Source organism: Mobula hypostoma, chromosome 13, assembly GCF_963921235.1.
Source record: "Mobula hypostoma chromosome 13, sMobHyp1.1, whole genome shotgun sequence".
NCBI classification, from domain to species: domain Eukaryota; kingdom Metazoa; phylum Chordata; class Chondrichthyes; order Myliobatiformes; family Myliobatidae; genus Mobula; species Mobula hypostoma.
Genome location: NC_086109.1, coordinates 93,561,111 through 93,705,289, shown reverse-complemented (window position 1 = coordinate 93,705,289; position 144,179 = coordinate 93,561,111). Strand labels below are relative to the sequence as shown.

At 43.2% G+C, this 144,179-nt stretch overlaps 3 protein-coding genes and 1 non-coding gene across 9 annotated transcripts in view; all 4 read left to right on the top strand.

Moving 5' to 3' along the window:
- The first annotated feature begins 7,686 nt into the window (after nucleotides 1-7,686).
- On the top strand, nucleotides 7,687-8,874 carry LOC134355347 (relaxin-3 receptor 1-like). The gene has a single exon (XM_063065103.1). The coding sequence runs from the start codon at nucleotides 7,687-7,689 to the stop codon at nucleotides 8,872-8,874; it is 1,188 nt and encodes a 395-aa protein (XP_062921173.1).
- Nucleotides 8,875-19,368: 10,494 nt separating this feature from the next.
- Nucleotides 19,369-19,441, top strand: trnak-cuu (transfer RNA lysine (anticodon CUU)). Its single transcript has one exon. It is a non-coding gene; the product is annotated as a tRNA-Lys (tRNA).
- Nucleotides 19,442-25,361: 5,920 nt separating this feature from the next.
- Nucleotides 25,362-107,532, top strand: morf4l1 (mortality factor 4 like 1). 3 transcript variants are annotated; one of them, XM_063066200.1, is made up of 14 exons: nucleotides 25,362-25,583; nucleotides 26,778-26,850; nucleotides 30,083-30,129; nucleotides 39,793-39,860; nucleotides 50,454-50,540; nucleotides 52,438-52,518; nucleotides 55,109-55,134; nucleotides 61,630-61,718; nucleotides 63,380-63,481; nucleotides 64,534-64,625; nucleotides 68,330-68,502; nucleotides 80,434-80,518; nucleotides 81,650-81,762; nucleotides 106,619-107,532. In XM_063066200.1, exons 2-13 carry the CDS (start codon nucleotides 26,784-26,786, stop codon nucleotides 81,732-81,734), a joined length of 1,002 nt encoding a protein of 333 aa, XP_062922270.1. In that variant the 5' UTR covers nucleotides 25,362-25,583; nucleotides 26,778-26,783; the 3' UTR covers nucleotides 81,735-81,762; nucleotides 106,619-107,532. The 3 variants fall into 3 exon arrangements, with proteins under 3 accessions (XP_062922270.1, XP_062922269.1, XP_062922271.1); XM_063066199.1 differs by lacking the exon at nucleotides 106,619-107,532 and having other exon boundaries at nucleotides 25,363-25,583; nucleotides 81,650-83,454; XM_063066201.1 differs by lacking the exons at nucleotides 26,778-26,850; nucleotides 106,619-107,532 and having other exon boundaries at nucleotides 25,364-25,583; nucleotides 81,650-83,454.
- Nucleotides 107,533-121,278: 13,746 nt separating this feature from the next.
- Nucleotides 121,279-144,179, top strand: part of LOC134355786 (uveal autoantigen with coiled-coil domains and ankyrin repeats-like) — a 195,030-nt gene continuing 172,129 nt past the window's right edge. For all 4 annotated transcript variants that reach the window (XM_063066198.1, XM_063066197.1, XM_063066195.1 and 1 more), the window contains exon 1: nucleotides 121,279-121,504. In XM_063066198.1, the coding sequence (XP_062922268.1) occupies nucleotides 121,457-121,504 (48 nt within the window). In that variant the 5' untranslated portion in view covers nucleotides 121,279-121,456. The remainder of the gene's footprint in view (nucleotides 121,505-144,179) is intronic.

Genomic DNA, 144,179 nt, shown 5'->3' with positions numbered 1-144,179 from the left:
CATGTTCTTGTTATTTATTGCTATTTATTTATATTTGCATTTGCACAGTTTGTGGTCTTCTGCACTCTGGTTGATCTTTCATTGACGGTTATGGTTACTATTCAATAGTTTTGCTGAGTACTGTATGCCCAAGTTTGTATACGGTGACATATATGTACTTTGATAATGACATTTACTTTGAACTTTGAACTTTATTATTTTCCTATCAGCAAACTCCATCTCCTGTTGGATATTATAACCCATCCCTAAACACTTACTGTCTGTTACGCCACTGGTGTTTAAGGCAGCAATGAAGCTCCCCTGTCTCTGTCCTTTGGCGGTGTTTGTGGGCTTCGTCATCAAGTCAGCAGCTTCTCGGTTTTACTATTGTCAGCCATGTGAGCCCCGGGTAGAGACTGAGGAGGTGAAAAATAGGAGCAAGTGGGAGGTAGTCAGCACTAAGTTGCATGAGGCAGGTACTTGGATGACTGTCCGGAGAGGGAAAGGAAGTGGGCAGCCAGTACAGAGTACCTCTGTGGCTGTTCCCCTCAATAATATATATAATGTTTTGGGTACTGTTGAGGGGGGATGGTCTATCAAGGGGAAGCTGCCGTGACCAGGTCTCTGGCCCACAGTCTGGCGCTGTGGCTCAGAAGGGAAGGAGGGGGAAGAGGACTGCAGTAGTGATAGGGGATTCCATAGGTGGAGGAGTAGACGCGAGGTTCTGTGGACGCAACAGAGACACCCGCTGGTATGTTGCCTCCCAGGTGGCAGAATCGGTGACATTCCGATTCGGTCCACAGCATTCTAAAGCAAAATGTGAGCAGCCAGAAGCCTTGACACGTATTGGCACCAATGACAGAGGTAGGAAAAGGGAAGAGGTCGTGAAGGAAGAATATTGAGAGCTAGGTAAAAAACCGAAAAGCAGGACCTCCAGGGTAGCAATCTCTGGATTGCCGCCTGTGCCACATGCCAGTGAGCGTAAGGATAGGTTGATTTGGCAGATGAATGCATGGCTGAAGAGCGTGTGGGGGGGGCAGGGTTTCAGATTTCTGGATCATTGGGATCTCCTATAGGGAAGGAATGACCTGTACAAATGGAATGCCTGTACAAATGGGATGCCTGTATAATTGGGATGCCTGTACAAATGGGATGCCTGTACAAATGGTATCCCTGTACAAATGGGATGCCCATACAAGCGGAATGCCCGTACAAATGGGACGCCTGTACAAATGGGATGGGTTACACCTGAGCCCAAGGGGAACCGATATCCTTGCAACCAGGTTTCCCAGAACTGTTGAGAAAGGTTTAAATTAATTTGCCGGGGTGATGGGAACCAGAGTGATAGGACTGAGGATGGGACAATTGGTAGACAAGTAAAGGCAGCATGTAGTGAGACTGTCAGAAAGGACAGCAGCAGTACAGCACAAAGACGTAAAATTACTATAAATTACAAAATAAATAATTAGTGCAGAAGTAAAAAAATAATGAGGGTGTTTGCGTGGGTTCATGGACCTTTCAAACATCTGATGGTGGAGGGGAAGGTGCTGTTCCTGAACTGTTGAGGCTGGGTCTTCAGGCTCCTGTGCCTCGTCCCTGATGACAGTAACGAGAAGGGGATATATCCTGCATGGAGAGAGTCCTTAGTAATGGACGCCACCTTCTGGAGGCACAAACTCCTCAGAGGTGGGGAGGGCAGTGCCTGTGATGGAACTGTCTGAGTCTGCAACCCTCGTCAGCCTCTTGTGATCCTGTGCTTTGGAGCCTCCATATCAAGAGATGATGCAACCAGTCAGAATTCACCATACATCTATAGAAATTTATAAGTCTTTGGTGACAAAACGAAAGTTAATTACCACTAGTACAGTTGTTTAATTAAATGAATGTGTATGCGTATGATAAATCTCTTAAATCAAGAGAGAGTTAGGAATACTAAGTGTGGTTGTACAGCGACTAGCATGACACTTTACAGTGGCAGTGATCGGGGTTCACTTTCCATCGCTGTCTGTTAGGAGTTAGCAGTTCTCCCCTTGACAAGGCAGGTTTCAGCCCGGTGCTCCAGTTTCCTCCCATGTTCCAAAGACATACGGGTGAGGGTTAGCAAGCTGTGGGCACGTTACATTGGCAGCAGAAGAATGGCAATACTTGCGGGCTGCCCCCAGGACAGTCCTCGAATTGTGCTGGTTGCTGATGCAGTGACGCGTTTCACTGTATGTTTCAATCAGTGTAGAATAGAATGGAACTTCATGGCCATTGCCCAAGGCAATGAGATTGTGTACTGCTCCTGTCTGTGCAAAATAGGTATTTATAATACACGGTGTATGGCTTAATTTAAAACAAATTTCATCTTTGCATGCAACAAGTGACTTCAATAGTCCATAACACTCAAGGCCAGTGGCAAGCCAGGGTGTAGCATTCAGCTGCTTAACAGCCCTTGGGAAGAAGCTGTTTTTCAGTCTTACTTCTTTGGCTAAGATGTTTCTGTATCCCCTACCAGTTGGCAGGAGACTGAACAGGTAGTATGTGTTCAAGTGACAAATAAGCCAATCTTTTACAAAAATCTTCAATCTTTGCTGAGAAATAGCAAGCAGTAAATAGATATCAAGTAAATGTCTTCAAGTCATGAATCAAACTAATGAAGTGAATTAGAAAAGTAAAACAAAATTACTAGGACTTGGAAGGTTTTAGCTGAGGTAAACATTGCATACACAAACAGAAACATTCAACAAGTCAGACAGCAATTGCGGAGAGAGAAACAGAGTTAATGTTTCAGGTCTGATGCCTATTGTTAGAGCAGAAATTGGATAGAACGGAGTTGCTTTCTGTGGAAGAATGGAGTCCAAGTAGAAATGTATAAAATTATTAGGTACCTAGTGTATTATGAGTGGTTGGCAGACTGGGTTTGAGCTGGGGTTGCTGTGGTGAAGTTCCATATCTTTAGACAGTGGACTACCAGGGAAGACAGACCAGGTGGACCCAAGTGCAGAGGAGACCCGAGACAAGAATGGAGTTGAACCAAGAATCTTCACTTGGGGTTTGGTTAGTAGAGAATATGGGTTAGGACTTGAGATTCACTACACACAGAACATCAGTAAACTCAGGACTCAACAAAGATGAACAATACAGAAGAAATTTAAACAGACGAACAAGACAAGGCACAGGGGAACCGTAACTAAAACAAGACACAAGTGAAAATAGTCAACTAGTAATCTGAGGAGAATGTGCATTGGAACCTGGGGGGCTCTGGTACCCCCAGATAGACAGTCCAAGGCATGATACCTAGACAGAATGTGCAGGAATACACTGTATGTATGGAGGCTCAAATACACAGGATCACATAAACCGTAGAGGGTTGTAGACTCAGCCAGCTTTATTGCTGGCACAATCCCCCCCCCCGCACCATTCAGAAACTTTTCAAGAGATGGTCCATCACTGAGGGTCCTCACCATCTGGGACATGCCCTCTTCTCATTACCACCGTCAGAGAGGAGCGGCAGGAGCCTGAAGACTCACTCTCAAAGTTTTGGGAACAACTTCTTCCCCTCCATCATTAGATTTCTGAATGGACAATGAACCCATGAAGACTACCTCACTGTTCCTCTTTTACACGTTTTCTTTATTCTTTTAACATAGTGTTTTTATGTCTTGCACTGTACTGTTGCTGCAGAACAACAGATTTCATGATATAAATCAGCGATAGTAAACCTGATTCTGATTCTCGTTTTTGGATTTGACTCTGGGTGGGCATTGACCAGGACATCTTTCCTGGCCTTCTTTCAATCAATAGGTATTTCTTTTTTTAATTTGCAAGGCTACTTCACTGGTCTAAGACTATTTAATGGTTTTCTAGAACAAGATGAACTCGACTTTATAATCTACCTCATTATAAGCTTGACCCTACCTGCACTGTGCTTTCTCACTAGCTTTTACACTTTATTCTGCATTTATTGTTTTACATTCTTCTACCTCCATGTTGGCGTGTGGCCAAGTGGTTAAGGCATTGGTCTAGTGATCCGAAGGTTGCTAGTTCGAGGCTTGGCTGAGGCAACATATTGTGTCCTTGGGCAAGGCACTTAACTACACATTGCTCTGTGACGACACTGGTGCCAAGCTGTATCGGCCCTAGTGCCCTTCCCTTGGACAACATCGGTGGTGTGGAGAGGGGAGACTTGCAGCATGGGCAACTGCCGATCTTCCATACAACCTTGCCCAGGCCTGCGCCCTGGAAACCTTCCAAGGCGCAAATCCATGGTCTCACAAGACTAACGAATGCCTATAAAATAACCTCCACGCACTGTGTAATGATCTGACCCCTATGAATTGTATGCAAGATAAGCTTTTCGGATTTCTGATCCACATTTACTTGTCACGTCTACATCCAGTGAAATGCGTCATTTTGCGTTGGCAACCAAACATGTGCGGGGGGGCAGCCCGCAAATGCTGCTGCACAGTCACTGTCTCTCAGTACAGGTGACAATAATAAACCAATTCCAAATCCAGCTCCTACCTCCTCCTTCCCGCTCTCCCTTTTATACCAGCCATCTCCTCTCTGCAATCTCATCCTGATGAAGGGTCCCAAAATGAGTCCATCCCTCTTCCTCTACAGATGCTACTTGACCCTCAGAGTTCCTCCATCATCTTGTTCCTTTTTATTCACATGGTCTGTCAGCGTACAAATAGCTGAAAATCAGCCAATTATCCCTGTTACCCCAAACATCGTTTCAGGGTGTTGACTTGACAGACATAACAGATTTGTCCCTGTACATCTTCTCATGAGCATTCGAACCTCCAAAACCCCTTGCCGGGGCCTGGGTTTGCGATTCAATGGAGGAGGGTCACTGAAATCTCCTCTGCCCCGGAGAGTGCTCGGCCAAAATGGGACCCACGTTTCAGCACTTAAGTATGACCACAGATGATATTTCATTACTCACTGGAGTGGCATTTGAACAAAACACACTAACAGAAACAGAAGAAAACTTGAACGAATGGACTTGAAAGCCTGACACCTGGGCAAGTGGGACCAGTTTCCACCCAATAGCCTCTATATAGGTACACCCGTACACCTGCTCTTTAATGCAAATATCCAATCATGTAGCAATGACAACAATCATGTGCTGTCAGGTCACTTGTCTGGGTGCTACTGGTACCATGTAACCCAGTACTACCTGTCGCATGGTCGGGTGGTCGGCGACTAAACCTGCTCTCCCATCAGGCTTGCCTGGTGAGGAGGGTGGCTAGACACCCTGCAAGACAAAAAGCACGACCTGTCAAAGGGCGGATGAACCCTTGTAGGGTCAACAGCCATCTAGCACACACATGCCGTGAAGCGCGGAAAGGGCATCCCCTGCATCGAAGCTTGGTCTGGCCATTCACTGCAACAGAACTTCCCCCAGCCATCTTGGACCCCACCATGCCACTGGATCTGGGAGGGGATGTCAAGAGGGTGGGTCTGGACCTGTGCAACCCCCTACCCACCTAAAATCCACTCACGCACACGCAGTTCCTTTCTAACTGAAAGGAACCATCATCATCCTATAGGATGGATAGCTAGAGAGATGTGGTGGCAAATGAATGCATAAAAGCATCACAGGTAGATAGGTTCATAAAGAAAGCTTTTGGCACGTTGGCCTTCATAAATCAATTTATTGAGTACAGAAGATGAATTATAAGGAAAGATTGAATGATTGAGTAGGTTAGGGCTGTATACTTCAGAAGGTAAAAGATTGAGCAGAGATTTGATAGAAGTATACAAAATTATGAGAGGTATAGCTAGGGTAAGTGCAAGCAGTCTTTTTTTTACTGAGATTGGGTAGGACTACAGTCAGAAGTCATGGATAAGGGGTGAAAGGTGAGAAGTTTAAGGGAAACATGACGGGAAACTTCTTCACTCAGAGGGTCATGAGAGTGTGGAATGAGCTGCCAGCTTAAGTGGTGTATGAGAGCTCGATTTCAACAATTTAGAGAAGTTTGGATAGGTACGTGGATAGTAGGGATATGGAAGTCTATGGTCCCTGTGCAGGTCAATGGGAGTAGGCAGTTTAAATTGTTTCGGCCTGGACTAGATAGACCAAACAGCCTGTTTCTGTGCCATACAAAAAAAAATAAGCATGCAGACATGTTCAAGGGGTTTAGTTGCGTGATCTAAGTGAATTTGACCATGGAATGATTGTTGGTGCCAGAAGGGGAGGTTTCAGGATCTTGGAAACTGCTGATTTCCTGGGATTTTCAAGCACAACAATCTCTAGAATGGTGCGAAAAACAACAACAAAAAAAATCCAGTGAGTGGCAGTTCTGTAGGTGAAACCACCTTGTTAATGAGAGAAGTCAGAGGAGAATGGCCAGACTGGTTCAGGCTGACAGGGAGGCAACAGTAACTCAAATAACTACGTGTTACAGCAATGATGAGCAGAAGAGCATCTCTGAATGCACAACACGTCAGACCTTGAAATGAATGGTCTATAGGACAGAAGATTACGGACATATATTCAGTGGTCACTTTATTAGGTACAGGAGATAGCAAATAAAGTGGCCACTGAGTTTAGATCTTGGTCGACACAAACGAGTTGGGCCGAAGGGCTGTAACACTCTAGAAGGCACCGATCGGTACTGAACACACCAAACATTAGGTTATTGGGATATTATGGAACGGTAATCCCGCAGGGAGACATAATATGTTCAGATGCAGAGAAAAACATCCCCGGATATCTATAAGGAAATGTACTGTTATTTTGCGCTTCTTCCCGTGATAATTATTGCGGGATTAAGATGATAATAATAATTCTGTGGTCTGAATTGTTACTGGTGTCGAGGCTCGTTTCGCTGGATGGTTTCTGTCTGCCAAATCTCCACCGTTCGCGTACAAGCTGTTTTCCAATCACTGAACACGGAGTATAGATTCCGTTTCGAATTACGACCACCTTTCCTATTCAACTGCAGTATTAAACTGAACCTAAATTCACGTCGGGGAATTAAGAAGAATCGCCCTCGGCGTGGATTCAGTGAGACGGCGCACTTACTGTAAATTCCCCCTTCTCGGCTCCTAATGTGTGATAATATTTACTTGAGCAAAGGAATTTCGTTCGTCACTCTGCCCTCGGGCGAAGTGAGTGCCCCAGTGAAAGGCTATGACTTGCTCGTACCCGTGTCATTCTAAAGCAGTACAACAGGTTGGGAGCCCCGAAACACAAGAACCCTTCTTCACCCTGTCCTTTTGAAACACTCCCACGTTTAGTAACTATCTTTCCAAAAAAACAAACAGAAGTAAATGAATAATAAAGTAAGGAATTTTCCTCTGAAAATGCGAAGATCTTTTCTCTTCCCGATCGTTGGAGCTTCAGCACCCTGGACAGTGGCAAAGTGCATGCGTCGTGGGGTAAATGCCCCTCCTGCCAAAGCCTGCCGCCTGATTGATGTATCGAGGACCAGTGGCTGCGCAGAATCCGCCAAGGAAAGGCCAATGGGAGCAAGGAAAAGGGCGGGCCGTACAGGTTGACTTAATTCAAACGCCTTGTCCTCAGAGGACTAGAGAACCAACCGCTGCCCAGGTGCCTCCGGGACCCTGTGGTCAGGTCTGGGGCCGAACTGCACACCGCACCATCAGCCAAAGATCTTACCTTGGGTTCTTTAATTTTGCTAAGCACCGGGAGTGAGTTGGGTTATAATCTCATTCGCAAGCCTGGCGCCAGTCGAACGCAGCAGGTTGGAAGAGATGGATGACTTGGTGTTGAACGCTACGTTGTGGATTTACAACTGTACTCTAGTGTCTGGCGCCCATAACTGCAGCATGTACGAGATGGCGTTTCACGGAGACGGCTCTCACGTTTTGAGAATCTTCATCTCCATCACCTACTCGATGGTTTGCGCCGTCGGCCTAGTTGGGTACTTGCTGGTCTTTTTGCTGATGAAGGCTAAACCAGGGCGCAGCAAGTCCACCATCTGTGTCTTCATTCTCAACCTGGCGGCGACTGACTTCCAGTTCGTCCTGACCCTTCCGTTCTGGGCAGTGGACACAGCCTTGGACTTCAGCTGGCCCTTTGGAGATGCCATGTGTAAAATCATCCAGTCGGTGACGGTCATGAACATGTACGCGGGCGTTTTCTTCCTGACAGCGATGGGCATCGCCCGTTACTGGTCAGTGGCTTCGGCTCTGAAGGCAAGGAATAGCCGGCTGTCTTGCACCGTCAAATGGGTCAGTGCGCTACTCTGGGCCGCCGCCGGCCTGACCACGCTGCCCACCGCCGTCTTCGCCACCGTCAGCACCACTGCCGGCGAGAAACTCTGTCTGCTGGACTTCCCGGACGATGGACAATACTGGCTGGCGCTGTACCACATCCAGATGATCATCCTGGCCTTCATCCTGCCGCTAGTCATCTTGTCCTTGTCTTATTTGCTCCTGATCAGGTTCCTGAGACATCAACACATTGGTGCCAGCAACCCCAGGAGAAAGTCCCGAGTAACCAGATCCATCACCATCGTTATGCTTGCCTTCTTCTGCTGTTGGCTACCCAATCACTTGATAACATTTTGGGGCGTCCTGGTCAAACTCAACGTCATACCTTGGGACAACACATACTACTCCTTGCAGACCTATGCTTTCCCCGTCACTGTGTGCTTGGCGCACACCAACAGCTGCCTGAACCCTGTGCTGTATTGCTTAATGAGAAGAGAGTTCAGGAAATCCATGAAAAAGATCTTTTGGAAGATATCCACGCCGGCTCTGGCTCGCAAGGTTGCAATACGACCTTTCTCTGGCCCTGTCAATCGGGAATCCACGCACATCCAAGTCGGGATTCCCCTGGATATTATCGAGAGCGCTCGCTACAGCCCAGACTCGGATTCCCACAGTATGTGTGAAAACGGTGCAACCAACGGCAGCACGGAGCCGAAGCCTAACTAACCAACTATCTCGGGAGGCTGGTGGTGGGAAGGTATTGGGGACTTCATCACAGTTATTAACTACTGGACAAACGCTATGCGGAATAACCATTTAGAAAGAGCGAACCAACTCAGATAATGTCCAACACCTGAGCATTTGAGACAGCAAATCCAGCGAGGCTAAACCGGCATCTTCTCGCTTTGGAGATTGCAATCGCTTTTCGCTTTCCTTGCAACGTTACAGAGTCGAACTTTACTTCTTAGATGTACTTTTAAAGATAATTTATAATCGGCAAATTCATCAGACTCGGAGTGCGGGAGAATAACTGCATTTTTCCCGCTCTGCTTAGACATGAGGGGTGGGAGGGAGATCAAGCCCCATACCTTCGGTGCTTTTATGTGGAGGATTGAAAGAGCTCCAAGTGCAATTGAATTGCGTCGTGCTGTGAGTGAACCCGAGGGCTTCTCCGAGGCAGATTCTCGGCGGCACGGGAATCTTCAGTCGTTCCCCGAAGCGTAAAGAAATAAAAAGTGCTCTTGGATTGCTAATATAACAAACAGAGCTAGACATGTTGTAGAATGTTAATTTTAAAATCATAAAAGTATATCAAATTCTATCACTAACGCTTGAATATTTAATTTGATTTCATTCCGTTCAGTAATCGTTTCCAATAGGACAATGTACAACATGATCTGTGGCGCCCTGCCTTGTAAAAGGGAAAACCTGTTAATATTTGGCAAATGGTCTTAATAGTTTGATTATTGTTATAAATAATTAGATGGAACGACAGTCTTCCCTCTGTTCTGATGTTATATTCTGTTATGGACTATTTTACTGCTCCCATCAATAGAGGAGGTTACGTAGCATCCACGCCCGGATCAGCAGACTCAAAGCAGTTACTTTCCCCAAGCCGTCAGGCTGATCAACACCCCCACCCGCTATCACCCCCCCCCGCCCACTTCATCCACATCATCTAGCATCACTTTATAAAACCATAAGATACAAGTACAGAAGTTGGCCATTCGACCCATCGAGTCTGCTCCGCCATTCAATCATGGGCTGATCCAATTCTTCCAGTCATCCCCAGTCCCCTGCTTTCACCCCCTACCCTCTGATATCCTGGCTAATCGGGAACGTACATACAATCTGTCTGTGTTTTTAGAAGTTACTTGTACATTGCGTTTTACAGCATCGCTTTTGTAATTATATTTATTATGTTTATCTTATTGTGTTTTTATTTTACATCGGATCCAGATTAACGATAATATCTTCACCTTTACACCCGTGTATTGAAGAATGACAATAAACGATCTTAAAGTACTTACTTAATTTAGCTGCTTGTATTACTTATTTAATTTAACTATTTCCATTACGTATTTAATTTAACTATTTAATATATACTTACTGTAACTCACGTGTTTTTTTCTTTTGCTATGTATTCCATTGCACTGCTGCCGTAGAGACAACAAATTTCTCGCCATATGCCAGTTGATATTAAACCTGATTCTGAATCCTAAATCCTAATTGTATGAAACAGAAGTTTGGGGGAGATGAAGGTTAACTTCAGCGACTATTAAAACCCAGTTTTGACTAGACTGTGGATTCTAATGTGTCTAATTTCCGTAACTTAAATATTTGAACGCTACAGTGTGGATTTACAACTGTTTCCCGACGTCCGGCGCCAACAACTGCAGCCTGTACGGGATGAAGTTTCACGGAGACGGCTCCTCAGCTTTGAGAATTGTTATCCCCAAACTCGATGGTTTGTGCCGCCGGCCGGCTAGGGGACTTGCCGATCTTTCTACTGATGACTGCCAAACAAGGACGCAGCAAGTCCGCCAGCTGCCGATTAAATATGAGGGGCATAGATAGGGTTTTCCCCATTGAGGTTGAGCGAGGTCATAGGTTAAGGGTGAAAGAAGAAATATTTAAGGGGAACCTGAGGGGGGAACTTCGTCACCCAGAGGGATGGTGAGAGTGTGTGGATCGAGCTGCCAGTGCGCTGGATGCAGGTTCATTGCAAGATTTAAGAGAAATTTTGATAAGTATATGGATGGGAGAGGTATGGAGGGCTATGGTCCAGGTGTGATTCAATAGAATTACAGTTCGGCAGGGACTAGACGGTCTGAAGGGCTTGTTTCTGAGCTGTAGTGTTCTATGACCATATGACACTATTTCAAGCTGGGACCTGAGCGTATTTGATGTATAACGCATAAAGAAGTATTTTTCTGTGAACCCCTTTCAAGATGTTTGCTGAGGCATTTACACGTTATATACTATCTAAATCTATCTCCTCTCTCCATCTCACAAACACACACACACTCTCTCTCCTCAATGTGAGAGGGAGGGAGGGAGAGGGAGAGGGATCGTTCTGGAGTTGGGAGCCCTCTGGCGGCGGCAGATCTATTAACACACAATTGTCTTGCCGACGGAGACGCGGGAGGCGCAGACGTTGGAATCTGGAGCAAGTAGTAGTAGTAGTAGGAGTAGTCATACTTTATTGATCCCGGTGAAAATTGGTTTTCGTTATAGTTGCACCATAAATAATAAATAGTAATAAAACCATAAATAGTAATATGTAAATTATGCCAGGAAATAGGTCCAGAACCAGCCTATTGGCTCAGGGTGTCTGACCCTCCAAGGGAGAAGCTGTAAAGTTTGATGGCCACAGGCAGGAATGAAACAAAATAAAACCAAAATTAACTTGGAAGAAGTGCAAAGTAAGTTCAAAATAAAATTATTATCAAAGTACATATCTGTCACCATATACAACCCTGAAATTCATTTTCCTGCAGACATACACAGGAAAAATAAAGAAATACAACAGAATTTATGAAGAACCATAATAACAACGACTGACAAACAACCAATGTGCAAAAGAAGAGACATCGTGCAAATAATAGAAACATTAAATAAATAATACTGGGTTGTAGAGTCCTTGAAAGTGAGTCTGTAGATTGTGGAGTCACTTCCTTGCTGAGGTGAGTGAAGTTATCCACAGTGGTTCAGGAGCCTGATGGTTGAGGGGTAATAACTGTTCCTGAACCTGGTGGTGTGGGAGCTGATGGTTGAGGGGTAATAACTGTTTCTGAACCTGGTGGTGTGGGACCTGATGGTTGAGGGGTAATAACTGTTCCTGAACCTGATCGTGTGGGACCTGATGGTTGTAGGGTAATAACCATTCCTAAACCTGCTGGTGGGGGATCTAAGGCTCCTGTACCTCTTACGCTTGTAGTAGTGAGAAGACAGCACGGCCTGGGTGGTGGAGGTCCTTGCTGATGGATGTTGCTTTCTTGTGGCAGTGCTCCATATAAATGGGTCAGCAGGATGAGCAGCATCTATGGAGGGAAATGGACAGTCAATCCGAAACGAGGACTGTCCATTTCACTACACAGATGCTCCCTAATCCCCTGAGCTCCTCCAGCATCATGTCTTTCTATCTCACTTCACTTAATTTCATTATTTTAATGTATTTCACATTAAGTAAATCATTTGACACGTTAAATGTGTTAGAAACAGTATTCAAGATAAGCTTTTCACTGTATCTTTGCACATATGACAATAACAAACTAACTTTAATACTAATTCTTCCTTAGTAGTTTGAGGAGATTCAATACATCACCTAAGCCTTGCAAATTTTGATAGATGTTTGGCTGAGAGCATTCCTGAGGTTTGCATCACCATCTGGTGTGGAGAGGATTGCAAGAGGCTGCAGAGGATTGCAGGCTCACCCAGCTCCATCACAGGCACAACCCTCCCAGCCACTGAGGACATCTTCAGATGACAATTCCTCATTAAAGTACCTCACCTTCTGAGACATTGCCTCTTCTCATTAATTCTCCTCAATTCTCATCATTAGGAAGTACAGTTCCAAATTCAAAGTAAATATATTATCAAAGTACATAAATGTCACCATATACAACCATGAGATTCATTTTCTTACGGGCATACTCAATAAATCCACAATAGAATAATAAATATAACAGAATCTGTAGTGTTCTGGTTCAGTGTGTTGAAACTCTGACTAAACACCAAGTTAAATCGGAGCCAATGTAGACAGAGTCGTAGTGAGGTTAACCATTTACTGTGCACTCTTCCACATTAACATCGTATGGTGAAAACTGTTGATTAAAAAATACAAACATATAGAGCTGGAGACCAGGCGCTCTCTGCTTTTAGCGAGAGTCTCCGGCCGCCCTCGAGTAGCGGGCGAGAGGGGTCTCGTCAAACCGCCGCCGGGCTCGAGCCCACCCCGCGCTTGAAATTGAAAAGCCGGCACGCGCGCCGCCCCAACCGCCGCTTCCTTAACGGAAACCGCGTTAATATCTTTACTTCAAATACAGTCTTATGAACTTACGGCGATGCTTCTATAACGTTTCTTCGTGGGTAGACACGGAGCTCTTCACTATCGCGCCGCACGCACAGCACCCGCCTTCACACCTTCTCCGAACCGCGGGTTACGCACAAGAACCGGCGAAACCGGAAGTGACGTCATATCCGCGCTAAACCACAGACAATGTATTTACCTTTGTTATACTGTAACTTAATTATCAACCTTTAACTTTAACTAGAAAATAGTTACAAACAAATCATTTAAAGCGTAGACCCAACAAAGTTAAATAAATGCCTTAAGGGCAACACAGAATCAATGAAAGACCATACCAACTGCTATGTCTTAGTTTGGAGAAAATTAGAAGTCGAACCTTTGAAGCTTAATTTGATTTTGAGAAAAGATGGGGCTCATTTGCTCGTTATGATCATTTGAGTTAATTGATATAATTTTTCCATGATCTAATTGTAAATTTTTAAATATATTTTCTTTTCCTGCTGGCGGTTTGACGTTTATTTTTAGAAGCTTTTTGTATGACGCATGATTCCGGGGTTGTACACCCAATGGGTTCTTTTTTTTCTCTCACTTTTCTGCTTAGTAGGTTTTTTTTGTTATCGCAAAATTTTTTTTCAATCTTTAAGATAATTTTTTTTGAGGCATTGTTAAGTGTTGTTACTTCAAAGTACTCATGTTATTTTTCCTGTATAATATAACAAAAAAAGATTTGAAAAGAAAGAAAGAGCATACCAACATGTGTGTTCAACCAGGGTGCAAAAGACAAAACAATGCCAATACAAAAAGAAAGAAATAATAAATAAATAAATATTAAATATAAATAACAGGAGATGAAAAGTCCTTGAAAGTGAGTCCATAGGTTGTGGGAACAGTTCAGTGATGATGCTAGAGAAGTTGAGTGACGTTATCCCTCCACTGGTTCAAGACTCTGAAGGTTCAGTGATAATAATTGTTCCTGAACCTGGAGGTTAGATTATGAAGACACACAGTCCTCTTTTATTGTCATTTAGTAATGCATGCATTAAGAAATGATACAATATTCCTCCGGTGTGATATCACATAAACACAGGACAGACCAAGACTGAAATCTAACAAAAACCACATAATTATAGTTACAACAGTGCAACAATACCATAACTTGATGAAGAACAGGCCATGGCACAGTAAGAAAGTTCAAAGTCTCTCGAAAGTCCCACATCTCACACAGACAGGAGAAGGAAGAAAACTCTCCCTGCCATGCCCGACCACAGTCTGACTCTGAGTCATCTGAAAACTTCAAGCTCCAATCAGCCCTCCGACACCGAGCACCAAGCACCATCTCTGCCGAATGCTTCGACCTCAGCCTCGGTCGCCAGCAGCAGGCAAAGCTGGGGATTTTGGGGCCTTCCCTCCGGAGATTCTCGATCACACAGTAGCAGCGGCAGCAAACCGGGCATTTCAGAAATTTCTCCAGATGTTCCTCTGCTTCTCACGTCTGTCTCCATCAAATCAGAATTGTGCATGGCATCCTACTTACAAATATGATATCATTTCACCAGAGAGCTGTGCGCATGGCGTCGCGCCACCATCTTCTCCTCCCGCCTAGCTATCTCATATCTTCTTCATGATGGCAGCAACAAGAAGAGAGAATGAGCTGGGGTGGGAGGTGAGTAGTCCCTGATGATGGATGCAGCTTTGCTGCAACTACGCTCCATGTAAAGGTGATCAGTGGCTTGGAGGACCTTACCCGTGCTGGACTGAGCTACATCCACGACTGTTTTGTAGGATTTTCCATTCAAGGGAATTGGTGTTTCCATACCAGAATGTGATGCAATCAGTCAATATACTGTCCTCCACACATCTATAGAAGTTTGTCAAAGTTTTAGGTGTCATGTTGAATCTTCAGAAACTTCCAAGGAAGTAGAGGATCTGCCGTGCTTTGTTTGCAATTGCCCTTACATGCCAGGTCCAGGGAAGGTCCTCTGAGCTAATACACAGAGGAATTTAAAGTTGCTGATCCTTTCCACCTCTGAACCCCTGATAAGGACTGGCTCATGGATCTCCAGTTTCCTCCTCTTGGAAGCCAATAATCAGCTGCTTGGTCTCGCTGACATTGAGTGGGAAGTTGTTGCTGTGGCACCACTCAGCCAGATTTTCAGTCTCCCTCCCATATGCCTGTCTCATCACCACCTTTGATTTGGTCAATGACAGTGGCGTCATCAGTAAACTTGAATGGCATTGGAGCTGTGCTTAGCCACACAGTCATAAGTGTAAAGTGAGGAGAGCAGGGGGCCAAGCACACAGCCTTGTGGTGCACCTGTGCTGATCGAGTTTGGGGTGGAGATGTTGTTGAGAATCCAAACTGATTAGGAAGTGAGTAAACTGAGGATCCAGTTGCACAAGAAGGTATTGAGACCTGGGTCCTGAAGCTTATTGATTAGTTGTTTTTTTTTTCATTTGAGCATTTCATTGATAGCATTATTTTCTTAATTCTTAAGTTGAAAGTCAGAAAAAAACACTTTGTAAAGCTTTAACTGATTTAATTATAAATTTATATGGGTAAATCTACAATATTTCAGTAATTCACTTCACCATTTCTACTGAACTACCGAAGTTTTGCCCGATTGCATGTTACTATTAATGTCACAAATCAGAATAGTGAAACACGAAGTCCTAATCGAATTTCACTTGTTCATTTTCCAGGCACGTTTCCCCTGTAACTCTATTTGAAATAGAGGCATCATACACATATGTAGATTAATATGATACAGAATCAAACTTTTAAAAAATACATTCAACAAGTAACAGACATTGATATTTTTCCTCTCAAATGTTGGAATGATGCATCTCAAAAAATGATGAGACATATTAAATAAGTCTGATATCAGTAAAACCAAGCTTATCGATTCTTTTTGAGGAGATGGAAGTATTGAATACAGAGCTGTAGTTGATAAAGAGTGCTGTAATTTAAGCACCTTTGCTGCCCAGATGTTCCAGGGTTGAGTGAAGAGCCAGTGAAATGGCACCTGGTGTGGACCTGTTTCCGCGGTAGGCAAACTGGGGCAGATCCACGTTGCTTCTCAGGTAACAGCTAATATGTGACACCACCAATCTCTCAAAACACTTCATCACCGTGGATGTAAGTGCTACTGGACGATAGTCATTGAGGCAGGTTACAATGTTTATCTTAGGCACTGGTACGATTGAAACCTGCTTGAAGCAGGTGGGTAAGTCAGAATGTCAAAGCAAGAGGTTAAAGACATGGGTGAACCCTCCAGCCTGTTGGTCAGCATGGAACCCTGAAGCCACACACTCAATGTTTCAGGAACAGCTTCTACCCCTCTGCTGTCAGATTTCTGAATGGTCCATGAACCCATGAACACTACTTTGTAATTTCTGATCATTTTTATGCCTTTACACCTTATTGCTGGACGCGAAACAACAAATTTCTCACCACATAAATCCGTGATAGGAAACGTGATTCTGAAGCAATGCACAATATGCTGAAGGAACGCGGCAGGACTGGCAGCATCTGTGGAGGGAAGTGGAGAGTTGATGTTTCGGGCTGAGATCGTCTACTGCAGTGCTGTTCTGAGAGTATCATTGGGTTAACGTGGAATGGCATCTTCTTGCAGGTACCATCAGGCAAGAGGTACAGAAGCCTGAAGGTTCAGGAACACCATCCTCAACCACCAAAGCCTTAATCGCTACAGTTTAGTGACACAATGACCACTTTGATCACTTCTATACTCACATCATTCTACAGATGTGCAGTAGAGAGCATTCTAACATGCTGGCACAGAAACTGCACTGTGGAGGACAGGAAGGCTCGACAATGGGTAGTCAAAACTGTTCAATGCATCACTGCCATCAAGAACATATATCCAGAAAGGTGCTGGAAAAAGGGCCAGTAACATCATGAAGGATTCCACCCACACTGCTCATGGACTGCTTGTCCCACTCCCATCAGGGAGAATGCTCTGCAGTATCCACGCCAGGACCACGAGACTCAAAAACTCTCTCATTTTCCCCAAGAAGTAAGGCTGATCAACACCTCTACCCACTAATCCGCCCCACCACATTCTCAACAACCACTACTGAGCTCCTCCATCCTGATCAAAAAGGCGCAACAGTGCCTTTATTTCCTGCAGAGCATCAAGAAAGCTCACCTCTGTCCCAGGATACTGACGGACTTTTACCCCTGTACCATTGAGAGCATACTCACCAACTGCATCTCAGTGTGGTATGGCAATTGTCCTGTATCGGACAGCAAAGTACTCCAGCGTGTGGTGAAAACTGTCCAGCGGATTATTGGCACCCAGTTGCCCACCACTGAGAACATCTACCATAAACGCTGCCTGGACAGGGTGAAAAGCATTATCAAGGATGCATCTCACCCAAACCATGGACTTTTTACTCTTCTCCCATCCCATAGGCGGTACAGGAGCCTTTGCTCCCACACCAGCAGGCACAGGAAGAGCTTCCTCACTGAAGCTGTGACCCTGCTGAACCTCACATCACAGCGCTAAGCAGTATTGCACCCATATTGTACTGTCTCGGTACTTCTATATTTGTGTGCTGTAGCACTTACTTTTTATTCGCAGTTATTTTGTAAATAACACTATTCTTTGCATTTCTGGTCAGATGCTAAATGCATCTCATTGGCTTTGTATCTGTACTCAGCACAATGACAATAAAGTTGAATCTAATTCCCCAAAATCCCCAACTTTGCCTGCTGTTAGCAACCAAGATTGAGGTTGAATCATTCAGATAGAGATGGTACTCGATACTCGGTGTCGGAGAGCTGATCGGAGGCTTGAAGTTTTCAGACGACCCAGTGTCGGACTGTGGTCGGGCATGGCAGGGAGAGTTTTTCTTCCTTCTCCCGTCTGCGTGAGATGTGGGACATTTGAGAGACTTTGAACTTTTTACTGTGCTCATGGACTTCTTCATCAAGTTATGGTATTGTTGCACTGTTGTAACGAGATGTTATAATTATGTGGTTTTGTTAGTTTTTTCAGTCTTGGTCTGTCCTGTGTTTTGTGATATCACATCGGAGGAATATTGTATCATTTCTTAATGCATGCATTACTAAATGACAACAAAAGAGGACTGCGTGTCTTCATAATCTAATCTAATTTATATCATTTCCTGTCTGTCACCTTATGTATGGAATTCCCTGGGCCTAGCGTCACTTTATATCACACACAGTCAATCTATGTATAAGGTATCTTTTGTATTTATATTTATTGTTTTTTTTTATTTTAATAATTGTGTTCTTTATCCTATGTGTTTTTTTTTTGTACTGCATTGGGTCCAGAGCAACTATTCTTTTGTTCTACTTTACACTTATGTACTGGAAATTACATTAAATCATCTTGAATCTTTGCACTACAGAGAACTTCTGCTTTCTTTGTCTTCTTAGAAAAAAATATGTATCATCTACGTTTCGTTTATGTTTTTCTTGTGACTATTGAGAATCTGATACCATGTGCCTATAATGCTGTTGCTAGTCTGCTTTCCATTGCTTCTCTGCAGATGATAAAGTATGACTATGACTATGATGGTAAACACTGACTGATAGCCCAGTGTTTCAGAAACAAAACCCCGCTGAGGTATAGTTGACACCAACGTAAAGAGGGTCGCTATTGGAGGGAAAGACTGGTGGTAGCAGGAGATAAGCACTGCTGAAATCGGCACAGTCTGACCTCATCCCGGTGCCTGAGATTGCGCGGGAGCGGCAGTATCCAGCAGGAATTGTTACTATCAGTAATTACATTTCAGCTCAGGTAGGAAGATAGCGGGCCAGAAGCCGGAAGTGGAAGTTGAAGTTGGAAAAACTCTGGCTCAGACTTCAGCGGAAATAAGAGAAAACCTGCAGATGCTGGAAATTTGAGCAACATACATAAAATGCTGGAGGAACTCAGCAGTCCAGGCAGTCTCAATAGGAAAATGTACAATCGACGTTTCCGCCTGAAACCCTTGGGCAGGAATCAGTCCGAAACGTCGCCTATACTTTTCCCCCCTATACGTTGCTTGGACTGCTGATTTCCTCCGGTATTTTGTGTGTGTTGCTCAGACATCAGCGGGTCTGCCTCATTATCTCATTGTAAAGATGTGAGCATGAATAAATTCAGGATACAATGAGCAGATTAACTAGCAGAGAGGCTAGATCTGTTTAATACATAGCTGCCCGGCTAGCTCAGTCGGTAGAGCATGGGACTCTTAATCCCAGGGTCGTGGGTTCGAGCCCCACGTTGGGCGTTCGTTTTGACAGCCATTATATTATTTTCTACGTAAATATTAATACTAATCCTTTACTTTACAGATCTGATCCTTCATTTTGGAACTTCCTTAAACACTCACAGCTGTAATTTTTAAAAACGTCTTGTAGAATTCTGATATCTATGGTGCATGTGGTATGACTAGGGTGGATCGGAATGAAAGAGAAACTGCTGGAAAACGCAATCGGTGTTCGGCGGCAGCAGAACAGTGCAAAGACATCACATTACGGCATATTGCAACATTAATAAACAGTGCAAAAAAAAGCGTAACAAGGTAGTGTTCAGAAATCTGATGGCGGGCGGGAAAGAAGTCGCTTCGGCAAGGTTGAGCATGTCTTCAGACTCCTGTATTTCCTCACTAATGGTAGTAATGAGAAGAGGGCACGTCTTGTATGGCGAGGATCCTTTGTGATGGATGGTATTCCCCGTCCATGAGTCAGAAGTATGACTCAGGTCCCCAATGATCCTTCGGGCCCTTTTCTCATACCCGTCTTTGTAAATGTCCTGATTCATGGGAAGTTCACAACTACAGTTGCGCTGTCCACCTCCTCTCCACATCCACCCTATCTAGTCCTTTCAACATTAGGTAGTTTTCAATGAGATCCCCCGGCATTTCTCTAAATTCCAGTGAGTACAGGCCCAAAGCTGCCAAACGTTCCTCATACGTTAACCCCTTCATTCCCAGAATCATCCTCATGAACCTCTTCTGGACTCTCTCCAATGACAACACATCCTTTCTGAGATATAGGGGACCCAAAACTGTTGACAGCAATCCAAGTGCGGCCTGACTGGTGTCTTATAAAGCCTCAGCATTATTTCCTTATTTTTATATTCTATTCCCCTTGAAATAAATGCCAACATTGCATTTGCCTTCTTTACCATGGACTCACCCTGTAAATTAACCTTCTGGGAGTCTTGCTCAAGGACCCCTAGGTTGCTTTGCACCTCTGATGTTTGAATTTTCTCCCCATTTGGGTAATAGTCTGCACTATTTTTCCTTTTACCAAAATGCATTATCATACATTTCCAAACACAGTATTCCATCTGCCACTTTTTTGTACCTTTTTCCAATTTGTCTAAGTCCTGCTGCAATCACATTGGTTCCTCAGCACTACCTACCCCTCCACCTATCTTCATATCATCCGCAAACTTTGCCACAAAGCCATCAATTATCTAAATCATTGACAAACAATGTGTGAAAAGTTAGCGGTCCCAATACTGACTCCGAGGAACACCACTTGTCACTGACAGCCAACCAGAAAAGGCCTCCTTTATTCCCACTCGCTGCCTCCTGCCTGTCAGCCATTCTGCTGGCCATTCCAGTACCTATCCTGTAATGCCATGGGATTTTATCTTGTTAAGCAGCCTCTTGCGTGGCACCTTATCAAATGCCTTCTGAAAATCCAAGTAAAAGTCATCCACTGCCTTTCCTTTGTCCACCCTGCTTGTTACATCCTCGAAGAATTCTAACAGATTTGTCAGACAAGATTTCCTTTAACAGAAACCATGCTGACCTTGACATATTTTATCATTAGTCTCCAAGTACCCTGAAACCTCACCCTTAATAATAGACTCCAACACTTTCCCAACTATTGAGGTTAGGCTAACTGGCCTGTAATTTCTTTTCTTTTGCCTTCCTCCCTTCCTAAAGAGTGGAGTGACATTTGCAATTTTCCAGTCCTCCGGGACCATGTCAGAATCAAGCAATTCTTGAAAGATCATGATCAATGCATCCGTTATCTCTTCAGCAACTTCTTTCAGGTTTCTGGGATGTAGTCCATCTGGTCTAGGTGACTTATCCACCTTAAGACCTTTCAGTTTGCCTTCCACCTTTCCCTTTGTAAAGCAGTGGCACTCAGTCCTGCTCCCTGACACTCATGGACCTCTGGCACACTGCCAGTGTCTTCCACAGTGAAAATTGATTCCAAATACTCATTAAGTTCATCTGCTATTTCTTTGTCCCCTATTACTACCTCACCAGCATCATTTTCCAGTGGTCCAATAAGAAAGGACAAACTCCAAGGCAGAGTACAAAGTAAATGGCAGGATACTTGGAAGTGTGGAGGAGCAGAGGGATCTGGGGGTACATGTTCATAGATCCCTGAAAGTTGCTCACAGTTAGATAGGGTAGTTATATTAGATTAGATTATGAGGACACGCAGCCCTCTTTTATTGTCATTTAGTAATGCATGCATTAAGAAACGATACAATATTCCTCCGGTGTGATATCACAAAACACAGGACAGACCAAGACTGAAAAACTAACAAAAACCACATAATTATAACATATAGTTACAACAGTGCAACAATACCATAACTTGATGAAGAACAGTCCATGGCACAGTAAAAAAGTTCAAAATCTCTTGAAAGTCCCTCATCTCACGCAGACAGGAGAAGGAAGAAAACTCTCCCTGCCATGCCCGACTACAGTCCGACTCTGAGTCCGAAAACTTCGAGCTCTGATCAGCCCTCTGACACCGAGTACCGAGCACCATCTCTATCTGAATGCTTTGACCTTAGCCTCGGTCGCCAGCAGCAGGCAAAGCTGGAGATTTTGGTGCCTTCCCTCCGGAGAGTCTCGATCGCACAGTAACAACGGCAGTGAAACCAGGCATTTCAGAAATTTCTCCAGATGTTCCTCTGTGCTTTCACGTCTGTCTTCATCAAATCAAAATTGTCCACGGCCCCTATTTAACAGATACGATATCATTTCACCGGAGAGCTGCGCACGCTGTCATCTTCTCCTCCTGCCGATAGTTAGGAAAGCTTATGGAGTGTTAGATTTCATAAGTTGAGCGATAGAGTTTAAGAGTCGCGGGGCAATGATGCAGCCCTATAAAACTCTGGTTTGGCCACACTTGGAGTACTGTGTCTAGTTCTGGTCGCCTCACTATAGGAAGGATGTGGAAGCATTGGAAAGGGTACAGAGGAGATTTACCAGGATGCTGCCTGGTTTAGAGAGTATGGATTATGATCAGAGACTAAGGGATCTAGGGCTTTACTCTTTGGAGAGAAGGAGGATGAGAGGAGACATGATAGAGGTATACAAGATATTAAGAGGAATAGATAGAGTGGACAGCCAGCGCCTCTTCCCCAGGGCACCACTGCTCAATACAAGAGGACATGGCTTTAGGGTAAGGGGTGGGAAGTTCAAGGGGGATATTAGAGGAAGGTTTTTTACTCAGAGAGTGGGTGGTGCGTGGAATGCACTGCCTGACTCAGTGGTGGAGGTAGATACACTAGTGAAATTTAAGAGACTACTAGACGGGTATATGGAGGAATTTAAGGTGGGGAGTTATATGGGAAGCAAGGTTTAAGGGTTGGTATAACATTGTGGGCCGAAGGGCCTGTACTGTGCTGTATTGTTCTGTGTTCTAACTCTCACCTCCCTTTTACTCTTTATATACTGAAAACACTTTTAGTTTCCTGCATTATATTATTGGCTTGTTTGCACTCATATTTCATCTTTTCCTTTCTTATGGTCTTTTTAGTTGCCTTTTGTTGTATTTTAAAAGCTTCCCAATCATCCATCTTTCCCCTCACTTTTGCTACCTTGTATATCCTTTCCTTTGCTTTTATGCAGTCCTTAACTTCCCTTTCAGCCACGTTTGCCTACCTCTGCCATTTGAGGACTTCTTCTTCTATGAAACATATCTATCCTGCACTTTGTGAACTATTCCCAGAAAGTTAAGCCATCTCTGTTCTGCCACCATCCCCACCAGTATCCTCCTCCAATCCACCTGGGCAAGCTCCTCGCTCATGCCTCCATAATTCCCTTTATTCCACTGCGATACTGATACATCCCTCTCTAATTGTAGTATGAATTCAATCATGTTATGATCACTGCCTCCTTAGGGGCAATCTGCATCCTTCACTGTACCACGGCACGGTAGCGTATTGGTTAGCACAACACTTCACAGTACCAGCGACCTGGGTTCAATTCCCACCGCTGTCTGTAAGTGGTTCGCACGTTCTCCCCATGACTGCGTGGGTTTCCTCCCACAGTCCAAAGACCTACTGGTTAGTTGGTTAATTCCTCATTGTAAATTATCCCAGGATTAGGCTAGGATTAAATTTGGATTTTCGAAGTGGTGCAGCTCACAGGTCCAGAAGGACCTATTCAGCACTGTACCTAAATAAATAAAGTACAACATAAAAGAAGTTAAAGTAAACATTAACATTAACTGGTTAAGTTTTCAGCATAGTATTGTGTCTAATTCTGTGCCTCGGACTTGGGAAAAGGCCTCAGAAGAGGTGCAGGAGACAGTACTGCTGATGTCAGTAAAGAGCTTATACATTCTCCCTGGTGATCACATGCGTTTCCTCCGGGTGCTCCAGTGTTCTCTCACATTTGAAAGATGAGGGGTTAGTAAATTGTAGGCATGCTAGGTTACCGCCAGAAGCATGACTTGCCCCAGCACATCCTCGGTCATTGATGCGAACAATGCATTTCACTGTAGTTTTCAATGTACGTGTGACAAATTAAGCGAATCTAATCCTTGAACTGAAGTTGGATCGTTATTGTCACATGTACTGTGGACCAGTGAAAAGCTTGTCTTGTATACTGTTCATACAGATCAGATCGTTACACAGTGCATCGAACAAGATAAAACAACAACAAAATGCAGAATAAAGTGTAACAGCTACAGAGAAACTGTGGTGCACGGAAATGATAAAATGCAAGGCCATAATGAGGTAGATTGTGAGGTCAAGATGCTGTCTTATCATACTAGGGAACCACACAATAGTCTTATAACAGCAGGATAGAAGCTGTACTTCAGCCTGATCCTCTTTCTTGTAAGCATTGTGAATAAGGGTGGTGGGGCGGAGATAAGTTTCTACCAACAGAGGTGTATATGGTACTCCTTCCCTCCACTAGCCTGCAGGTCATCCTTGGGCAAGGTGCTGCATATCACAAGCCCTGGTTATGTGACCACGACCGCCAAGCAGACAATCTCTAAAGAGTATTGATGATGGCTGGGGTCACCCATCTTGTAAAGTCACTGCCCAGAAGAAGGCAATGGTAAACCACTTCTGTAGAAACATTTGCCAGGAATAATCATGGTCATGGAAGGACTGTGATCAGCTACGTCACATAGTGAATGAATGAATGTATATAATCTATGTTTTTCCTGTGAATGCTGCCGATCTGATGCTGTATGCCTGTGATGCTGCTGCAGGTTTTCATTGCACCCATGCATACATGTGCATACCTGTAATTTATAGTAATTTCATTTCTTTTCACTGTACTGCTGCCACAAAACAATAGATTTTACAAAATGCTGAAGGAACTCAGGTCAGGCAGCATCTATGGAGAGAAATAAAGTTGACATTTTGGGCCTTATTAGGATGCTGAGTTCCTCCAGTATTTTGTGTTTGTTTTCTGAATTTTCAGAATTTCGTGCAGGGTATTTCATTCATCTGGATCTCTGCGTATACCCCAATCCCCCAGCAAGAAATACCCTGCTACAGCAATGCAAAGATACATCCCTGCTTTAAAAATAAGGTGAAAACCTTTTCTTTTAGATTCAGGTTTGTTGTTCTGGTGTTTGTCAACAATTTTCACGTTACATTAAATCTGATTCATGATTTTGATGCACAAAGACGAGAAAACCTGCAATGCTGTAAACCCAAAGCAACACACACAAAATGCTGGAGGAACTCAGCAGGCCAGGTAGTATCTGTGGAAAAGAGTAAACAGTCGTCGTTTCGGGCCTAGACCCTTCATCAGGACTGTCCTGCCTGCTGGGTTCCTCCAGCATCCTGTATGTGTTGTGTGTCTTGATTTTGATGTCTTGCATCCAGTAGGTTGTTTCTATAAATGGAACTACATCTCCCAAGGCGCATCGGGGCCGCCGCGCTAGCGCAATGCCACATATGATCCGCGCTGACGTCATTTCGCTCGCGTGCCGCGTCGAGCGGAGGACTCCCCTCTCCCCCTTCTTGTCACCCGCGCGGCGTCGTGTTGTTCGGTGGCTGTGCGTAACCTGGCGGCGGGGCGAGACCGGACCGCGATTATGGTCGGGGCAGAGAAGGGCTGGACAGGCAGTCGGATTTAGCACCGAAGACGTGGCTTGACTTGATGGCTCCGAAACCGGACCCGAGACCCAAGTTTCAAGAAGGTGAGGCCCGCCGTGCGGGGGAACGTCTGCTCGGGGGGGAAACATGGCGCCTAGGCCGACCGCCCCCCTCCCCCTGCGCGCATGCGCAAGACGCAGCCTGCCCAGGCAGCGGGGCTAGGAGGCGCCTGAATGGAGGCTGGTTGCATCCTTAATGTAAGCACATTGCAGGCTTTCCCTTCAATCAGCATTGCTGGCTTGCAGAAAACAGGGGTAAACCCGTGCAGGGTATTTCATTCACCTGGTTCTCTGCGTATACCCCAGTCCCCCAGCAAGAAATACCCTGCTACAGCAATGCAAAAATACATCCCTGCTTTAAAAATAAGGTGAAACCCTTTTCTTCTAGATTCAGGTTTGTGAATATTTTCATTTCAGGATTGCAAATAGTTTTTAATTGATATATGCCATGCATCAGTGCAGTAATAGATTTTTGCTTAAAGCTGGAAAACTTGTAAAATATTTTGTTTTCTCAGTTCATTTTTGTTTTGGAGATTATAAATAGCTTGATTTAAAAATAACTTTACAATTGGTTCCTCTGCATGTTCTGGATTTTAACTTGCAATACACTGAGGAAATGGCTTAAATTAGCCCCATGCACATTCCTGTGTATGTATGTTGCAAATATAAAGTAATCTGGATTAACAGGTTTGTATGACCAGATTGATTAGAATAATCTTATGTTTACAGCAGTTAGGAATTGAGTTTGCATGTTCCCACATTTGAGTACTTCAACCCAGGATTCCTTCTTGGAGAAAAGCTGGAATTCTGGGAGCATCTTACAGGGGTCCCCAACCTTTTTATGCCATGGACTCTGTCCATTAACCAAGGGATCCATGGACCCCAGATTGGGAACCTTTGTTCTAATACTATAGAACTGCCCTCCCTCAATTTTCTAACAGTGTAAATAAGTGTGACAAATGTGGGAAGGCTTAGAATTGTAATTTTTATATTGCATGATTGTTAAAGGGGAGGTAATATTAGAGCAAAGTTGAGGTCGAGATTGTGTTGCTGCTTTATGCTGGCTGTGTCTGTGTTAGCTCTTCAATTATGTAAAGTAAAATTAAACTATAGAAATACACAGCAAGTCCATTAGCAGCTGTAAAGATAGCTTAACATTTCCGGTGTAGACCCTGTGTCAGAACAGTTCTGACAAAGAGTCTACATCTGAAACGGCCTGTATTTTCTTATATTTTTCAGGTGCTGATGGACTTGCTGTCTTTTAATAAAACAGAATATGCTGGAATCAGTCAGCATCTTTGGAGAGAGGAAGGTAGGGTTAAATTTAAGATCGATGGCATTTTGTCAGAACTGAAAGATATGAGACGCTTTTTGAATTCAGATGTTTGACTAAGTGAGAAGCAGTTTGGGGAAATTAATTTGGTCATACCAATCAGGTCAGGAAGCAGAAAGGTGCAGACCTGAGCTGTTGCTACATTGCAGATGGTGGCATTATGTAATTAGTGTGCTGCATTTACATGGGAACCTACCAATTAAGTGTGTGCTTGGAAATTTTGCATGATGGCAGTGATTTTTTTAAAAAAGTCACTGAACAAGAGCAAACCTATGTTGATAAAGGCATTTATAAGCAATTTGGCACCAAAAATCGTTTCACAACCTGTTAGTACTTTAAAAATATGAATACTTAAGATTTAAAAAATATTATAGCCAGTTTGGTCATGAGAAGATCCTGCAGACAAGCAGTCATGTAGTCAAATTTTTATTGATTGAGGATGCTGGGAAACTATAAAGATTAGCTTTAATTGTCACATGTGCATCAAAACATACCGTGAAATGCATCAAATTAAGTCAGTGAGGATTGTGCTGGGGGCAGCCTACAAGTGTCACCACGCTTCTGGCGCCAACGTAGCATGCCCACATCTTATCCTAATCTGAAAGTGGGAGGAAACCCACACAGTCATGAGGAGAGTATACAAATTCCTCACAGACAGCGACGGGAATCAATCCTTAGTTGGTGCTTGCTGGTGTTATAAAGCAATTGCGCTATTATGCTACTGTGACACCCATACTGTGTGCTTTGTGCTGCTGAGTGTAATAAGATAATGAACAAGTAGTCCTGCACCATGATTGTTGATCCAGTGTTCAGTACAGTTGTCTGCAGCAGGCCAAGCAGCATCTGTAGGAGAAGGTGCAGTCGACGTTTCAGGCCGAGACCCTTCGTCAGGAGGGCTGACGAAGGGTCTCGGCTTGAAACGTCGACTGCACCTCTTCCTACAGATGCTGCTTGGCCTGCTGCGTTCACCAGCAACTTTGTGTGTTGCTTGAATTTCCAGCATCTGCAGAATTCCTGTTGTTTCAGTACAGTTGTATGGTTCAATAACTTGAGATCTAATTTTCTACCCATCTGGTGCACTAATTTCCTTCAAGAAATGTGGTCGAATCGTGACTTTTCCTGGTGTGCTAAACCTCTATCATCTTCATCAATTTAGGTGTAGATAGGAATTAATGTCAGTCTTGCCCGTGGTTGAGCCCATAAATAAAACTCACCTAAATCTCCTCATCTGCAATTTCACTGTTGCCTGCCCTGAGGTGGTGGCCTAGACTATGTGGTTAGTTCTGGACAGCATGTCTTGAAACCAAAGCTTGCTTTTTGACATGAGCAATGGAAGTAGTAAGCTTTAACCGTTGCCTAAATACATCTAACTAGGCAATGCAACATTTTTGTGTATCAGTCTGCTTTGAAATAGCTGGCTGTTTGTGTGCAAGATCAGAGTAATGCTGCTAATTCGTCACTTGTGCCAGACATGGAAAACTGTGAGGTAATCTGATTTAAAGGCAGCATCCATCATTAAGGACCACCATCACCCAGGACGTGTCCTCTTCTCATTGCTACCATCAAGGAGGACACACAGTTGGCACTTTAGGAACAGATTCTTACCCTCCGCCATCAGATTTCTGAATGGGCAATGATCCTGTGAACACTACCTCATTATTTCTTTTCTTTTTTGTTCTCTTTTTGCATGACCTATTAAATTTAGTTTTCTTGTGTATTGTGATTTATAGATTTTTGATTATTTATTGCAATGCCACAAAACAGCTTATTTCACGACATATGCCAGTGATATTAAATTTGATTCCGATTTAAATTAATTTCTTTCCTAAGACTTGTGTTCGATCAGACCCAGATTTTCCAGCTGACTACAGGGATTTGTTTTTAAGCCTTTGGATTTTGGCATGAAATATTCTTTTGACTGAGTACGCCTAGTCCTTGTGCACCTCCTTGGAGCTACAGGCTACAGGCTGTGTCTGTAAAGGTGCAGGCTTGTGTCCAACTGTTGAAGTCAACATATTGAATCTCTGGAATACTGTATAATGGCTGCTGCTTGATATGCAGCATGCACTGCCCTGGCCAGTAATTATCACTCTGCCTGCATTTTCTTAAAAATAAATTATCTGGTAATATTGCATTGCTGTCTATGGAAACTTGCTTTGCACAAAATGGCCACTGAGTTTGGGGTTTTCAAGGCTTTGTTATCTTTGCAATTTTTTTTTGTCTTTGCAGTCTTCTTCTGAAATCAATTCAGTGGTTTTTACTTCTGATTTGGCATTTGAAGTTAGACAGTGCAGTAGCATTGCTACATTCCCACTCTATCCAAAAGAGTTGACTTGTTCTCATGTATTACTTCTTGAGAGTCTCTCCAGTCACCTCTGCAATGTTCCCCAAGTCCGTGTTAAGGGAAATGTGCTATTAATGAACACACATAACTAAGGGACACTAATTTAGTACAAACAGTTTTGGACATTATCTCCTCCATTTTACTGAGAGAACTTGCAAGGATAACGAGTGGTGATTAACCACAAATGAAGAGACAAAATTTGCTCAATGTCTGTTAATTCAAAATTATAATTGCTGGGAAAATACTCAGTCATGCAGTAAATTCAATTCAGTAAAACTTCTGGGGAATTTAGTTTGTTAAATTCAAATAAAGCAAGTTTAATCTGTGAGTACCAATTAAGTAAAAGGAAACATGCATTTTTCTGAGATTTGAGTTTGGGAAAGGACAGGAAGTTTCTATTCTAATTTCTGAATTAGGTAACCTGGAATATAACTATCATGCAAGGAAAAATTTGAAACACAAACATTAATTTATTCTAGAGCAGGGATTCGCACCTTTTAAACGCCATGGACCCCAGGCTGGGAACCCCTGTTCGGGAACCCCTGTTCTGGAGTAATACACAACAAATACTAGAGGGACTCAGTGGGTCAGGCAGCATTTATGGAAATGAGTAAAGAGTCATCAGGACTGGAAAGGAAGGGGGAACTCCTTTCTGAAGGATCTTGACCCGAAACGTTGACTGCTTCCACAGATGCTCCCTGAACTGCTGAGTTCCTCCAGCATTTTGTGTGTGTTGCACTGATTTCCAACATTTGCAGAACCTCTTGTGTTTATTCATTTATTCTAACCATAGTGAACATTTTACTGTAATTGTATCCGAACCATTGTAAACCTTGCCTGAAGAATCATTGTTTCTTTTGATTTTAGGTGAACGTGTCTTGTGTTTCCATGGGCCTTTGCTTTACGAGGCTAAGGTATGTGCTATAGAAACTATTGTAAAGGTTTTTCAGTTTATTGGAATGTATGTTTATTATTTATGACTGACTTTAGTCAAAATGCTCTTGCAAATATGAATCATGTTCTGTTTCTAATCATTGTTTCTCCAGCAAACTAGCATATCTCTGGAAATTGGTCTGAAATCCATTGCACATTTTCTGGTGAAAAAACAAGAGAACAGATGGGAAATTATTGGCAGCATACAGATTTTATTTTATTTATTGTATATTTATCGAGGATTAGCACTGGACAGGCCCTTGCAGCCCTTTGATCCATGCTGTGCAGCATCTCTAGATTTAACTCAAGCCTAATTGCAGGACAGTTTACAATGACCAATTAACTTACCAACCAGTATGTCTTTGGATTGTGGGAGGAAACTGGAGCACCCGGAGAAAACCCATGTATTCCACAGGAAGGATGTACAGAGACTCTTTATAGATGACATCAGTATTGAACTCTGATGCCCCAAGCTGTAATAGCATTGTACTAACTGCTACGTTACTGAGGTTCAGATTTGAACTCTGACACCCGGACCTGTAATAGTGTTGCACTAACTGCTGCGTGCCATGGTGAAAACGCTAGAGAATAAATCAGAAATTATTGGAAGTGTACAGATTTATTTTCCTGTACGTAGAGTAGGAATGATAGTGTTTCACAATGGATTCATCAAAATTTAAAAAATGGTTTTCATAGCAATTTCTTTTTGTATATTAGCAGCATGTGCGTCATTTTCTAAATTTGCATTGCTAGGTTTTTTTAAGAAACTCAACGCAAGATTTCTGTCACGTACAAGATGTTTAATAAGGAGCCAGAGATTACTTTGGACTAGTAGTTGAGGGTGGAACAGTTGAGTCGTGGTAATTATGGAGCAGAATTGGGCCATTCAGCTCATCAAATCTGCTCTACAATTTCATCACTGACCGACTTTCCCTCTCAACCTCTCTTTCCTGTCTTCCTTCTGTAACATAGAAACACAGAAAACCTACAGCACAATATAGGCCCTTCTGCCCACAAAGCTGTGCTGAACATGTCCTTACCTTAGAAATTACCTGCAGGCTAGCGGAGGGAAGGAGCGCCTTACAGCTCCTTTGGTAGAGACGTAGCCCCACCATGCCTTCTAACCAAAGATTAGCAGAAAGAAAAGTCCATCTGAAGGGTTATGGTGGAGTATTGAGTGGACAACTAAAGACACACACTTCAAAAATAAATTGGTTTACTGATGAATTGTCAGTGAAAAAGTATTTGGGTTGGATAGTAAGTCGGGGAAGAAATTAATGCATTTGGCAAGAACTATTGATGAAGAACTTCTGAATTAAAAACTAGCTTTCATGTGGATGATATGTAATCTCTTGATTCATTCACCAATTGTTGACTGCTTAATCTCTTCCCTTTGACATTGGTATAGTGGGAATTAACACCATGCACTATATGTAATTTATTAACTTTTGTGATACCATCCAGCATCCATTACTGCTATCAGACAAAATCCACTGTCTTCCACACTACACAGTGTGATGTGTTTCTGCACATCTTAGTTGAAATCGTGTAACTGAACAGACCTTGGTGTCACCGACTTCTCGAGGATTTAAGGTAGACAAAATTGATCTTGCCTGAGCAATCTGTATCTGACTGAGTATGGGGCAAGGAAAGCCCATCACAAAGTGCATTCTCTAGCTACTGATATAATTTACCCTGGAGTACCCATCATTGAGGTTGAACCTGCTACGTTTGATATGTGTTAATGTAACCCCAACTGCTTTTCAGGAGTGTTACTGTGCAATATTTGAGGCTGTGGTAGAAGAAAATGTGAGGATAGGTTGATGAAAGCTCAATCAGGTTGAGTAGTGGAGCACCATGGCCTTGGGGTGGTCTGTGCTCAGAACTGTGTGAAAGAGTTATAGAACACAGATTTAAGACTCTGATAGAGTTGAAAGCAGACTGTTTACCAATATTATTTGAGCTGCTGTTTGGGAATGAGGGTGATATTCATCTTCAAGTTTGTCGTCATAGGTATTCTTAAACAGGATATAAATGACATGAAAATTAACTTTTTGCAACTGCACACATGAACTTTACATGCTTACACTTAAATTAGCGTAATTTAATGAATGCCGTTGGTTGAGCTTGGATGGTAGTATCTTGTTGTATTGAAGGGCATTTCCATAATTACCCTGGAGGACACCAGACATCTATCTACTGTGTCTGGTGCTCCCAGTGTGGCCTTCTGTATATCGGTGAGGCCTGACGTAGATTGGGAGGCTGTTTCGCCAAGCACCTACACTCCGTTCTCCAGAAGAAGAGGGATCTCCCAGTGGCTGCCTATTTTAATTCCACTTCCCATTCCCATTCCGGTATGTCAATCCATGGCCTCCTGGACTGTCACGATGAGGCCACACTGATATTGGAGGAATGACACCTGGGTAGCTACCGACCTGATCGCATGAACATCCGGTAATGCCCTCCCCTTCACATTCCCCATCCCCTTTCCATCTCTCACCTTATCTCCCTGCTTGCCCATTGCCTCCCTCTGGTGCTCCTCCCGCCTTTTCTTTCTTCTGTTCTCTCCTATTGGACTCTTCCTTATCCAGCCCAGTTTCTCTTTCACCAATCAACTTCCCAGCTCTCTACTTCATCCCTTCCCCTCCTGGTTTCACCTCATGTTCCTCTCTCCCCTTCCCTCCACCTTTTAAATCTACTCATCTTTTTTTCCTCTCCAGTCCTGCTGAAGGGTCTTGGCCTGAAACATTGACTGTACTTTTTTTCCGTAGATGCTGCCTGGCCTGCTGAGTTCCTCCAGCATTTTTGTGTGTTGCTTGGATTTCCAGCATTTGCAGATTTTCTCTTGTTTGTCCCTGCCCAATTCTATTGTCACTCTTTTGCCCCATCTATTGAAGCTGCAGTCTTTGTTACATTCGTTTAACCAGTTCTGGAGGTATTCTGCTTGTGTACCCAGTGCAAGACCAAAGAGCTACTTGTGAGACGTTGCCATTCAAATGATGGCTGTTTAATTTCACACAGCAAGCAATTCAACTTTTTCCAAATGCGTGTTGATTTGTTCAAAGAAGCTGTTCATTGCATCAGCTGATCATTTCATAAAGGGACCTTAACTCCTGTGTTTTGGTGGATTTCTGAAGTCACGTTGCAAAAGCAGTGTTCTCAGTCAGCTCCTGGGTTTAGCTGTGCAGAGGTCATAGTACTTGTCTGATGAATTAGAAAAGAACACTTGGATTATCCCTAAGGACTAAACTTCCCTTTTGAAATTAACTTTTAATTTCCATAAGGATGAATGTGATGTCCTGCTGCTGCCTGTAAGGAGTTTGTATGTTCTCCTCATGACTATGGGTTTCCTCTGGGTACGCTAGTCTCCACCCACAGTCCAAAGTTGTACTGGTTGGTGGGCTAATTGGTCATTGGAAGTTGTCCTGTGGTTAGGCTAGGATTAAATCGGGGGATTGCTGGGCGGTGTGGTTCAAGGGCTGGAGGGGGCCTATTCTGCACTGTACCTCCATAGCCAAATATTAGGTGCACACCAAGGTAAGTACTATCTCCAGTTTTAGGTTATAGAAACATAGAAAATAGGTGCAGGAGTAGGCCATTCGGCCCTTCGAGCCTGCACTGCCATTTATTATGATCATGGCTGATCATCCAACTCAGAACCCTGCCCTAGCCTTCCCTCCATACCCCCTGACCCCTGTAGCCACAAGGGCCATATCTAACTCCCTCTTAAACATAGCCAATGAACTGGCCTCAACAGTTTCCTGTGGCAGAGAATTCCACAGATTCACCACTCTCTGTGTGGAGAAGATTTTCCTAATCTCGGTCCTAAAAGGCTTCCCTTCTATCCTCAAACGGTGACCACTCGTTCTGGACTTCCCCAACATCGGGAACAATCTTCCTGCATCTAGCCTGTCCAATCCCTTTAGGATCTTGTACGTTTCAATCAGATCCCCCCTCAATCTTCTAAATTCCAACGAGTACAAGCCCAGTTCATCCAGTCTTTCTTCATATGAAAGTCCTGCCATCCCAGGAATCAATCTGGTGAACCTTCTTTGTACTCCCTCTATGGCAAAGATGTCTTTCCTCAGATTAGGGGACCAAAACTGCACACAATACTCCAGGTGTGGTCTCACCAAGGCCTTGTACAACTGCAGTAGTACCTCCCTGCTCCTGTACTCGAATCCTCTCGCTATAAATGCCAGCATACCATTCGCCTTTTTCACCGCCTGCTGTACCTGCATGCCCACTTTCAATGACTGGTGTATAATGACACCCAGGTCTCGTTGCACCTCCCCTTTTCCTAATCGGCCACCATTCAGATAATAATCTGTTTTCCTATTTTTGCCACCAAAGTGGATAACTTCACATTTATCCACATTAAATTGCATCTGCCATGAGTTTGCCCACTCACCCAACCTATCCAAGTCACCCTGCATCCTCTTAGCATCCTCCTCACTGCTAACACTGCCACCCAGCTTCGTGTCATCCGCAAACTTGGAGATGCTGCATTTAATTCCCTCATCCAAGTCATTAATATATATTGTAAACAACTGGGGTCCCAGCACTGAGCCTTGCGGTACCCCACTAGTCACCGCCTGCCATTCTGAAAAGGTCCCGTTTATTCCCACTCTTTGCTTCCTGTCTGCTAACCGCTCCTCCACCCACACCAATACCTTACCCCCAATACCGTGTGCTTTAAGTTTGCACACTAATCTCCTGTGTGGGACCTTGTCAAAAGCCTTTTGAAAATCCAAATATACCACATCCACTGGTTCTCCCCTATCCACTCTACTAGTTACATCCTCAAAAAATTCTATGAGATTCGTCAGACATGATTTTCCTTTCACAAATCCATGCTGACTTTGTCCGATCATTTCACCGCTTTCCAAATGTGCTGTTATCACATCCTTGATAACTGACTCCAGCAGTTTCCCCACCACCGACGTTAGGCTAACCGGTCTATAATTCCACGGTTTCTCTCTCCCTCCTTTTTTAAAAAGTGGGGTTACATTAGCCACCCTCCAATCCTCAGGAGCTAGCCCAGAATCTAACGAGTTTTGAAAAATTATCACTAATGCATCCACTATTTCTTGGGCTACTTCTTTAAGCACTCTAGGATGCAGACCATCTGGCCCTGGGGATTTATCTGCCTTCAATCCCTTCAATTTACCTAACACCACTTCCCTACTAACATGTATTTCGCTCAGTTCCTCCATCTCACTGGACCCTCTGTCCCTTACTATTTCTGGAAGATTATTTATGTCCTCCTTAGTGAAGACAGAACCAAAGTAATTATTCAATTGGTCTGCCATGTCCTTGCTCCCCATAATCAATTCACCTGTTTCTGTCTGCAGGGGACCTACATTTGTCTTTACCAGTCTTTTCCTTTTTACATATCTATAAAAGCTTTTACAGTCTGTTTTTATGTTCCCTGCCAGTTTTCTCTCATAATCTTTTTTCCCCTTCCTAATTAAGCCCTTTGTCCTCCTCTGCTGAACTCTGAATTTCTCCCAGTCCTCAGGTGAACCACTTTCTCTGGCTAATTTGTATGCTTCTTCTTTGGAATTGATACTATCCCTAATTTCTCTTGTCAGCCACGGGTGCACTACCTTCCTTGATTTATTCTTTTGCCAAACTGGGATGAACAATTGTTGTAGTTCATTTATAGTATAGAATTCTTTTATTCTTTTATAGAATTTATGTAATTCTTTTATAGAAATGAGCATATCAGAAGTAAGCGTTATAATTAGATTAATCTCTTAACCCTTTTAGTGTTCATTGAGCGTATTTGAAGTAGGGGCAATGGAATCTCAGAGGTTCACGTCCTCTACAACGAATGTACTTGAAGCTTCAGTGTGTACCATCTACAAAATAGTATGGTATACCATAGTATCTAGGCTACTGCAAGTCTTTGCAGGTTTCTGCAGCTATTGAAGATGTGTTATCTAAACAAAACATTGCTTTAGTTAAAAACCTGCAAAGCTTAACAATTAGTCCTACTTTGCTACCCTGAGAATTCAGCCTTCAGATGTTATACATTTGAGATATCCTGGTGTTATAACACTTTAAGAAGATTTTTCCTCAATGATAAAGCTTTTCTTGCTGAGCATTTTGCCCTGTGTGTCTATTCACACTCAATTCTGAACTGTGTATCAGGTAAAGATTACCAGACTGGCAGGAAAAGATTCAAGGATGTTCTGAAAGCCTCATTGGGAGAAAAGGAGTACTGTAATATTTGGTATGGCATTGAGAACCTCAAATCCATACCCAAAGCTAAGAGAAGTCCTGTGTAAAGGGTGGAAAGTATGTACTAGAACCCGAGCTGCCTGGCTAGTTATACATTTCCTGCCCTAACTTTGGAAAAGTCACAGTTCACCCAGAACACTCCTAAGACACCTCAACTTGCAGAACTGAAATCAAAGCAAGTTATTAATCTCAAGAAATGCCTGATAAAAAAAATCTGAGTAAATGCATCCCCTTTCAAATGAATAGAATGTATTTGTAGTGCAGATAGAGATTAGAAGGTATGACGTGGGCATCATTGAGTCATGGCTGAAAGAAGATTACAGCTGGGAGCTGAACATCCAAGGATACATATTGTATCAAAAGGACAGGCAGGTAGTCAGAGGGGGTGAGGTTGCTCTTGGTAAAAACTGAAGTCAAACCCTTAGAAAGAGGTGACATAGGATCAGAAGGTGTAGAAACCATGTGAATAGAGTCAAGAAACTGCAAAGGTAAAAAAGACCCTGATGGAAGTTATATACAGGCCTCTGAACAGTAGTCAGAGTATGGGATATAAATTATAACAGGAAATAGAAAAGGCATGTAAAAAGGGCACTTTTATGATAGTTATGAGGTTGTCAGTATGCAGCTAGATTGGGAGAATCAGTTTGGTGCTGGATCCCAAGAGAGGGAACTTGTAGAATGCCTACAAGATGGCTTTTTAGAGCAGTTTGTGGTTGACCCCATCAGGGGAAAGACAAATCTGGATTGGGTGTTGTGCAGTGAACAAGATTTGAGCAGGGAGCTTAGGGTAAATGAACCCTTCAGAGGTAGTGATCATAATATGCTGGAATTCACCCTGCAGTTTGAGAGGGAGAAGATTCATCAATATTACAGTACAGTGATGGAAATTACAGAGGCACGAGAGAGGGGCTGGCCTAAATTGATTGGAAGGGGACACTAGTAGGGATGACGGCAGAACAGCAATGGTTTTTGGAGAAATTTGGAAGGTGCAGGATAGGTGCAGTCCAAAGAGGAAGTATTCTAAAGGCAGGACTGGGCAACTGTGGCTGACAAGGGAAGTCAAAGACAGCATAAAAGAAAAAGTGAGGGCATATAATATGGAAAAAATAGTGGGAAGTTAGAGGATTGAGATGCTTTTCAAAAACCAAAAGAAGGCAACTTTAAAAAAAAATTTGGGGGGGGAGAGGTGAAATATGATGGTAAGCTAGCCAACAGTGTCAGAGGATACTAAAAGAGTGTCAAGGGGCAGAAATGATTGCAGTTGCAATGCTATGGAGAAGGTGCTTGGGAAGCTGTAAGGTCTGAAGGTGGGTAAGTCACCTGGACCAGGTGGACTACACCCCAGGGTCCTGAAGGACGTAGCTGAAGAGATTGTGGAGGCATTAGTAACAAACCTTCAAGGATCACTAGATTCTGAAATGGTTCCAAAGGAATGGAAAATTGCAAATATTAGTCTGTTCTTTAAAAAGGGAGGAAGGCAGAAGAAATAAATTGTAGGCCAATTAACAACTTCAGTGGTCCAGAGGATGTTGGAGTCAGGATATTTGGAGGCACATGATAAAGCAGGCCAAAGTCAACATGGTTTCCTTAAGGGAAAATCTTGCCTGACATATCTGTTGGAATTATTTGAGGAAATAACAAGCAGGATAGATAAAGGAGAGTGTCACGTTGTTTATTTGGATTTTCAGAAGGTCTTTGACAAGGTTGTGCTCATGAGGGTCCTGAACAAGAAAAGAGCCTATGGTGCTACAGGAAAGTTATTAACATGGATAGATGATTGGCTGACTGGCAGGAGGCAAAGAGTGGGAATTAAAGGGGGCCATTTCTGGTTATCTGCTGGTGATTTGTGGTGTACTGCAGAGGTTGATGTTGAGACCGCTTCTTTTCACAATATATGTGAAAGATTTGGATGACAGAATTGATAGCTTTGTGGCCAAGTTTGTGGATGATACCAAGATGGGTGGAGGGATAGGGAGTATTAACGGAGCAGGGAGCCTGCAGAAGGACAGATTCGGAGAATAGGCAAAGAAGTGCCAGATGGAATATAATGTAGGGAAGAGCATGTTATGTACTTTGGTAGAAGGAATAAAGGTATGAACTATTTTCTAACCTGGGAGAAAATTCAAAAATTGGGTGCAAATGGACTTGGGGAATCTTGCGCAAGGACTCCCAAAGATTAACTAGCAGGTTAAGTCGATGGTAAGGAAGGCAAATGAAATGTTAGGATTCATTTCAAGAGGTTAAAATATAAGGACAAGAATGTACTGGGGCTTTATAAGGTATTGGTCATACCACACTTGGAGTATTGTGAGCAGTTTTAGGTCCTTTATATATGAAAAAATGTGCTGTATTGGAGGAGGTCCAGGGGAGGTTTATGAGAATGATTCTAGAAATGAAAGGGTTAAAATGAGCATTTGATGGCTCTGGGCCTGTATTCGCTGGAGTTTAGAAGAATGAGAGGGGATCTCATTGAAACCTATTACATATTGAAAGGTTGGGATAAAGTGGATGTGGAGAGGATGTTTCCTATAGTGGGGGAGTCTAGGACTAGTGGGTACAGTGGCAGAATTGAGGGACATTTATTTAGAACAGGGATAAGGAAAAATTTATTTTGCCAGAGGGTGGTGAATCTGTGGAATTCATTGCTACGGATGGCTGTGGAGGCCTACTCATTGTATGTATTTAAAGTGGAGGTTGATTGGTTCTTGATTAATCAGGGTATCAAAGGTTATAGGGTTTGAGAGGAATTAATAATCAGCCATGATGGAATGGTGGTGCAGACTCAATGGGCCAGATATCCTAATTCAGCTCCTATGTCTTATGCTGTTATCGTCTTTACACATCTGAGAAACTTCGAGGAAAGTTGTGCTTTTAAAAAAAATTATTAAATCACGTTCTGTTATTATGCTTTGAACATCATTTAAAAAAAAACTATCCATGTTTGCAAATGGTTTTTAATGTTTATTTTGTCATTATTATTTCTGGATCATGCTTTAAACTCTTCATTAATGTCAAAGCCATCAAATGCTGATCTTAGTTTCAGTTAGGGACACTTCCTTAACCAGAATTTAGCTGTTATTCATCAAGTGTTTGTTTAGTTTTGATCAACCATATGGAAGGTTTGATCTAGACCATTGGCTAAGAGATACTGATAGTAAATCCATTGGGGCTTTTGCAGTCTTTTTCTTCATGTACATCTTCTCTCGTATTTGGTTACAGATGTCTCATGTGCAACTGTGCTTTCCAGTAATCCTATTTCTTGCTGTTGTAGAAATGGGGTTTTGGTGACTATCAGCCGAGAGATTACTTCCTTTATTTTAAAAAAACATTCTGAATTACTTATCTAACTTGCTGGGTTGTTACCACTCTTGAATGTAATTTTTCTTTTTATTTTTCAGTGTGTAAAAGTTGCTATAAAGGACAAGCAAGTGAAATACTTCATACATTATAGTGGCTGGAATAAGAAGTAAGTATAAATTATTATACTATAGAAATATTTTGTATATTTCTGGGTGAAATAATACTTCGAAGTTTGGACTATGTGATAGAAGTGGGGTAGCAAGATGACGAGTCAAGTAAAGTGTTCTCTTAAGGGGTTGTCTATTGGTGGGTGTGTTGGTGTGTGGCCAAGTGGTTAAGGTGTTGATCTAGTGATCTGAAGGTCGCTAGTTTGAGCCTTAGCTGAGGCAGCGTGTTGTGTCCTTGAGCAAGGCACAACCACATATTGCTCTGCGACAACACCGGTGCCAAGGTGTATCGGCCCCAGTGCCCTTCCCTTGGACAACATGGAGAGGGGAGACTTGCAGCATGGGCAACTGCCAGTCTTTCATACAACCTAGCGCAAATCCATGGTCTCATGAGACTAACGGATGTCTCTCTCTCTCTCTCTCTCTCTCTCTCTCTCTCTCTCTCTCTCTCTCTCTCTCTCTCTATCTCTCTATCTCTCTATCTCTCTATCTCTCTATCTCTCTCTTTCTTTCTTTCTTTCTTTCTTTCTTTCTTTCTTTCTTTCTTTCTTTCTTTCTTTCTTTCTTTCTTTCTTTCTTTCTTTCTTTCTTTCTTTCTTTCTTTCTTTCTTTCTTTCTTTCTTTCTTTCTTTCTTTCTTTCTTTCTTTCTTTCTTTCTTTCTTTCTTTCTTTCTTTCTTTCTTTCTTTCTTTCTTTCTTTCTTTCTTTCTTTCTTTCTTTCTTTCTTTCTTTCTTTCTTTCTTTCTTTCTTTCTTTCTTTCTTTATATATATATATATATATAAAAATTGGTGGATCCTGAGGTGGTTGTAGAAGCCCATCTGGGGTCCATACATTCTGGTGCAGTGTGTACCTGTGTAAGTAGTGGCTGTGTTTAGGTTGGTCTTTTGGTTTTTCAGTCCTTCCTTTCACAGCCGCCGCTTGCTTGCTAACAGGAGAGGTAAATGGAAATCAGTGTAATAAACACTTGGAGCAAGTAGCTAGAATTTTGGAGGTAATGCATCAGCTTATAGAAACAGCACTATTGATGGGATTTAATTTACAGTGAAATGTAATGAGGGATGAGGTACTGTAGGTTGATTGGACATTTGATGGCCAGGAATGTTAGCCATGCAGTTTAGTTTATCATGTCGGTGGTATCTTTCTAAACATCGAACTTTCTGGTACCTTTTTGATCTATAAATATCATAGTGGTAGCAGTAATAGTATCTATCGCTCTTCTCCTGTTTTGGTGAATGATCTAATTGGAAAACCATCTACAAAATAAGGGAGATGTTATTTCTGAATCATGGAACATATGCTGGAACTTTCCCCTTGGGACACATAAAGAGAATGTTATCATATCTATATCAGCGCAATTTGTGTTGGCTTTTCTTGGGCACCTCCATCTAGAACGTATCGTACTTTTGTAATCTGGATTTTGCAGAGTGTAGCACTGGGGTGAATGTGGTGGATTGCCAGTAGCAACTGATCATACATCTTTTCACTGGATGGTTAGTGTTACATTACTGTTTTTAATTGCTTCACTCTGAGGAAGGGGTTCTATACACCATCTCCACTTGCAACTGTATTAAGAACAGCAATTGTTTGTAAGATGGATAGTCACACTAATTTGCATTAATGTGAAAGATTCCAGTGATGATTTATTTTGCACTTCACGCTGAATACAGAAATCACCATCTCATGAGACAGTTCCCTAAATATCATTTCATTGTCACTAAGATACAGTAAATACTGCCTGACAAGTGTCATTTTCCGGGCAGGGCAGAATCAATAATAACTGATCAATTATTAATAATTGATGCATATTGGTTCAGATTTCACTGGAGAAATCCAGTGAAACTGTGCTATGGAGATTGGATAGGTGAAAGTATAACATCAGAATGGTTGGGACTTTTGTTCTAACTTAATCCATGGAAGAGATCTGAAATTTGGTAGACACAAATGAAGTTTTGGAAGATTCCTTATTGCCAATTAGTTATGGGACAGATTCGGCAAATTAACCTTTGATTTATTGTTTCATCATAACATAGCCTAGTCATACCGCCCACGAGAAATAATATTTCTACCTTTGATAGGTATTCCTCTATTTACAAACTTGCTCTACAGCACATTGACTCTGGGGTATGTGCCTTTATTTACAAATCTATTTTTCACGTTCCTCTCTGGCTATAGGAATAGATTTTACTAAACTACCACAAAATACATTTCGTTCAATCTTAGTTTGTATAATCCTGCTGATGGCAATAATTTTCAACAGCATGTCCATCTTGTAAATTGGGGAATGGATATATTAGCTGTGGAATGAAAATGAGCCTCTGGCTTGGTGTGCAGAATCTTTTGGGCTGACCCAATTCCTTTATTTTTCTTCCATTGATTGGACTTCTCAGCTCTGCAGCTGCGCAAGGAAATGGCAGCAAGCAGCTTTCTTAATTCAACTGATGCACGTGAATTTTGAAGATTTATTCTAAATAAAAAAGTAAAGAGTTCATATTTTGCTTTTTTCATGTTAAGCATTGGTTTAGAATATTGTAAAAAATATTTAGTATTCATAAAATAGGAGTAGAACTGCAACTCCTTCAGATTGTGATTAACACCTATGGCTTTCAACTTTTTTGCTTCACTCTCAAAACTCTTCAATCCATTTGGTTCAAAGTGGCCAGCAGCCTCTGGTTTCTATGTGCCCAGAGCATCTACGGTATTGGGGATAAAAAATTTTTTTTTAAATTGACAATTTCACCTCCTGCCACTATAGTGGCTATGATGCTGAATAAACTCCCGCATTTTAACCTTTCCAGCTTGAGGAAATCTTGATTCTTCTCGGTTTCACAAGCCTCAGTTGGATGGACCCGCAGTAATGTGAAGCACCAGTAAATGTAGGGCAATTTCCCTTCATCTCTCCTTAGTAGGGTGACTCCTGTCATCCCTGGAATCAATTTTAGAGAATCTGTGTTGCATTGGCTCTAAGGCAAGTATCTGCGTACAGAAGCTAAAACTGCATATAATACTGTTGATGTGCCTCCATGAGCTCTGCAATTTCAGCAAGGCTTTCTTAATTTGTAGTTCATTCTCCTTCACGGTAAAGGCCAATCTGCTCTTTTCCTTTGTAGTCACTTGCTGTACCTATTTTTTGCATTTCATTAAAGTAGTCATTGATTTCTCTGTATGCCTGCATTTATTACTAGCTTGTCATTTATAAAAGGCTTTTCTCCTTAAGAGTGGATATATTTCTGCACATTATGCTCCACTCAGCATATTTGCCTACTCAGGTTTTTCATCACCCCTCTCACCTCCCAGTTTTCTGAGCCAGCATTTATCATCGCAAACGGAAATGCGTTATACATTCATCTATGTCAATTATATCAGTTAGCAAGAACTGAGGGCCTAGTATTGATCTGCGTGGCACTCCATTAGTCAAACATAGAACAGTTCAGCTCAGAAACAGGCCCTTCAGCTCACAGTGTTGTGTTGAGCCAATTAAGTTAGTAATCAATTGGTCAACTAGACTAATCCCTTACGCCTACACAACGTCCATATTCTTCCTTTTCCTCACATCATGTACCTATTTAACCTGCCTCTATCACCACCACGGGCACCCACCACTCTTGTTTTTTTTTTCAAAAAAAATTTCTCCTCACATCTCCTTTAAAATTACCCCTTCTGACCTTAAACGTATGCCCTCTGGTATTAGATGTTTAAAAACCTGGGAAAAAGGTATTATCTGTCAAAGGTTCAAAGGTCCAATTTAATGTCAGAAAAATGTATACAGTATACATCCTGAAATGCTTTTTCTTCACAAACATCCATGAAAACAGAGAAGTGCCCTAAAGAATGAACAACAGCTCAATGTGAGAACCCCAAATTCCCCCCCCAGCTCCCCCCTTCCGCACGTAAACAGCAGCGAGCAACAATCCCCCTGCCCCCCACCGGCAAAAAAAAAGCAAGCATTGCACTCAAGCATGAGCAAAGCAATATCAAAGATACAGACTTGCAGTTACCCCAAAGACTTCACGTTTTACACCAGCATTTGACATGCCACATGTTCTTTCTCTCCCTAATAAGGGAGAGGGAGGTGTCTCCATTTTCCCAGCAAGCAGGGAGACATAACAAACAACTCGCTGGTTTACGATTTTACAAGTCCGTTACATTGCTTTTTTTGAGCTCTGTGCCTGAAGATCGCAAAGATCTGGGCTCTTCGGGCACACAATGGACGATTTCCTGACTCCCCTGATGACACATGGGTCTCCTGCCATGACACCAACCCTCGATCTGCCTGTCTCCAGAGCCCCGAGATCTTAGGCTTCCAAATGCGAGCTGGGCTCTCAGGCCAAACCCTTGGCGTGACGAACAACAGCCAGTCCTGAAACCCCGAGAACAGGTTCCATTCCCGCAAAGAACCAATCTCAGCGTTTAACTCCAGGTCAGGCTCTTAAAGAACCCTGAAAGGGAAAAATAAAAATATTTAAAATGAAAATAGAGCTGTTTCCGAAGATGCAAGCAAAGGAATCGCGGTTTATCACCATCTTAACTCCGCCTCCGTCTTCGCACTACTCTGTCTACTCTATCTATGCCTTTCATAATCTCAGATCTCCTCTCAGTCTCTGCTGCTCCAGAGAAAACAACCCAAGTTTGTTCAACCTCTTGTAATAGCGTATACCCTCTAATCCAGGCAACATCCTGGTAAACCTCTTTTGCAGCCTCTCCAAAACCTTGACATTCTTTCTATATTGGAGCAACCATAACTGTATGCATTACTCCAGACATGGTCTAACTAGAGTTTTGTGAAGCTGCAACATAACTTCATGCCTTTTGAACTCAATGCCTTCACTAATAAAGGCAAACATGCTATAAGTTGCCTTAACCACTCTATCAAACTATGTATGAACGTGGACCGCAAGATCCCTCTGCTCATCAACACTTAAGGGTCTTGCCCTTAACAGTGTACTATCTCTTTACATTTGACCTACCAAGGTGCAACACTTCATATTTGGCTGGGTTAAACTCCAATTATCATCTCTTCTATATCTGTAGCTGCTCTATATCCCGCTGTATTCTTTGGCATTCTCATATGCTATCCACAACACCTCCAATTTTCATGTTATGTGCAAACTTACTAACCCACCAATCTACAATTTCATCCAGGCTGTTTATATACATCACAGCAACAGAAGTTCTAGTACAGGTCCCTGTGGTTTCAATTTTAATAGGTACATTTAATGTCTCAAATGTATACAATATATATCCTGAAATTCTTTTTCTTCTCAAAAGAACACACGAATCCATTTAGATTATGCCCCGTTGACCGCCACCCTCTTGTCTTCTGTGGGCAAGCCCAGTCAGAATCCAAAAGGCCAATTCACCATGGATCCCATGCACCTTAATCTTCTGGATGAACCACCCATGAGGGACCTTGTCAAACACCTTACTAAAATCCATGTAGACAATATCCACAGCTCTACCTTCATCAATTGCACTCATCACCTCATTGGAAAAACTCAGTCATGTTAGTAAGGCAAGACTTGTCCCGTACAAACCTGTGTTGGCTCCCCTTAGTTAGGCCATGGTTTTTCAAATGTTCATGTATCCTATCCCTAAGAATTCTCTCCAGTGAAAGGTTCTAGGCTGAAAGAGGTTCATTTATTACTATTACTTTGCTTCTAAACCAACCTTTCTGCATACCAATCTGAAAGCTCTTTATCTTTTGTACTCATTATCTTATTTCGTACTTGTTATTTATTGCTATTTATTTATGTTCGCTTTTGCACAGTTCGTTGTTCGTTGATTCTGTTTGTAGTTACTGTTCTATAGATTTGCTAAGTATGCCCGCAGGGAAAAGAATCTCAGGGTTGTATGTGGTGACATGTATGTACTCTGGTAATAAATTTTACTTTGGACTTTGTACTTTGAAGTCCATATTTCATGCAAGAACTTCTGGAATGGCTTCCAAAAAATTAAGAGTTTGTTTTCAGTTCTGTGGAGTTTGCAAGCTATACCATTTTCTTATCTCTGCAGTTTACTACAGGTTATATTCAATCTCTTACTGTAAATGTGTTCCTTTCTTTATCTTGAACTTGACCAAAGCACCAGTAGGGTATTGTCTGGTTGAACAGTGAAGCACAAGTAGACATGTAAGCTCTTGTGCATCCAATGTGACAGGTTAAAGGGCAGTCTTTGGTTCCATTTATCTTTGTTCTGATGGTGAATGATCAGTAGGAGATGTAAAGAGCTGTAAGGTATGTTTGTATTGGCTGTTTGGTTAGGAATATATTGATGACATGAGGACTACAGTGGAGAATCAATATACAAACTCCTTACAGACAAATCGGGGTTTGATTTCCACCACTGTGTGTAACGAGTTTGTATGCTTTCCCCGCTACCACATGGATTTCTTCTGGGTGCTCTGGATTCCTGCTATATTCCAAAGACATACAGGTTCGGGTTAGCAAGTTGTGGGCACACTTGCTAATTTAATTTGACACAACAATGCATTTCACTGTATGTTTTGATGTACTTGTGACAAAGCTAATCTACATTTGTTTGGAATTCTTTGCTTTTGGCAATTACATAATGAGACATTGGGAAAGCAGAATGATGGCAGTTAATTTTCAATTTGATAATGACTTACGCCATGAGGGGATAAGACAGCTGCGTGGTGTTGGGCCACAGGTTAGTTGTGGGACAGGCTTGAACGGTTGAATGATCTACCCCTGTTCCAAGGTTCCTGGGTATCGCTTTGGGTCACAGATCAATTGTGGGACAGGCTTGAAGGATTGAATGATCTGCCCCTGTTCCTATGTTGCTGAAAAATTAGTTGAGGCTGGGGTACATTTTGGCACTCATAAGACCATAAGATATAGGAGCAGAATTAGGCCATTTGGCCTATCGAGTCTGCTCCACCATTTCATCATGACTGATCCAATTTTCCTCTCAGCCCCAGTCTTCTGTCTTTTGCCTTCTTCCCATATTCCTTCATGCCCTGACTGATTAAGTATCTATCGACCTCTTAATCGCAGGGCACTGCAGAGAGAGGTGCGGATAGCCCAGCGCATCTGTAGATAAGAACATTCCTCTATTCAGGACATTTACAGCAGCAAGTGTGTAAAAATGGCCCAGGGGATCATCAAGGACTCCAGCCACCACAACCACAAACTGTTTCAGCTGTTTCTGTCTGGGTAAACGGTACCACAGCATTAACGGCAGGACCAACAGGCTACAGGACAGCTTCTTTCACCAGGCTATCAGATTGATCAATACACATTGATCTGATTGCATATCTAACTGTAACACTGTATCTGACTGTACACGTATACAAAACTATTACGTATACAGTCTTAGTGATTGGGCAATATTCTCCCACATTTCCCTCCCTTATTGCTTGTACATAATGATGGAGAAGCAACAAAGATTTTTACTTCCTCATGTTGTGAGATGAATGTAAGAAATAAAATTCTAATTCTAAATATGCGTAACGGTTTGACCGCCACAGCTGCCTGTGGCAAAGAATTCCGCAGATTCGGCATTCTCCAGCTAGAGAAGTTCCTCATCTCCGTTCTAAAAGGACACCCTGTCCTGAGGCTATGTCCTCTGGTCTTGGACTCTCCCACCATAGGAAACATCTTCCCCATGTCCACTCTGTCAAGGCCTTTCACCATTCGATAGGTTTCAATGAGGTCTCCCCTCATTCTTCTGAATTCTAGTGAATACAGGCCCAGAGCCATCAAACGTTCTTCATATGATAAGCCATTCAGTCCTGGAATAATTTTCATGAACTTGATGTCTATGTGATCTGCAGGTTGTCAGGTTAAAAAGTAATTTGACATTCTACATTCCTCTCAATAAAGCAATCTGGCACTGGTGAAACATGGTGGGCAGTTTTCTGAATTTCTGAATATAGTTCTGTACTACTTATTGGGGGGAATAATGCTCCTTTCAACAATAAAAAAAATACATTCTGTTTGTTTTTTGTCTTGAAGTGCTCATTTTAATGCACTGTGTACATTTATAGGTTAATGAGAGAATGCCATAATTGTAACTATATTATTTTACCTATTCAAACAGCTTAGATATGTGGTATCTTCAAGATTGCAGGTATTCTAAAGATAAGTTAGTATTTTTACTGAAAACTGAAACAATGATATTTTTATGTGAATTATTTAATTTTTATGGTGTTTTGAATTACAAAAATCCCAATAAAGGCAATTTTTAAAGAAAATGCATATTTATAGATATTCAGACAGGAGTGATGAAAAATTTCTAATAAAAGTAAATAGTAAACTTTTGAATAATGAATAGTAATATGTATTAAATTTTCTTCATACTGTAGACAGTTTTTTTTTAGATTATGAAGACACACAGTCCTCTTTTATTGTCATTTAGTAATGCATGCATTAAGAAATGATACAATATTTCCTCCGGTGTGATATCACAAAACGCAGGACAGACCAAGACTGGAAAAAAACTAACAAAACCACATAATTATAACATATAGTTACAACAGTGCAACAATACCATAACTTGATGAAGAAGTCCATGAGCGCAGTAAAAGTTCAAAGTTTCTCAAATGTCCCACATCTCACGCAGACGGGAGAAGGAAGAAAAACTCTCCCTGTCATACCCGACCACGGTCCGACTCTGAGTCATCCGAAAACTTCGAGCTCTGATCAGCTCTACGACACCGAGTACTGAGCGCCCTATCTATCCGAATGATTCGACCTCCATCTCGGTCGCCAACAGCAGGCAAAGCCAGGGATTTTGAGGCCTTCCCTCCGAAAGATTCCCGACCATGCAGTAACACTTGGGTCAGAAATAATGCTCAATAGTTTAATAGTTGCATTTAATATCAGAGAATGAATACAACATGCAACCTGAAATTCTTACTATCCACAGACATCCTCGAAACAGGAGGAAAAAACCCCAAAGAATGAATGACAGAAAAAAATAGTGAGAACCCCAAAGCCCCCTGCCTCCCTCCCAAGCACAAGCAGCATCAACCCTCCCCTCCCCCCCCCCACTTATTCTAGCATAAAACATCAGCACTCCATCCACCCACCATGCCAGCAACACCAAAACCTCAAAAGGAGACCATGGTTTGCAGTACATCAAAAACTAACTTCAGACCAAACTTGGACATACCGAACGCAGCCCATTGGCAAGCTCTAAGATTGGGAACACGCTGTCATGCAGAACTGCAGTTTTTTGAGTGTCACTGTAGATCAAAGATCCTGATAAAACCCCAACCACCCTGAAAAGGAGAGTAGAGGCATTAGAATAGAAAGAATGTAATTGCTTCACTGATGAGCAGGGAGAAGTTGCCTACTGGTGCCATATTTAGCTCCACCCACAAAATATTCTTGTTTCATCCACTGGTATGTATGTGCAGGTTTAAGCATAGTGGGTGAATAGGGAGGGTGTTCATCCTGGTTCCTGAATTCAGGAGCAAAATGATGGAGGTTTGCCTCCTGTTCTTGTGCTTGTGTGTAGCCTGTGAAGCCAGGCTCCTTGTGATCAGATGGTCTGCTGACATGCTCAGTCTAATATGACTAATGGTCTGTTAACTAGCAAGGTTGCTGCTATCTGTGATACGAAGTGCTAACGTCATCAGGGAGCTGAATTAGCCTGACAGAACAGAGCTTGTGAATTAACGTGTGAGAAATGAGCTTGCGTTAACCTAAATTTTTGGGTTAATGACTATCTATTGGGTTAAGTTTAGATTTTATGGCTTGATTTGAACAGTATTACTATTAATAAGTAGGTGTAAATCTGAAAATATGGAGCTACTTTGTATGTATGTTGAGAGACATTGACTTTTTAGGACAATTCTGTGTTTCATCATATGCTCAGTTTAAAAAAAATATATGCACTTGTTTCAAAAGTATCATTCAATCTGAGTTCTCCCTGTGACTCCATGGATTTTCTCTGGTTGCTTCAGTTTCCTTCCATATTTCAAGGACATGTGGTTGGGTTTAGTGGCCATGCTATATCGATGCCAGAAGTGTGGTGACACTTGCAGGCTGCCCCTAGCACAATCCTCAATGTGTTGGTCTTTGAGGCAAAATTGCGTATTTCACTGTGTAATTGACAAATAAAGGCAGTCTTTCAAGTATCTGATGGAAGCACTTGACTTGTTAGGCAGAGTGCGCAAAGCATGAATTAGTATTTGTTTTGAGTTGATGGCTTATCCCCTCCTGCTCCGGCCATAAATTGATGTTCTTCAGCCATAGACTGTGCCCCATTCACTTGATCAAATCTTTTGATACTCTTGAATATATTTATTGGGTCTCTTTAACCTAGAATGATGAGGAATAGGCCAATTAGTGGTTAGATTGGCTTAGTTTAAGTGTGACTTGCAATAAATCATTCTATGTACAGCCCACAGAAAGTTGCTGATTATTTAAAATTCTTTGCTCTCTTTTTAGCAAGGTGTCAGAAGATTTTACGTGTGATTTCCTTTAGTTGTTTAAGCATAAACTAATGCATTCTATTCTTCTTTTGACTGTTTGGTTCACTTAAAAAAATTTGTATTCTTCAGTTGTGAATATTTTCTGTTACTTTGATTTCGTCTTGTCTCATGACTTTTTCTCTCGATTTTTTTAGTTGGGATGAATGGGTTCCAGAAAGCAGAGTGCTGAAGTATGTGGACACAAACCTGCAAAAGCAGAAAGAACTACAAAAGGCTAATCAGTGAGTATTGAAACAAAATAACTAAAAGGGGAAAGGAAACTACCGACCAAGGGACTTGCAGCTTTCTTAAGATAAAGCCAGCTCTCTTCAGGCTGATTGGGTGAAGATCAATTTTTCTACAGGCTCTCATGTTGTAAATGCCTTCAGGCACTTAAGGAAGTATTACTCTAAAAGTTATAGGTAGGTCTTCTAATACTTCATGCAACTCTTGTTTTTTTTTGGAACAGAGATGCATGAAATGTTAGAAAACCTAACTAATCTTTATGCCTTTCTATGTCTGGATCAAAGACTGAACAGTCTGAGAGTAAAGCTGGGCTAATTACAGGGGATGGGTGGCACAATGATGTGCTAGTAGAACTGCTGATTCTGTTCTGGATATGGGTTCAGTTCTGGTTTTTGGTGCTGTTTGTGTGGGATCTGTATCTTATTTCCTGCAAGAGCATGGGTTTCCCTTAGGGGTTCCAGTGTTCCAGGAATGAAAGGTCAATTTGTGACTGAAAGGCCTCTAACATGCAGGTGAGTGATAAAAATTGGGGGAGTTGGGTGATGGGGTGGAAATGCGGCTCTACCAAAGGAGGTGTAGGCACTCCTTCCGTTTGCTAGGCTGCAGGCTACCCTTGGGCAAGGTATAGAATCTGCATAGCTCCTTGATCAGGGTCACATGAAGCAATAGAGGCAGCTGGTGGATGGTTGTATGAGCAGCTGGTACATATCACAGGTCCTGGCTATGCAACCCCAATGCCAGGCTGATAAACTCTGAAGAGTATTGATAGTGGTAGGGGTCACCCATCTTGTAAAGTCGCTGCCCAGAACGCTGCAATGGCAAACCACTTCTGCAGAAAATTTGCCGAGAGCAATCATGGCCATGAGACCATGTGTCATCATTTGACACGGCACATAATGATAATGATGAATCTTTGATGGTTAATTTTTGTCCACGAGTCACCCATCTTGTAAAGACTCTGCCCAAAAGAAGGCAATAACAAACCATTTCTGTAGAAAAAAAATTGCCAAACACAATCATGGTCCAGACGGTGATCGCCCGCCCATGTTGCATGACATAACAAATGAATGATGGGAAAATCAGAAGTATATAATAAACTTAGAGCAAATGTATGTTTGGTGGTCAGTGCCAAATTGTATGTATGGATGCTTCAGTCCTTTATTTCCTGTTTTGAAACTTAGAATTAAGCAAAGAACACAATTATAACTTGGTGCAAAGCAGAAGACAAATTTATATGCGTTCAGTGTCTTTCACAAAATCGAGTATCTGAAGGTTGGTGTATTCTTTGCAATGCACAGTGACTGCTGCAGCATTTGCATTAATGCAGTATGATAGTTTAGGGTTAGATATTGGTCAGGAGTCCGGGAAAAGCTTTTGTACTCCGCTGACGTATTATCTGAGGAACTTTCACTTGTGAGGGTGATATGATGGCATTTCAAAGGTGCATTTGGACCCCAAGGTAGTGTAGTAGTTAACGCGATGCTGTTACAGCTCAGGGCTTCAGAGGTCAGAGTCCAAATCTGATGCCATTTGTGAACTGTTTGTACACTGCTCCGTGACCATGTGGGTTGCTACTGGGTTCCTCCCATACTCTAAAAACATACTAGTTAGTTGTTTAGTTGATCATTGTAAATCGTCCTGTGATTACGCTAAGGTTGAATTGGTGGTTAGTTGGGAGCGCGGCTTATTGGGCTGCAAGAGCCTGTTCTGTGCTGTATCTCTAAATAAATAAATTTATAAATTTAAACATGAAGGTAAGGATTTATAATAAAACTGAAGATAATGATAAGTGGATGTGGAATAGTTATTGTACTACAAATTAGTAAATATCTTAACTGTTAATGTTTAACTGTTTCATTTCTCATGTAAAGTTTTTTAAACATTCTGTTACAGAGAGCAATGGGCAGAGGGCAAGATGAGGGGCGCTGCACCAGCCAAGAAGGCTTCCACCATGCAACAAAAGAATGTTGAAATGTAAGTGACTTGGATCTACAGATATAAGATACTAAAATCTATTAAGTATTTCAGGAGACAGTTTTTAGCATTGATAATTAAAATGTAGAATTCACCATCCCTTTGGGGGTTGGAAGCCATTGAACCTAGATAAACGAGGAAGAAAGTCTTAGAAGGAAATACTAATATTTTAAAATAAAGCAGAGAAGGTGACAGTTCATGTAAGACATGAACATGGACTTTTTGAATTGAGTGCACAAATTCTGCAACTGAGGACTTGGGTCAGCATCATAATTTAAATATTGACTGTGTTAGCAGTGCTGTAGCCATTGCTTAATGTAGGGTTTTAAAATTCTGATTGTTGACTCTAAATTTTGCATATGTTTTAAAAATTGACTTGAGCAGCTGATGTATTCAGGCTATCAGGCTATTTTTGTAGGTACCCATAGTAATTAATAAAAAAAGATGCACAATTACATCAAAATCAATAAAGATGCAGACATTGAAAATCAGAAATAAAAACGAACACACTGAAAGCTCCGCAGTTTTCTGTCTCACACGTTTTTTTCCCAATGATAACAGTGTCCACTTCAGTACCTCCTGAAATGTCTGTCTTTTTCCTGCTCACTAGATGTAGATGTCATGCTGAATCTTTGCGAATTCTTTTGGAAGTAGGGGCACTGCTGTGCCTTCTTTGTAGTTGCTCTTGTGTGTTGGCCCAGGACAGGTCCTCTTGAAAAAATAACACCGAGGAACTTAAAGCTGTTGAGACTCTTCACCTCTGATTCTTCAATGAGGGCTGACCTCATTTACAACTGTGTGACAGTTGTTGACATATTCTGTTATGGTAAGGGTTAGTTCCAATACCCATTTTTTTTTGTTTTCCTACCACTATTGTTGAAGATAAATAACTCACTTTATTCTTACTGATGGCAAGCTGACCTCTCACTGCAGAACATCAGTGTTTATTTTGTGTTGAAATAGATCCTTAGAAAGAAAGAGGTGACAGATGTCCTCGTTGTTTCTTTGACAGTTACTTTAGAGGCTAATCTTGGAAAACATACAGATTTAAATATTAACATGACAAAATCTACAGATGCTGGAAATCCAAGCAACATACACAAGAAACAACAGGAATTCTGCAGATGCTGGAAATTCAAGCAACACACATCAAAGTTGCTGGTGAACGCAGCAAGCCAGGCAGCATCTATAGGAAGAGGCGCAGTCGACGTTTCAGGCCGAGACCTTTCAGAAATCCTGACGAAGGGTCTCGGCCTGAAACGTCGACTGCTCCTCTTCCTATAGATGCTGCCTGGCCTGCTGCGTTCACCAACATACACAAGATGTTGGAGGAACTCAGCAGGTCAGGCAGCATCTATGAAAAAGAGTAAGCAGTCAACGTTTCAGGCCGAGACCTTTCAGAAATCTCTTTTCCACTGATGCTGCCTGGCCTGCTGAGTTCCTCTAGCATTTCGTGCGTGTTGCTCGGATTTAAGTATTGCCTAGTGATTCTTGCAATAATCTTTGTGTTTCTGTTTGAAAATATTAAATATAAATTAGTGGTAAGGAAATTAAACATTTGCCAGGGCCCCGTCAGCATCCTCTGTCCCTCACCCTAACAGGGGCAACATTTGTACACAGATTGTCCACACATGCCGTCAGTCAATCTAGTGTATTCCATCAGTCAATCTAGTAGGGATGGTTGAACAATTCAGTCATGGTTACAAGTATTGTTAACCCTGTAACTTTAAATTATAGTAGATTACCTGGGTTGTTTTTGGAGGGGGGGGGTGTAAGAAATCAGAAATTAGTGGAAATGTTAGATTGGCAGCAAATTTAATAAAACTGAAGTGCTGAAAGGAATATTAATCCATGCAGGGAAAGTGCTGTAAATGTAATTAAAGCATTTTGCATTGGTTCAAGCAGGCTGAATGGACAGATTTATTTTCTGATTACACGTTGATCAATGAGAACTTGCTAATGGGAATATTTCCCAAGTGAATATTTGCTCTGGCAGTCTGTTCAGTGCCAGTGCCAATGGAATGTTACTTGAGAAATGAGAAAGAGAAATATCTATTGAAGCAGTGATATAGTCTACTTGTATCCCTAACCATCAGAAAATAAGTTAATAGACTGGCTCGGGTAGTTATTTTAATCATTTTCTGTCAGTCAATTTAAGCACAGACACTCCTGTGTCTAGCATCAGTTTATGGGCATACATTCAATCTATGTACTGTGTATAAGCTATCTAAGGTATTTGTATTTTTTTTGTTATTGTATTCTCTGTCTTATAATGTTTTTGTGCTGCATCAGATCCAGGGTAACAATTATTTTGTTCTCCTTTACACTCAAGCACTGGAAATGACATTAGACAATCTTTAATCTCAAATTTTGAAGCACTGTTACTTGCATGGATAATATGTCCATTGCAATGAAAAATTAAATTATTGATCTTGTACTAATTCCCAGAAAATAGTGCAAGTGCATCTCTAACGTTGATGTAGTAGAATCTGTTTATTGGTTTACAATTGGAAAACTTTCTTCAGTCATCTGATTCAAGTTGCATATAACTGCATGTTTGTCATACAGTTAATAAAATGTTCTTTTTCAGAAAAACCAAGAAGAATAAACAGAAAGGTAGGCTTGCTTAAACTCCTAATTTAAATTCATATCTTGACATACATTCTTATTCCTGTCAGCTGGTATTAAGCTGCATTTAGACCCGAGTAATAAAATCTTGAGGCTGTCACTCTTAACATAATGCTAAAATGAAGCTACTGTCTCACTTTCTGTATGGATGTAAAAGATCTTCTGGAACTAATTTGAATAGCTTTTTGACCCTTAACAAAGTTTGATCTCTTAAATGAAACAACAATGCAACTAGAATTCTTGTGAACAGATTGTAAAGTGGTAAGAGATATGTCATTTAACTGATTAGTAATTAAAGGAATAGAGCACTACAGCACAGAACATTATCTGTTATTATTCATGTTGTTGTCAGCGCCAGAGTCATAGGACACTACAATACAGAAACAGGCCGTTTAGCTCATCTAGTCCATGCCAAACTATTAATCTGCCCAGTCCCACTGACCTGCACCTGGACTTCCATAACCCACCCATCCATGTACTTATTCAAACTTCCCTTAAATGTTGAAGTTGAACTCACATCAACACTTCTTTTTGCAGCTCATTCCAGACTCATACCACCCTCTGAGTAAAGAAGTTCCACTTCAGATTCCCCTTAAATATTTCATTTTTAGATTGGATTATGAGGACACTCAGTCCTCACTTATTGTCATTTAGAAATGCATGCATTAAAAAATGATACAATGTTCCTCCAGAATGATATCATGAAAAAAAAGGACAAACCAAGACTAAAACTGACAAAACCACATAATTATAACAATAGTTACAACAGTGTAAAGCAATACCATAATTTGATAAAGAGCAGACCATGGGCATGGTAAAAAAAAGTCTTAAGTTCCGAAAGCCTCATCATCTCACACAGACGGTAGAAGGGAGGAACTCTCCCTGCCATGAACCTCCAAGCGCCGCCAACTTGCCAATGCCGCACCATTAGAAGCACCCAACCGCAGTGACTCTGAGGCCATCTGAAAGCTTCGAGCCTCCAACACTGAACACCATCCTCTGCCGAGCGCTTCGACCTCGCCCCGGCCGCCGAGTAACAAGCAAAGCCGAGGACTCGGGGCCTTCCCCTCCGGAGATTCTGGATCACACAGAAGCAGCAGTAGCGAAGCAGGCATTTCAGAAGTTTCACCAGAAATTCCTCTGTGCTGTCACGTCTGTCTCCATCAAGTCAGGATTGTGCACGGCATCCTACTTGACAAATAACACATCACCACTGGAGTGGCCGCTGCGAACTGTGTCGCGCCGCCATCTTCTCCAACTGCCATGTACTATGACCTTAACGTATGATCCCGAGTTTTGGTCTCACCCTACCTCAGTTGGGGGGGGGGGATCCTGCTGAATTTAAGACCATAAGAAATGGGAGCAGAATTTGTCACATGTATATTGAAACATCAAAACAAACTGTGAAATGCATCGTTTGCATCAATGTAGTCCGAGGATGTGCTAGGAGCAGCCGGCAAAGTGTCACGACACTTCTGGTACCAACATAGAGCACAAGACCACAAGATATAGGAGCAGAATTAGGCCATTTGGCCCATTGAGACTGCTCTGTCATTTCATCATGGCTGATCCATTTTCCTTCTCAGTCCCAATCCCCTGCCTTCTCTCCGTATCCCTTCATGCCCTGACCACTCAAGAATCTGTCAACCTTTGCCTCAAATATACATAAAGATTTGGCCTCCACAGCTGCCTGTCACGAAGAATTCCACAGATTCACCACTCTGGCTAAAGAAATTCCTTCTCATCTCCATTCTAAAAGGATGCCCCTCTATTCTGAGGCTGTGTCCTGTGATCTTCGACTCTCCCACTGTAGGACACATCCTCTCCGCGGCCATTCTATCAAAGCCTTTCACCATTCGATAGGTTTCAATGAGTCACCTCTCATTCTTTTGAATTCTAGTGAATACAGGCCCAGAACCATCAGGTGCTCTTCATAGAACAAGCCATTCAATCCTGGAATCATTTTTGTGAACCTCCTTTAAACCCTCTCCAGTTTCAGCACATCCTTTCTAACACAAGGGCCCAAACCTGCTGACAATACTCCCAACTGAGGCCTCATCAGTGCTTTATAAAGTTTCAACATGACATCCTTTTATATTCTAGACCTCTTGAAATGAATGCTATCATAGCATTTGCCTTCCTCACCACAGACTCAACCTGCAAATTAACTTTTGGGGAATCTTGCACAACAAAACCAAGAGGCCCTTTGAGCCTCAGTTTTTTGTATTTTCTCTCCATTTAGAAAATAGTCAGCCCTTTCATTTCTTTCCTAATCTCCTAATTAATTTCATTCTCCTAATCTTGTGTAGGCTCGCACTTCTTCAAAACTACCTGCCCCTCCACCTATCTTCATATTGTCTGGAAAATTTGCAACTAAGCCATCAATTCCATAATTCAAATCATTGACATATAATGTAAAAAGAATTCATCCCAACACAGACCCTTATGGAACACCACTGCTTTATTCGTGCTAGAAGCTTACCATGGGCTCGTAGCACATTAAGCAGCCTCATGCGTGGCACCTAGTCAAAGGTTTTCTGAAAATCCAAGCACACAACATTAACGGAGTCTCCTTTGTCTATCCTGCTTGTTATTTCTTCAAAGAATTCCAGCGAGGCAAGATTTTCCCTTGAGTTAACCATGCTGACTACAGCATATTTTATCATGTGCCTCCAAGTACTCTGAGACCTTATTCCTAGTAATCAACTCCAATATCTTCCCAACCACTGAATCAGACTAACTTCGACCCAAAATGTCGACTGTGCTTTTTTCCATAGATGCTGCCTGGCCTGCTGAGTTCCTCCAGCATTTTGTGTGTGTCGCTCGGATTTCCAGCATCTGCACATTTTCTCTTGTTTGTAACTGGCCTATAGTTTCCTTTCTTCTGCCTCTGTCCCTTCTTGAAAAGTGGAGTGACATCAGCAATTTTCCAGTCTTGGAACCATTCCAGAATCTAGTGATCCTTGAAAGGTCATTACTGATGCCTTCGCGATCTCCCCTGTCACCTCTATCAGAACCCTGGGTTGTACACCATCTGGTCCCGTTACTCATCTACCTCCAGCCCGTACAGTTTCCCAAGAACCCTCTCTCCAGTTATGGTAACTTCACACACTTCATTCCCCTTGATACCTGAAACTTTCACCATGCTACTAGTGTCTTCCACAGAGAAGAGAGACGCAAGATACTTATTCAGTTCATCTGCCATTTCCTTATTCTTCCATTGTATCATTTTCCAGTGGTCCTCTCTCGCCTCCCTTTTACACTTTGTCTCTGAAGAAACTTTTGGTATCTTCTTTAATATTATTGACTAGCTTGCTTTTATATTCCATCTTTACTTTCTTATTGCCTTTTTTAGTTTCCTTCTGTTGGTTTTTAAAAACTTACAAATCCTCTTAACTTTCCACTAATTTTTGCTCTATTATATGCCCTCTCTTTGGCTTTTATGTTGGCCTTGATTTCCTTTGTTAGTCACAATTGTGATCATCTTTTCCTTAGAAAACACTTCCTTTTTGTGATGTATATATCATGTCTTCTGAATTCCTTCCAGAAATTCCAGACATTGCTGCTCTTCCATCATCCCTGCCAGTGTTCTTTTCCGATTAATTCTGACCAACTCCCCTCTCAGGCCTTTGTAATTCCCTTTACTCTACTGTAATACTGATACATCTGACTTTAGCTTCTCCTTTTCAAATTTCAGCATGAATTGAATTATATTATGATCACTTGCTCCTAAGAATTCTTTTACCTTAAAAGTCTCGAATCAATTCTGATTCATTGCACAACACCCAATCCACAACCACGAACTGCTCTAAAAAGCCATCTCATAGGCATTCTAGAAATTCCCCCTGACTATTGTAGCGTTGCCCTTTTAGCCTGCATTTTCTATCTCCTGTTGTAATTTGTAGGCCACATTCTTTCTACTGTTTTGGTCTATGTACCACACCCATCAGGGTCTTTTTACCCCTGCAGTTCCTTAGCTCTACCACCATTGATTCAATACCTTCTGACCCTATGCCACTTCATGCTAATGATTTAATTTCATTTTTTACCAACTGAACAATGCCCCCCACCCTGCCTTCCTACCTGTCCTTTTGATACAATGTGTATCCTTGGACATTAAGCTCCCTGCTATAATCTTCTTTCTGTCATGTTTCAGTGAAGCTTACAACATCTACCTGCCAACTTGCAACTGTGCTGCAAGTTCATCTACCTTATTCCATATACTGCGTGCATTCAAATATGCCTTCAGTCCTGTATTCACCCTTTTCGAATTTATCTGCCTTTTACGTTGCAATTCATCCTGTTGATTGCAATTTTGCTCTATCAACAGCCTCTCCTCACTGCACATTGCCTCTGTTTGTAAACCAGCTACCTCATCTTCAGTACTATTATTCACTTTTCCTACGAAGCTTCTTGCATTGAGATGTTGGCAGCTCAGTACACTAGTCACATCATGCTCAAACTTTTGATTCCTAACTTTGAGGTCTTAGCAACATCTGTCTCCACAACCTCTCCACTAACTGTTTTGGTCCTCTGGTTCCCATCCTCCTGCAACTCTAGTTCAAACCCCACCGTACAATATTAACAAACCTTCCCTTCACCCTATCCATACCTCACAAAATTTTATATACCTCTATCAGATGTTTGTAGAGCTTGGAGGTTAGGTCAGAAATGTTTCATCGCCTTGGCTTGGCAAACAACCACACAAGCAAGGAGCCAACTCAAATTGCCAATTTTCTCTTTCATTTCAAAACTCCATCAGATCTCCCTTCATTCTCCTACACTCCAGGGGATAAATTCCTAATCCATTCAACATTTCCTTACCGGCTGCTTAATGGAAGATAACATTGGTGCTCTTGCCATTGGAATGGTACAGGACCCATTATTAATAAGTGATGCCTTGTATTTAGAATGATACATTGACCAATGTTCCTTTGTTTTGAAGTTTATAACTGTAGATCCATTTTCAATGTATGTGTGGCAAAGTGAAGTGATAAATTTCTCTTAAAGCTTTCAGAAGGGCCAATTTTATCAGCTTTTAAGATGTGATGGGATCGATAAAAGGAAAAACACACTGGAAAGTAGATCAATAGAGTTCAGAGTATGAACTATGCAGGAAAACAAATGGGAGAAATATTTTCACTTGGTTGTTGGGATCCTGAGGACCACCAGAAGAGATAATGAAAGCCCACAAATAACTTAGAAAGAGAGTGAGACCTGTGTGCATGAACAAGGAACTTGCTGGTTCTGATAAAGACGATGCTGTGGGAGAAAATATGACTTGGAGCCAACAGATATGAATTGACTGGCAATTCCCTCTCTTGTAGTTTTCTTATATCCAATGAATAGTTTGATTTTAGAATTTGGAGGATTCACAGAATGAAGCAAGCTAATAAGTATTGCATTCCAATCTGATTAATAATCTTCCAACTACTCAAATGGCATCTCAGATTGATCAGGGACATTCAGGACTTATTGAAGGTATCCTTTTTCTTTATTAAGTGCAATGGTGAACAATAGCCAGATCAGAAATGCTGATCAAGTCAACTAGTTCCCAAAGAGAACTCTGATAGGCCAGTCAGATGGTTCACTGCTGCTCAGCAATAGAACACAAAACAGGCGCAAGGGTCGCTAGCCCCTGTACCCCAGAAACACACCTGAGCGGTGCGGCAGAGGTATGCATATACTTATAGGCACTGTTTTCCTGACACATTTAACTATTTTTCTAAGCAGCTTGTGCAACTCTGTGTCAGTATTAACCAGGCAATTGTGAGGTCCATCAGTCAGAGTGGACCATGGATGTTGTGTCCTAGTTGTCTAGATACGTAAGCCCTGGGCAGTACAATATGGAGAGCAAGCCCTCCTCCATGCAGCTGATGGATCCAAAGGAACGCCAGAGACTGAGATAGTTTGGTACCAGCAGCGTAATTGGAGTTGTCAGGCAGCGTTGAACTCAACTTAGGACTTACTTAAAGTCTCCACCTCCGAATTTACTCCCAAAGCCTTTCCGATGAGTGGGTGTAGCTGCAAGGCAGCAGAGGTTTGAGATCAGAGTTTTCCTTTTCCTGGATGAGCTGACGAACCCCATCTGCCCCAAGCGACTGATTTTAAGATGCCAGTAACCCACCTTTGCTGCTCCTCCTGGCAGTGGAAATGTCTCTGCCAGGTTTAGTAGCTGAGCCACACATGAAGGTCTGGAGCTGGACTCGGTTGTCAGAGGCTATTTGTGACGCATGTCATTGGGAGCATTTAATAAGAACTTGTCCTCATTACCACACCCTGCTGTTACATCCTTAAGGAACCAACCAGGCAATACAGAAAGGATGTTTTGGCCTCCATCTTTGACAGTCATGCCTGCAAACTGTATAGATATGTAGTGGTAAACTTCAGAGCGAATGGTGGTTCCCTTGGTAATTGGAACATGATGTTGTTTGGTAACTTGCTGTTTCAAACAAAGTGTATGCTATTTCACTTGTTCTTTAGCCCCCACAGCTGGTGATGGAAGTGGCACCAGTGAAACTCCACAACCACCCAGGAAGAAAAGGGCAAGAGTGGACCCCACAATGGAAAGTGTATGTACTTTATTGGAATGTGACATACTGACTTAATGTGTGCCAAACATCCAGTAGCAGCACCAGAATTAAAGCTGGTATAAGTATAACTCATTACTAGTATTTGACCTCAAAATCTTGGAATCTTATGTTGTTTACCTCGATGCATAAATAAACAATACATATCAATTTTGCCCGGCAGGATGGCGTATGTAGTACGTTTTGTCATGCAGTTACCTAGATATATACTGATGCGTATCAGTATTGCCTGGGGAGTGCTATATGTAAGATGTTGTATTTTCAACAGTAAATATATTACAAGTTTATACATTTGAAGACTTGCACACATACATTCAAAGTGTTGCATTTTAATGTTAGTTATTTCTGCAGTCAGTTGGCTCCAGTTCCCTCCCTTGAAGAGCTGTGTCACATTGAGCTTCTGATATATCAAGATGCTAATTCTTGTAGAGCTGGAAGTTCTCCATTCATCTTTGTATCTTGTAAGATAGCTGAGCTCAACTGCAGCAGTAATCGGTCCTCTGAAGTCCATGTCACAATTTGAGTCTCTCAGCTCAGCTGAATAACTGTAGATGTTTTCGACTCAAGATTACTGTCCAAAGACAGTTGAAAACAGGTGCACTTGGGCAAGAGAAAGATGGGGTGTGGTTTTCTCCCCCTCATTCAGGTATTCAGCCCCCAACCCTTTGTTCACAAATGAGGGTTACAACCAGGGATTTTGATCAATCTAAGTGTTTCACATGCTCTTTTTTTTTACATTAGAACTCTAAAAACAGGGAAAATGTACAGCAAGGATAGCTTTTATCTTAGCAGTACGTGTGGCATAAATCTAATACTCTGCATCAGCCAGGTAACACCACCCTGACTGGTAATAGATGATCCCTTGCTGGGTAATTGTTAGTTTTGAATTTTTTCGTTGACTCCCCTAACTCACTAGCTCTCTGGGAGAGAAATCTTTAGTTTGCCACCATGACCTTGTAAAAAATAAACTTCCTCATTAGCCTTGACTATTAAGCTCTAAGTATAAGGAGGAATGATCATCAGGCTTCATAATTTCATCATTCCCAGATTCATTTTGCTGATGATCCCCGTGCCCCTTCCTTATGTGGTATCACCTATAATTGGATAAAATAATGAAAGGTAGTGTCTAACCAGATCTTTGTACAGTTGTAGCATTCCTTCAGTCTCATAAATAGTACTTGATAACTGTGTATCTTTCTGTAGTCAAGTCAAAGTAAAATTTATTATCAAAGTACAGGTATGTCACCATATACTTCATTGAGATTTATTTGCTTGCGGGCATTTATAGTAAAATGAAGAAATACAATAGAATATACAAAAAAGTAATCATAAAGACTGACAAACAGCCATTGTGCAAATTTTTAAAAATACCAAGAACATAAGTTGTAAAGAGTCTTTGAAAGTGAGTCTGTAGGTTGTTAAATCAGTTCAGAGTTGTGGTGAGCGAGGCTGTCCATGCCAGATCAGGGCTTTGTTGGGGTATGTTTGGGAATGTTTGCCTGTTAATTGTAGTAATAAATAATGGTGGTGATTATAGAAATCCATTTTGACATGCAGTGATTGTGAAAGTGTACAGCAATATGGTCAACTGAGATCTATGTCTGAGGGCGATCCTTAACTTGCTATTTTCTTGATTTCTACAGGAGGAGACATTCATGAACAGGGTCGAAGTAAAGGTCAAAATTCCAGAGGAACTGAAACCATGGCTTGTAGATGATTGGGACTTGATCACTCGTCAAAAACAGGTTATTATTGAAACTGTTTGCTTTAATTAACCTGATAGAGTAAGGCAAGTTACTGCAGGGAGTAGTTGAAAGAAATTGTAAAACAACAAAGCAACAAACTGCAAATACAAAAAGAAAGAAGGAAAAAAAGGTAATAATAATTATAGATAAGCAATAACCTGCACAATCTGGATCCATTGTGGGGACGGTTTATTGATAGGGCAAGTGAAGTTACCTTCTTGTTCAAGAGCCTGATGGTTGAGGGGTAATAGTATTCAGCCTTTTTAACTGGAGTGTATAATTCTAAAGCAACGTTGGTGGAGGCGGATACGATAGGGTCTTTTAAGAGACTTTTAGATAGGTACATGGAGCTTAGTAAAATAGAGGTCTATAGGTAAGTCTAGTAATTTCTAAGGTAGGGAAGGGCCTGTATTGTGCTGTAGGTTTTCTGTGTTAGAAGGACATGTGTGGAAGTTTTAAGGCAGTTATTGTTTCTATTTAGCATGTATGCCTTCTGTATTGTAAGCTAGTTCAGACTATTCTCAGACTAATGCTCTGCAGATTTGATCCTCTGTAAGGCTTGAGTGCAAAGACTGCAGAGCCTATTGTGGACAAGTGTGATTAGTGTAGATAGGTAACACAGTCTGCACAGAAGAACTGAGCCTTATTGGGCTATTTCTTTGCTGTGCATTTCTAATGTAGAGGCAGGTTTCCCTTGCAAGATTGTAGAAATATGCAACATGTTGGTTGCAGTTCCTTCACAGTAGACTTTATGCTAAGGCAAGTTTGTAAAACATATGCTGCAAGTTTTCCAATAAGTTGCAAAATGCATTACGTTTTGAAAATTGTTCCTGCACTTATTTTACATTGAGGAAAAGTAATTATTGTAATGGTAGTATAAATAATCAATTGGATCAGTAGACCACAAATTTGTTTCTATGGTCGGAATTATTAGGTGGAATTGATACCTTGTTATATTTAGTTATTGAGTGAGTATTGTAGGTTGATATGAATCAGCATTCATGTATTTGCAGTATGGCTGTCTGTCTAACTAGAAATTATTCCTCTTAAAGCTATTTCACTTGCCTGCTAAAAAGAATGTTGACACTGTTTTGGAAGAGTATGCCAACTACAAAAAGTCACGAGGGAACACTGATAATAACAAGTGAGTTTTTTTTGCAATCTTATATAATTTTGCCTAGAAACAATGCAAGAAAACTAACACTGGAATTTTCACTGGAATCTTTTGCTGAGACTTGGGTAGGAGCACCAGCAAAATAGGTGTTAATGACTATTTGGTCTTTCTGTGGAGGTCCCTTTCTCCTGGTTTCACTTGCAATGATTGGAATAGCGTTCTTGAAGATTGACAATGCCCTTTGGCATCTAAAGGTGTTCTGAAATGGCTGGCTTATTGATTGACATCCAGTGACCATTATGTGAAAAGTATATAGTAGAGGAACTCAGCAGGTAAAGCAGTATCTCCGGAAAGGAATAAACAGTCAGTGTTTTGGTCTAAGATCCTTCAACATCGACTGTTTTTTCCACTCCATAGGTGCTGCCTGGTGTAAGTCCCTCCGGCACTTTGGGTACATTCCGCAAGATTTCCACCATCTGCAGAGCCTCTTGTGTTTACCACTGTGAATGTGTTCTAGATTTTATTAGCTTGGGAGAGTGATTTTGCTTGAAAGCAAAAGGAACATTAGAATGTTATTTTTGTTTCTTATTATTGAAAGCAAACAATGTACTAGGAGCACTTGAAGCATCTGGAGAGTGAAAAATCATAACATTTTATTTTGATCAGTTTTCATCAGAGCTAAACTAAAAGTATGGATGTGATTACAACATACACTGTCAGACTTTCAAGGTCTTTCAAAGTCATTCTGTTGATGTCACATGAAAAAATGCATATTTGTTTAATATGAACCTGGCTAATCCGTTACTTTGGAGCTACTTTACTGCACTAACCTCATATCTTTTGATTTTAACATTTTTTTTCTTGTGCTTTCTTTCACTCTCTCTGCCCACCATTAAATATGCTTAGCAGCAGTCTTAAGTAGATAATGCTAAGAATTCCCTGCCTTCTGTGTGAAGAAAATTTTTATCTGTTCTGAATGCCCACTTCCCTTTTTATTGAGGATTCCAGCTCTGCTACGACCCTATCAAGCTCTTAATACATTTCTGTAAGATCACTTCTTGCAATCCTTCGAGAATGTACAGAGGCTTTTGTATATTCCAAAACCGACACAACAATTGTTTAATTTCTGTGCCATTTCCTTATTTTCTAATATTGTTTGATTCAGTCAGTTCGGACTGACATTACTACATTGTCTTTGTTTCTTCCTTTCCCATTCTCCTGATTTCCTTCCCTAATCAGTGCATTGTTCATCTTTTGCTGAATTCTGAAATTACCTGAGTTCAGGGTTTTCTCTGATGTAATCTACAGCGGATTAATTTTCCTTTAATATTCTGATGAATTCTATTTGGAAGCTATTGGTGAAATAATATGGCCAAGTATAAATTGGGTTACTTCCGACATAAGAACATAAGAAGAAGATTGAGTCAATTAGCCCTTCCTACTTGCTCCACCTTTCAATCAGATCATGCTAATTCAGTCTTGGCCTCAAGCACCACTTTCATATAACCCTTGGCCCCTTTTTAGTTTGAATGATTTTTTTTCAGTCTCCAGCTTGAATCCAACAGTTTCCTGGGATTGTGAATTCCAAGATTGATGAACCCTCTGAGAACAAGTTTTTTTCTCCTGTATATGTAATGGGTACACAATTATAAAAAAAACAATGCCCCCCCCCCTCCCCAAGTCTAGGAAAGCTCCTCATATGGGAAAACACCATCTCTACATCTACATTGTCAAACACCTTGATTTTGGGGTTTTGGTATCTTGTGTTTTCTTTGTCATAAACTGATTTAGAGTCATACAGCATGGGAACACACTGTTCAGCCCCACTGGTCCATGCTGATCAAAGTCCCATCCATGTCAGTCTTTTTGGGTTTGTTTGGCCCATTTCTCTCTAAACCTGGAGTTCTCAACCTTTATATGCCATGGACCAATACCATTAAGCAAGGGGTCTGTGGATTCTAAACCTTTCCTATCTGTACCTGCCCAATCATCTTTTTTAAATGTTAAAGTACTTGTCTCAACCAGATTTGGATTCGTTTATTCATCACAGATACCTCAAAACATACAATGAAGTGGATTGTTTGCATTAACAACCAACACAACCTAAGGATGTGCTGCAGACAACCTGCAAGTGTCACCACACATTCTGGCACCAACATAGCATGCCCACTTCTTCTGGCAGCTCATTCCATATATTGACCACCCTCTGGGAGAAAAAGTTGCCTTGGGTTTCTGTTAGGATTCAATATTGTTTAATTTCATTTCCAGAACACAAGTATAAAGGAGAACAATAATTGTTACTCCAGATCTGATACAGCACAACAAAAATCAAAAATAATTAACAAAAAGAATAATTATAAATATGAAATCTAGCTTGTATACATAAACTGATTATAGATTCATAAAGTGACTCTAGGCAGAAGAGTGTCTGAACATAATACGACTGACAGGAAACTATAAAGTTGTGGGTGGGGGGGTAGTATGTTGGGGTGCATTAGTGGGTGCAGGTGTTGATTAGCCTTATCTCTTGGGGAAAGTAACCTTTTTTGAGTCTGCTGGTTCTGGCATGGGTGTTCCGTAGCCTCCATGATGAAAGAGGGACTAACAGTTAGTGAGCAGGGTGTGTGGGATCCTTCATGAAGTTACTTGCCCTTTTCTAGCACCTTTCTGTATATGTTCTTGATTTTGGGTAGGCTGTTGCCGGTGGCATTGGTCAGTTTTGACTCTCGTTGTAGAGACTTGCTGTCTGCTACCATGCAGTGATGCACTTAGTAGGATGTTCTCCACCACGCATCTGTGGAATGACGTGCAGATGGGTGTGCGTTGTCCAACTCTCTTCAGCCGCCTCAGAAAGGAAAGGCATTGAGGAGCTTTCTTGATTGTGTATAATGCGTTCTAGGACCATGAGGGATTGTGCGAGATGTGCACTCCTAGGAGTTCCAACCCATAGGCTGTTCCAATCCTGTCACCGAGGAAGGACGAAGAACTAGATGTTGATTTCCCCAACCTTGGAGAAACAGACCACACATTCACCTCCATATATGCCTCTTGAGTTTTCTACACAGCCCCTCATTTTACACTGATTAAAACGTGAATATGATTTAATTGTCAATGACTCTTCCCACAATCTCTCTGACCCCCCGCCAGCAGACAGAAGGTACCAGAACTGTCAGGCTGGGTAATGGCTTCTTAACACCCTGCTGCACCCAGCGCACATGTACACCCTGTCTGAATGGTCTGCCACCTCCACTGCCCACTCACAGACACACTCACTCTCATCCTGCACTGGTCACTTTTTATCTTTTATTGTTGCTATTTCACATATTTATACAACTGCTTGTTTTATTATAATAGTGTCAGGAGCATTATTCTGTCTTACATTAACAGGCATCTCGTACTTTTATAACAACCTGTCAATCTTCAGGCCATGCCACACTGGGAATTTTGTTAATATTATTTTGTGACTGTATGTGCTGTCCGACTATATGTAGTGTGTTTTGCACCTTGGTCCCAGAAGAATGATGTTTTATTTAGCTGTGTCTGTGTGTCTGTCTGTGTGTGTGTGTCTGTCTGTGTGTGTGTGTGTGTCTGTGTGTGTGTATGTGTGTGTGTGTGTAATATATATGCGTGTGTGTAATATATATGCGTGTGTGTAATATATATGCGTGTGTGTTTGAATGAACAAACGAACTTAACAGAGTTCTGGTTGCTCAGTTCTGATTTTTCATTTTTAGGGAATATGCTGTAAATGAAGTAGTTGCAGGAATAAAAGAATACTTCAACGTGATGTTGGGGACCCAACTGCTCTACAAGTTTGAGCGGCCACAATATGCCGAGATCCTGGCTGATCATCCCGATGCATCTATGGCACAGATTTATGGAGCTCCACATCTCCTTCGTTTGTTTGGCAAGTTCTATTAAATTTCTGAATTGGTTTTGCTATTTTCACTGCCTTCCTCCACACTACAAAAGGTGATGTTTGTGTTGCAGATGATTGCTGCCCTCTGCTATCACTCCTCATTTAACGATTAGCATTCCAAACACAACCTAGTCTCATTCTGTCATGATTTGGGGAAAGAATTTCTGAGAAATGACTTCAATTTATATGGTTCATTTGCTGTACTCATTTTCACAATCTTCAGTTAATGATTTTTCAAAGTCAAAGTGAAATTTATTATCAAAGTGCATACATGTTACCATTTTCTTGCAGGCATTTACAGGAAAATAAAAGAAAATTGAATTTACAAACAACTATACATAAACCAAGACTGACAAAGATTAAAGTCATTGTGAGAATAAAATTTCCCAACAACTCAGTGATGTGATAATGGTTATATAATACCATTAGACATGAGAACAAAATCAGTCCATTTGGCCCATCAAGTCTACTCCGCTGTTCTGTCAAGGCTGTTTTCATTAGTAACACACACAGACTGCTGGAGGAACTCAGCAGGTCAGGCAGTATCTATGCAGGGGAACCAACAGTTGATGTTTTGGGCTGAGATCCTTCATCAGGGAAAGGAAGGGGAAAGACGCCAGAATAAAGAGGTGTGGGAGGTGAACGACTGCTTTCATTATCTTGCTCTCAGTGCCAGCACCTCTTATCTTTCCTCCTAATAACTAGTTTCTTTACTTGACACCTGGTGCATTTCCAGTAATGAAACTAACAGCGCATAACTGATATCTGTAATTAATGGTTTAATATGCAAGCAACCTTTTTAATAATGTAGAACAATTTGGGTCTTTGAAGAAATGACTCAGAAGCTAGACATTCCATAATTAAATTTCGTGACTGACTAAGCAGCTTAATTAAAAATTGTGCTAAGGATTTGTTGAGAACTGAAGCCTTATTGCAAATTGTCGGTGTATGATGGAGAGGGGCAGGAGAATGAGAATTTCATAGAACATTACAGCACAGTACAGGCCTTTTGGCCCACAATGTTGTGTCAACCTTTTGACCTACTTTAAGATCAATCTAATCCTTCAGTCCTACAGAACCCTTCATTTTTATATCATCGATGTTAGAGGTTTTCAACTGCCCAACTTTGCTGGCTCTACCACCACCCCTGGCAGGGCGTTCCACGCACCCACCACTCTCTGTGTAAGGAACTTACCTCTGGCATCCTTAATACCCAGTTGTTAAATAAAAAGACATTTTCTACAAAGATCTTGAATTGGCTGGTTCACTGGGAGCTTCTTAAGACCATAAGTCTTAGATTTTAATAACTGAGCCAGAAGAACATGTTGGTGCAAGGCTCCGAACGTGAGGTGTAGTTTCAAATTGCCCTGGGTTCTGATAGGCGGTGCAACTTTTAGGTATTCATCAACAAATCACAGAGTTGCCTTCAGCACCATCCACATATACAAACAACCTCTCTGCCTTGAAGAACAAGCTCTTGAGTCTCACCATTCTGGTCACCTTTCATTTATCCTTGCTGATTCAAATTCATTGAGCCTACCTGCTTAGTGTTACTGTGGGGTGCATTAGGCAGATTGCAGCAGCTCTTTATCATCTTGTGGCCAATTAAAAATGCTACCATTGCTGATCCTCTCATTGGTATCCAGGCGTAAATTAAAATCTGGAGCTTCCAATACAACACTTCGGGAGCCTTCTCTTTCAGTAAATTAGCCTTTCAGAATCAGGTTTAATGTTACTGATCTGTCATGAAACCTGTTGTTTTGTGGCAGCAGTAGAGTGTAATACATAAAAACAACTCAAGTCTGTAATGGTCCTACCCGTTATTTCATCCTCCGTCGGATTCACGCCTGCAATCGCCGTTTTTTTGACTTTGTCGTGTTAGGCAAAGGTCGCAAGATCCTACATCTACGGACTCCAGAGCCTGCTGGCCCTGAAACTAGCAGGCATGAACTTCAGATTGCGGCTCCTGCCATTGATCTCGCCGGCTCCAACACCTCAGGGCATATTCAAAACCTGGACTCCAGCAACGACCATGGACACCGTCAAAGCGATCGCGCAACCACCAACTGCGACTCCAGCCTTGAACTCCAGGCCGGGTCTTTATGTGCTGCTATTGTGACTCCCGTCTCCCCTTCCCCCACCACCACTCCGCAGCCCCGTCTTCCTCAGATCCCACCGTCAGCTCCTGGGCCCTCGGAGGCTCCATCTTCCTCTCACCCCAACCCTCCCCTCTCCATTGACACACCCAGCCTCCCCCTCCCCCCTCTGATCCCAGCTCTCATCCGTGCCGGGTCTTTACCATCCCCTCCGACCTTCAACTGTCGTTGGCAGAACGCTCTGTTCTGAGTAAGGGCCTCACCTTTGTCCCCCTTCGCCCACACCTCAGCGAGTTCCGTGTTCGCCATGATGCGGAACTTTTCTTCCACTGTCTCCGTCTCCGAGCCTACTTCTTCGGCAAGGACTCTTCCACCCCCACCGATGACCCCTTCTGCCGTCTTCAACCCTCCTCTTCTTCATGGACACCCCGCTCTGGTCTTCTGCCTGTTCTGGATCTCTTTATCGCTAACTGCCGACGGGACATCAACCGTCTTGACTTCACCGCACCTTGTCCCCATTCCAACCTCACTCCTTCGGAACGCTCTGCTCTCCACTCCCTCCGCACTAATCCTAACCTTATTATTAAACCCGCCGATAAGGGGGGTGCTGTTGTAGTCTGGCGTACTGACCTCTACCTTGCCGAGGCACAGCAACAACTCGCGGATACCTCCTCTTATTTACCCCTCGATCGTGACCCCACTAAGGAGCACCAGGCCATTGTCTCCCACACCATCACCGACTTTATCCGCTCAGGGGATCTCCCATCCACTGCTACCAACCTTATAGTTCCCACACCCCGCACTTCCCGTTTCTACCTCCTACCCAAGATCCACAAACCTGCCTGTCCTGGCCGACCTATTGTCTCAGCTTGCTCCTGCCCCACCGAACTTGTTTCTGCATACCTCGACACGGTTTTATCACCCCTTGTTCAATCCCTTCCGACCTATGTTCGTGACACTTCTCACGCTCTTAAACTTTTCGATGATTTTAAGTTCCCTGGTCCCCACCGCTTTATTTTCACCATGGATGTCCAGTCCTTGTATACTTCCATCCCCCATCAGGAAGGTCTCAAAGCTCTACGCTTCTTTTTGGATTCCAGACCTAATCAGTTCCCCTCTACCACCACTCTGCTCCGTCTAGCGGAATTAGTCCTTACTCTTAATAATTTCTCCTTTGGCTCCTCCCACTTCCTCCAAACTAAAGGTGTAGCTATGGGCACCCGTATGGGTCCTAGCTATGCCTGCCTTTTTGTTGGGTTTGTGGAACAATCTATGTTCCGTGCCTATTCTGGTATCTGTCCCCCACTTTTCCTTCGCTGCATTGGCGCTGCTTCCTGCACGCATGCAGAGCTCGTTGACTTTATTAACTTTGCCTCCAACTTTCACCCTGCCCTCAAGTTTACCTGGTCCATTTCCGACACCTCCCTCACGTTTCTTGATCTTTCTGTCTCTGGAGACAGCTTATCCACTGATGTCTACTATAAGCTTACTGACTCTCACAGTTATCTGGACTATTCCTCTTCTCACCCTGTCTCTTGCAAAAACGCCATCCCCTTCTCGCAATTCCTCCGTCTCCGCCGCATCTGCTCTCAGGATGAGGCTTTTCATTCTAGGACGAGGGAGATGTCTTCCTTTTTTAAAGAAAGGGGCTTCCCTTCCTCCACTATCAACTCTGCTCTTAAACGCATCTCCCCCATTTCACGTACATCTGCTCTCACTCCATCCTCCTGCCACCCCACTAGGAACAGGGTTCCCCTGGTCCTCACCTACCACCCCACCAGCCTCCGGGTCCAACATTTTATTCTCCGTAACTTCCGCCACCTCCAACGGGATCCCACCACTAAGCACATCTTTCCCTTCCCCCCCTCTCTGCATTCCGCAGGGATCGCTCCCTATGCAACTCCCTTGTCCATTCGTCCCCCCCATCCCTCCCCACTGATCTCCCTCCTGGCACTTATCCGTGTAAGCGGAACAAGTGCTATACATGCCCTTACACTTCCTCCCTTACCACCATTCAGGGCCCCAAACAGTCCTTCCAGGTGAGGCAACACTTCACCTGTGAGTCGACTAGGGTGATATACTGCGTCCGGTGCTCCCGATGTGGCCTTTTATATATTGGCGAGACCCGACGCAGACTGGGAGACCGCTTTGCTGAACACCTACGCTCTGTCCACCAGAGAAAACAGGATCTTCCAGTGGCCACACATTTTACTTCCACATCCCATTCCCATTCTGACATGTCTATCCACGGCCTCCTCTACTGTAAAGATGAAGCCACACTCAGGTTGGAGGAACAACACCTTATATTCCGTCTGGGTAGCCTCCAACCTGATGGCATGAACATCGACTTCTCTAACTTCCGCTAAGGCCCCACCTCCCCCTCTTACCCCATCTGTTACTTATTTTTATGCACACATTCTTTCTCTCACTCTCCTTTTTCTCCCTCTGTCCCTCTGAATATACCTCTTGCCCATCCTCTGGGTGCCCCCCCCCCTTGTCTTTCTTCCCGGACCTCCTGTCCCATGATCCTCTCGTATCCCTTTTTGCCTATCACCTGTCCAGCTCTTGGCTCCATCCCTCCCCCTCCTGTCTTCTCCTATCATTTTGGATCTCCCCCTCCCCCTCCAACTTTCAAACCCCTTACTCACTCTTCCTTCAGTTAGTCCTGACGAAGGGTCTCGGCCTGAAACGTCGACTGCGCCTCTTCCTAGAGATGCTGCCTGGCCTGCTGTGTTCACCAGCAACTTTGATGTGTGTTGCTCAAGTTACAATAAGAATTTTTTTTTCAAAAGAGCCAAGTAGTTAGATAGTGTTCATGGACCATTCAGCAATCTGATGGTGGATTGAAAGAAGCTATTCCTAAAACATAGAAACACAGAAAATAGGTGCAGGAGTGGGCCATTCGGCCCTTCAGTGAGTGGTGTGTCTTAAGGCACACGTACCTCCTCCCTGATGGTAATAACGAAAAGAGGGTATGTCCTTGGTGGTGAGGGGCCTTAATGATGGATGCCATCTTCTTGAGGCACCACTGTTTGAAGATGTCTGATGGTGGGGAGGTTGGTGCCTCCATACCAGATGTCGATACAGCCAGTCAGAATGCTCTCTGCAGTACATATGCAGACATTTGCTAGAGTCTTTGTTGACATACAAACTTACTCAAACTCCTAATGAAATAATTGCATCAATGTGTTGGGCTCAGGATATATCTTCAGAGATGTTGACGCCCAAGAACTTCAAGCCGCTCACCCTTTATACTGCTAACCACTCTGGCTACGCTCATGCCAGTTTACTAAACTGCTGGAGCTTTTGAACCTCAACTACACCAAGTCCTTGTTATCCACAAAAAGTAGTAAGGACATGGGCTTCCACTGAATAACTTTTTAAAAAATTGGTAACATGCCTTTAAACTCAATAAAATAATAGTATTCCCCATGATGATTTGAGAGTAAACACTAAAATCTGTTACTACACAATGAAATAGTGTATAAAAATGACTGACAGTGAATAAATTGCTACTTGTGAGCAGCCACCATTATGAAACCACAACGCATCCAAGACCACTCTGTCTTTGAGCTCCTTGATCCAGCAGGTCTGCAAACTGATCATCCTATTTATGCAGGCATTAATTGGTTCCTGAAGACGTATGCTTATTTGTTTAAAAAAAAATAAAGATGGGGACCGGGGATGATCTGGCAAATATGTGGATCTGTGGAGAGCAAGCAAGCTGCTACAGGTCCACGGTCCCTTATCCGAAATCCTTGGGGCAGTTGCATTTTGGAATCCAGAATTATTCGGATTTCAGACACCCCCCCCCCCCATACCAAAAAACACGTATGCTCAATTCCCATATTTAACCTGGCTCAGTGCAGTGGACTTTAGGACCCAGCAGCGCACCAAACCTACGCACATCCTCCTGTATACCTTAAATCATCTCTAGATTACTTATAATACCTAATACAATGTAAATGCTATGTAAATAATTGTTATACTGTGTTGTTTAGGGAATGATGACAAGAAGAAATTTTATTTCCAACAAAAACATTCAATAAAACATAAATGATTATGATATAGTTGGGATCACAGAGACATGGCTCCAGGGTGACCAGGGATGGGAGCTCAACGTTCAGGGATATTCAATATTCAGGAGGGATAGACATGAAGGAAGGGGAGGTGGGGTGGCGTTGCTGGTTAAAGAAGAGATTAACGCAATAGAAAGGAAGGACATAAGCCGGGAAGATGTGGAATCGATATGGGTGGAGCTGCGTAACACTAAGGGGCAGAAGACACTGGTGGGAGTTGTGTACAGGCCACCTAACAGTAGTAGTGAGGTCGGAGATGGTATTAAACAGGAAATTAGAAATGTGTGCAATAAAGGAACAGTAGTTATAATGGGTGACTTCAATCTACATGTAGACTGGGTGAACCAAATTGGTAAAGGTGCTGAGGAAGAGGATTTCTTGGAATGTATGCGGGATGGTTTTTTGAACCAACATGTCGAGGAACCGACTAGAGAGCAGGCTATTCTGGACTGGGTTTTGAGCAATGAGGAAGGGTTAATTAGCGATCTTGTCGTGAGAAGCCCCTTGGGTAAGAGTGACTATAATATGGTGGAATTCTTCATTAATATGGAGAGTGACATAGTTAATTCAGAAACAAAGGTTCTGAACTTAAAGAGGGGTAACTTTGAAGGTATGAGACGTGAATTAGCTAAGATAGACTGGCAAATGACACTTAAAGGATTGACGGTGGATATGCAATGGCAAGCATTTAAAGGTTGCATGGATGAACTACAACAATTGTTCATCCCAGTTTGGCAAAAGAATAAATCAAGGAAGGTAGTGCACCCGTGGCTGACAAGAGAAATTAGGGATAGTATCAATTCCAAAGAAGTAGCATACAAATTAGCCAGAGAAAGTGGCTCACCTGAGGACTGGGAGAAATTCAGAGTTCAGCAGAGGAGGACAAAGGGCTTAATTAGGAAGGGGAAAAAAGATTGAGAGAAAACTGGCGGGGAACCTAAAAACGGACTGTAAAAGCTTTTATAGATATGTAAAAAGGAAAAGACTGGTAAAGACAAATGTAGGTCCCCTGCAGACAGAAACAGGTGAATTGATTATGGGGAGCAAGGACATGGCAGACCAATTGAATAATTACTTTGGTTCTGTCTGCACTAAAGAGGACATAAATAATCTTCCAGAAATAGTAAGGGACAGAGGGTCCAGTGAGATGGAGGAACTGAGTGAAATACATGTTAGTAGGGAAATGGTGTTAGGTAAATTGAAGGGATTGAAGGCAGATAAATCCCCAGGGCCAGATGGTCTGCATCCTAGAGTGCTTAAGGAAGTAGCCCAAGAAATAGTGGATGCATTAGTGATAATTTTTCAAAACTCGTTAGATTCTGGACTAGTTCCTGAGGATTGGAGGGTGGCTAATGTAACCCCACTTTTTAAAAAAGGAGGGAGAGAGAAACCGGGCAATTATAGACCGGTTAGCCTAACGTCGGTGGTGGGGAAACTGCTGGAGTCAGTTATCAAGGATGTGATAACAGCACATTTGGAAAGCGGTGAAATGATCGGACAAAGTCAGCATGGATTTGTGAAAGGAAAATCATGTCTGACGAATCTCATAGAATTTTTTGAGGATGTAACTAGTAGAGTGGATAGGGGAGAACCAGTGGATGTGGTATATTTGGATTTTCAAAAGGCTTTTGACAAGGTCCCACACAGGAGATTAGTGTGCAAACTTAAAGCACACGGTATTGGGGGTGAGGTATTGGTGTGGGTGGAGAATTGGTTAGCAGACAGGAAGCAAAGAGTGGGAATAAACGGGACCTTTTCAGAATGGCAGGCGGTGACTAGTGGGGTACCGCAAGGCTCAGTGCTGGGACCCCAGTTGTTTACAATATAAATGACTTGGATGAGGGAATTAAATGCAGCATCTCCAAGTTTGCGGATGACACGAAGCTGGGTGGCAGTGTTAGCAGTGAGGAGGATGCTAAGAGGATGCAGGGTGACTTGGATAGGTTGGGTGAGTGGGCAAACTCATGGCAGATGCAATTTAATGTGGATAAATGTGAAGTTATCTGCTTTGGTGGCAAAAATAGGAAAACAGATTATTATCTGAATGGTGGCCGATTAGGAAAAGGGGAGGTGCAACGTGACCTGGGTGTCATTATACACCAGTCATTGAAAGTGGGCATGCAGGTACAGCAGGCGGTGAAAAAGGCGAATGGTATGCTGGCATTTATAGCGAGAGGATTCGAGTACAGGAGCAGGGAGGTACTACTGCAGTTGTACAAGGCCTTGGTGAGACCACACCTGGAGTATTGTGTGCAGTTTTGGTCCCCTAATCTGAGGAAAGACATCTTTGCCATAGAGGGAGTACAAAGAAGGTTCACCAGATTGATTCCTGGGATGGCAGGACTTTCATATGAAGAAAGACTGGATGAACTGGGCTTGTACTCGTTGGAATTTAGAAGATTGAGGGGGGATCTGATTGAAACGTACAAGATCCTAAAGGGATTGGACAGGCTAGATGCAGGAAGATTGTTCCCGATGTTGGGGAAGTCCAGAACGAGGGGTCACAGTTTGAGGATAGAGGGGAAGCCTTTTAGGACCGAGATTAGGAAAAACTTCTTCACACAGAGAGTGGTGAATCTGTGGAATTCTCTGCCACAGGAAACTGTTGAGGCCAGTTCATTGGCTATGTTTAAGAGGGAATTAGATATGGCCCTTGTGGCTACAGGGGTCGGGGGGTATGGAGGGAAGGCTGGGGCGGGGTTCTGAGTTGGATGATCAGCCATGATCATAATAAATGGTGGTGCAGGCTCGAAGGGCCGAATGGCCTACTCCTGCACCTATTTTCTATGTTTCTATGTATGTTTCTATATACAGCTTCAAACGAACCGAATCAAACACATGGTAAATGACTTATTGGAATAAATTTAGAACGTCACTGTCACTATAAAACTTCAGTAACTTGTCTTTCTGTTTATTTAAATCATATGGTGGTAGTTCGGACACTATTTTCTTCAGTTTTTACGCTGCACAGACACACCACGATCAAGCTTCTGCAATAACTCCACTTTCTGTGTTATTGGTAGAGAAGATTCCTTCTCTTTTTCTCATTGTTACCCATAGGGGTATCTGCAGCTCTTTTGACATTTTCACAGTGAAATTAAACAGTCAACAGTGAACACACAATATCAAATGCACATGTAACCAGTACGAACGCTGAGCCACAACTGACGTCTGGTGGCCTCTGCTAGGGCTGCCACGTCACACCTGAGTGATGTCAGCTGTTGGTGAAAAAAACTTCGGTTTTCGGAGCTTTTTGGATTTCAGAATTTCGGATAAAGGATTGTGCACCTTTACTGAGAACTGAATACAGTTTCAGAGTTGAGAGATGAGGGGGAGAAAGTTGTATTCATTTCCTTTAGAGCACAGCATTTGAAACTTGTGAAGCTGGTACCTCTCGCTGTTTTAAGAGCCTTTCCTGTCTGCTGAATTAAAGTGTTATAGCCTCCAAGCCTAAAATTTAACCAACTTTAGTTTTACTGACACCAGCTTAACAATAAACAGCCGTGACTTTGTGGATTTTATAAATGCAAACAGGCACTGAAGTTGAGTGAGACTACAACTAGAGGTCATAGGTTAAGGGTAAAAGGCAAAATGTTTAGGTAAATGTGAGGGGATTTTTCACTTGGGGTGATGAGAGTATGGAGCAAGCTGCTCGTGCAAGTGGTGGGTGCAGGTTCAATTTCAACATTTATCAAATCAAATTAAGTTTAATTATCATTCAGACCATACATGGACACGGTTAAATGAGACAGCATTCCTCTGAGGCCAAGATGCATAACAGTAGCAGGCAGCAGCACGGTCTGCACCCATGTTAGCACTTTCGAACCTTCTGTGGAACGCACACTGGCTTCTCCTTCTCCTGGCTGAGTACCGGCTGCCCCAAACAACAAACAGATCACTGATGCAGTAGACCTGCTGTAACCGTTGTTCTTGGAGGCCGGCACTGTCTTATGATAAAAAACATTTTTAAAAGAAAAGTGTACCATTCATCTTACTACCATCTTACTGAAGTTTAAGGGAAATTTGGATAGCTACATGGATGAGAAGGGTATGGAGGGCTATGGTCTGGGTGCAGGTAGATGAGACAAGGCAGATTAATGGTTTGGCACTGACTTGATGGGCTGGGGGGCCTGTCGTGTTCTCAGACTGTGGCCTTTTTTGTATGAAGGCAGTCAAGTTGCATGATAAGCACAGGAAACACAGAAACTAGCATCAGTGTAAGAAATTTGATATAAAAACAGAAACGAGCAGCAGCTCTGGTTTCCTCCCACATTCCAGACATATGGATTAGGGTTAGTGAATTGTGGGCTGCCTGAAGCACGTCCTTGGTTGGTTGTTGGTGCAGATGAAGCATCTCACTGTATGGTTCAATGCACATATAACAAATGAAGTTGATCTGTAATTTTTTTCCCCTGTTTTTGGACATAATTCCAGTAGGTTCTATGCTAGGGTATTTTAGAGAACTTAAATTTTATTTATCTGGTCAAGCGGATATGCACATGGCAGTATCTTTATTGTACTGTTGCCAGCGCTTTGGTGTGTGGAGATGATAGCAGCTTTATTTATCAGGGACGTTGAGCTCACTCTCAAACTGAGGGCTGACCTGACCTCTTTCCTATTGCAAAAGGATTTGATTGGGTGGATGCAGAGATGCTTCAAGCAGCAGGCGAGACTAAATCAAGGAATTGTAAATCTGTGGCCACTAATAAATCTGGTACATATAGAGAATTCTTAGCTGGGAATGTGGAAAGGGAGGGAGTTACACAAATATTTAGCCAAATAAATATATATAGAGATTGGAGACTGTGAGGACAATTGTGTTGAGCATGGGTCAGCTGGGTTGATGTAAAGTCTAAAGTTGAGATTATCTATTTTATTTATTTGTAGATACAGCGTAGTCTAACCAGACCTTCTAGCCCACCAAGCCCATGCCACACAATTACACCCCTGTTATCTATTAACGAACTAACTACGTGTCTTTGGAATGTGGAAGGAAATTGTCGAATTCCATTAATTGCCAAGTACAGGTGTGCACAGGTGCATGGTGTCATATAAGTAGCATAAATATAAATTATACCCAATTTTTACAGGAATACAAGTAGAACAAAGAAAAGCAAAGTCTATTTTAGGTCACTGATTTAAAGTGATCATGGTGTGGCTAAACTGGAGTAGTTAGTTCAAAGTAAATTTATTATCAAAGTACATGTATCTCACCATATACAGCCCTGTAATTCATTTTCTTGTGGATATCCACAGTAGATACAAAGAAACCGTAGAATCAATGAAAAACTATACACAACAAAGATGGACAAACAACCAATGTGCAAAAGACAACAGATTGTGCAAATACAGAATAAATAATAGTAGGAACATCAGATGAAATGTCCTTGAAAGTGAGTTCATAGGTTGTGGAAGCAGTTCAGTGAAGTGGTTGTGTGAAGTGAGTGAAGTTATCCCCTTTGGTTCAGGAGCCTGATCATTGAGGGATATAACTGTTCCTGAACTGTGGTGTGGGACCTGAGGCTCCTGTACCTCCCTGATGACAGCAGTAAGAAGAGAGCATGGCCTGGATGGTAGAGGCCCTTGATGCTGGATGCTGCTTTCTAGTGGTGTGCTCAATTGAATTGACTTTATTTCTTACGTCCTTCACGTACATGAGTAAAAAAATTATTTGATCAACCTGTTTCTGTTCTGTGAAGAATATTAACACTGCCTTCTATTAAAGTACATCTTCTCTCCTACAGTGCGAATAGGAGCAATGCTTGCCTACACACCTTTGGATGAGAAGAGCTTAGCCTTGCTGCTAAATTACTTGCATGATTTCTTGAAGTAAGTAGAATTTCGAAATACTCAAAGCCATTAAAAATATGCCGGACAGTGCAGCAAAGGCTCTTTTGGGTTCTAAATGGTTTGCGCCACAGAAATAGGATGCTGTGTAAAATTTCATAATGACGAGGGCATGCCAGTGTAAACTGGAGAAAATCATGGTAACTTTGAGAAAGAAGTGGTGGAAAAATACTTGAGTCAGCTGGAGAGAGAGAGTTTCTGCTTAGACAGTTGTTTTTATCAATTCAGGATCAGAAGCAGGTTTATTATTACTGAAGCTCGTGTTCACAGTCTGTTTATTTGATGGCAGAGGAGAAGAAGCTGCTCCTGGATTGTTGTGTGAGTTTGAGCCCCCTTTACCTCCTCCCTGAAAGTAGTAATGAGAAGATGACATGTTCCAGCACAAAATGCTAGAGAAACTCAGCAGGTCAGGCAGCATCTGTGGAGAGAATAAACGGTCCTGATGAAAGGTGTCAATCCGAAACGTTGACTATTTATTCCTTTCCATCAGATAACTGGCCGAAAGCCCTGTTCCTGTGCCTTGTCACTCTGAGGATAAAATGGCTCAGAAGGACAGCATTTTTTTTTTAAAGATTAGCCTTATTTGTCACATATACATGTCAATGGTATGTTTTGATATGAAACAAATAAAACTAATGGTAAAAAAAATTAACATGTGCTTGTACTGGCTATTTGATAGGGAACTGTAATTTGCCTTGTTCTCTTAGTCTTTTAGTGCCTATCTGAAGTTCAACCGGACTCTTACAAATTTAGTGTCGTTTCCTTTCTGTGAGAGGTCGAGGTCCCAGAGAAACATAGAACATTACAGCACAGTGTTGTGCCAATCTTTTAAATTACACTCAGATCAATGTAACCTTTCCCTCCCACATAGCTCTCCATTTATCTATTGCCCATGTGACTGTTTAACAGTTTCTGAAATATCCCTAATGTATCTGCCTGTACCAGAATTCCTGGCAACCCATTCTGTGCATCTACCACTCTCTGTTTAAAAAATCACCTACTTCTGACACCCCCCCACAAACCTATACTTTGAACAGGCAAATTGAGGCACCTGTAACCCATCCTGCTAACTGTGAATTGCTATTCATGACTCCATAATTTCTTCACTTTCAGGTACTTGGTGAAAAACGCGTCAAGTCTCTTCAGTTCAAGTGATTATGAAGTGGCACCACCAGAGTATCACCGGAAAGCTGTGTGATTTTTACTACCTGTGATTTCATCCCTTGGTAATTGATATCTTTCTGCATTTAACTTTTTTTTTGTACAGGTTTGTTTTAAACCAATTAGCAATGCCACAGTTGTTTCCACTGGTACCTGCAGCAATGAGGTCCCAGATGTAATCCATTAGCCATTTTAGTGGGTTTTTACTATTGATGGTTATTCATCCAGTGGAAATCCTTTTTTGGGTAGTGGGGAAAGTCAATGTAGAGTAAACCAAATATATTTGTTCCTGAATGATTTGGTTTTATCCTTGGCTAGAAGCATTAAAGACTTTTTAAATCATGGTTCTGTTGTAAACACCCAGTTTTATTTGTATGTGCCCTGGTTTTGGATGAGTTCCATAATGGGCAAAACAAGGTTATCATTTCCCAGCACTTGATTATATAAGAAAGGTTTTAACTGTCTCATGTGCTGCATGTGAATTTTTTATCCTGATGTGGAAAGTGCATTTAACAGTTGGGATTTTTGTTTGCGAAAACACACAACAGAGTGCTTGACACCAATGGAGAATGAGTGCTATTTCCATTCCTAAGAAAAGGGGAGTTTTGAAAAGCAATTTGGCAGGAAAGAAGAAACACTTTTCTTCCTCCTACCCTGAAGACACTAATCTCAGCAGCTTGCTCTCCATGTCGTACTGACCTGGCTTGTGTATCACATAGACAGACAGCTGGGATGCAACATCCATGGTCGACCTCGACCACCAGAGGGCCTCAGGGGTGCAACAGCACTGCACACTTTGAGTTGTGCTCCCTCATTATTCTACAATGATCATTTTTCATATATGTGAACTATATCATGGGCACATAAAACCAGCTCCAAAGTCTTTAAACAGCATTTGTGTCAAAGCCCTGGTTGGCAGTCTGCTATGGCTACTTGGGTTTGAGTTAGCCCAGAATGGGGATTTTTTCCTGCTGTTTCTTAACCTACATAACAGATAGTCTGTGCAACCCACAGACTCATTAGGGAAGGGTGATGTGTTGTTTCCTCAAACTTTGTACAGAACTAACTTGCATTGAAACTTTTGCCGGTTAACCAGAGCTTACTTTGCTGAAAGTCTTACTATAGTGGTGCAACAGACAACCAATCAACCTCCTTGCCAGACTGCACAGAGGGCGACAAGGATCAAAAAATCGGCAGGGCAGTAGGGGAGTTGGACAGAGCAGCCTAATTATTGTACCTCCATTCCTGCACAAACTGTACATAGAAAGCCCTTGTGGCCATCAGTGACAATGAGATCACCAGGAAGGACAAAGTGGGAGAGTCTACCAAAAAATTAACATGCCATCCCTGGTACATCTGGCTTTGTACAGGAAGCTGGGCCTGTCACTCTACATCAGTTCAATAAAAGGATCTTTTCTGGAGCCAATCTTACAAAGATGCAGAGTTATGTAATATAATCTTGTTTTTTTTTTAAGATTCTTACTTGCATTTGTATTTGACAATGTTGTACAATATTCAAACTTCTGTTAATTTTTTTATACAATCTGGTGCAAGTTATCTGTGGACTCTTCAAGGTCTGTTTTTGTGCATTGAAGACCGGGCAGTTGGGAGAACTTGTACCCCGTACATGGAAGTTTCAGTCTAATGATCACCTTCAGCAAGAATCAGAACTCAATGAATGTTGTTTGTGTATATAAAGAGATTGCATCCTTGTGTTTGTATATTCCATTAAAATGTTGAATGATGTTTTGTTTCGCCTGTGCTCTTTGTGATTAGTTTGGGAGGGGGTGAGGTGCTGGAGGGGGTGTGAGAATTGTGATAACGAACGTGCATACTGAGAGCCTGTAGGACCACATCAGTGTTTAGTGATGTTGATTGATGAGAAAGTAAATCAGAGTTATTTCCAAATAGTTCAGCTGGCGACATGGTAATATTACAGTGCCAGTGACCCGGGCGCAATTCCTGCTGCTGTCTGTAAGGGGTTTCTACATTCTGCTTGTGATCATGTTGGTTTCTTCTAAGTGCTCCTGTTTCCCCCCACATTCTAAAGATGTACAGGTTAGGGTTAGTAAGTTGGGCCTACTGTTGATGTTGGAAGCATAGTGACAGTGCAAGCTGCCCTCAGCACACCTTCGGACTGTGTTAGTCGTTGGCCCAAGTGAAGCATTTCACTGTACGTTCCGATGGACATGTGGCAAATAAAGCTAATCTTAGGCTCTTATTCCCCTGACCCTATAGAGCCTGGCTGAACAGATGTTCCCTCTGACAGTACAGTGCATTCAGTAATTACCTGCTCAAGTTCCTGGAGTGGGACTTAACTCATTATCAAGATTGTCCTCCTGTATGTATTGACACCCCGATTGGAGTGACGGATAGTGGTCAGGATTTTCACTCCCTGATGTTTCCCAGCTACAGGGCAGGTAGCTCTTTTCACCCAGCTTCTGCCCATTGAGCATGCACACAGAAACCAGTTCTCTCTCCCTGTGCACTTTGAAGCCAAGCGAGAGCGATGGTGTTTTTGGAACAGATCAGGGCAGCAATGCATAAATCCTGTTTGTGAAACTGGTTGATAATTGTAATTTATTTTATCTTCTCTAAATTGAGAAAACTATTAAAATTGAAATTGTTTTCGGACACACTTTCAAAAGGACACAGTTTAACGTTGAAATAAAGTAATTGAAATCAATGTTATATATGCTGATAGGATGCCGATCAATACCTTTGTAAATAAAGAGCCAGACTCTGTGTAAATGAAGATAACAAGTTGAGGCTTCTGAGCACAATCAATTCAAAAGCAATACTTCCTGCCCATCAATTCTAGTCTCTTGTGTTTTCATTAGAAGCAGATTTTGTTATCTTTGCACTAAACTGCATTCCTCTTCCCTTTTTTTGTCTGTATACCTGACCTTAAAATTTTCCTTTAAGTTAATTTCCTTGCTGGGTCTGGAGGACCTGAATTATAAGGAAAGATTGAATAGATTAGGGATTTATTCCTTAGAATGTAGAAGGCTAAGAGGAGATTTGATACAGGTATACAAAATTGAAGGGTATAGATGGGGTAAACCCAAACAGGCTTTTTCTACTGAGGTTGGGTGGGACTACAACCAGAGGTCATGGTGAATAGCTTAAGGGGAAACTTCTTCACTCAGAGGGCCATGAGAGTGTGGAATGAGCTGCCAGCACAGGTGTTGTGTGTTCAATAGGTTCAATTTAATGTCAGAGAAATGTATGCGATATACATCCTGAAATGCTTTTTCTTCACAAAGATGCACGAAAACAGAGGACACCCCAAAGAATGAATGACAGTTAAATATTAAAACTACAAAGCCCCCCCAGCTCCCCCTCCCATGCATAAGCGGCAGCAAAGAAATGATTCCCCCCCCCCAGCAGAAAAGCATAGGCACCCCCCACCGAGCACTCAAGCGTGCAGCAAAGCATTAATAAAGACAGTGTTGCAGTACCCCAAAGACTACTTGTTCACCCGGTAATTGGACGCGCCACAGGCTCTTTCCCTAATAAGGGAAAAAGAGGTGTCAGTGTTTCACAGCGAAAGGGGGAGACATAACAAAACAACTCGCCAATTTATGGTGTTAAAAGTCTGTTGTGTCGCTTTTCCGAGTTCTGTGCCTAAGATCTCAGGACTCTGGGCACACAGCCAGCTGCCAGCTTGCTGCTTACGATCTTCCGTCTCCCACAGCACACCAGTTTTTTGTGCCGGTACTGACCTCAGAGCCGCAAGAGTCTGACACCCTGAAGGTACACTAGTCTTCTAGATCGCATCTTTGGCTTATTGAAAAACAGCCAGTTGTGAGACCCCATTCCTGCAAAGAACCAAAGTCAGTGTGTAACTCCAAGTCAGGGTCTTCAAAGGAACCCTGAAATGGAAAAAAAAGAGATATTAAAGATAGAAATAGAGTTGTTTATGAAGATGCAAGCAGAGGAGTCGCCGTTAAGCGTCATCATCCTAAACTGTGCCCTTGAATTATGTGAACTTGATTTCAATGTTTATGGTCCTGGTGCAGATCAATGGGAGTAGTAGCTTAAATGGCTTCAGCATATACTAGATGGGTCGAAGGGCTTGTTTCTGTGCTGTATTTCTCTATGATTCTATAATCTATTTTCATTCTTTTATAGTCCAGCATCAAACTTTACTTGATAACATTGCAAATGCTGGAGGAACTTTGCAGGCCAGGCAGCATCTATGAAAAAGAGTACAGTTGATGTTTCGGGCTGGGACCTTTTCAACATCACAGTTCATTCTGTTTTTGCCCCTCCCGCAAGTAGTGATTCCACCCTCCCAACCATTTCTGACATGAAGCATTTTTTTTCTTCTGTCATTGCTGGTTGCTCGCCAACCATTTTCGTTGAATGTCCATGGTTCTTGACTTCTGCACCAATAGGAACAACTTCTCCATCTATCTTCTCTGGACCTTTAATAACTTGGGTACATTTATTAGGTCTATTTTCAACTTCCCTTGTTCTGACCACCCTAGTCTTTAAATAATAAAAGCTCCAAATCCCAGGAATAAATCCCTTCTGCATCCTTTCCAAAGGTTTCAGATCAACCCTGAAATATGGCACCTAAAAGTGGACAATAGTCCAGGTATGTCCCACATTTGATAAAGTTTGTCATCCCTTCCTTGATCTCATACACTCTGCCTATATAAAGCCCTGAATCCTGTTGTTTTAACTGCTTTTTAAGGGTATCTGCAATGAGCTACCAAACAACTTTAACACGAGGAAATCTGTAGATGCTGGAATTTCAAGCAACACACACAAAAGTTGCTGGTGAACACAGCAGGCCAGGCAGCATCTCCCCATCTGTTATTTATTTATATACACACATTCTTTTTCTCTCTCTCCTTTTTCTCCCTCTGTCCCTCTGACTATACCCCTTGCCCATCCTCTGGGTTCCCCCCCTCCCCCTTTTCCTTCTCCCTGGGCCTCCTGTCCCATGATCCTCTCATATCCCCTTTGCCAATCACCTGTCCAGCTCTTGGCTCCATCCCTGCCCCTCCTGTCTTCTATCATTTTGGATCTCCCCCTCCCCCTCGCACTTTCAAATCTTTTACTAATTCTTCCTTCAGTTAGTCCTGACGAAGGGTCTCGGCCCGAAGCATCGACTGTACCTCTTCCTAGAGATGCTGCCTGGCCTGCTGTGTTCACCAGCAACTTTAATGTGTGTTATCAAACAACTTTGTTTATTTTATATATTGAGATAAAGCACAGAACAGGCCCTTCCAGCCCTTTGAGCTGCACCATCCAGCAATCCCCGATTTAACCGCAGCCTAATCACAAGACCATTTACTACAACCAGTTAACCTATGAACCAATACGTCTTTGAAACTGCAGGAGAAAACCAGAGCACCTGGAGGAGACCCAGACAGTCACGGGCAGAATGTACTAACTCCTTACAGACAGCAGCAGGAACTGAACTTGGGTTGCTTGTAGTGTAAAGTGTTGTGCTAACTAACCACTGTGCTACGTTGCTGCCCCTAGTAATTGAGGCAGATACACTAGTTGGGCCAAAGAGCCTGTTTCCCTGCTGCATAACTTCTTCCTCCTCTCCCCCCCCCCCCAAATAAGCTGTCCACGGACCCCAAGTTGAGAACCCTCGGTATAAATCAATGAACCGAGATGTCTAAACTTGACCTGCCACTTGCAATGATTTATGCAAATATATTCCAAGCATTCTGTACCACTCAGAATTGTGCCTTCTTTCACATTACCTCTCCTACTGAAAAGTATCACTATGTTGGACTTCTCATGTGAACTCATAAAGAAGGGTCTCAAAGCAGGGTCATTCAGAGTGTCGTCTTTTGAATTCACATGGGACCTTTTTTGTTTAATATCTTCAGACAAGATCTGGAGCCAAGAATCATAAATCTGCATGTGAAATAAGCTAATGGAAAGTGGACTTCAGAACTGCAGGGTTGTGATCCAGGTGGGTTGGCACTAACACAATATGCTACCAAAGGAGGCAGGTACAATACAACTTCCAAAATACATTTGAATAGGTATGGCCCAATTAACCAAATCACAATGGACCAAATCTTCCCTGGCAAACTTATATGAAGAGAGTTGTGTGGTTGAGAAGAAATTCAACATGGAGAAATGTAGAGCTTTAAATGGATAACAGAAAATGAGGAAACTGCAGAAGCTGGAAATCTGGAGCAACACCATAAGGCATAGGACCAAAATTAGGCAATTTTGTTCTAGTATGCCCTGCCATTCCATCATGGCTGATTTGAGTGTGAGGGCAGTCTGCTGTTCTCGGTGTTGGATGTGGGAAGCCCTGGAGTCTCCAAGCCTCCCGGACGTCTACATCTGCGCCAAGTGCATCGAGATGCAGCTCCTAAGGGACCGCGTTACGGAACTGGAGCTGCAGCTCGATGACCTTCGTCTGGTCAGGGAGAGCGAGGAGGTGATAGAGAGGAGTGGAAGGCAGGTGGTCACGCCGGGGCCACGGGAGGCAGACAAGTGGGTCATGGTTAGGAGGGGGAAGGGGAAGAGTCAGGTAATAGTACCCTGGTGGCTGTGCCTCTTGACAACAGGTACTCCTGTTTGAGTACTGTTGGGGGGGACAGCTTACCCGGGGGAAGCGACAGTGGCCGTGCCTCCGGGCACAGAGTCTGGCCCTGTAGCTCAGAAGGGTAGGGAAAGGAAGAGGAGGGCAGTTGTGATAGGGGACTTGATAGTAAGGGGGTCAGATAGGTGATTCTGTGGACGCAGTCCAGAGACCCGGATGGTAGTTTGCCTCCCTGGTGCCAGGGTCCGGGATATTTCTGATCGTGTCCAAGATATCCTGAAGTGGGAGGGTGAGGAGCCAGAGGTCGTGGTACATATAGGTACCAATGACATAGGTAGGAAAAAGGAAGAGGTCCTGAAAGGAGAATATAGGGAGCTAGGAAGGAAGTTGAGAAAAAGGACCGCAAAGGTAGTAATCTCGGGATTACTGCCTGTGCCACGCGACAGTGAGAGTAGGAATGCGATGAGGTGGAGGATAAATGCGTGGCTGAGGGATTGGAGCAGGGGGCAGGGATTCAAGTTTTTGGATCATTGGGACCTCTTTTGGCACAGGCGTGACCTGTACAAAAAGGACGGGTTACACTTGAATCCTAGGGGGACCAATATCCTGGCAGGGAGATTAGCGGGGGCTACTGAGTGACTTTAAACTAGAATGGTTGGGGGGTGGGAATCAAATTAAAGAGACTAGGCGTGAGGAGGTTAGTTCACAACAGAGGGATGGGAACCAGTGCAGAGAGACAGAGGGGTGTAAAGTGAGGGTAGAAGCAAAAAGTACTAAGGAGAAAAGTAAAAGTGGCAGGCCGACAAATCCAGGGCAAGCATTAAAAAGGGCCACTTTTCAACATAATTGTATAAGGGCTAAGAGAGTTGTAAAAGAGCGCCTGAAGGCTTTATGTGTCAATGCAAGGAGCATTCGTAATAAGGTGGATGAATTGAAAGTGCAGATTGTTATTAATGATTATGATATAGTTGGGATCACAGAGACATGGCTCCAGGGTGACCAGGGATGGGAGCTCAACGTTCAGGGATATTCAATATTCAGGAGGGATAGACATGAAGGAAGGGGAGGTGGGGTGGCGTTGCTGGTTAAAGAAGAGATTAACGCAATAGAAAGGAAGGACATAAGCCGGGAAGATGTGGAATCGATATGGGTAGAGCTGCATAACACTAAGGGGCAGAAGACGCTGGTGGGGGTTGTGTACAGGCCACCTAACAGTAGTAGTGAGGTCGGAGATGGTATTAAACAGGAAATTAGAAATGTGTGCAATAAAGGAACAGCAGTTATAATGGGTGACTTCAATCTACATGTAGACTGGGTGAACCAAATTGGTAAAGGTGCTGAGGAAGAGGATTTCTTGGAATGTATGCGGGATGGTTTTTTAAACCAACATGTCGAGGAACCAACTAGAGAGCAGGCTATTCTGGACTGGGTTTTGAGCAATGAGGAAGGGTTAATTAGCGATCTTGTCGTGAGAGGCCCCTTGGGTAAGAGTGACCATAATATGGTGGAATTCTTCATTAAGATGGAGAGTGACATAGTTAATTCAGAAACAAAGGTTCTGAACTTAAGGAGGGGTAACTTTGAAGGTATGAGACGTGAATTAGCTAAGATAGACTGGCAAATGACACTTAAAGGATTGACGGTGGATATGCAATGGCAAGCATTTAAAGGTTGCATGGATGAACTACAACAACTGTTCATCCCAGTTTGGCAAAAGAATAAATCAAGGATGGTAGTGCACCCGTGGCTGACAAGAGAAATTAGGGATAGTATCAATTCCAAAGAAGAAGCATACAAATTAGCCAGAGAAAGTGGCTCACCTGAGGACTGGGAGAAATTCAGAGTTCAGCAGAGGAGGACAAAGGGCTTAATTAGGAAGGGGAAAAAAGATTATGAGAGAAAACTGGCAGGGAACATAAAAACGGACTGTAGAAGCTTTTATAGATATGTAAAAAGGAAAAGACTGGTAAAGACAAATGTAGGTCCCCTGCAGACAGAAACAGGTGAATTGATTATGGGGAGCAAGGACATGGCAGACCAATTGAATAATTACTTTGGTTCTGTCTTCACTAAGGAGGACATAAATAATCTTCCAGAAATAGTAAGGGACAGAGGGTCCAGTGAGATGGAGGAACTGAGCGAAATACATGTTAGTAGGGAAGTGGTGTTAGGTAAATTGAAGGGATTGAAGGCAGATAAACCCCCAGGGCCAGATGGTCTGCATCCTAGAGTGCTTAAGGAAGTAGCCCAAGAAATAGTGGATGCATTAGTGATAATTTTTCAAAACTCGTTAGATTCTGGACTAGTTCCTGAGGATTGGAGGGTGGCTAATGTAACCCCACTTTTTAAAAAAGGAGGGAGAGAGAAACCGGGGAATTATAGACCAGTTAGCCTAACGTCGGTGGTGGGGAAACTGCTGGAGTCAGTTATCAAGGATGTGATAACAGCACATTTGGAAAGCGGTGAAATGATCGGACAAAGTCAGCATGGATTTGTGAAAGGAAAATCATGTCTGACGAATCTCATAGAATTTTTTGAGGATGTAACTAGTAGAGTGGATAAGGGAGAACCAGTGGATGTGGTATATTTGGATTTTCAAAAGGCTTTTGACAAGGTCCCACACAGGAGATTAGTGTGCAAACTTAAAGCACACGGTATTGGGGGTAAGGTATTGGTGTGGGTGGAGAATTGGTTAGCAGACAGGAAGCAAAGAGTGGGAATAAACCGGACCTTTTCAGAATGGCAGGCGGTGACTAGTGGGGTACCACAAGGCTCAGTGCTGGGACCCCAGTTGTTTACAATATATATTAATGACTTGGATGAGGGAATTGAATGCAGCATCTCCCAAGTTTGCGGATGACACGAAGCTGGGTGGCAGTGTTAGCTGTGAGGAGGATGCTAAGAGGATGCAGGGTGACTTGGATAGGTTGGGTGAGTGGGCAAATTCATGGCAGATGCAATTTAATGTGGATAAATGTGAAGTTATCCACTTTGGTGGCAAAAATAGGAAAACAGATTATTATCTGAATGGTGGCCGATTAGGAAAAGGGGTGGTGCAACGAGACCTGGGTGTCATTATACACCAGTCATTGAAAGTGGGCATGCAGGTACAGCAGGCGGTGAAAAAGGTGAATGGTATGCTGGCATTTATAGCGAGAGGATTCGAGTACAGGAGCAGGGAGGTACTACTGCAGTTGTACAAGGCCTTGGTGAGACCACACCTGGAGTATTGTGTGCAGTTTTGGTCCCCTAATCTGAGGAAAGACATCCTTGCCATAGAGGGAGTACAAAGAAGGTTCACCAGATTGATTCCTGGGATGGCAGGACTTTCATATGAAGAAAGACTGGATGAACTGGGCTTGTACTCGTTGGAATTTAGAAGATTGAGGGGGGATCTGATTGAAACATATAAAATCCTAAAGGGATTGGACAGGCTAGATGCAGGAAGATTGTTCCCGATGTTGGGGAAGTCCAGAACGAGGGGCCACAGTTTGAGGATAGAGGGGAAGCCTTTTAGGACCGAGATTAGGAAAAACTTCTTCACACAGAGAGTGGTGAATCTGTGGAATTCTCTGCCACAGGAAACAGTTGAGGCCAGTTCATTGGCTATATTTAAGAGGTAGTTAGATATGGCCCTTGTGGCTATGGGGGTCAGGGGGTACGGAGGGAAGGCTGGGGTGGGGTTCTGAGTTGGATGATCAGCCATGATCATAATAAATGGTGGTGCAGGCTCGAAGGGCCGAATGGCCTACTCCTGCACCTATTTTCTATGTTTCTATATCACTTTCACATTATCACCTTCTCCCCGTGAAATTTGACACCCTTATAATCAAAAACCTATCAACCTCCGTTTTAAATATACTCAATAACCTGGCCTCCACAGTCGTCTGTGGCAATGAATTCCACAGATTCATTACTCTAGCGAAGGAAATTCCTCCTCATCTATGTTCTAAATGGATGTCCCTCTATTCTGCAGCCGTGCCCTGTGTCCCTAGACTCCCCTACTACAGGAAACGTTTTCTCATTCTCAGCAGGTTTCACTGAGATCCCTCCTCATTCTTCTCAATTTCAGCGAGTACAGGCCCAGAGCCATTAAACACTCCTCATATGTTAACCCTTTCATCCTGGAAAGTACAGGTCACCCCTTCCCCAAAAGAGATTCCAATGATGCAGAAATCTGAAACCCTGCCCCCTGCACTCGTTCTTCAGCCACACAGTCATCTGCTAAATCATCCTATTCGTACCCTCAATGGTGCATGGCACAGGCTGCAATCCAGGAATTACCACCCTGGACGTCCTCCTTTTCAGCTTTCTACCTAATTCCCTATATTCTCCCCTAAGGACCTCCATCCTTTAACTACCTATGTCATTGAAACCAATATGTATCAACTTTGACTGCTCACCATCCCCTTTAGAATGACTTGGACTTGATCCAAGATGTTCCTGGGAGGCAATATATCATCTTAGTTTCTTTTTCATGGTCACGGAATCTCCTGTCTGCTCTTCTAATATGGAATTCCCTATCACTCCTGCAGTCCTCTTCTCCCCATTTCCCTATTGAGTCACAGAGCCAGAGATCAGGTCGCAGTGGCTTCTCCCTTGTAGGTGGTTTCCACCCCCCCCCCCACTACAGTATCCAAAGCAGTTTACTTATTATTGAGGGGATCAGGCACAGAGCTACTCTGCACTGACTGCCTTTTCCCTTTGCCTCTCCTGACGGGCATCGAGATTCCTACCTCCTGCAACTCAGAAGTGAGTACCTCCCTGTAGCTTCTATCTGTCACCTCATCCTGTATGAGCCAAAGGTCATCGAGCTGCAACTCCAGTTCTCTAACACGGTCTCTAAGGAGCAGCTGTTTGAGGCACCTCGTGCAGATGTTATTAGGGAGCCTAGAGGTCTCCCAGAGTTCCCACATCTTACACAAAGAACATACCACTAACACTGGATTCATTCTTAGCACACTAGCTGTCTGCTAATAGACAAAGGAAGAGATGAAAATAAACTTACTAGAAATTCACTTAGATCCTTGCCTGAGCTTGCTGAGCCAAGGCCTTCCACTCTATCGCTGACCCACCCCAATATTGGCCTCTCCACTTAGACCTCCCTTCTTTTTATTGGCTCAAGTAAAACTTGTTCCTTTTAAATGGCTCCTGCTTTGCAATGATGTCTCTCTTAGTCACTACTTCAAATTATGGCAAAGAACTGAAGAAGATTGAATCTAATGGGAGAGCACAGTGAACTGTGGAATGAAGGGAAGAGGGTGAGGAGAGATGCCAGAGGGAGGAATGTGTGGGTAATAGGTGAAGAGAACAAGGGAGCGGAAAGAGATGGAGTGAATGGATTGATGGGACTAGGGGGGAAAAGGGAAGACAAAATCTTTTATGGATATAAAAGTGTGCGGGAAGGGTGGGTTACTCAACAGAGACCCTTCAGCAGGACTAAAGCAGAGCAGCGAACAGAACTGGCTCCCAAACCCGGCCTTTTCTATCCATCCCGCCCGGCACTTAAATTGTCCAAACATTGGTAGAAACTATAATAGGTTCAATTAAAGATCAACCAGAGTGCAGAAGGCAACAAACTGTGCAGACGCAAATATAATTGAAATAATGATAAATAACAAGAACACAAGACAAAGAGTTATTAACTCAATTGTGTGCAGTTTTGGGCTCCTTATTTTAGAAAGGATATACTGACATTGGCGAGGGTTCAGAGAAGATTCACGAGAATGATTCCAGGAATGAAAGGGTTACCGTATGAGGAAAGTCTGGCAGCTTTTGGGCTGTATTCCCTGGAGTTCAGGAGAATGAGGGGGGATCTTGTAGAAACATTCCGAATGTTAAAAGGCCTGAACAGATTAGATATGGCAAAGTTATTCCCATCAACACACACAAAATGCTGGTGGAACGCAGCAGGCTAGGCAACATCTATAGGAAGAAGTACAGTCGATGTTTTGGGCCGAGACCCTTCGTCCTAAAACTTCATCTGGGTCCGAAACGTCGACTATACTTCTTCCTATAGATGCTACCTGGCTTGCTGTGTTCCACCGGCACTTTGTGCGTGTTGCTTGAATTTCCAACATCTGCAGATTTCCTCGTGTTTTAAGTTATTTCCCATGGTAGGGGAGTCTAGGATAAGAGGGCACAACTTCAGGATTGGAGGACGTCCATTTAGAACAGAGATGTGGAGAAATTACTTTAGTCAGAGGGTGGTAAATCTGTGGAATTCGTAGCTACGAGCAGCTGTGGAGGCCAAGTCATTGGGTGCATTTAAGACAAAGATAGATAGGTTCTTGATTAGCCAGGGCATCAAAGAGTATGGGGAGAAGGCAGGGGAGTGGGGATGACTGGAAGAATTGGATCAGCCCATGACTGAATGGCAGAGCAGACTCGATGGGCCAAATGGCCTATTAATGCTCCTATATCTTATGGTCTTAAACTGAGATCATTGGACTCTTATCTCACTATGTCACGTTCAGAATCAGATTTAATATCACCTGCATATGTCGTGAAATTTGTTGATTTTAAGGCAGCAGTACAATTTTTTATATATATAAAAATAGTTATGTTAAAATAAGCAGTGCAACAAAGCAGAAATAAAGAAGCAGTGAGCAAGTGTTCATGGGTTCAATGTCCATTTTGAAATCGGATGGCAGAGAGGAAGATATTCCTGAATCTCTGAGTGTGTGCCTTCGTGCTTCTGTACCCCCTTTCCCAGCCTGAGGTGGGTGGGGATCCTTAATGATGGATGCAGCCAGATTCTTGCAGAGTCTTAACTGATTGATAATATTTACAGCAGGCAACGACGGGTAAGGCAGTTTTTTTTCAAGCATCTCTTGCCCTTTCTGCAAAGAAAAACCCACTTTGCGGTGTTTTGGCCGTCAGTGGGGAATGAGAAGCAGGCGGGGGGGGGGCAGCAAATCACACGAGTAATCAGATCTGCCCAGAGCTCCGCAAATGTGGTACTGTAGGCGAAAGCGGTTGGCAATGTTGGAGCAAGCACACCGTGTGTTGAAAGTGATATTAACCTAAAATAACTATTACAACTTTAATACTGCAAGCTGATTTTACCCCAAAAAATTAAAAGTCAATTTTATCGTCAGATGCACAAGTAGATGTATGCATAGATGCAGTGAGAAGCTGGAAGGCCGTTTCCAGGCCTCCCACCAATGATCCCAGGTACCCACATTCTACTGATTGCTTCTCCCGTTTCTATGCACCACCATCTCTGCCATGCGGAGATACCTGCCAGCTCCATCTTTCTCTGCCACGGCTCTGGGCCTCACCCTCTACCGCCCGCTGCGGACCTCACCGACACTTCGTCCGCCACTGGATCCATGCTTCCAACTGCCATTCCTCATCCTTTCTCACGTCCGTGAGGGTTGGCAGTTCGCCCACCCCTCCCCTCTCGCAAAGCGATCACTGTGTCAGTACACTTAGTGATCAGAGTTGTGTCAGGTACCTACTGTCCTCCCCTACCCTGGTTAAGCGATTGTTTATCTGCGGTGTAGATTCGAAGCTCTCTGTTCTCTCAGAAACCTCTGTAAAGTCGCCTCTGGATCTCGTGAGGTTCTGGGAAACCAGGCACAATAGCACATTGATTAGTGCCAGCAATCCGGGCTCAATTTCTGCCACTGACTATAAGGAGTTCGCACATTCTCTGCGTGACTGGGTGGGTTTTCTCCAGATGCTCTGGTTTCCTCCTACATTGCAGGTTAGTAGGTCCATTGGTCACAAATCTCTAAATAAATTAAACAATAAATGACAGGTCCCATGGGTGTAATTGGCCGATGCTGTGGGCCTGAAGGCTCTGTCGCCGTGCTGTAAGAGATCTGGTTGTGATTGTCATATGGGAGGAATGTGTTGAGAGGGTGCACGACAGATTTATCACAATTGTTCCCGGGATGAGCTCAGATTGAAGCTAGGACTGCTCTCCTTGGCGTAAAAATGGCAGCAGGGTAGTGTAATGTTATTAGAGCACCAGTGACGCAGGTTCAATTCCTGCTGCTGTCTGTGAAGAGGTTGTACCTTCTCCCCATGACCACAGGGGTTTCCTCCCACATTCCAAAGACGGAGGGCTTGGTGAGTTAATTGGTCACAAGTCTCTAAATGAAATAAATAAATAATAATAATATCTGCACTGTCTCTAGTTTTATCTGCGCTGAGTGGGGTTGATATCCATCCCTGTCACGATTGCAGTGGTTTACTGAGTTGTAAACATCAGTGTGGCATGCAGTTACGACTCCACAGCCCGCAGAGGGGAGCCTTCCTCTGCTTCACCTTCCTCTGGGCGAAGTTGCCTCTCCAACTTAAATAATCCAGCCCTTTATCACAAGGCTGTGACAGGCCATCAGAGGAGGGAAACCCGTTTCCCCACAAGAGCCCAAACCTGAAGGTAGTGTCTGGAACCTAGCAGTCGGCATAACACACTGTTATAGTGCCAGTGATCCTGCTTCAGTTCCTGCCGGACTTTGTACGATCTCGCCATAACTGCGTAGGTTTCCTCCGGGTGCTCCAATTTCCTCAGACGTTCCAAAGACAAACCGTTCAGCAGGTAACTTGGTCACAAATCTCTAAATCAGGCTTTCCCAACCTGGGTTCATGGAACCTGTGCTTAGTGTTGTTGGTCCAAGGTTGGGAACCTCTGGACTAAACAAAATAAATAAAAAGTATTTAATTTCTGCACCATCCCTAGCTTGACCTGAGTCCGTAAGTTATAACCTTTTTCATCCTGACTAATCAAGAACTTAGCAACCTCTGCTTTAAATATACTCAATGACTTGGCCTCCACAGCCTTCCGAATGAATTCCACAGATTCACCACCCTCTGATGAAATAAATTACTCCTCATTTTTATTCTGAAGTGATACCCTCTACTCTGAGGCTGTGCCCTCTGGTTCTAGACTCCTCCACTGTAAGAAACATCCTCGCCACTTCCACACAGTGTAGGCCTTTCAACATTCGATAGGTTCCATTGAGATCTCCCCCCCCAATTCTTCTCAACTCCAGCAAGCAGAGGCCCACCAGCCATCAAAAGCTCCTCTTATGTTAACCCTTTCATTCCTGGACGATTCTCGTGAACCTCCCCCGTATCAAATGTTTGGTAAGTACATTCTGCACCTGTATTTATCTTATTTATTTAAAGATACAGAGCATAACAGGCCCTTCTTGCCCAGTAGTCCAGCTATTTAAACACCAGCCTAATCATGGGACAATTTACAATGACTAATTAACCTATTAACCGATACATATTTGGACTGTGGGAGGAAACTGGAGCACCCGGAGAAAACCCAGGGGTTTCCTCCAGGCGCTGGAAATGAACTCCCAACTCTGTTGTCCTGAGCTGTAATAGTGTCACGCTAACCACTACGCTACCATGGCATTCTGTTTTTATTTGAGATACAACAGAGAAGAGTTTACACAAGAAATGAGCACAGATATCCGGTATTTGCAGTATTTTGCTTTTGAGAGAAGGAAGTACAACTGGCCAAGGAATCATGTCTTCAATTTACAATTCAAGAGGCAGATCCTGTCTTCATTAACTGTGGAGGGCTTATTTACAAAGCCAAAAAAAGGATACGTTATAATCACTTACTCTAATTAAGATGTAATTTAAACCAAATTAACATGTTAAACTAATATTCTCTCTGATTGTAAATAATTCTGAATCTTGAGATACAGGCTATTAGAAAGCACATTAGTTGAGGATGCTTATTGAAAATAAATTGAAAGTCTTGTTGATTATGGGAATACAGTTTGTCACATAGCACATTATGATAAGCTAGATCAGTTGGATTTCAAACATGCATTAGGGAACAGGGAATTGTAATCATTTTTTCTCTGTACAGCCTCCAGTTTTTAATTGAAATACTGTACATGTTTTACATGTTGCTGCAGACTTGCTCATGGTACCATAAGTATTAGAACACTTTACGTCAGAAACAGACCCTTTGGCCCACCTTGTCTGTGACAAATTAATATTCTGCCTTGACCCATCAACCTGCACTGAGACCATAGCCCTTACCTCTCCCATCCATGTACCGATCAAAACTTCTCTTAAGTGTTCAATCAAAATCAGAATCAGAATCTGGCATATGTTGTGAAATTTGTTGTTTTGTGGCAGCAGTACATAATAAAAAAGTACAGCAAGAAGAGTACATAAATATAGTAAAAGTTAAATTAAATAATTAGTGCAGAAAGAGAAAAAAAGTAGTTGGTAGTGTTCATCAGTTCAATGTCCATTCAGAAGTCTGATGACTGAGGGGAAGAACCTGTTCCTCAATCATTGAGTGTGTGTCTTCAGGCTTCTATATCTCCTTCCTGATGGTAGCAATGAGAAGCCATGTCCTGGGTGATGGGGGCCCTTAATGTTGGACGCCCTCTTTTTGAGGCATCGCCCCTTGAAAATGTTCTAGATGCTGGGGAGGTTTGTGTCCATGATGGAGCTGACTGAGTTTACAACTCTCTCTGCAGCTTGCTTCGATCATGTGCAGTAGCCCCCACCCTCCATACAGACAGTGATGCAACCAGTTTTCATTATTGTCATTTAAAGAAAAATTGGATAGGTATATGGACAGGAAAGGAATGGAGGGTTATGGGCTGAGTGCAGGTTGGTGGGACTAGGTGAGAGTAAGTGTTCGGCACGGACTAGAAGGGTCGAGATGGCTGTTTCCGTGCTGTAATTGTTATATGGTTATATGGTTACAGTTAGAATGCTTTCCATGATACGTCTATAGAAATTTGAGAGAGTCTTTGGTGACATACCAAATCTCCTCAACCTCCTAATGAAATATAGGCACATCCACCACTTCAGTTAGCAGCTCATTCCACACTTTCACCACCCTCTGAGTGAAGATGTTTCCCCTCTAGTCACCCTAAATATTTTACCTTTCACCCTTAACCCATAATCTCTAGTTCTGGTCTCACCTCCCTTCAGTGGAAAGAACCTGCTTGCATTTACCCTATCTATACCCCTCATAATGTGAGATGCCCCCCCCCCCAGGTCATGCCTGGATGCTGCTCTTTACAATTAGATCAGGAGACCAGTCAGTCTGTTCAATTAGAACCCGTTTGGCAGTGCTTTCTCCACATCCCTTCATGCTGCCATTTAGCACAAACCATCTTGTCCTGAGTGCTTCAGTTGACTGCCAGTCTCCATCGTCTTTGTCGGTATGTAGCTCTAGGCCCCTATGGTGCTCTGCTTCAGCATGTCTCTCCTGAATGGTACTGTGAAGAGCATTCTAACTGGCTGCATCACCCTATGTCATGGGAGGGCGGTACTGCACGGGATCAAAATAAGCTGCAGAGACTTGTAAACTCAGTCGGCTTCACCATGGGCACTAGCCTCCGTATTATCCAGGAGATCTTCAAGGAGCGATGATTCTTAAAAGGCAGCATCCATCATAAGGACCGCCATCAGCCAGGTCATGCCTTGTTCTCAGTGTTACCATCAGGAAGGAGGTACAGAAGCTTGAAGACACACACTCAACAATTCAGGAACAACTTCTTCCCCTCTGCCATCCGATTTCTAAATGGACATTGAACCCATGAACACTACCTCACTACTTTTTTGTTTCTACTTTTGCACTGATTATTAATTTAACTATTTACTATATACATTTTCTCTATTATTATCTATTATATTGTACTGCTGCTGCAAAGACAGCAGATTTCACTACATATGCCAGTGATATTAGACCTGATCTTGATTCTGAAGAAACAAAAGCCACATTGATTGAATTTATCCTCATAATTAAACTGGTTGCCACAATACAGGAAGGATGTGGATGTTTTGGAGAAGGTGCAGAAGAGGGTGGCAGGGTGGAGATACACCTCCAGCAAAAGAGGTGTAAGTTGCTCCTTCCCTCTGCTAGCCTGCAGGTCACCCTTGGACAAGGTGTAGCACCTGCTTAGCCCCCCGATCAAGGTCATGTGAAGCCATGGGAGCAGGTGGTGGATGGTCGTGTGAGCAGCCGGTGCACATCACAAGTCCTGGTTATGTGACCACTGACGCCAGGCAATCTCTGAAAAGTATTGGTAATGGCCGGAGTCACCTGTCTTGTAAAGACACTGCCCAGAAGAAGGTAATGGCAAAACACTTCTGTAGAAAAGTTTACCAAGAATAATCATGGTCATGGCAAGACCATGATCACCTATGTCATATGACATGGCACATGATGATAATGGTGATGGTGATGCAGAAGTGATTCACTCGAATGAAAACCGGATTAGAAGGGGTATGCTATGAGGAGAATCTAGGCAACCTTTGGTTGTTCTCCCTGGAGCAGTGGAGGCCGAGGGGAGATCTGATAAAAGTCTATAAGAAGCAGAGACAGACTTTCTCCCAGCAGCTAAATGTCAAATACCAGAGGGCATGCATTGAAGGTAAGGAGGGGTAAATTTAAAGGGGATGTGTGGGGCTAGTCTTTTTTAACTCAGAAAGTTGTGGGTGCCTGGAATATATTGCCAGGGCAAGTGGTGAAATTAGAGAAAATAGAAACATTTAAGAGGCTTTTAGATGACTCATGAATGTCCATTCATCCCTCCCCACTGATCTCCCACCTGACATGTATCCTTGCAAGCAGAACAAGTGCTACACCTGCCCCTACACCTCCCCCCTCACTGCCATCCAGGGCCCCACTTCACCTGTGAGTCTGTTGGGGTTACTTACTGTGTTCAGTGCTCCTGGTGTGGCCTCCTGTATATCAGTGAGACCCGCGTAGATTGGGAGACCACTTCGCCGAGCATCTAAGCTCCATCTGCTGGAACAAGCAGGATTTCCCAGTGGCTACCCATTTTAATTCCACTTCCCATTCCCGTTCCTATATGTCCATCTATGGCCTCCTCCACTGTTGTGATTAGGTTGGAGGAACATCACCTTATATTCTGTTTGAGTAGCCTCCAACCTGATGCCATGAACATCATTTTCTCAAACTTCTGGTAATGCCCCCAAGGCCCACCCTTCACCATTTCCTATTCCCTTTTCCTTCTCTCACCTTATCTCCTTGCCCACCCATTGTCTCCTCTAGTGCTCCTCCCCCCTTTTTCTTTCTTCCATGTCCTTCTGTCTCTTTCACCGATCAACTTCCCAGCTCTTTACTTCATCCCTCCCCCTCCAGGTATCGCCTATCGCCTGGTGGTTCTCTCTCCACTCCCCCAACCTTTCAAATCTACTCCTCAGCTCTTTTTCTCCAGTCCTACCGAAGGGTTTTAGCCCAAAACATTGATTGTACTTTTCTCCATAGATGTGTGTGTTCCTCGGATTTCCAGCATCTGAAGATGGTTCTCGTGTTCAAGCCAACCTAAGTTTCTTTGCAGGAGCACTTTCATATAAAATGTTACACTGATCCATGATATATTAGGACAAGTGATTGAAAGAAGATCTGAAGGAGGAACGGGACTTGATCTGCTGCTGCTCTTTTGTCATTCATTATGTTCTGTTTTATTGTGTTCTGTGTTGTTCTGCAGAACATTGTGGACATGCTATGTTTGCACCAGAGTGTGTGGTGACGGCTCATCCTTTGGTGTATTGGTTGTTAATGGAAATGAAGCATTTCACTGTACGTTTTGATGCACATGTGCTAAATAAATCTTAATCTGGATCTGAATCACATGAGGAGTGTTTGAGGGCTCTGAGCCTGTACTCACCGGAATTCAGAAGAATGAGGGGAGACCTCATTGAACCTATTATATGTTGAAAGGCTTCGACAGAGTGGATGTGGAGAGGATGCTTCCGGTGGTGGGGGAGTCTAAGACCAGAGGGCACAGCCTCAGAATGGAGTGGCGTCCATTTAGAATGGAGGTGAGGAGGGATTTCTTTAGTCAGAGAGTAGTGAATCTGTGGAATTTGTTGCTATAGGCAGCTGTGGAGGTCAAGTCATTGTGTATATTTAATAGATTCTTGATTAGTCAGGGCATGAAGGCATATGGAGAGAAAACAGGAGATTGGGGCTGACAGGGAAATGAATAGACATAGATAGACATAGACATAGATATACTTTATTGATCCGGAGGGAAATTGAGTTTCGTTACAGCTGCACCAACCAAGAATAGAGCATAGGTATAGCAATACAAAAATGACAAACAATCAAACAACAATATGCAAACTATGCCAGATGGAAATAAGTCCAGGACCAGCCTATTGGCTCGGGGTATCTGACCCTCCGTGGGAGGAGCTGCAAAGTTCGATGGCCACAGGCAGGCACAACCTCCCATTACGCTCAGTGTTGTACCTCGGTGGAATATGGCCGGAGTCCAACAGCAAAAAGTTCAATATCCAGGCTACAAACACGTTCCTCGATCGTTCCTCGTTCCTCAGGGATATTCAATATTCAGGAGGGATAGACATGAAGGAAGGGGAGGTGGGGTGGCGTTGCTGGTTAAAGAAGAGATTAACGCAATAAAAAGGAAGGACATAAGCCGGGAAGATGTGGAATCGATATGGGTAGAGCTGCATAACACTAAGGGGCAGAAGACGCTGGTGGGGGTTGTGTACAGGCCACTAACAGTAGTAGTGAGGTCGGAGATGGTATTAAACAGGAAATTAGAAATGTGTTCAATAAAGGAACAGCAGTTATAACGGGTGACTTCAATCTACATGTAGATTGGGTGAACCAAATTGGTAAAGGTGCTGAGGAAGAGGATTTCTTGGAATGTATGCGGGATGGTTTTTTAAACCAACATGTCGAGGAACCAACTAGAGAGCAGGCTATTCTGGACTGGGTTTTGAGCAATGAGGAAGGGTTAATTAGCGATCTTGTCGTGAGAGGCCCCTTGGGTAAGAGTGACCATAATATGGTGGAATTCTTCATTAAGATGGAGAGTGACATAGTTAATTCAGAAACAAAGGTTCTGAACTTAAGGAGGGGTAACTTTGAAGGTATGAGACATGAATTAGCTAAGATAGACTGGCAAATGACACTTAAAGGATTGACGGTGGATATACAATGGCAAGCATTTAAAGGTTGCATGGATGAACTACAACAATTGTTCATCCCAGTTTGGCAAAAGAATAAATCAAGGAAGGTAGTGCACCCATGGCTGACAAGAGAAATTAGGGATAGTATCAATTCCAAAGAAGAAACATACAAATTAGCCAGAGAAAGTGGCTCACCTGAGGACTGGGAGAAATTCAGAGTTCAGCAGAGGAGGACAAAGGGCTTAATTAGGAAGGGGAAAAAAGATTATGAGAGAAAACTGGCAGGGAACATAAAAACGGACTGTAAAAGCTTTTATAGATATGTAAAAAGGAAAAGACTGGTAAAGACAAATGTAGGTCCCCTGCAGACAGAAACAGGTGAATTGATTATGGGGAGCAAGGACATGGCAGACCAATTGAATAATTACTTTGGTTCTGTCTTCACTAAGGAGGACATAAATAATCTTCCAGAAATAGTAAGGGACAGAGGGTCCAGTGAGATGGAGGAACTGAGTGAAATACATGTTAGTAGGGAAGTGGTGTTAGGTAAATTGAAGGGATTGAAGGCAGATAAATCCCCAGGACCAGATAGTCTGCATCCTAGAGTGCTTAAGGAAGTAGCCCAAGAAATAGCGGATGCATTAGTGATAATTTTTCAAAACTCGTTAGATTCTGGACTAGTTCCTGAGGATTGGAGGGTGGCTAATGTAACCCCACTTTTTAAAAAAGGAGGGAGAGAGAAACCGGGGAATTATAGACCGGTTAGCCTAACGTCGGTGGTGGGGAAACTGCTGGAGTCAGTTATCAAGGATGTGATAACAGCACATTTGGAAAGCGGTGAAATGATCGGACAAAGTCAGCATGGATTTGTGAAAGGAAAATCATGTCTGACGAATCTCATAGAATTTTTTGAGGATGTAACTAGTAGAGTGGATAGGGGAGAACCAGTGGATGTGGTATATTTGGATTTTCAAAAGGCTTTTGACAAGGTCCCACACAGGAGATTAGTGTGCAAACTTAAAGCGCACGGTATTGGGGGTAAGGTATTGGTGTGGGTGGAGAATTGGTTAGCAGACAGGAAGCAAAGAGTGGGAATAAACGGGACCTTTTCAGAATGGCAGGCGGTGACTAGTGGGGTACCGCAAGGCTCAGTGCTGGGACTCCAGTTGTTTACAATATATATTAATGACTTGGATGAGGGAATTGAATGCAGCATCTCCAAGTTTGCGGATGACACAAAGCTGGGTGGCAGTGTTAGCAGTGAGGAGGATGCTAAGAGGATGCAGGGTGACTTGGATAGGTTGGGTGAGTGGGCAAATTCATGGCAGATGCAATTTAATGTGGATAAATGTGAAGTTATCCACTTTGGTGGCAAAAATAGGAAAACAGATTATTATCTGAATGGTGGCCGATTAGGAAAAGGGGAGGTGCAACGAGACCTGGGTGTCATTATACACCAGTCATTGAAAGTGGGCATGCAGGTACAGCAGGCGGTGAAAAAGGCAAATGGTATGCTGGCATTTATAGCGTGAGGATTCGAGTACAGGAGCAGGGAGGTACTACTGCAGTTGTACAAGGCCTTGGTGAGACCACACCTGGAGTATTGTGTGCAGTTTTGGTCCCCTAATCTGAGGAAAGACATCTTTGCCATAGAGGGAGTACAAAGAAGGTTCACCAGATTGATTCCTGGGATGGCAGGACTTTCATATGAAGAAAGACTGGATGAACTGGGCTTGTACTCGTCGGAATTTAGAAGATTGAGGGGGGATCTGATTGAAACGTATAAGATCCTAAAGGGATTGGACAGGCTAGATGCAGGAAGATTGTTCCCGATGTTGGGGAAGTCCAGAACGAGGGGTCACAGTTTGAGGATAGAGGGGAAGCCTTTTAGGACCGAGATTAAGAAAAACTTCTTCACACAGAGAGTGGTGAATCTGTGGAATTCTCTGCCACAGGAAACAGTTGAGGCCAGTTCATTGGCTATATTTAAGAGGGAGTTAGATATGGCCCTTGTGGCTACAGGGGTCAGGGGGTATGGAGGGAAGGCTGGGGCGGGGTTCTGAGTTGGATGATCAGCCATGATCATAATAAATGGCGGTGCAGGCTCGAAGGGCCGAATGGCCTACTCCTGCACCTATTTTCTATGTTTCTATGTAATATGACCAGGATTGCTTCATCTGTTGTTAACCAGAACAGCAAGCCCCCAACTCCTTTACGCTTACCGCTCTCAGTGCACTTCCGGTCAGCCCGAATGGTCTGGAAGCCCTCCATGGAAAGTTTTGGTCGGGTATGTCCATGTGCAGCCATGTTTCAGTAAAACACATAACACTGCACTCCCAAAATATTCTCTGACTCCTGGCTAGCGCCGTCAACTCATCCATTTTATTACCCACCGAACTCCTCTTCTCCATAAGTCTCTATTGTCTCGACCCGGTCCTCAGCAAAGATGAAATGGTGGAGGAGACTTGATGGGCCAAATAGCCTAATTCTGCTCCTATATCTTATGGTCTGGTTATCTGGTAATCTGGTTAATGTTTGGAGACTGAAGTACATAGTGATATATGAAATAATTTTAACTGGATCTAACAATACTGAAGCATTAATATTTTTTAAAAGTCCAGTAATATCTTTAGAGTCAAAATGAAATGCGATAACTGCAGACTTGACTCCTACACTATCTTGAACTCCAGTGCCACCTTTAATTTGAGCATTGGTAGTTAAGTGTCACAGTTGTATGAAGAGTTGCCTGTGAGATGCTTTAGAATATTATTTCAGTGTCAGAATGTAACTGAATCCAGTCAAAATGTGATATGCAGGAGACAGTTACAGGAGCCTCAGGACTCACACCACCAGGTTCAGGAACAGTTACCACCCCTCAACCACCAGGCTCTTGAACCAAAGGGGGTAACTTCACTCACCCCTACACCGAACTGTTCCCACAACCTGTGGACTCACTTTCAATGACTCTTCATCTCATGTTCTCGATATTTATTGCTTATTTATTATTTTTATTTTGTTTCTTTCTTTTTCATTTTTGCATCTGCACAGGTTGTTGTCTTTTGCACATAGGTCTGTCTTGTGTGTGGTTTTTCATTGTTTCTATTGTGTTTCTTTGTATCTACTGTGAATGCCCACAAGAAAATGAATCTCAGGTTAGTAAATGGTGACATATATGTACCTTGATAATAAATTTACTTCGAACTTTGAACAGCTAGGTGTGGGCTGGGGTGCCTTTTTTATTTGGAACACTCTGCTACTTAATTGGGATGGAAGACAATTGCTGAACAATTTCTAACTAGCATCAGACATATCCGCTTGTGTGGCCATTAGACGCTGCACTGTGCTTAGAGTGAACAGTTTTTCATATAGTGTTAGTTGCATGTGTTGGTGTTCAAAAAGCAGTGTTTTTTTGTCGCTGATAATTGGCAAGAAATAATCAGTAAGAGAATTCAGAATTGTTTTGCTCTCTGCGGTTTCAGGCATTCAGGCTTCAAGATGCCAGAAACAGCCAGGAGTGAAAATGCAACAATTTCACTACCTTAACAAGTTAAGGAACTACAAAGAATTTGAAGGTATCCACAATCATCTTGAAAATCACAATGAAAATGAAGATTTGGAGAATGTAATTCTTAATAGCACATGTACGAAGGTAGCCCATTATCTGTGGTAGGTGTCTGCACTGATTTTGTTCATTTATAGTCATCAACAGAAGGCAGTGTATACTAAATGAATTCCTCTTGATAACTATTAGGAACTAATACACTGTTTTATAGTACTGTAGTTGTTTGGTAGTGTTCCAATTTGTTCTGTATTTCACTTAAATACATAATATGTTACTTAGTTAAATGGTAGTTTGTCTTTTTTATGCCTTTCTAACTATTTCCATGAAACTTCAGCTAATTAGGGCAGCCCCTTATTGGGATAAAATTTACTGGCCCGGATGTGTCTCAATTAACCCCAATCTACTATATTCATATTTATTGTGTGTTTTTTATTATTGTGTTGTTTATGTTAGAAAGAATGGATGTGGGGAGGATGTTTCCTATAGTAGGGGAGTCTAGGACCAGAGGGCACAGCTTAGAGTAGAGGGCTGTCCATTTAGAACAGAAATGAGGAGGAATTTCTTCATCCAGAGGGTGGCAAATCTGGAATTCACTGGCTCTGGAGGAGAAGTCATTGGGTGTATTTAACATGGATGTTGATATGTCCTTGATTAGTCAGCATGTGAAAGGTCAAGGGGAGAAGGCAGAAGAATAGGGTTGAGAGGGAAAATGGATCAGCCATGATAAAATGGAGGGCAGACTTGATGGACTGAATGGCCTAATTCTGTTCCTATGTCTTATGGTCTTATTGTGTTTGTTTTTGTGCTGCATTGGATTTGGAGTAACAATTATTTTGTTCTCCTTTACACTTGTGTTCAGAAAATGACATTAAACAATCCTGAATCTTTTACATGTTTCCAGTCTTACTTTGGTATTATTGATCTTTGCTCAGAAGTTTTAACTTGGTTTCCCAGAGTGAAGGGAAGAGACTGTTCTCATTTCTGAGTCAGAGTAAGAAGCTGGGGGAGGGGAGGAAGAAGTACAAGGTAGCAGATGATAGGTGTAGCTGTGAGAGGGGGAGGGAGTGAAGTAAAGAGTTGGGAAGTTGATTGGTGAGAGAGGTAAAGGGCTGGAGAAGAGGGGATCTGATAGGAGAGGACAGAAGGCCATGGAAGAAAGGGAAGGGGGAGGAGCACTAGAGGGAGGAGATGGGCAGGTTAGGAGATAAGGTGAAAGAGGGAAATAGGAATGTGGAATGGTGAAGTTGGGGGGGTGTCATTACCAGAAGTTCAAGAAATCGAAGTTCATGCCATCTGGCTAGAGGCTGCCCAGACAGAATATAAGGTGTCGCTCCTCCATCCAGAGCGTGGCCTCAAGGTGGCAGTAGAGGAGGCCCTGGACTGATATGTCGGAACGGGTATGGGAAGCAGAATTAAAACGAGTGGCCACTAGGAGATCCTCCTTTTTCTGGGGGACGGAGCGTAGGTGATTGGCAAAGCTGTCTCCCAATCTTCGTTGGGTCTCATCGACGTACAGGAGGCCACACTGGGAACACCGGATACAATAGATGACCCCAACAGACTCACAGGTGAAGTGTTGCCTCACCTGGAAGGTTAGTTTGGGGCTCTGAAAGGTAGTGAAGGAAGAGGTGTAGGGGAAGATGTAGCACTTGTTCTGCTTGCAAGGATAATGCCAGGAGGGAGATCACTGGGGAGGGACAAATGGACAAGGGAGTCATGCAGGGAACTGATTTATTATCCTGCTCAACCCCATTCTCACACTGATTCTCCCAGTGAATCTCACAGCTACCTGGACTATACGTCTGTTACTTGTAAAAACGCTTCCCCTCTCTCAATTCCTTTGTCTCAGCTGCATCTGCTCTCAGAATGAGGCTTTTCATTCCAGAACTAAGGAGATGTCCTCCTTTTTCAAAGAAAGGGGCTTCCCTTCCTCCACCATCAACGCTGCCCTCAACTGCATCTCTCCCATTTCGCACATGCCTGCCCTCACCCCATCCTCCTGTCCCCCCACCAGGGATAGGGTTCCTCTTGTCCTCACCTATCACTCCGCCAGCCTCTGCGTCCAGCACATAATACTCCATAACTTCTGCCATCTCCAATGGGATCCCCCCACCAAGCACATCTTTCCCGACTACCTCGTACTTCTTCTCTCCCTCCCCCGTCCTCTTATTCTGACTTCTCATCCCTTTTTTCCAGACCCAATGAAGGGTCTCTGCCTGAAACATTGACTGTTTACTCTTTTCCATAGATGCTGCCTGACCTGCTGAGCTCCTCCAGCATTTTGTGTGTGTTGCTTGGACTTCCAGCATCTGCAGATTTTCTCTTGCTTGTGATTAGACATTGAAATTGAGCCACTTTAGGGATGAAAATGGGGTTTAAAGCACATATAACATAAAATATAGAACACAAAACATAGAACATTACAGTACAGTACAGGATCTTCATCCCACAATGATGTGCCAACTTTTAACCTACTCCAAGATCATCTAACCCTTTCCTCCGACATAGCCCTTCATTTTTCTTTCATCCATGTGCCTATTTAAGAATTTCTTAAATCCCTCCAAAGTATCTGCTTCTATCTCCATCCTTGGAAGGTTGTTCCAAGCACTCATCACTCTCCTGTAAAGAATTTACCTCTGACATCCCTCTCTACTTACTGATAATCACCTTAAAATTATGCCCTCCCCTATTAGCCATTTCCACCCTGGGAACATTTCTTGGATTGACCACTCGATCGATGCCTCTTATCATCTTGTACATCTCTATCAAGTGACCTCTCGCCCTCCTTCACTCCAAAGAGAAAAGCCCCAGTTTGCTCAACCTAAGACATAAGACATGGAAGTTTAGATTATGAGAACGCTCAGTCCTCTTTTATTGTCATTTAGAAATGCATACATGTATTGAGAAATAATACAATGTTTCTCCGGCATGATATCACAGAAAACAGGACAAACCAAAGACTAACACTGACAGAACCACATAATTATAACATATAGTTACAGCAGTGCAAAGCAATACCGTAATTTGATGAAGAACAAACCATGGGCACGGTAAATAAAGTCTCAAAAGTCCCGAGTCGATCGACTCCCGAGTCCCCAATAGCAGGCGGCAAAAGGGAGAAACTCCCTGCCATAAACCTCCAGGCACCGTCAACTTGCCGATGCCTTGGAAGCAGCCGACCCCAGCCGACCCTGAGTCCATCCGTCCGAAAACTTTGAGCCTCCGACCAGCCCCTCAGATACAGCCTCCCGAGCGCCTTCGACCTCGCCCCGGCTGCTGAAACACGCAAAGCCAAGGATTTCGGGGTCTTCAGCTCCGGAGATTCCGGTTACCACACAGTAGCAGCGGTTGCAAAGCAGACATTTCAGAAGTTTTCCAGATGTTCCACCGTGTACTCATGTCTGTCTCCATCAAATCAGGATTGTGCACGGTCCCCTACTTGACAGATAACAGATATTCATCACCGGAGAGGCTGCGCGCGCCGCCATCTTCTCCCCTGGAGGAAGTAAAATTTACTATCAGAGTACCTACATGTCGCCACATACAACCCTGAAATTCTTTTTCCTGTGGGCATACTCGGCAAATCTATAGAACAGTAACTGTAAACAGGACCAATGAACAACAAATTGTACAAATGCAAATAAAAATAAATAGCAATAAATAACAAGAGAGTGAAATAACAAGATAAAGAGTCCTTAAAGTCCGAGAGAAGAAGAGAGAGAAGTTTTAAAGAGAATTTCCAGATTTTGTGTAATCTGGATAGCATGAAATTTGGTGCTAAATTTCTGTTCAAGTAAAATATGTTTCTTTGAGTTTTATTTTAACTGTTGCGAACCTGAACTTCTTCCCAGGGTAGAAATATCTAATACCAGAGGGCATGCATTGAAGGTGCGAGGAGGTAGGTTCAAAGGGGATGTTAGGGGTAAGTTTTTTATTCGGAGAGTGGTGGATGGCTGGATTGCGCTGCCTGGTATGGTGGTAAGAGGGAAATGCGTTAAAGGCTTTTAAGGGACGTTTAAGAGACGCACATGGATATGAGGAAGATGGAGGGATATGGGCACGGTGTAGGTAGGAGGGATTAGTGTTTGGGTGTTTTTGATTTGATCTTTAGCCAGTTCGGCACAACATTGTGGGCCAGAGGGCCTGTTCCTGTGCTGCACTGTTCCATGTTGTATGTTCTATGTATATCATTAAAGAGGCTGAGAACAATAAAACAATGTTCCTCTTGCCAGGACATGCCCTCTTCTCATTACCACCATCAAGGAGGAGGTACAGGAGCCTGAAGACACACACTCAATGTTTCATGATCAGCTTTTCCCCCTCTGCCATCAGATTTCCGAATGGACACTGAGCCCATGAGTGCTACCTCACTATTCCCTTTGCGTTGTTTAATAGTTTTTGTAACTTCTAGTAATTTTTATGTCTTCCATTTACTGCTGCTGCAAAACAACAGATTTTGTGTCATACATCAGTGATAATAAACCTGATTCCAATTCTGATTCATGTCCCATCACAAGAACAGGACTCGTGTTTGAACTTGTCTGCTTTGGAAGTGATCCAGCCAACAGCTACATTAGCCCTGCTGAATTGTGTTTTCATTGCCAAGAACGATGCAAGAAACAAGATTGTTTTTTTCTCTGATGTTCTGTTCATTGCCAAAGAGCTAACCACCTGCATTAGGTTCAGCCACCTCTGTTTAAATTGACCCTGGATTTTAATCTTCTTCCCCCACCATCCTTCCCAGGAGACATGGTACAGTAGTGTAGCTGTTAGTGTAATGCTTTACAACACCAGCAATCAGAAGACTGGGGTTTAATTCCCACCATTGTCTACAAGGAGTTTATACGTCCTCCTGGTGATGGCATGCATTTCCTCTGGGTGCTCCAGTTTCCTCCCACAATCAAAAGACGTACTGGTTAGGGTTAAGAAGTTATGGACATCCTATGTTGATGTCAGAGCTGTGGATAAACTTGTAGACAGCCCCCAGGATAATCCTGGGAGTGCGTTGGCTATTGACGCAAATGACGCATTTCGCTGTATTTTTCAATGTACATGTGACAAATGAAACTAGTCTTTATCTTTGACAGTTTCTCATATGTCCCCATGGTGAGAGGTGGAAATGGGTAGGGCCAGCCAACAGGTGAATCTGTAGAGGCCAATCCCCTGTACAGTGAATACAATGGATTCCAGAAACATTGGTGAACTCCAGCCAGACCATCAACTTCAGAGGATGATGGAGATGGGAGATCATCGATGGGCTGTGATCCACTTAGGATAGTGGTATCTGACACACCTAAAAATCCTCACAACTTGAGCCGCTGAATGGGAGCAATTAATTAGACCTGAGAGACTTTCTCTGTCTTTGTTATTTCAGCAGGGAAGTGTGTGGTCATTGCCTGGAAGTTATCTGCTGATCACTTGCACTACACGTACTGTGAGGTCACATCTCTACTGCATGCCCTGCCTCTGGAGTTCAACATGTTGACTTCAATGCATTTTAGAAGCAGAGTACACTGTGCTGACTGGACTACAAATCGTGTCCGGTTATCTGGTGCTCGGGATGTGCTTAATCTTCTGGGCACATCAGTTTAGTATTACTGAGTGAAGGGCAAACATTGGCCAAGCCTCTGAGGAGAACCCTCCCCCGGCTCTCTTTGGAGGTGATATATATATAGATATCTAGGGTGCCTAAGACATTTGCACAGTACTGTATTTGTCATCGTGGAGCAGAGAGCGAGTTTGTAAATCTGGTGGGAGCAAAGGATATTGGGAATGGTGAGGGTGGAGCACCGTGGGAGGGATGTGGGACAGGTGGCAGAGAAGGAGTGCCAGGAGTGGGGGGAGGTGTGGGTGCAGACACACCCAGCCCTGAGACACCTGGCAAGGTCATCCAATTCCAAGCAATTGGTTTATTGATCATTACAGAATGTCTCTCTGGTGCTTCCCATTCCCTCCCCTCTTCCTTCCCCTTTTCCCAACCATGATTCCCCTCTCCCTGCCTCCTTCCCACTCTCAGTCCACAATAGAGACCCAGATCAGAATCAGGTTTATCATCACTCACATAGGTCATGAAAGTTGTTTTTTCTTATGGCAATAGAACTGTGCAAAAGTCTGAGGCGCCCTAGCTATATATGTATATGTGCCTAAGACTTTTACACAATACCATACATAAAAGATAAATTAAAGTAGAATCAGTTTTAATATCACCGACATATGCTGTGAAGTTTGATAATTTTGCAGCATCAGTACAGTGCAATAGCCAGGCATGGCAATGGAGATGAGCTCACAGTAACTATTAAATGCTCCCTACAGCATATGCCTCAAATAGCCTCTGAAAACCAAGTCCAGCTCCTGACCTTCACGTGTGGAGGAACTGTTTCTACTGACAGGAGAAGGGGCAAAGGCAGGCACCTTAGAATCAGTCACTTTGGGCAGATGGGGCTTGTTAGCCATGGCTGGCAGCTCATCTAGGAGAAGAAAAGCTCTGATCTCAGACCTCTGCCGCCCTGTGGCTGTACCCACTCATGGGGAAGGCGTCAGGAATAAACCTCAAGGGAAAAATCTGGAGCTGGATTCCCTAAGGCAGTCCTACGTTGAGTTCATTGATTACTGGCAACTCCTGTGTCGCTGCTGGTACCAAACTGTATTGGTCTCTGCTGTTTCTTTGGGTTCATCAGATGTGTGGAGAGGGGGAGCTTGCTACATGGGCAACAGCTCACTCTCCGTATTGAACTGCCCAGGCTTGTGTATCTAGACAGCTGGGACACAATATCTATGGTCAACGTCTGACTGACAGAGGCCCTCACCTCATATATATGTACACTAAATCGTTAAACAAGTAGTACAAAAAACAGGAAATAAAAAAGCAGTGAGGTAGTGTTTGTGGGTTCAATGTCCTTTCAGAATTCAGATGGCAGAGGGGAAGAAGCTGTTCCTGAATCACTGCGTGTGTGCCTTCAGGCTTCTGTACCTCCTACCTGATGGTAACAATGAGAAGGTGGGAGTCCTTAATGATGGATGCTGCTTTTCTGAGGCATCGATCCTAAAAGATGTGCTGGATCCTGTGGAGGCTGGTGCCAATGATGGAGCTTACTAACTTTACAACTCTCTGCAGCTTATCTCTATCCAGTGCAGTAGCAACAACCCCCCCCCGCCCCCATACAGACGGTGATGCAGTTAGAATGCTCTCCACGGTACATCTGTAGACAGTTGTGAGTGTTTTTGGTGACGTACCAAATCTCCTCAAACTCAAACTCCAATTAATCTACCAATGTGCCCAACTGTAGAATGTGGGAGGAACCTGGAGTCCTCGGAGGAAACCTACTTGGTCACGTGCAGACTGTGCAAACTCCACACAGAAAGCCCAGGAGGCCGGGCCTCTGGCACTGTGAGGCAACGACTCTACCCACTGAACCTGGTATGTACCCGACCATGCTCCCCTCCGGGGTTTACACTCTCCGATCCTCCAGTGCATGTGGAACTGGTGCTGCCCCTTAAAGGTTCGGGCCCACTCCTAAAAATTGGCGGCCATGTTTTGGCGTCAAGGTTTGGATAACTTAAAGAGCAGTGGAACTTAGGTTCAGGGCTCAGTCATCAGCTCAACTTTGGTTCAGACTGCGGTTGTGTTTAGAATTTCTGTCTCGTTTGGATTCTCATCTAGCATCTAGTCAAGAAGCCTGTTCTTGCCTCAGTCTTGAAATCATGACTCGATTCTAACCTCAGATACCCCGGTAGCTTCCTCGCCTAGGCCTCTTGTCACAGTACCACTCTGCTATCCGTGGCATCAATTTCCCTGCATGTGAGAGACAGAACCTCATTTTAGTATCACATCTGATAGTCAGCACCTCAGACGGTGCAGTACTCCCTCAGCCCTGCTTCCGCACAACAGCCCGGCTTCGTGTGTTTGAGTTTCTGGACGGAGTCGGCTCTCCTGCCCACCGATCTTTGGCTCTGCTCAATGAACCTCTGTAGACGCGCGGTGGGGAGTTTACTGACTGGTGGTATGTGTCCAGACAGAAGATGAGGTGTTGTTCCTCACTATAGCAGTGAAGAAAACCACAGACGGAGAGGTTTGAGTGGGGGTGGAAATGGGAACTGAAACAGGCAGGCACTGGGAAGCTCGGGGTTGCTCCTACGATTGGACGTTCACCGGGTCAGACTGTTGATCAGCTTTCTTATCTGTATAACCATGAAGATGTGTACATGAGTCAAAACAACCTCATCCAGCCTGTTGCCACGTGACCTCAGTTTGTTGTTTGTCTTTGTAGTTGTCCTTGATTTACCTTTAGCTCACTGGGCTTGAATATCATCCCACGTAACGAAAGTGCTTCAGGCGCTAAGCCCGGAGCCAGTATTTTACGCACAGACAGCAGACACGATGTGAATGAGACACAGACATACAGCGAGTGGTGCATGGACACCTCCGAACCACATGATGAATGTAAAATCCTAGTCTGGATTTGTATTGGCACAAACCTCAGTCCTGGAACAGGTTTGTACGCAGGGTTCAGGCCTGGTGCATTTGGAAGGCACTGACCCTCTCCATATCAGGAGAGAAGCAAAGGTAAGACACGACCCAAATACAGTCCCTTCAACCTTCAACCACCTCCTTACAGAAATCCCGCTGTAAACCATTCTGTTCTGTCAGGTTCAGAGTTATTTATCAGGAATTGTACACTGAAATATGTTGTCTGCGTTAACAACCAACACAACATAAGGATGTGCTGGGGGCAGCCCGCAAGTGTCACCCCACATTCTGGTGCCAACACGGCATGCTCACAATGCTCGGCAGAGCAACACAGAACACAACAGAGAACAAAACAACAAGAGCACGACAAGCTCTTTTCCCGCCCACCCACACGGCCAGGCCTCCAACTCCAGGACGGGCCTCTGAGCCTCCAGTTTCCACATTTCAGTCATCGGGCTTCGACCTCCGGATTTCCGATTGATATTTGGGCTCCAACCATCAATCCCCTCAGAATTTACCACTTCAAAGTTCAAAGTAAATATATTATCAAAATACACATACGTCATCATATACAACCCTGAGATTCATTTTCTTGCAGGCATACTCAATAAATCCATAATAGAATAATAACCTTAATAGAATCAATGAAAGACCTCACTAACTTGGGTGTTCAGCTGTAACTTACAATGGCCAGTTAATTCAATAACTGTCATGTTTCTGAGATGTTGTAGGAAACAGGAGCAGCTGGGGGAAAGCCTCACACAGGGAGAATGTCCAAACCCCACACAGACATCACCGGAGGTAGGGATTGAACCAGGGTCTCTGGTGGTCTCTGGCAGCCAGAGGAAAGCCTTACACTCACAGGGAGAATGTCCAAACCCCACACAGACATCACCGGAGATCAGGATCGAACCAGGGTCTCTGGTGGTCTCTGGCAGCTGGGGGAAAGGCTCATACTCACAGGGAGAATGTCCAAACCCCACACAGACATCACCGGAGTAGGGGTTGAACCAGGGTCTCTGGTGCTGTCTGGCAGCAGATCTTCCAGCTGCCCCTCTGTGCCGCTAATCTCAGTTTCATTCCGGTACAGAGTTAACTGATCCTCAGATGGGTAGTGTTGAAAAAGCATACTAAATTATCAATTTACGGGTTGAGATTTCAGGTGAACTCCTGAAGCGTGTGTACATATACACACACACACAAATGCACACTCTCTCAGATGTATACACACACACACACACTCACAGACACATACATACTCTCTATCACACACACTCTCACAAACATACATACATACACTCTCTCTCTCTTACAGATGCACACACAATGCTGTCTGTCTCACACACACAATCATTCTCTCTCACACATAATGCTCTCTCACAGACACACTCAGACACACATACATTTTCTCTCTAGTACAGATGATACACAATGCTCTCTCACACACACATACTCACTCATACATCGACACACACACACGCACTAACACGCAAACTCACACACAGACATACACTCATGCAAAGACACACACACACATTCTTAAATTAGAGGACCTGAAATGAGATCAGGTGTGGAAGATCCATCAGATTCTCCTCTGTGTGATGCCAGGAACTGATAGTTTCCTCAGGTTAATTCACCTAGATCATCTCAGCTGAATATTTCACCCCAGGTAACTGGGAGCTGTTCACTGGTTGAGCTGATTCAGTACAACTCAATTGTTATTTTTTAGTTTAGAGTGCATTACTTTATTTTGATGTTTCTCTGAGTATTTAAATAATTAAAGAAAATATTTTTTAAAAATGGAACGGAATAAATATATGAGAATTGTTGATTATTTTAAAAATAGATGAACATTTTGTAAATTAATTTTTTCCATCTCTTCATAACAACCACCATTTGCTTGCAATTGGACGATGTGCAAAAAGCTCCCGGGACTTTGTGGCCACCTTGTCTGTGGAAAATGAGGGATTGTATTCAGAAAGATCATCCTTCACAGTTCTACTTCTGCAATCTGTCGCTGATTTTTCCTCTCTCCTTGACAAGAGATGCTTAAAGACCAAGTTTCCAAGTGCATTTTGGCAAGGAGGGAGGTTAGCTGTGCCAGGGTGTATTGGAAAATCATAACTGTTTACTTGGAAAACCTGTTCTGGTCTCCACTCAATGCTTTCCTCAGACGAATGTTGACATTGGTTTGGGGATAGTGGTTGTAAATATGGAACTTACAATATGTGGCAGAACATTTTGAACTTAAGACTTGAACTCGGCCGTGTGGACCAGAAAATCAGTGTTTCCTCGTCAGAATGTTGTTACTAAGTGTGGGTCAAATAGCCTATTCATTGTTGCTAAGCCAGACACCAGAGACATTCAGAATGTGGTGGTTGTCCCTTGTATCTGACCGTTACAGGAAACTTGTGTGGGAGTGTTTATAAAGTGGAAAAGCTCTCTTAACCTCTGAAGTTCAGGTCCAGTGGTACAAGTATTCCTTACAAACTGGGGTTCTCCTTGGTTGTAGTGGATGACCATGACTTCTTCTGTGCTCTCCTCGGAGTGTTGCAGAGCAGCCTATCCGGCTGTTGGATCTCACTGTAGATCTCGTCCTCCCTGTCTGCCAGAGCTAACTTCACATGCTAAGATAGGCATGTCCCTATCCCACCGGCCACCCTCAGCTGGTTTAGCCCGCCTATTGAAACTGTGTACTGGGGTGTGGCTGCTGTCATGAGCAAACAGCTACTTGAGGCTGCAGGTGAGAGCTGAGTGTCTGGTGGGAACCAAAGGTTGAGTGAGCTGTCCCAGAAGCCCCAGAATAGATACAACAAGCCTCTTCACCAGAGGAGCTACCCCTCCCTAGACACCCCCATTCATAACATAATAGTTTCTCTAATGTGAGTCACACACCCACATTGGAAATTATCCACGCTCTTCCTTGAAATGGTCTACTGAAATCTTGTATAAACACCGGACGGAGCAGAGTGACTCTCAGTTTAACAGCTCTTCCCAAATGCAAAACTTCTGACATGATGGAAATATCTGTTAGCAGAGGGGAAACATTTAAAGTTGGGGGGGGGGTTAATTTCAAAGGAGATGTGAGGGGCAAGCTTTTTCACACAGAGAGTGGTGGGTGTCCAGAATGAACTGCTTGGGTGGTGGTGGGGGCAGACTCATTACAGAGGTTTAGCTGGGCACATGAACGTGAGGAAAGTCGAAGGATATGGACATTGTGTAGACAGAAGGGATTAGTTTGGTTGGCCATTTGATGGGTACAGCACAACATTGTGGGCCAAAGGGCCTGTTCCTGTGCTGTACTGTTCTGTGTTCTATGACTCTCAGTTCTACACTGAGGAAATCACACTGAGAGTCGATTTCCTCGTTGGGAGATCACAGTTATTGTGGATTGGAAATAATATCTCCTCCTTGCACTCAATGTCAAATTGATTATGGAAATACACACACACACACACACACACATACACACACACCCACACCTACACACACACGTACGTACATTTTTTCATAGACTCTGCCTGGACTGCTGAGTTCCTTCAGCATTTTGTGTCTGTTGCTTGGATTTCCAGCGTCTGCAGATTTTCTCTTGTTTGTGGATTGATGATGGACTTACGGGAAATCGGGAGAACGCAGATCTTCAACGAGGGGTCAGCAGTGGAAAGGGTGAGCAGCTTCAGGCTCCTGGGTGTCAGCACCTCCCAGGATCTATCTTAGGCCCATCACGTTGATGCAATTATGAAGAAAGCATGTTAGCAACTATATTTCATGAGGAGTTTGAGGAGATTTGGTATGTCACCAAAGATGCTAGTGAATTTCTACAGATGTACTGTGGAGAGCATTCTGACCGACCGTCTGGTATGGAGATGCCACAGCACAGGATCGGAAAAAGCTGCAAAGGGTTATAAACTCAGCCAGCTCCATCGTGGGCACCAGTCTCTCCACCATTAGGGACATCTTCTAAAGGCAATGCCTCAAAAAAGTGACATCCATCAATGAAAACTCTCAGCACCCAGGACATGCCCTCTTCCCATTATTACCTGTACAGGAGCCTGAAGACTCTTTCTACCTCTGCACCATAACTCCAGACAATGTCACTTGCATCCGTGTGCCTATCTGAGGGTCTATCAAATGTCCCTAATGTATCTGCCTCTCTGTCACTCCTGGCAGCACGTTCCACACACCCACCACTCTTGGTGTAAAATATCACCTTCGATAGCCTCCTTCCCCCATTGGTCTTTCCTCCAATCACATTAAAATTAAACGCTCGTATTAGCTATTTCTGACCTCGGCACCTGAGCAAGCAATTCATCCGCACATCATAAATTTCCTAATAAAGATGATGGATTATCTTTATTTGCCATTTGTACATTGAAAGACAGTGAAATGTGTCTTTTGTGTCAGTGACCAACACAGTTCCAGGAGGTGCGAGGGGGGTATCACCATGTTCCCGGTGTCAATGTAGCATGCCCACAGCTCACTAACCCTAACGCGTACCTGTTTGGAATGTGGGAGGGAACCAGAGCACCCGGAGGAAACCCACATGGTCACAGGGAGAACGTACAAACTCCTTACAGACAACAGCAGGAATTGAACCCCGGTCACCCTCACGGTAAAGCGTTTTGCTAACGGCTGCACTATCACGTATGAAACCTTCATAAAGTAAAATATTTCTTGTCACCTCGTTGAATCAAGACTGGACAAAAATTGACACCAAGCCAAAAGAGACACTAAGGTGGTGAGTGAAACTTTCCCTTGTGTTCACACATGCATTATTATTGTGAGCAGCACTCAGGTATTCAGCTTAGCTATATGGTCTGTGTCAGATCCAAGATCCCAGCATAAATAACAGACATTAGTTTCTTCTCTCTAAAATATGTAATAATGCACATTTAACAATTACTAATCAATACTGGTCAATATTACTAATACAAAAGAAAGCCTACAAAAGTAGGAACATGTTTCTTAATAGAATGGATCATAAAATAATCCAATACAGAGTAATTTTAAAAATAATCTTCAGAATCAGAATCAGGATTATTATCATCGGCATGTGTCGTGAAATTTGTTAACTTAGCAGCAGCAGTTCAATGCAATATATAATGTAGAGGAAGAAGAAAAAATAAAATAATAATAATAAATAAGTAATCAATTACAGTATACTTATATTGAATAGATTAAAAATCACGCAAAAAAAAATAATAAAAACTGAGGTAGTGTTCATGGGTTCAATGCCCATTTAGAAATTGGATGGCAGAGGGGAAGAAGCTGTTCCTGAATCGCTGAGTGTGTGCCTTCAGGCTTCTGTACCTCCTACCTGATGGTAACAGTGAGAAAAGGGCTTGTCCTGGGTGCTGGAGGTCCTTAATAATGGATTCTGCCTTTCTGAGACACCGCTCCCTGAAGATGTCCTGGGTACTTTGTAGGTTAGTACCCAAGATGGAGCCAACTAAACTTACGACCCTCTGCAGCTTCTTTCGGTCCTGTGCAGTAACTCCCCCCATACCAGACAGTGATGCAGCCTGTCAGAATGCTCTCCAATTTACATCTATAGAGGTTTTTGAGTGTATTTGTTGATAGATATTAAATGAACAAAATTCATATCAATTAGTCAGCTTAGTAGAAAAATTACCAAACAGGAACTTATAAATAAATCTGAAGATCAGGGGTCTTGCAAATAAAGTTCCTAAAGAAAAAATAACGCAGAATAATGAATAATGAATAGAATGAATAGATCCCTCGGGATCAATAAAGTATATCTATCTGAAACTGATACCCTAGAATTAAAGATAAATATAGAGTGCTGGATAATGCTGGAAGAAACGGAATAATTACTAATGGGGGATTTTTTAGAAAGAACTTAGGGTCGGTTGCTATGTAAATAAAATTCACCAATATGAACCGCAGCTATGAGTTTGCAGAGCGTCAGGTGGGGGACTTTGGAGGGTTCCAGGTGAGTGCCCGATCGCGCGTGCGCTCTGAGAGCCGTCCATCAAAGCCAGGAAATCCCGCCTCCCCATCTATCGTAGGCTGGACCCGTCGCCGCCTCCCGCCGGCGCTGCTGACGCGATTGGTTGGGGGCGGACGTCAATCAGAGGCTACGCTGAGCGTCAGGTGAGCTGGTGCCGGGAGGAGGGAGGTTGTGGCGGAGTTCGTCAACGGTGCTGCGCTGCCCGGAAAGTTCAAAAGTTTGGTCGGGGGGAAAGGTAGCGAAGTCCGTCCGTGCATCAGTCTCTCGCACCATCTCTGCTCGGAGAACCAAATATACAACTTATTCCGGAGTTAGCCATGAAGAGCTTGAAGTCACGGCTGAAGAAGCACGAAGTGACTCACAGCGTAAGTTGAAAGTTGCGGATTTAGCGGCCGAAGTCGCCGTGTTTTGGTTATTCTGCATTTCCGAGGCTTCAATTAATGTTTCTCCTCCCTCCCGGGGTGGTGGTGGTGTGGTAAGTCCTTTTGGAGGTTTATAGCGGCTATTGTGCGCGGTCAGTGTGTTTCTGCTGTCTCCCTTTGATCCAGGAACTTCTGCTTCAGTTTCGAGTCCAAACGGGGAGGTGTTATTTTGGCAAGGTAACTTTATTAAACCTGCTATTTCTGCACTGTGTAGTATCGGGAGCTTGCGGTTCAGTTGGGATTGTTCATCTTTGTGGGCTGGAAATATTTGCAGATGGGCACAGACACAGACAGACGCTATTGCACAATACTATGCTGCACTACTACTAAACTGTCAAGAATTTTATTCATATAAGATCTGTGGATTTTTTTTAAAAAAGTACTGTACATTGTTACTTTTGAGAGATATGTTTCTACTTTTGCAGGCTTCCTCCTGTATTATTCACCAGAATTCATCGGGAATTGTTAAACGTGTAATATTGTGCATATTATTCCAGAGAGAAGTAAATAAAATCTGCTATTTATGCTGTTTTTTTTGGATCAATCACAGATCTCTGCCACAAAACAGCATACCAGGCGCTGCTTGTGAGGTCTGGTAAGGCACTTACGTCGAGCTGGAAAATGAGCCCAGTGAGGCCATCCACAATGGCATTGGCTGTGATTTTTGAGTGTATGCATTTGTGGATTATGTTGAATCCTCTGAAGGGTTTATCAAGTATTTGGATAATTCCTGGATATCTGTCAGTGCCCAAGTTAATCCGCAGCCGTGTATTCATTCGCAGAGACCACTTCTCCACAGAAAGCAGATGCTGACTTTCATTCGATGGCAGGCTTATAATCAGTCCCAATTATCTAAGATTTTCCATAATCTGCGTTGACTCCTTTGTAAATTTATAATTAGTTTTAAGAAAATTACAGCTCCCCTATGAGTGTGATGATTCTGCTGACTATGCTTTGATATTTACCAGAATCTGGTTTAATATCACTGACGTATGTCCTGAAGCTTGTTCTTTTGTGGCAGCAGTACATAAAAATTACTATAATTTTCAATAATATATACAGTACTGTGAAAAAGTCTTGGGCACGTATATATAGCTAGGGTGCCTAAAGCTTTTACACAGTACTGGAGTAATTTTATGTATTATGTACTGCTGCTGTAAGTAAAAACAAATTTCATGACATGAGAGTGATAAACCTGATACTGATCTGGGTCTCTATTGTGGACTGAGAGTGGGAAGGGGACAGGGAGAGGGGAATCATGGATGGGAAAAGGGGAGGGAGAGGGGAAGCAGCCGGAAGCGAGAGGGGAAGGAGCGGGAAGCACCAGAGAGACATTCTGTAATGATCAATAAACCAATTGTTTGGAATCAAATGACCTTGCCTGGTGTCTCAGAGCTGGGTGTGTCTGCACCCACACCCCCCCACCCCTGGCACTCCCTCTCTGCCACTTGTCCCACAGCACTCCACTCTTGCCTTTCCCAACATCCTTTGCTCCCACTAAATTTACAACCTCTCTGTCTGCTCCATGATGACAAATAGAGTGCTGTGCAAATGTCTTGGGCACTATATACATACATACACACACATATATATACATATACACATATATGATTTTTGCTCAGTACTGTGGATTTAAAAAGAAATCTCAGAAAGAGCAAGATACTGAGGTAGTGTTAACAGACCATTCGGAAATCTGATGGTGGAGGGGAAGAAGCTGTTTCTGAAGCGTTTGATTGTGTGTCTTCAGGCTGGCGTACCACCTCATTGACAGCATGCTGTGAGCAGTGTTGAGCAATATCTGACCATTTGTCTTATCGACATAGCTCTGACCTTGTAATCGATGCGCATGTCATTCTGAGAGATTTTGGAAATTGTCCATCCAGATTAAGACTGTTTTTTTGATCTTTGAAGTGATTCATTTGTGGAGTTCGGCCTTTGTTCAACTGCGGTGATTTTCGGTTAATTGGAACACACTGGGATGAGTCCATTTTCACTTAATTAAGCACCCTCCCCAATTAGCTGAAGTTTCATGGAAATAGTTTAAAAGGTATAAAAATAAGACAAGCTACCATTTAACTGAGTAACAAATTGTGTATTTAAATGAAATGCAAAACAAATTAGAACACTAGCAATACTGCTACAGTGCTATAAATCTGTATTTTTGTTCCTAATAGTTATCGACAGAGGAATTCACCTGCTGTGTTCTTTTGATTGACTGTAAATGAACAAAATCAGCACAACCTTACTTTCCATTTTTCTATTTTCTATTTATGATTTATAATTTAAATTTTTAATATTTACTATTGATTTGTAATCCAGGGAGCAGGAAGTGCAGAATCAAATATCGCTGTGATGATTGTATGTTCTAGTATCAATTGTTTGTCGACAATAAAGTATAAATAGGTGTCTAGTTCAGATAATGGACTGCCTTCATACAGTTCTTTGGATCATTACATCCTCCTAGTCTTCCCTTCCATTGTAACATTTAAGGTGATTGGTGATGCCTTCAAATTCATTGTAGTACCTAACTTGTTGAAGTGGGGAAAATGTTTCATTTTCACTCCTGGGCATTTCTGGCATCATCTCCAAGCCTGAATGCTTGAAGCCACAGTGAGCGAAACAGTTTTGAAACACAAGAAAATCTTCAGATGCTGGAAATTCAAAGTAATACACACACAGTGCTGGAGGAATTCAGGACTGGGGAAAATAGATTCAAAGATTCAAAAAAAAACTTTATTGTCATTCCAGCCATACATCAGCTCTGCAGGGCAGAATGAGACAGCGTTCCTCAGGGGCAGTGCAATCATAACATAACAAATGCAACACTAAATAATAAACATAACAATAAATAGTAAAACACAACAGCCACATGTCAGTTAAAATGAAGTTGTAAGTGTCCAGTGCAAGTTAAAAGTGTCCAAAGCAGAGTCAGGTAGAGCAGCTATTTAGCAGTCTGACTGCCTGTGGGAGGAAGCTGTTTAGTAGTCTTGTGGTTTTAGTTTTGATGCTCCTGTAACGTTTGCCTGATGGCAGACGAACAAACAGTTCATGGAGAGGGTGTGAAGAGTCTTTAATGATGTACCGTGTCTTCTGGAGGCATCGACTCTGAAAGAGGTCTTGGACAGAAGGTAGGGAGACCCTGATAACCTTCTCTGCTCCCCTAACCACCCTCTGCAAGGCTTTTTTGTCGACAGCACTGCAGATGAGAAGATGAGAAGTTAGAGTAAGAAGGTGGGGGTGGGGGGAGGAAAACTACAAGGTTGGTAGGTGATGGTGAAACCGGGGAGGGGTGAAGTAAAGAGCTGGGAGGTTGATTGGAGAAAGAGATAACGGGCTGGAGAAGGGGGGAATCTGATAGGAGAGCACAGGAGACCGTGGAAGAAAGGGAAGGAGGAGGGGACCCAGAGGAGGTGATAAGAAGGTGAGAAGAGGTAAGAGGCCAGAGTGGGGAATAGAAGAAGAGGTGGGGGGAGGGAATTTTTTTTAATCAGAAGGAGAAATTGATATTCATACCATCAGGTTGGAGGCTCCCCAGATGGAATATAAACTGTTGCTCCTCCATCCTGAGGGTGGCCTCATCTTGGCACAAGAGGATTAAAAAAAAATTAGAGCTATTTAAAAACTATTCTCTCTAAGCATGATTTAGTGTCTACTGACCACACAAGTGGACATGACTAACCTTAGTTAGAAAGTGTTCAGCAATGGTCTCCAGTCCCAGTTATGTGCAGCCTTGTGTCCCAGATAAACGAAGAGAATCAGTTATTTTCTCTTTTAGTTTTTGATCTTTATGAGTTGTCCCAAATAAGCAGCTGTCACAATTAACTGAAATCCATGGTATATTGTCAATATATGTTTCCTGTTAAGAATTCCCTGCACTGGTTCCGAGTACTGTGAGAGCAAACTCTCTGCCAAACTTAGCATATTCTCTACCTCACCCTGTTCGTGGATGGGAGCTGCTGTTGGTCTTTAATACAAAGACCTAATTTCCCTGGGGCCGGAAATGAAGTTGACTTGCCAGTGTGCGCATTTGTGTTTGTGACTTTGGGACTAAGTTCATTGATTCTTGTGTTCACTCAACTGCCCCACAGCTGAGTGATACAAGTAAATTGGCTTATTATCACAGGAATAACTTTTACTTGCATGCTGCCCATACTGGCAGTACACCACATCAGTGCTTTGAGGTAGTATCTGCCTCAGCGAGGTATGTCCTAACAGGGATAGAAGACTGGCTGAGTGGCAGGAGGCAATAAAGGGAGCCTTTTCTGGTTGACTGCCAGTGACTAGTTGTGTTCTGCACTGGTCAGTGTTTGGAATGCTCTATATGTCAATGATTTGGATGACGGATTGATGGCTTTATGGCGACGTTTTTGCAGATAATATGAAGTTGGCTGAAAGGGCAGGTACTGCTAAGGAAGCAGGGAGCCTGCAGAACGACTGACTAGGAGAATGAGCAATGAAGTGGCTGATGGAATATATTGTAGGGATGTGTATGGCCATGTACTTCAGCAGAAGGAATAAATTATTTAACAAATGGAGAAAATTCATAAATCAGAGGTGTAAAGGGACTTGGGAGGCCCTTGTGCAGGATTCCTTGAAGGTTAACTTGCAGGTTAAGTCGGTGGTACGGAAGGCAAATACAATGCTAGCATTAATTTTGAGAGGACTAAAATATAAGAGCAAAGATATAATGCTGAGGGTTTGTAAGGCGTTGGTCAGACCACACTTGGAGAACTGTGAGCAGTTTTGGTCCCCTTATCTAAGACGAGATGTGCTGCCATTGGAGAGGGTCCAGAGAAGGTTCATGAGAATGATCCCAGGAGTGGAAGGGTTAAAGTATGTTGTGTTTGGTGGCTCTAGGTCAGGTGTCTCCAACCTTTTTTGCATTGCGGACCGGTTTAATATTGACAATATTCTTGCGGACCGGCCGACCCAGGGTGGGGGGGGCGGTAGGGTTGCCAACGTACAAGAGTAGCAGTCAAATACGTTGGGTTTACCCCGAGAAAGACTACAATAACCATGAAGCAACACACATCAAAGTTGCCGGTGAACGCAGCAGGCCAGGCAGCAACTCTAGGAAGAGATACAGTCGACATTACGGGCCGAGACCCTTCGTCAAGACTAGATGGGAGACAGCAATACTCGAATGGGTTCCTTATGTCCAGTCTATTCCGCAATTTAGTTTTCGTTGCATTCATTGCAGAGATATGTTGGAAATGGAAGCAACGTTTTCAGTGCTTTCGTGGCTGTCTCAGGATATTCAGCCTTGACTTTGATCCAGAATGCCAGCAGAGATGTTATGTCAAACATACTTTTCAGCCCGCCGTCATTTGCAAGCTCGAGGAGTTGATCTCCTTCCCGCGCTGACATGGATGACGCGTGCGGAATGACCTCACGTGCGTTCAAGTTGAGCAGTGCATGACAGGGAATGAGGAAAGGTGCAGATGACTCATATCGTTTTCTTGCGGCCCGATAGAACATGCTTTGTGGCCCGGTACCAGTCCACGGCCCGGTGGTTGGGGACCGCTGCTCTAGGTCATTGGAATTTAGGAGAATGAGGAGGGGGTAGTCTCATTGAAACCCATGGAATATTGAAAGGTCTAGATAGTGGATATAGAGAGGATGTTTCCTGTAATGGGGTGTGTCTAGAACCAGAGGGCACAGCCTCAGAACTGAGGCACAGAGATGAGGAATTTCTTTAGCCAGAGCATGGTTAATCTGTGGAGTCCCTTGTCACTGATGACTGTGGAGGCCAAGGCATTGGGTATATTTAAAGTGAAGGCTGGTAGGTTCTTGATTAGTGAGGGGGTTAAAGGTTATGGGGAGAAGGCAGGAGAATGACTTGGAGTGGTGAGAGCTACCAGCTCAAGTGGTGGGCGCAGGTTCGATTTAGCCAGAGAGTGGTGAGTCTGTGGAATGCTCTGCCACAGACTCTGGTGGAGGCCAAGTCTGTAGGTATATTGAAGGTGGAAGCTGATCGTTTCCTGATTGGTCAGGCATCAAGGGGTATGGTGAGAGGGCAGGTATATGGGGTTGAATGGCCTAATTCTGCTCCTATGTCTTGTGGTCTTATAAGGGAAAAAGAATAAGAGAATGTAGAATAAAATTAAGAGTTACAGAGAAAGAATAGGTATCTTATACTTGACAATATAAATGGGAGAAGTTCTGTAATGCTAAACTTTTAACCATTGACAAAGTGATGGAAATCCCAGGTGTGGCACAGAGATTGTAAGGCATCAGTTATGAAGCTGTCAGAAAACCTTCATGAGTGTTCACTCCATCTGTTGAATCCGATTCACAAGCAGCAGGACAGTGCAAACATAAAAATTACTATAAATCAGTCAAAGAAAATTTATTATCGAAGTATGTGTGTGTCACCGATACAACCCTGAGATTCACTTTCTTGTAGGTATTCACAGAAAAAAACAAAGAAGTACAATAGAATTTATGAAAGACTATGCATAAAGACTGACAAACTGTGCAAAAGGAGAAGAATTTTGCAAATAAGAAGTAAATATTGAACACAAGTTGCAGGGTATGTTTGCAGGTTGTGGAATCAGCTTGGTGTGGAGGTGAGGGAAGTTCTCCAGGCTGGTTCAGAAGCCTGCTGGTACCGAACTGTGTCGGTCTGTCCCGTTCCTTTGGATTCATCAGCTGTGTGGAGAGGGGGAGCTTGGTACTGCCCTGGCTTGTGTATCATGCAATATCCATGGTTGACCCCGGCCACCCGAGGCTTCTCTCGAGCCACTTCTCACCGTCCTTAGCTCCAATGTTCAACTGCGTGTTGCTACTCACTGACTTTGCATTCTGGTGGGCAATGCTGCCTTGCCAGCAAGCTTAAAATAGAATCCGTTTCAGCAGAGTTGTTTTGTGTGTGGATTAGACCGAAGTCAAAGCAGCTTTAGTCCTGTGCTTGCATAGGCTGGATGCCTGGGCTGGGTGAAGTTTTTCCAAGGATTAGTCATAGTCACAGAACATTACAGCACAGACACAAGCCCTTTGGCCCATCTGGTCCATGCTGAACCTGTTAGTCCCATTGGCCTGCACCCTGACCATAGTCCTCCATACCCCTCCTATCCATGTGCCTATTCAAATTTCTGTTGAATGTTGAAGTTGAACTTGCATGAACCACTTGTGCTGACAGCTTATTCCACACTCTCACCACCCTCTGAGTGAAGAAGCTTCCCCCTCGTGCTCCCCTTAAACATTTCACCTTTCATCCTTAACCCATGACCTCTAGTTGTAGTCTCACCCTTCCTCAGTGGAGTTGCCCTACCTATATCCCTCATTATTCTGTGTACTTCTGTCAAATCTCCTCTCGAGGGAATGAAGTCCTAACCTGTACAACTCAGTTCTTCAAGTCCCAGCAACATCCTTGTAGATCTTTCAACCTTATTTATATCTTTCCTGTAGGTAGGTGAGCAAAGCTGCACACAATACTCCAAATTAGGCCTCACCAACGTCTTGTACAATTTCAACATAATCAACAACAAACACAAAAACAACTGCAGATGCTGGAAACCCAGAGCAACACCCACAAAGTGCTGGAGGAACTCAGCAGGCCAGGCAGTTTTTATGGAAAAGAGTAAACAGCTGACATTTCGGGCTGCTGCCATGGTGGTGTAGCGGTTAGTGCGATGCTGTTAGAGCCCTGGGCATTCCAGAGTTCAGAGTTCAATACCAGCGCTGTCCGCGAGGAGTTTGTACGTTCTTCCTGTGTGGGTTTCCTTCCAAAGTCCAAAGACCTATCTATTAGTAGGCTAACTGGCCATTGTAAATTGTCCGGTGATGAGGTAAGGGTTAAATCGGTGGACCGCTGGGCAGTGCTGCTCCTCACACCAGAAGGGCCTGTTCCGTGTCGTGTCGTGTCTCAATTTAAAACAAAATAAACACAGTGGACAGCCGGAGACTTTTCCCCGGCGGAAATTCAGTACTGTGATGCCTGCTGCCCAGCTGAATCACAGTAACAGAATTTGCTTTGAATACAGGAAAGAATTTTAATCCCTTTTCAGACAGATTTATACACATACACAAAGAAAGAATGGGTCAACCAAGGACCAGAGGAGGAAGTTCAACTGAGCAGCAGCCCAGAATGTTAATCACTTACACTCAATGATGGAGCCCAAGAAATGCTCTCATTGTAGTGCACTGTTTGGCTTTAACATCTGGACTGAAAAAAACAGGAACACAAGTTGTGTATAAACCCCGACTCTCCTGTTCAGAAAGACCATAGCTGATCTGAGTTTGGCATTTCCTGCCTGATCCCCACAATCACTTTGACCTTTAATGTCCGGCAGAGGGTATCGCAGTATAAGAACAACTGTTAGGCTGGGTAGCAGCTCCTTCCCCCGGGCCGTGAGACTTCTGAGCACCCAGCACACATTATTTATGACGTTATTTACTGTGTGTATTTAACTATAGCTTTTAGATGCACTTTGTCAACTTGTACCCTACGGGATACTTTTTAAATCTATTAATATTATTGCATTAAAATTTTTTTTGTGTTTTGCTCCTTGGTTCCAGAGGTGCACTGTTTTGTGTGTATGGTTGAATGACAATAGACTTGAACTTGATCTAACCCCTTCAAATAATCTGAAAATCCATTTCACCCTTGAGTATATTTAAGTGATATAGCCCTCCACGTTTCTGGGTATAAACATCCAAAAGTTTCACGGCTCTCAAAAGAAATCAGTCACCACCTTCTTAAATGGGCAGCCTTGTATTTAAAGCTATGCCCCCCTCCCCCCAGCTCCTCACCAGGGGAATCTAACCTCTCACTCCCTCTCAGTAATTCACATTTCAACAAATGGCCCAAATGTTTCCCGTGGTTATTTTAAGTTGCACGCATCATAGGATGACAGCACAAGTTAGGCAGATCAGCCAGCGTAATTGGACATGGAAAGTATTTCACTGATGGTGCTCTCGAGCAAAGATCATGTGGGACACTGCCCTACAAAAATCATTAAAATATCTACCTCGGCAGAGGGGACTCAAATTGCAACAATTTCTGGGGAATTCCCGAGCCTGTGTGATGTGCAGCAGACTACATCACATGCTGGAGCAGAGATGACTATAGACTAGTACTGTGAAACATTTCAAAACACTTTAAAAACCTACCTTTTAAATTTGGCCTGCTTATAGGATTACTTAATGCCTGTTGATGTTACACTCACAACATGCTGGAGGAACTCAGCAGGTCGGGCAGCATCCGTGGAAACGATCAGTCAACGTTTCGGGCCGGAACCCTTCGTCAGGACTGATCGTTTCCACGGATGCTGCCCGACCTGCTGAGTTCTTCCAGCGTGTTGTGAGTGTTTGCTTTGACCCCAGCATCTGCAGAGTATTTTGTGCCTGTTGATGTTAATTAGATTTATATAATTTGATATATTCGATTACATTTTATTCTATATAATGTTTGTCTTATGAGTTTTAATTTTGTCTAATATTTTATGACTTTATTGCTTTATCTATACAATCTATGTAAAGCACTTTGAGACTGGATAATGTATGAATGGTTCTGTATTATGTCTGAATCCATCCTCCCCGCTGTGGTTCTCTGGAACCACTCTTTTGGACTAGACCCTAGGAAATCAGCACCATTCAGAGACAGATGTGTTTATCACGTGTCCAGTACATTGAAACATGCAGTGGAATGTGCCACTTGCATTAACAACCAACACAGTCTCTCCGTACGCATTACGGCTTGTATGGCAACCGCACATGATGGGAAGGAACTGCAGAGAGCTGTGGGCACAGCTCAGTCCACCGCAGAAACCTGCCTCCCCTCCAGTCTCTCTGTCTGCACTTCTCGGTGCCTCAGGAAAGCAGCCAGCCCAAAGACCCCACCAACGTGGGTATTCTCTCCTCTCCCCTCTCCCAGAAGACAGATGATACAAAATCCTGAAAGCATGTACCACCAGGCTCAGAGAGAGTTTCTATCCTGCTGTTATCAGAGTCTTGTGTGATCAGATGGACTTTTGGCCTCTGAACCTACCTCGTTATGATCTTACACTTTATTGTTTAGATGCACTTCTGAGTAGCATTTGCACTGTATTCCGCATTGTTATTGCTTTACCTTTATCGTAGTTCAATACACTGTTTAATGACCTGATCTGCGTGGACAGTGTGCAAGGCAAGCTTTTCACTGTATCTTGGCACATGTGACAATATGCCAATATCAAACCACAGCATGGTACATAGGGGTTAGCTCAATGCTTTCCAATGCCAGGGGTCTCTGATCTATTTACTTATTGAGATATAACACAGAATATGCCCTTCGAGCCGCGCCACCCAGCAACCCCTGATTTAATCCTGGCCTAATTATGGGACAGTTTGCAATGATCAATGAAGAGAGGGAGAAGATGGCGGCGCGACGCAGCTCCCAGCGGCCACTCTGGTGAACGATATCAGTTATCTGTCAAGTAGGGTGTCGTGCACAATCCTGATTTGATGGCGACGGACGTGAGAGAACAGAGGAACATCTGGTGAAACTTCTGAAATGCCTGCTTCGCTGCTGCTGCTACTGTGCGATCGAGAATCTCCGGAGGGGAAGGCCCCGAGTCCTCGGCTTTGCTTGTTGCTCGGCTGCTGGGGTGGGGTCAAAGTGCTCGGCAGAGGATGGTGCTCAGTGCTCGGTGTCAGAGGGCTGGTCGGAGGCTCGAAGTTTTCAGATGGACTCAGAGTCCGCTGTGGTCGGGTGCTTCCAATGGTGCGGCATCGGCAAGTTTGCGGCTCTTGGAGGCTTATGCCAGGGAGAGTTTCTCCCTCCTGCTGTCTGCGTGAGATGATGGGGCTATCAAGATTTTGAGATTTTTTTTACCGTGCCCATGGTCTGCTCTTTATCAAATTACGGTATTGCTTTGCACTGTTGTAACTATATGTTATAATTACATGGTTTTGTCAGTTTTAGTCTCGGTTTATCCTGTGTTTTCTGTGATATCATTCTGGAGGAACGTTGTATCATTTTTTAATGCATGCATTTCTAAATGACAATAAACGGGGACTGAGTGTCCTCATAATCTAATCTAATCTACCACCCGGTACGTCTTCGGACTGTGGGAGGAAGCCAGAGCACCCGGAGGAAACCCATGTGGTCACAGAAGGAATGTACAATCTCTTTACAGACAACGGCAGGACTTGAACTGTAAAGTGCTGTGTTAACCACAATGTTACCGAGATCAAGGATTGATTCTCCCTGCTGCCTGTAAGGAGTTTGTACGTTCTCCCTGTAACCACATGGGTTTCCTCCCACAGTCCCAAAACGTAAGGATCAGGGTTGTGAGAAGCAGGCATACCATGTTGGTGCCGGAAGTGTGGTAACTCTTGCGGGCTGCCCTCAGCACAACCCTTGGATTGTGTTGTTTGTTGACGTACATGATGCATTTCACCGTATTTTGAATTTCCATGTGACAAATAAAGCTAATCTTTTAAAAATCTCTCCAATAGTTGTGAGCTCCATGTTTCCTCTGCTTCCATTGGTCTGGGTCAATCGTGGGTGGAAAATGGCACGTCCTTTGTGTTAAATCAGTGATCCTGTGGCTTGACTCTATGAAGTGTAAGCTGGGGAATCACGTAGCGACCAGGTAGGAGTTGTCCTGAATTGTAGGTTGAAAGCCCCTTTACTTTTGTCTTAGAGTTTGACATTGGAGTAGAGCTTGATCTACTGAGGTGCCCACAAACTGATTTATAGATGGTAAATTCTGATTGTTGGAGGATATTGACTGTATTAACAGTTTATTGGTTTAATTGTGTTGTGACTAGGAGTGGCGAGGTTTGAGGGTTGAAGGAACATGTTTAGAATTGGTTTTGCACAGTGAACGAGACTGACAGTGACTGTACTTTTCATTATCACCTTATCTCCTGATCTCAGCAGACACCGGTGTTCCGTGCCTTGGCATTTTTAAAGGTCTGTTTGGTGTCTTATAGAAAAGTGCTCCATTTTTCAAAAAGAAAATCAAGATTGTTTAATGTCATTTCCAGTACGCAGATGTAAAAGAGAATGAAGTAATTGTTACTCCAAATCTGATGCAGTACAAAAGCACACAGTAAGATTAGAGTTTAAAAAACACCATAAATATAAAATGGCATATAGTGCATAAGATTGTGTGTGTGTGTGTGTATACACACACATGTGTATATATACACACAATATATTGTGTATTTGTATAATATATACAGACACACGCACATTGATTGTGTGTCCATAAGGTGACTCTAGGCACAGGAATGTCTGAACATAAGATGACAAGATGACTAACAAGAAATGATAAAGTATGGTGGGGTGGATTAGTGGGTGGAGGTGTTGATCAGTCTTACTGCTTTGGAAAAGTAACTGTTTTTGAAATTGATGGTCCTGGGGTGGATGCTACGTTGCCTCCTCCCTGAATCGAGTGTGGTAAACAGGGTGGGTGGGATCCATAAACAAGAGAAAATCTGCAAATGGGGAAGGGGAATGGTGAAGGGGGGCAGCAATTACTAGAAGTTCGAGTAACGTTCAGGGAGTTGACCCCTCTCCTTCACCATTCCCATTTCTCCCTCTCACCCTATCTCCTTACCTGTCCATCACTTCCCTCTGGTGTTCCTCCCCTACTCTTTCTTTATAGGCATTCTGTCCTCTCCTATCAGATTCCTCCTTCTCCAGCCCTTTACCTCTTCCCCAATCGACTCCCCAGCTCTTTGCTTCACCTCTCTCCTTCCCCTCCCAATTTCACCTATCACCTGCCATCTTATTTTTGTTCCTCCCTTTTAATGCTAGCCTAATCACAGAACAATTTACAATGGCCAATTAACCTACTAACTGTTATGTCTTTGGACTGTGTGAGGAAACCAGAGCACCCAGAGGAAAACCCACAGGTTCACGGGGAGAACGTACAAACTCCTTATAGGCAGCAGTGGGATTTGAACCCAGGTCGCTGGTTACTAAAGTGTTGTGCTAGCCACTACCCTACTGTGCCACCCCTGAATGAAGTAGTATTTGTGAGCTGTGGAGACTGAAGCTAAGGTGATTAAGCAACACACATCAAAGTTGTTGGTGAACGCAGCAGGCCAGGCAGCATCTCTAGGAAGAGGTGCAGTCAACGTTTCAGGCCGAGACCCCAAACTGTGTAATTCTGTTTTAAAGAAAGCTTCAGTATTATGTGCTTTAAGCAAGCTGAATCACTAAAGAATCAACTTTATACCTTGGCAGCAGGACCTTATAATCTGCACCAACATCTTGCTTCCCACTATCAATAGTGTCTACATGAGGCCCTGCTTCTCGAAGGCAACATCCACAGTCAAAGATCCCCCTCTAACGTCTGGGCCGTGCCATCTCCTTGTATCTGCCATCAGACAGGAGTTAGAGAGGACTGATGTCCCACATCACCAAGTTCAAGAGAAGCTACTTCCCATCAACCGTTTATTCAGTTCTTGAACCAACCGGCAAGACCCAGATCAAAAACAGGAGATTCTGCAGATGCTGGAAAAATTTCCCCACTCTGCCCTCTTGCCTCTTCTCATTTGCTGATCACCTCCTCCTGGTGGCCCTCTTCCTTCCCTTTCTCCCAATGTCCACTCTCTTCTCCTATCAGAATCCTTCTCTCCAACCCTTTACCTTTTCCACCTATCACCTCCAGCTTCTTGCATCATCCACCTTCCCCCACCCATCTGGCTTCACCTGTCGCCTCCGAGCTTGTCCTCCTTTCTCTCCCCCCTCCTTATACTGGCATCTTCCCCCTTCCTTTCCAGTCCTGATGAAGGGTCTCTGCTTGAAATGTCAACTGTTTATTCATTTCCATAGATGCTGCCTGGTTTAGAACACAGAACAGTTGAGCACGGTACAGGCCTCTGTGCTATGATGCTCTGCCGACCTTTTAACCTATGCTAAGTTCAATCTGACCCTTCCCTCCTACTTAGCCCTCTGTTTTTTCTATCATCCACGTGACTGTCTAAGAGTCTCTTAAATGTCCCTAATGTATCTTTATCAACACCCCTTGGTAGAGCATTTCACGCACCCACCACGCTGTCTATAAAAAAAAAACAACTTGCCTCTGACATCCTTCCCCTCATTTTCCTCCAATCACCTTAAAATAATGCCCCCTCGTATTATCCATCTCCATCCTTGGGGAAAAAGGTCTCTGGTTGTCCACTTGATCTATACCTCTTATCGTTTACACACCTCTATCCAGTCGCCTCTGGTCCTCCTTTGCCTCAAAGAGGAAAGCCCTTGCTCACTCAACATTTCTTCAAAAGACACGCTCTCTAATCCAGGCCGCATCCTGTTAAAGCAACACACATAACAGTTGCTGGTGAACGCAGCAGGCCAGGCAGCATCTTTAGGAAGAGGTACGGTTGACGTTTCGGGCCGAGACTCTTCGTCAGGACTAACTGAAAGAAGAGCTAGTAAGAGATTTGAGAGGGGGAGGGGGAGATCCGAAATGATGGGAGAAGACAGGAGGGGGAGGGATGGAGCCAAGAGCTGGACAGGTGATTGGCAAAAGGGATACAAGAGGATCATGGAACAGGAGGCCCAGGGGGAAAGAAAGGGGGAGGGGGGAAACCCAGAGGGTGGGCAAGGAGTATAGTGAGAGGGACAGAGGGAGAAAAAGGAGAGAGGAAAAAAATAATAATAAATAAATAATGGATGGGGTACCAAGGGGAGGTGGGCATTAACGGAAAAAGTTAGAGAGGTCAAATCTCTGCACCTTCTCTATAGTTATGGAGTGAAGATCAAGCTCTGGGAAATCTGAAAGAGAAAACTGTTGATTCCTGATTTGTCCTGAAACTGTGCTGGATAGGTTGGTTCTAATCGCGATGAAGAAACATACCGTGATTCATCCCGTAACTGTACAATCAGTCTGCATTCTGAAGAATGTTTTCCAGATCTGGTTGTAGACAACTGCCTCGAGCTGATTTATAACTAAACCATTGCAGACAGTTTGTACAAACTGCTGATATAGAAGCGTCTTTATTCCAAGGTTGATGTCTCTATCTCTGACTATTGAAGGTAGCTGTGCTTCATTGAGTTAGCTGCATCAATTGCACGTTGGTCTTTAATCTCAAGGATATGTGGATAAATGTTACAGTTTGGAAGGTTACATGATAATGAAGCTGTTTATATTTAAAACATTAAAATCGAAGCAAATTTTGCTTTCAAGAATCAACTTTATTTTCCGTGTGCATTTAAATTTATTAGGAATTTGCTGTTTAACGTTTAACAAATATAAAGAATGAAGATAAATAGAGGTTAAAGTACAGGTATAGAATAAATACATAAATACCAGCATTTGTTTACAATGTAACCAGGTTTATAAACAGTGGTTTAACGTGTTTACAATGTAGTGATGGGTCATAGGTAGAGGGGTTGGGGGAGAGGCTAACTAGAATGGTTAATCAGATTAACTCCCTAGGGGAAGAAACTTTTAATTTGGCGTGAATTTTTGTTTTAATTGCCCTATAACCCTTTCCAGAAGGGAACTTCTATAAGGCAGTTTGCATGGTGGGTAGCATCCATAATGATTTTTTCCCTGCCCACTTCTTAGTCCTGAACATGTACAAGTTATGCAGTGATGGTAGACTACAGTCTCCAGAGTTGACAGTTGACTGTAGTTTTTGTACATTTGCGAGGGGATGCAGTGATGGGTGATGTGAGGACGCTCTCTCTGATGGCAGTGTTAGCCTTTGCCTCCATGGATGTTGCCTAAACAGTTCAGTTCTCCAACCTTTTTTCCCCCTGCTCCGCAAGTCTACCGAAGTCTGTCCAAAATGTGATCAGCGTGAGTACAGAATTTAAAGGTCCACTAACCTCAGGTAAAAGTTCAAGGTGAATTTATTGTCAAAGTATGTGCAGGTATAGGTCACCGTATGCATAAGCCAAGACTGAGAAGCCACCAACGTGCAAAATAGATCCAACTGTGCAAATAAAAAGTAAACAATACTGAGAACGTGAGTTGTAGTGTCCTTGACAGTAGGTTGTGGGATCACCTCAGTGTTGAGGTGAGTAAAGTTATCCACATTTTGAAGCTGGAAATTGTGACAGAACAAAGGGTCACACTCAGCAGATATGAAGGACCTTTAAATAAGGGTTCCACTTGCTGTAGTTTCTCTTTGGGTTATCTTCCTGCCTCTTGCCATCAGATTTCTGAGCAGTCCATTAACGCTGCTTTGATAATCCTTTTGTACTGTGATTGTAACTTTGCACTGTACTGCAGCCACAGAAATAAATACATTTCACAACACAATTTGGCATTTTTTAAAATTTAGAGATACAGCACAGTAACAGGCCATGGTAAAGAGCCTGCACTGACTAATTAACTTACTGACCCGTGAGTCTTTGGACCGTGGGAGGAAGCTGGTGCTCCCGGTGGGAACCTACGTGGTCATGGGGAAGATGTACAAACTCTTTACGGACACAGGCAGGAATGGAGCCCTGGTCGCTGGCGCTAGAACTGCTATGCTAACCACGACACCACCGTGCTGCCCTTAAAGCGCGAAGCATCCTGAGAGTGAACCCCAACCTGTTGATACATGCTCGGTGCAGTACCTGTAGTTACCTGCATGTTACTCGTGTTGACGTACATCACCCTGTTGATGCATGCATATTTGGTACATTACCTGTGTAACTATTGGCTTTGACGAGTGCTGGCATGATCTCGCGCGCTCAGTCTGGGGACATCTTAGTGCCAAGTGCGATCAAGCATTTGGTTCTATGCCAAGCAACTCGTCCCCTTGGGCTGGTCACTCGCTGTCCGTCAGGTCCCGGGCTTTTAAGAGAAATGCTTGTTCTCTGTGGATAGCCTAGAAAGCCGGTCTTCAGAATGTGTGATAATAAACCTGTTTCTGAATGGTTTTGCTTTTCAAATTAGAAAACTTCCTGTATCATTCAGTGTTAACCTCTGCATGGTCCTCGCTGCCTTCTCTCAGCAAGTGTAAAGAGTCTTCAGTTTTCCTCCGCTCCTTCTGCATTGTAACACTGTAATTAATTTCCCCAGCTGCTATTGACTTGCTCCCTGAATAATGACCTGATCCTGTAATATGCAGTAAAACCAATTCCTCATCCAGCTCATTAACCAATTTCTTAACACTTCATCGGACGGAATGCTAAGTGTGTGGCTTACTGGTACAATATTGTTGGCCTTTGTTTCTCGGGCGGTCTCTCGGTGTGGAGGATAATTTACACTTGGTCTGAACTGTGCTGATGTCTTACAAACAGGTTGCTTGAACTGGACCTCCAGGGAATTCCTGTTTTCCAGCATGCTCAGAATTAATGCTCAGTTTAAGGTGGACTCTTTGCCTTGTAAATCTATCTCGTTATGATCTTGCACTTAATTGTTTACTTTCTCTGTGGCTTCACACTTTAAAGATTACTTTTGTTTTGTTACATGCACATTAGACCATAAGACATAGGAGCAGAATTAGGCTATTCAGCCCATCTTGTCTGCTCCACCATTCTGTTATGACTGGTTACTATCCCTCTCAGCCCCATTCTTCTGCCTTCTCCCTGTAACCTTTGACATCATTACTAATCGAGAGTCTATTAAACTGCCTTTAAATCGGGGTTCCCAACCTGGGGTCCACTGACCTGTCGGCTAATGGTAGGGGTCCACGTCATAAAGGCCAGGAACCCCTGCTTTAAATATACCCAGTATCTTGCCCTCCACACCTGCCGATGGCAACGAGTTCCACAGATTCATTGAGCCGTGCAGTGAAGTGTGTCGTTTGCTTTAATAACCAGGGCAGTGCAAGTATGTGCTCAGCGAAGCCCGCGAGCGTTGCCGTGTTTGTGGCGCCAGTATAGCATGCCCACAGCTTACTAACACGAACCTGTACACGTAGGTTCCAGAACGAGAGGTCACAGTTTGAGGATAAAGGGGAAGCCTTTTAGGACTGAGATTAGGAAAAACTTCTTCACACAGAGAGTGGTGAATCTGTGGAATTCTCTGCCACAGGAAACAGTTGAGGCCAGTTCATTGGCTATATTTAAGAGGGAGTTAGATATGGCCCTTGTGGCTAAAGGGATCAGGGGGTATGGAGGGAAGGCTGGTACAGGGTTCTGAGTTGGATGATCAACCATGATCATACTGAATGGCGGTGCAGGCTCGAAGGGCCGAATGGCCTACTCCACCTATTTTCTATGTTTCTATGTTACGTTTCGGAATGTGAAAAGGAACCAGGGAACCTGGAAGAAATCCATGCAGTCACGGGGAGAATGTGCAAACTCCTTGCAGACAGTGGCAGAGTTGTAAAGCGTTGTGCTAACTTCTACGTTTCTGTACCAGCCTCTTTATTCTGTTGTTGTTTTACCATGTTCTACCTCGATGCACTGTGTAAAGATCTGATCTGTATGAACATTGTGTGAGAGAAGCTTTTCACTGAGTCTTGAACATGTCACAACAATATAAACCAACACCAATCTTGGATGTGGAAACAGCTATTGCCGCCTACCGAACAATAAAACTTGGACACACAATTATCCAAACTTGAGCAATACTGGGTGTGTTTCATTATCTAACTTGCCCAACTCTAATGCCCATGTCCTTCATGCTTTCTACTCCATGCCTGGCATTCTAAAATTCTCACCATTGAATCAAAATCAGGTCTATTAGCATTGACACATGTCGTGAAATTTTTTTTTTCTGACAGCAGTCTAGGGCAATATATAAGGAATTGCTATAGAAACATAGAAAACCTACAGCACAATACAGGTTCTTCAGCCCACAAAGCTGTGCGAACATGTCCTTACCTTAGAAATTACCTAGGGTTACCCATAGCCCTCTATTTTTCTGAGCTCCATGTACCTGTGCAGGAGTCTCCAGACCCTACCATATCTGCCTCCACCACCATCACTGGCAGACCATCGCATGCACTCACCACTCTCTGTGTAAAAAAACAAACAAACTTACCCCTGACATCTCCTCTGTACCTACTTCTAAGCACCTTAAAACTGTGCCCTCTCGTGCTAGCCATTTCAGCCCTGGGAAAAAGCCTCTGACTATCCACATGATCAATGCCTCTCATCATCTTCTACACCTCTATCAGGTCACCTCTCATCCTCTGTCGCTGCATGGAGAAAAGGCCAAGTTCACTCAACCTATTCTTATAAGGCATGCTCCCCAATCCAGGCAACATCCTTAAAAATCTCCTCTGCACTTTCTATAGTTTCCATATCCTTCCTGTAGTGAGGTGACCAGAATTGGGCACAGTACTCCAAGTGGGGTCTGACCAGGGTCCTATATAGCTGCAACATTACTTCTCGGCTCTTAAGCTCAATCCCACGATTGTTGAAGGCCAATGAACCGTATGCCTTCTTAACCACACAGTCAACCTGCGCAGTTACAAGAAATATATAAAAAATATAAGTTACAACAAGAAATATATAAAAATATAACTAGTCTCAAATAATGATGAGGCAACCTGCAGAGAGGAAGTCATCATCCTGACACAGTGGTGTCAAGAAAACAAGCTGTCAAGAAGACAGGCTGCTTAATACATTCTGACGCTACTCTATTTCTATGTTATATTGACTATCCTGTTGTACATATTTATTATAAATGACAATAACTGCACATTGCACATTTGAGCTGAGATGTAACATAAAGATTTTTATTCCTCATGTATTTGAAGGATGTAGGTAATAAAGTCAATTCAATAGTGTGAAAAGAGAGAAAACGGGTAATGTTGCTGGTTTCAGACTGTTCAGAAATCTAGCGGATGGGAAGAAGCTATAAGATCATAAGATAAAGAAGCAGAATTAGGTCATTTGACCCATCGTCTGGTCTACCATTCCATCATGGCTGATTTATTATCCTCCTCAACTCCATTCTCCTGCCTTCTTGCCATAATCTTTGACGCCCTTACTAATCGAGAACCTATCAACCTCTGCTTTTAATATACCCAGTGACTTGGTCATCACAGCCACCCGTGGCAATGAATTCCACCCTCTGGTAAAAAAAAAACTGTTTCAAAGGCCACATTTATTGCCAGTGAAAACAGCTCGTTAAACATCGTGTTCTGATTCCGTTATGGCTTCAACTCTGTTTATCTCGTGGGCCCTTCTTTAGCCACGCAGCCTTTCCCGCCAACTCCGGCCCTTCTTTAGCCACGCAGCCTTTCCCGCCAACTCCGGCCCTTCTTGCTGCTTCTGGCTCTGCCACTGGCGGCTGGGGCTTCAGCTGCCCCTGAATGTTGGATTGTCTGGAAATCTGAAATAAAAACACAAAATGCTGGTAAAGTCAGTGGGTCAGGCAGCACCTGTGGGAAGGGAAACAGTTATTATTTCAGATTTTGTCAAAATCTCCATCAGGGCTCACCCAAAATGTTAACTGAAGATGAGGAAACAGAAAATACCAAAGGGTGGGGGTGGGGGGGTTGGAAATCAGTGGGTCAGGCAGCATCTGTGAAAAATCAGAATGCTGAATCTGTGGAACTTACTGCCACAGACGGCTGTGGAAGCCAAGTCTGAGTATTTAAAATGGGTTGTTGGGTTCTTTGTTAGTCAGGACGTCAAACATTACGGGGGAGAAGACAGGAGAATGGGGTTGAGAGGGATAATAAATCAGCCTTGACGGAATGTCAGAGTAGATTTGATCGGCTTGTTTCTGCTCCTGTGTCTTATGGAAAGAAAATCATTTAATGTTTTGTTTTCACTCCCACATGGCATCACCTGGCACCTTTCAGCTAGTCCTCCTTCCCCTCCCCCATCTTTTTATTCTGGCGTCTTCCTCTTTCCTTTTCAGTCCAGAAGTAGGGTCTTGGCCCGAAACATTGACTGTATATTTCTCTCCGTTGATGCCTGACCTGCTGAGTTTCTCCAGCATTCTGTGTAAATGCTACTTACTTACCCTCTTGTCAGATCAGCTGCCTCATTCTTGCACCGTTCCCTCTCATTCTTACTAGTTACCTCTGGAGGACAATTGTCTAAATTAAAAGCACAATGAGGCCTGTACTTTTGTATGGGTGAATTAGTTTTTGAGACTGGGCAACTCATTGGGAAAATGTTCATCTCCCACAATGGGAATTGGAATAAAATTTGAAAGAGCATAATACACAGGTCTTAGCAGATTCCTTCCTCTCCAGCTCTCTGTCTTTCCCACCCAACTAGCTTCACCTATCACCTAACTATCCTCCTTCCCCTCCCCACCCCCACCTTTTTATTCTGGCATCTTTCCCCCTTCCTTTCCAGTCCTGAAGAAGAGTCTTGGCCTGAAACGTCGACTGTTTGTTCCTCTCCACAGATGCTGCCTGACCTGAGTCCCTCCAGCATTTTGTGTGCATCGCTCTGGATTTCCAGCATCTGCAGATCCTCTCGTTAATGTTTTGTTTTTGTTGTCTTTACCCAGTTTCCATTCTGATGTACTTGTGCTGCTTATGAGAATTGATCTGTTTTGTTGAATTCCAAATGTAGAGGATTTCCAAATAAAGAAATTTCTCTTGAACCTCGGACAGGATTTTCTGGATTGTCCTACGTGGTGTTTCATTTCTGTTGCTTTGTTTTGAGTTCCTCTGCAAAGGGCTGAGCAGTTCAAATCCATTCAACCTTAAAGGCTTCAATCAGCATTTTCTTTTTCAGAGAGTGGAGCCCTGGTCTGATTTGGTATTATCCTAGTAAATTTCTTTTTGTAGTTTTTAATATCTATAGGCTTGTAAATGTAGCACAGAATCAGATATGGTCTACACTGTCCAGGGTTTGTACAAATTCAAAATAACACGCGTGTTTTCCAATTTTCTCTGCAGCACATACCTTTGCTGCTTTTAAAAACCTCTTAAGACTTACTTCCTGCCCCTCTACTCCATCTTAATTCAAGTTTAATTGTCATTCAACCACATGTGAATGCGTGTTAATACAAACAAGACAGTGTTACTCCAGGGCCAAGGTACAAAACACAGTACCAACGGTCACACACAGCACAAAGCGCACACAACATCTATAAGATAGAAAGTCATAACCATTCAGAAAGAGTCTAAACTCAAGCCATCCAATGCCATAGAAATCTGCAGATGACTACAATGGAGCCTGTCTTCTGCTGAGCAAACACTGAGGGGGAGAGTACAGACTCCAGCCTGGATGCCATGCCACATTGCCCCCTGGTGGAGTGCACCAGTTCTGACACCTCTCTCCTGGCTGTAAGCAGGCAAGACCGCGGCTTGAGGCCTAGTGCTTTCTACAACTGAGGCCACGCAGCTCTCTTCTCTCCCCCCCCCCCCACCGCCAATAAATCAGCGAATCGAACTTGCGGCACACTACATTAACAATGTCCAGAAGGGTCTTGCGATTGCAACAGAAGTGACCATCACGGCCACTCGCTATTAGACTGTATGCCTCCTTGGGCACAGACAGTAGCATAATACGCAGCTCCTTTTTTTCCCACCAGCGAGCAACTTGCTGATGGGATGGACCTGCAAAACTTTAAATTCTTAATGTATTGCAGGATCTTGTGATCATTAAAAATGTTTAAATACGACAGTGACATGTTTTGTTGACCCCATAGAAGGCGCTGCAGCCAAACATGCTTCCATCTTACCAGAAGCGTGACCTCCTCCTTTGCTAATGCGTTTCATCACCTGTCCCAGCTCCTAATGGAAGTGACAGGTTATCCTGCGGCAATATGAAAATTGGAATGTATTGTAAATGTTAAAAGTGATCTCT

Excerpts from the sequence above, each read along its gene's own strand:
- morf4l1 (XM_063066200.1), top strand. The coding sequence starts at position 26,784 with ATGGACTTGCTGTCTTTTAATAAAACAGAATATGCTGGAATCAGTCAG. Across the intron at positions 26,851-30,082 it reads GCATCTTTGGAGAGAGGAAG|GTGAACGTGTCTTGTGTTTC; the intron begins GTAGGGTTAAAT and ends TTTTGATTTTAG. Across the intron at positions 50,541-52,437 it reads GAACTACAAAAGGCTAATCA|AGAGCAATGGGCAGAGGGCA; the intron begins GTGAGTATTGAA and ends ATTCTGTTACAG.
- LOC134355347 (XM_063065103.1), top strand. The coding sequence starts at position 7,687 with ATGGATGACTTGGTGTTGAACGCTACGTTGTGGATTTACAACTGTACT.